Below are 144,179 nucleotides of genomic sequence, written 5' to 3'. Positions count from 1 at the left end.
GCCAACATTATAAGTTGAATCATCGTATGTAATTATTGTTGTTTTGCTACCCGATCCTTTTAAAATAATGCATGGCTTTTCGATAGGTATATGAACTTTTTCCCTGCATAAGTTTCAAGTGTGAAAATAGAATAATAAATTTAATAACTAATCTATTACTAATATACTAAAATCGATTATCACCAAAGTTCCTAAATTATCCTTATTATTTTTAACCATGTTGCAAGTTTTATATCCGTAATTTCACTAAAAAATATTAAAAAAAATATATAGAAAGACTATAAGATAAATACAAAAAAACAAAAACATATATAGAAAGAAAGGGGAGTGGTTATGGTGCATAATCTTTTTCCTTATGCTTAAAAATAATCTAAATAGGAATAAAATAAATGGACAAATGTGTAAAATAAATCATAGACAGAAACAAAATAAAACAATTTATAAGCATAAAAGTAGTAACAAATGAGATGAATACGATCAACTCAACAATCTCACTAAAATTTTATAAAAAAATATAAGAAAAAAAATACAATACAAAAATTTATATGCTTAAAATAAGAATAAAATAGATCATAGGAATATAAAAATAAGAACAAAATAGTCAATTCTACAAACAAAAAAAACAGTCAATGAAAAAATTATAAAAAAAAGGTGAATACGAATAAAAATAGGAATATAGAAATAGAAACATAAACAATATTCTCATAAAAAAAATATTTTTCATAAAAAAAACATAAACAATATACTACTTACTATTAACAATATAATAATAAAATAAATATAAAATCTTATAAAAATAAACTAAAGTTAATTACTATCAAGTTTACTAAACTTTTCTTAATATTCCTAATCAGATTTTTAATTTTTTATTAAAAAATACACAAGACAATTATTTGTGACGGATACATTAAAAATTGAATAATTTGTCATTGATAATTATAATCAAATTTATTCATTTAATAAGTTTTTTAAAAAATAGCACAATAGTTTCACTTATATTTTAACAATATTATATAGTAACAAATTTTTAAATATTTTATTCTACATACATTTTCTACCATAATATAATGACAAACTTAAATATCGAATAAAATTCAATGACCCGTGCGAATACATGGGTCTTTAAACTAGTTTGAATTTAATATTTAACAATATTTCAATTTTTTTCTTGTAAAAAAAAATCAATTTTCTTATAAAGCAAGTGGATGCAGATAAAATTACGACATGATAGAAATAAAAGGAAAAAGTACAAAAGAAGGAGGAGACATAAAACCTAACCTAATGTAAGAAAAGAAAAAAAAATCTAAATGGGTAATGCATAACACAACAACCTTAAAAATGGACAAAAATAAACACTTACTTATATATGCCAGGATTTATTTGAAGCAAAATCCATTGATTATTTTGGGTCTTTATAGAATCAATGGCTGCTTGAATTGTTTGGAATGCTCCTCGTTGGTTAACAACAATGGTATTTGCAATTTGATTGCCACCACAATCTATTGCTTTACCAACATCAATCGAACTAATCAACAATATTAGAGAGAATATCATTGATGGTGAAAGCAACTTCATTGTATTTAGTGAGTATAGTACCTTGCCTTCAAGTATGTTAATATACTTTCTATGGACTAAGTATATAGATACTATTTTTTTTTTGGTACAGATACTATTTTTTTTTTTTTGAGTATATCCAAATACTATTATTCTTTTTATTATTATATAAATATTACTTTTTTTTTTTTTTTACTAAGTATATAAATACTTAATTGATAACTTATTTCCTAATACAATCCAATTTATTTGTTATATTTTTATATATTCGGTCAAGAATTTCCTATCCAGGCTATTCTTTATATTAAAAAATATAACTTTCCTATTTTAGGACTTTTTCATTTTATTTTATTTATATTTTGGTTACATAAGAATTTTTGTTTGTTTGAAGGAGCTAATCAAAATATATTAAAAACCAACGCTAGCTCTTTTAGCACAAGGTGTACCAATAGGAGCTAAAGAATCCATAAATTACAAAAGGAGGAAACACTGACTATCACAAAGTAGCCAAAGAATCAAAATTATGTTACAACCTCAAAACATAAACCAAGGCTAGACCTCCGGTCCAGACCAAATAATCCAAATAAAAAACGGCATAATAAGATTTGAGCCACCAAAAAGTTTGGAGTTTAACCTTTTCCAATAGAGAAAGAAGTTGTTCCGAATTATTGTAGAAAAGCCTCAAATTACGGTCCTTCCGAATAGCTAAAAGAGTTGAAATCCAAATTATTAAATGCCAATCAAGACTTGTTGGAGAAACCACCAAGACTTCCAAACCGAAGGAAATACTCAAATAAGGAGTCTTAAAAAGTCATGGACATTCCTAACCAACCCGATATCAAAAGCCAAAGTTGACCATAAAAAGCACAAGAGAAAATTACCAATATTACTTCCATTTGAATGTAACAATTACTACATATACTTCTATGTAATTTAATCGCTCTATAGACGAAATTACCAATATTACTGAAATTCACACACAATTGTAATGTTTCAAGTTTGAAGTCGAATGAAGACGTTTAACTAACTATATTAACATTGTCACCTAAGCTATGACTTATGGATTGTAACTTTTTTTTTTTAGATTGACGAAATGACAAAGTCATTTTAAACTCACACATATAAGTGGAAGAGTCGGAGTTCAAACCTCGATCATGACGTTCGTGACCTACGAATTTCAACATTTTTATTGGTTGAACTAGAACTTATGAACTGGAATGCAACCTCTCTATTCCAACCATATAAGAATGTTAATAATTACATCTATAAAATTAATTATACAGCAATAATGTGTTTTTTTGGTCAAATAGTAATATGTTTATTATATATTATATATATCTTTTTTTACTAAGGGTACTTAATTCGAATATTTTTCCTTTAATAATTAAATATCAAATAATGGTTTTTATAAGACAAATAAATAAATTTTCTTAAAAGATATATGTTTTAAGAAGAGAAATATTTTTTTTTGACTAATATATATTTTCTTACAAGAAAAATATATTTGTTATTCAAAGATACGTTCTCAATAAAGCCACTAGGTTTGGTCTAGTGGTGAGGGATTTTGGTAGGTTCGATCCTTTTGTAAACAAAAAAAAAACGTTCTCAATGAATATATTTTTTACGACACATTATACTTTCCCAACACCTTAATGCTCAAACTTAGGTCACAAGCTAGTGTTACCAAGCTCGGCCAATAAATATATTTTTGACTAATATATTTTTTTTTTTACAAGAAAAATATGTTTTGTTAAAAGATACGTTGTCATTAAATTTTCACTAATGTTTAGGTATTTACTAAAAATAAATATATTTTTTATAATAAAAATAAATAGTTTTTTTATAATGTATTAATTAATTTTTATTATATTACTATCTTTATTTTTTTTTTCACCGAAAGTATCCGGCCCACTGGACCGCCTAATCTGGTTCGGGGGTCAGTTATGGCATCAAATTATTCCAGTCCCCTCCGGATCGCAGTTGCGGGGATCGAACCATGGTCCTCTCTAGCAAGTCCATCGTTAATCATCACTAGACCAAAAAACCCACCTGGGTTGGTGCATTGGTATTGGCTTGGGACCTGGGAGTGTGCTCCTCTTAAGGTCTGAGGTTCGATTCTCTCTGGCGCCAATTTGGGCGGGCTAATTTAGCTTCTTCAAAAAAATCATCACTAGACCAACTAACAGGATGGAACCCATGTCCTTTAATAAATATTTGGTGCATTTGCCACTAAGATAAAGCAATTAATTTGATATTCAATATGTAATCAATGGGTAGCTCAACTGGAGTTGAGCTAAGGGTTAAAGAGCAGGAGGTCCAGAGTTCAAGTCGAAAAAAATTAACATAATATTATAATACTAACAACTAACATTGCTTATAATAGGGGATACTTCAAGTGAGAGGAGTGTCTTATTGTGAGAGATGAGAGGAATTAATATTAGCTTTAGATTAAATTTAACGGATCAGATTAAAAAGGTTCACCTTAAAGTAAATAATATTGCCTTTAATTTGCTTCATCTCTACCCGTTCATCGTTTCAGTTATCTCAAATACAGACGCTCGGTTTCTTCAACGACAACTATGAAAATACGATTGACAGCAACAGGACGCCGTTACGACGACAGCGATGGACTTTTTAAAGGGGGCCGTCCATCTTCTCGCTCTTTAGAATAACCTTACAATTGCATAATTAAAGCTTTTTTTTTGTATTCAATAATTGCATAAAGCTTTTTTTTTTGTATTCAATTGTAGAAAGGTTTTGCCCATTAGTATGTGGGAATCTGCTTAGATTGCCATGGATGCACTATTGAGGTTTGACCATTAAAAATAAAATCAAACCATTCATTAACTCAAAGTTGGAACAACGATTTTGAATAGCCCAGCTAAATTAACTACATGCCTCTTATCTTTTACTGGTAAAAGGAAGGTTGAGTTGCTCAAAAGCAAGCATTGTGATGATGTGGCATGCTTTAGAGAGCTTCTCATATCTATTTAAAATTTGTCCCACAATTTATTTTGTGTGTCCATTCATCCTCCAAAATAATTATCTATATGTTACAATAATAATGGCTTCCAATAATAATGAAAGAAAGAAAAGAAAAAAAAGATCAAATTACAAAAGAACAATGAATAGATATATGCTCTTTCATATTTTACACTACCAAACATAAAATATAAATCATGCATGCGTAAATATGATTTGCAATTTGTAAAATTTTACTTTAAATAAATAAACCAAATAAAAAAATTACTCCTCAAAAAAATTTCATGCTTGACAAAATAAATAAATAAATTTTATGAAAAAAAAATACTTTAGTTATATTGTTTATTAATTAATTACTATTGTGCTATTATTTAAAAAAAAATTAACTTTGTCACATCAACTTTTAAACTATCATTCTTTCGTATTCCTTAACTCTTATTCTTTAACTATGACAAATAAATTTATCAAACAATCCTTTAAAAGGAAGATTGAGTTGTTCACAAGCAAGCATTGTGATGATGTGACACTCTATAAGAAAAGTTTACAATCTCTATTAAAACCTTTTCATATTTTTTCATATAATAGAGTTACTCTAATAATAAATAATAAATAATAATAATATATTAAAAAAAACTAACACAATTTATTGTTGTTGAATTGAGACAAAAATGAATTGCAAGCAATGAAAGGTGGAATGGTGCATCATGTTATTGTTTTAATTGCATTGCAATATATTATTAAAATATATATATTGTATGTTACAATTCCCTATTAATGCAATTGAAAACAAAGAATTCTTGGAGACACTAATATTGCATATGTTAATTTAGCTAATTATCAAACACAAGCTCTATATAAAGTTAACCCAAAAGCTAATTATCACCACCACCATATCAGGAAGTCTACCTTCTATGTTTTAACAAAATTTTAATTTATCTATCTCATAGCAAAAACTCTATGGTTTCTTTGTCTAACATCTCCATGAGAAAAAATTATGCTTCTTCACCTTCCATATGTTAAAGTTACACATTCTAGTGTCTTGAATTGATTTAAAAGCTATTGTGTGCATATATATAGTTACATCATAAGTATATTGGTTTTTGTCCTTGGTAGGTGATGGTGTCTAACCTCTTAGAGTATCAGGTATGTCTACATTTGATTGATTAAGAAATTGATATACATATATGTGATAGCTGCCTATTAATATGTTTGTAAATTGGAATTTTTCTATTACTCTGAGTTTAGAACATCTCTAATCATTTTTTATATTTCTTTTTTAGGTTGGATATTTTTTTAAATATCAACCGGTGTTTTGTTCGATGATTAATTAAACTTTGAGTTGAATCGATTAATATGAATATGACTATTTTTTCATGTGAAGGAGGAGAACAGGATAAAACATACTTCTATTTTTGCTTACGTTGCATCCTATGAATGTTTGTAAACCTATGAAATGGCACCTCATGTGAGGATGTGTATTTAACTCTGATGGCAATTTGTAAACCATCATTTTTTTTAATTGATATAATGTTTGTAATTAGACAACTTTCTTTTTTCATTTATTATTTTATTAGTCTAATGTTTTAGCTTATTTGTTTCTTATTTTCTTTTTCATTTATTATTTTATATAAGGTAAAAGATTTGTATAAAAAATTGTTGATTAATGGGAATATAATTAATTTTTTTCATGTGAATAAGTTGAAGAGGATAAAAGAGACTTCTATTTATTGATTTTGAAGTCCCTTAAAATTTATATAGATCGAGGGTATATTGATGTTGGAGGCATTCAATTAAAAGAAGACAATCCAAATAATTTAGAAATATAAATATGTGTCTCATTTTTAAATACTATATTGTCTACAATGTGTAGGTAATCTACTTGATCTTAATCAAGAGAAATATAGAAACAATAACAAAGTAGAAATTAAAATAATTTTTTTTTTTTTGTAGTTGATACTCAAGTCATGTGGTTCTTATAATTGTAATACATGCAAGAAATATATTGATTCAACTTGACTTAGAGGTTGTCCAAATATATAATCTTCATGCATTTATCGTATAACACTTGCCTAAATCTGGATGGTTCAATATGAATATATATGAATTTTAATAGATGGTCCTATTTTAATCTACGCATGACATCTTATTCTTACAACCATAAAATGAATCGATGAAAAGAATTGTGATAAAAACATGTTAGTTTAGAAATTGTGCTAAATACTTTTTCCTCCCACTTAGAATTGTACTAAAAACTTTCTAAATTAAATTAAAAAAAGACAAAAATTATTAAATAAAAATTGTTGATGCTCATTTGTCAAAATAAATTTTAGAAATTATTAAAACCGTAGATGTTAAAATATATTTACATATATTTAGAAAATATAATCACACATATATTTAAACATATTTACACACAACTAAAATTCACCAATAATTCAAAAATTATTAATTTAATTTACGTAATAATATAACTTTTTAGATAAATTAATTACATATTCTAAAAGAATGTTTACGTTACGGCTGAAAATAAAATAGTGGAATATTTATAAGAATAAGATGACATTTTTTTAAGCAAATAAGAAAATGACACATGTTAAATCTTAAATTCATCTATAAGACTTTCTTTACCTTAACCAAATAACTAAACCTAAATTCAAATATATAAAATCTTCGTCCAAAGTTATATATTGACAACAACAAATATTCAAGTTTATATAATATAATAAGAAAAATAAAATAAATGTTCAAGAAAATATTAAATAAGAGGGACAAAAACTAACAATAATTTTGAAGAGACACAAACCTCACCAAGAAAAAGAAAAACAAACCAAAAACAAAAGGACCAAGCAAAAAAAAAATGTGAACCAAACGATAGACTAAAAAATTGGGACTAATAAAGTTGGAATAAAATTTCAGCAAGTGAATAAGTGAGAATAAACTCCAAGAAAACGAGAGATGAGTAAGTAGATAAGCTATTTGAAACCTTAAATTGCATAGAACGTAGTAAGCAAATACGCTGTTTGAGACATAATTTTCAAAAAATGAGATCACGTGGAACAAATAGTCAAAGCCACCATATATGAATCATATTCTATAATCAAAACTTATTTTAACATTTCTCATGAGCAATATTGTCTACAAGTATAATTAGTTATGCCTCCAACTCTTATTGAAAATAATAAAATAAGGGATACATCAAAAATAAAAAAACAAAGTGACATTTGACTATAAAATTGCAACTCATATAAAGAAAACTAAAATCTTATATTATTACACTAATAAAATAAAAAATAATACATCCTTTCAAACTTATGAAATATTATAAGAGATCTATTACATTAAAATATGAACAAACTACGATATAAATTAATAAAAAATCTAATATTTCTAAACAACTTTTTTTTTTACCCATATACTAATATTAAATATAATCATATTTTAAAATAATATCTATTATTTAAATATATGTGATTATAGTTATCACAATTATTATTTTTTATTTATAAAAATATTTTAATTATATATTTTAATCAAACCCGTGCAACGCACGGGGTTACCCCTAGTATATCTAATTGAAAAATTTGTGGAACAATTGAAAGGTTACTTACTGCGTTTGATGAATTGGGTGCAAGTAATCCAAAAGAGAGGTCGGAGAGAGAAGACAAGACAGAGATAGCCTACAGTAGTGCATAAAAGTGGAATTTAATCTGAACCATTGATTTACATCCTATAGTTTATATTTGCTCCTCCCATCTCTCACAATAAGACACTCTTCTCACTTGAAGTGTTCCCACTTATAATATATATATATATATATATATATATATATATAATCAATATGAAATCAATGCATTTCTATTATAAAAAAATAGAAATTCGTTTTTTTAATATTGATAACAGTTGATAATAGAAATTCAATGTCCCATTTGGACGTAACCCATTTTATGGCCCACTTGCACTACAAGAATTTCCTTCACTATCCAGAAACAGTTAGCTACAGCTTTGTGACTGTGAGTTTTGAAAATACAGATGACTTACCCACGAAATTATAATTTTTTTGCAAATCGGTGCCCACAGTTTACATGTCAATAATTATAGACAAAAAAAATATTAATATATAGTTACCCTCAACCTTCTGTACAATACATTTATAACAACTTCCCACATAAAATCATCACCAAATTTACTATAATCTTTTTATTATTTTTTTTTATTCATATTTTTAGGAATAAATTTATATATAATTTTTTTTTTGTATTTATCTAATTCATATATATTTCAGTTGAAAAAAAAAGGGTAGAGATGGTGAACTTCGAGAGTTAATAAAGAAAAAAAATTATGCATACTCTTTTTGTAATAATTCTGGTGAGTTTACTGTTAGACTCACGTAGTGGCAATAACTGATTTTATCAACAGAGGAGGGTGAAACATGGGCATTATTGCAAGCCATGAATGAAGTTAAGAGTAGAGGTTTTGAACGCGTCCAATTTGAAAATGATTCTCAAGTATTGGTTGATGCTATTCGTACCAAACGGTGAGGCAACTCAGAGTTTCTGTCAATCGTTAATGAAATTATTCTTGTTATGTTATCATGTATGAACTTTGAAGTTAAGTTTATTAGGAGACAAGTGAATTCGGTTGCTCATACTCTAGCTAGGGTGGCCAATTCTTGGACTAGTTTCCATAGATTTGAGATTATTTCTTCATGTATTGAACTTTTGATAACTAGAGCATCGACCCGTGCGGTGCACGGGTCTAATTAGCTGTAAGATATGTAATTATAAATTACGATATGAAATTGCAATAATATAAGGTATATGAAAATTTTTGAGTAACATGAAACAATAGTTCAACAATAATTTTGGATAAATATTCATACAAAGTAAAATATATTACGGAAGACTTCCTTATAAACCACACTCGAAGTCTTAGTCGTATCTTCGCCGTCATCGTCGATGATCAATATTTTTAATCCTTCTCTAGAAGTAATACCTTGAAATCGCAACATACAGCTGACCATGTGAAAACACTGGCGACGGAAGATATATTCCAACATGCTTTAAATATTCTCCCTGGCTCTTATTAATAGTCATCGCAAAAGAAATATTAAAGGAAATTGTCTCCGTTGAAATTTAAAATGAATTCTTACGTCAGATGATGTCAGAGAAAATCTAGGTAACCTGATCACCAATATTACTTCCTGAAATATTTTTTCCTTCAAGAGCACGTTTTCCCAATATTGTAATAATAAGTCTTGTTCCATTGCATAATCCTAATTTTTTTTATTTAAATTCCTTAATAGCATAACAGGATCTCCAACTTTAAGTCTCAGCTTGTGATTTTGGAGTCCCGACGTAGAAATCGTGTTCAAAAATTTGGGAGTATGAACATCATCTACTGTTTGACCATCTACATTTTGTGCGAGTGGAATATCATAACTCAAATATGTGTTTTTTTACCAGAAATTAAATCCAACATATAATCATGTATTGTGTCGACTATTGAATTTTTAGGAGCTAATATAGCTATATTTTGGAAACACGTTATATCGTTCATGTTTTGTAAAAGTTGGGGATATATGTTTTCAACGATAGAAGCAAGAGGATCACCTGAATTTGGAATCAATAAATCTGATGGAATGTCAAGTTCTAAATCGTCGTTGTCATCTTCAATTTCTCCATTGCCAACACCCAAAACTCATTCAAAAAACAATCTTCATTGTTAGCAAAAGAAACAAATGTGAATCAGTGATTCTTTTCGTAATTAATAATATAGTCACGTTGATATATACCTGGAGTCAACTACTATTTGCATAAATATCACCTCGATATATATTTGCAGTAATATGATCAACCACACTCCTCAATATGAACAAACTTTTAAGTTCATAAAAACACACAAAAAAAGTATATTTTTCTTAGCATGTTTAGTTAAAAAAAGTAACTTTTAAGTCCAATGATTTTTTTCTTTCCGTTAAAAAAAAACTAAGAAAATGGTTAATATGTTTAGTTAATTAGTAAAAAATATTGAATTAGGATAAAAAAATGTAATTTTTTTCCGAAAAATAAAACACTAAGAAAATATGTGGTTTGATGATTTGCTAAATTTCTAATTATCGGTTTTTAATTGTTTAAACTGTGCAATGTAATTTGATGGTGTTTAATTGTTGTATGAAATCTTTCCTATAAAAATCGATGTTGCTTATCAATTATTGCACATAATTTTAATCATAATTGGTATACTTGTCATAGTAGTTGAAAATAGGGTAAATGATCATTTACCCCCCTGCAAAATAAGCAAATTTTCGTTTACCCCCCTATGCAGATTTTTTTTCTGTTTACCCCCTTGCAAAAAATAGATTCCCTCATTTTGCCCCCTGGTGTACAGCAGGACATGTGACTGTGCAAATCTGCTGACGTGGCTTGTACACGTGGAAAAAATCATTTATATTTATTTTTTAAATTCCATGTCACATAATATATATATTTTTTTAAAAAAATTCCTACAAAAAAAACAAATTTTTTTTTCCCAAAATTAAAAATAAAATTTCCTACAAATAATTTTTTTCCTACAAAATAAAAAAAATAAGATTTCGTACAAAAATAATTTTTTTTGCCTAAATAAAAAATTAAATTTTCTTATTTTGTCCCCAAAATAAATAATTTAACGATTTATTTTCAAATATCTTTTAATTAAAAAAAATAGAATCTTTATTTTTGTCTGCATAATTCAGTGTTGCAGATATAGTGCAAGCTAAGGTTGCTGCACAATTTAATATCACATAAGAATTGAAGCATAATTTTGCTTTATTTTTTTTGCTGCATAATTTAATATATCACATATAATTTTGGTGGAAGAGGAAAACACAAATAAAACTTCTTCATCTATTTTTTTTTTAATTCAAAGAGATTAACAAAAAAAAATAAAGTTTTGTTTTTAAAAATTAAAGATTATTTTTTTTTTAATTCAAAGAGATTTGAAAATAAATCTTTAAAATATTTAATTTGGAAATAAACTTTATTTTGGAGTAAATTTTTATTTTGGGAATAAAATAAGAAAATTCATTTTTTTTTTATTTTGGGAGGAATTTTTTTTTAAAATTCGTTTGTAGGAAAACAAATATAATTTTTAAAATTTTGTAGGAAAAAAAATTATTTGTAGGAATTTTTTTTTAATTTTGGGAAAAGAAAATAAGAAAATTGGTTTTTTTATTTTGTAGGAAAAAAAAATTATTTTTTATAAAAAAAAAATCTGACGTGGAATTTTTTAAAAAAATATAAATGATTTTTTCCATGTGTACAAGCCACGTCAGCAGATTTGCACAGTCACATGTCCTGCTATACAACCAGGGGGCAAAATGAGAGACTTAATTTTTTGCAGGGGTGTAAACAGAAAAAAAATATGCACAGGGGGGTAAACGAAAATTTGCTTATTTTGCGGGGGGGTAAATGATCATTACAAGATAAAAGTGGAGGGAAAACAAATTAGGTTTAGGATTTGGTTATGTATACAAGCTTATAAAATAAGAGATTAATGAAATACATTAAGAGGCCGTTTGTTATAGCTTATTTTTGAAAAAAATTATTTTTTTTATAAAAATAATAACTTTTAATTGTTTTGCATCTGTTTGTTACAGATTTTTAAAATAATCAGAAGCTAAAAATAATCAGAAAACAGCTAAAAATGAGAAGCTACTAAGAGTAGCTTATAAAATAATAGATTTTTTTTAGAGGAGAGAGAAAAGAAATGTTAAGAGAAGAAAGTTATTTGTAATTAAAAAAATCACTTTTATAAGTTGTATCCAAACAAACTAAAGATTATTTTATTTAAAAAAAGTGATTTTTATTATAATAAATAAACACAAATTAAATTCAACTTTTCTAAAAATCTCTAAAAACTAATCTCTAAATTATTTTGCATCAAAATCACTATTTTTTTAATCCGTAAAAAAACACGACAAGCTCTTTGCATTTGCATAAACTACTTTAATTCCAATCACATGCATCTCTCATATTTCAAATTAGAGTTTAATATATTGTTGTGCACCGTTGGTGTAATTTTTTTTTACACTTACATCTAATGACGCGTTGCCACATCATTTAATGAATGTGACACATCATGTGTTCTTAATTATCATACATGATGTGTCGGTATATTATTGGACGCATGTGCAAAATAACTTTACACCAACGGTAGGATATAAATTAAATTCTCCAAATTAACTGCAACATCAAAATTTTTAATTTTTTATATATTTGTAATAGCTATTTCATTACTAGAACACATTTAAACGTAATTCTCTAAAATGTTAAATGTGATGTGACTTCAACTGTAAAAGCAATAATTAAAAAAATTTATATATATTCAATTTCAATAAATAAAATCCTTACATATTGTTGTGAATTCGTCGTAAAATCACACCAATGAATAACTTGATGTGTGGAGCAATAGAACGGCAACCAATAACAAGCGGAATAAGCAATAATAATAATAATAATAACCGATAAACAAGATAAAGGAGAAGAAAGAACACAATATTTGTTTACCCAGTTCGGTCCAATAATGACCTAGTTTGGGGGAGAGAGCAGCCCCTCCGTTCCACTATATCAAACGAGTAACTTTACAAAGAGTTTCAATTGAGTTGCAAGAATTAATCCTAATTCTACCCAAATCCCGAATCTCTTCCCGTGGCCAAGAGACTCAATTTGATAAGTGTTTCCCAAGGTGTAATCAATCCCCTTTGCCCAACCCTAGAGTTATACCAAGAGACAACCCCTCTTGTTTCTCTCTAAAACCCTAGCCTTGTGTCGGCGGCAAATCCTAATTGATTCCCTACATCTCTACTCTCTTGATTTTTCTATGAATAAAGTGATCCCTATTTATAGAAAAATATATGCCAAAAATTAGTAACAAATCTATTTTAAAATAAAACAAATCCAAGTCAAAGTGGCCTCCAAGGAAATATATTTTTTTTCACAAAAATATATTTTTCCACAAAAAATATATTCTTTCACAAAATATATTTTTTCCAACTTTTTGTTACCGAGATTTCAAGGCATATCTAACACATATTAGTAGGTTTGAAGTACGTATTGTTAGAATTTGTGAGTGGAAGGTAAAAGAAAGGTTGAGAGATTGAGAGAGAATAAGGGAAAGTTTGTAGTTGCATTCATTCATTAATGAGAGAGGAGTTCCGTTGTTTTTTTTTTTGTGAACAAGCAAGTTACATCGTTAGTTTTATACAAAATTCTGATACTTGCACACTAAGCAACAACTAACTAAGAGACATAACTACTGTAATCGTAACTAACTCTCTTAAACTGTCATAGACAGTTACTAACTATGAACATTTGAACTGCACAGATGTTAAACCATCTTATAAGATATTCAGATTATATCCAGATATTGGATCATCTAGTAGAATATTTCAATTACATTTCAACACGTACTCGTAAGGCCGGATACCAAGTTTTCAAAAAAAAAAAAAACACGTACTCGTTATACTACGGTTTCTAATTTTATTATAAAATTACTTTTTTGATACTATAAAAGATTCAAGAAATTAGCAATTAATCAAGCATATTAACGTGATGAATTTCTTTGTTTTTTTAAATATACTATTTTTTATTTTTTTTTTTATTTTTGTGATTAAAAAGGTGCCAGTTGTCTTTTATTATGCAATCAATGGATTGTCTCCCGTAACAGTTTCACGGGAGAGAATAAAGTGGTGATCCATGCCATTCATTTTTTTATTTTTAATTAATAAAACAATTGCAAAAAAATATTAATGGTTGTGACTCCAGGGGAGACTTATTTGACCGGAGACAATCTTCGCTCAATATTTGCATTTGCACTTAACTAGTCAGTCATTCATTCATGTGATGGGACATACAGACTACAGTCAACTTGTCTTATATGGTGTGTTAATGAGTCAACTCATATATGATACAATACACTTTTGTAATCTACCGAATTTTCAACTTGAGCTAGCTATAGAAATCTTAGAAGAAAGTTTTCTGGATGGTGCATAATGGAAGACGAATATGTCTTTGAGTTGAAACTTTCAAACTCTTTAAACAATACCTTGAAATTATTGATCTATACTCGTCCGTCCCATTTTATAAGAGCTATTTTGATTAAGTAACACTATTCATTTATCTTGCTTTGATTTTTCTAATAATATATAGATATAAATATTACATATAATATCTTGTTTGATTTATTTTTATGAGTATTTTCAAAATATCAAATTTTATAATTTTTACTAATAGAGAATTAAATATATTAGTGATCAAAATTGTGTGTTGGCATACATGCATTAATCAAACTAGCTCTTATATTTTGGGACGGAAGAAATATTTTTTTTAACGGCAAAATATTATATTAATAAAGAGAATTGAAATAAGTACAAGTGGTACTCAATCCACCCCGGTAGAAATAGTACAAATAGTTTCTACCAAAAAAAAAAAGAAATAGTACAAATAGTACTCAACACAATCCGGAAACGAATACTTTTTTTATTTCAATCTGACATTCGATTGTATGGTTCATCTGAAATATCAAAATAATTTTATTTTTATGAGAATTCACAAGATTGTAAAGCAATTGGTTGTTAAGATTAAATATCCACATGGAAATACCTTTTTTTTTTGTAAAAACTATCTACGTCCGTATACCTAACAAGCAATTATATAGTTATTATTTCTGTCGACCGAAAATCATAAATTTACTCTAATAATAATTTTTGTACCGATTTCGTCAAAAAAAATTTTATTTTTGTACCAAAACAATTGTTTTTATATTTTTTTTATGAAAGGAAGATTGCCAGCTGCATATAATAATTAGGTATAATTGCCAACTACACATAATAATAATTAGGTATAATAAGCAATAAGTTGCAAATTAGTGTTGCGTTTTTAATAAAAATATTCAAGATTTTTATTCTTTTATTTTATTATTAAAAAAAGAATTTGTAGAAATGTTGAACCATTTTCGGTGATAAAATATGCCAATTTAATGCGGTGGATATATGTAGAACGATTTGAATTTCACAATTAATATATTTTTTTTTTTGTAAGGTTGAATATTTCTATTTAAATTAGTAGCTACATTCATTATTACCTTGATTTTTGTTATTGTTAAATTAAATTATATGAAAAAAATATAACCGTTTTAAAAAAGATGTTGCACTTTCATGAAAGGAGGATGAGACGGAGGAGGAGGAAGAAGAAGATGTGAGGAGAATGTTAACGGTGGCGGACGGATTGGAGAGAGAATCCGAGGGGGAAGGAGAAAATTTATTGGCGTTAAATTCTTCGGATAATCCTAATAATGCTACACTCATGGAGGTTGATCATGCCATTGTCACTAATTTTTTAAGGGAGACGGGAGAGGAGAATTCAAATCACTCAATTAACTTAGATACTAATCTAAATTCACGCAGAGTCATTTCTGAAAATTTGTATTCTAAAAGGGGTTATGTGGTTTTGGAGGGAGGCGAGGAGTTGGTGGACAGTTTGATTGTGAAGGATGGAAAATTGATGGGCCGGGAGGAAGGTGTAGGTGAGCCTACGTTTTCTGTCCTTCCAAAACAAAATGTCATGCGGGTTACTGGTAGAAGAGGTTCTACATCTGTTGATTTGGGTCAACTCCATAGTTCCAACAATCAGTTGGGCTGTGTTAGTGGCGATGCAGGAGATTTAAGGGGAGGTGTTTATAGCGATGGACCAAGAGCGGTGTATAATAAATTAAATAGTGGCCCTTCGATGCCCAAAACTCCACAGAAAAAAAGAGAATGCAACATCAGATGGGGAAGTTTGTTAATTCCACTGTTCTTCCTTCAGCTGCTTTAAGAAAACAACAGCAACTAGCACGCAACTTACATTCACGGAACTCCCAATCTTTTTCTTCTAAATCAGCTGCGAACAAGTCTGATGCATCAGAGACTAAACATCGTGCAGAACAGGTGTGTGAAGGGGTTACTCGATCGTTACCGAATGGTAAAGATGCCCGGAAAATTTTGTCGCATTCGGTTTCTTCGGCAGGTGAAATTTTGTGTTGCAGTTCCATTAATTCGTCTGATATTCGTAACTGCAACAAAAAATTCTTAAAGAATTATGATAAGAAAGTGGTGTCTAAAGTTTGGCGTGGAGCTTTAGAATTGGGAGTCGAAGTGACATCGAATATTCGGCAGGACAATCAGGAGGCAGGGGCTATGGGAGAGATGGAAGTGGTATGTCTTCAAGAAATACAGGATAATGAAAAAAGAGATTCGGAAGAAAGAATCAGAAGGGAGCAACGACAACATTTACATAAATGAAAATCGTCTCTTTGAATATGAGAGGGTGGGGAGGGAGTGCAAAAAGGAGAAGGTTGAGTTTGTTTCTACAAAAAGGAGCTTTTGATGTTTGTTTGCTTCAAGAGACAAAGAAAACTTCAATAGATGATTTTCTCATTCATAATTTATGGGGGCATCAGGATGTTGGATGGGTGGCAAAAGATCCAGTGGGTCTCTCAGGTGGATTGTTAGTAATTTGGAACTCTGTCACTTTCAATTTACTTAACAACTTTTCTGGCGAAGGTTTTTTGGGCATTAGTGTTGAGAAAGAAGGTGATGTGATGCATATTGTTAATGTTTATTCTCCTTGTAGTGCTTTGGGTAAGAAAAAGCTTTGGGAAGATTTGTTGGCACTCAAGCAACAAAACAGTGTAGGGGAGTGGTGCGTGGGAGGAGACTTTAACGCAATTCTACACTCTTCGGAAAGAAAAGGAAGTAGTGCTGTCAATAGACGAGGTGAAAAATTGTTATTTAATCGCTTCGTAGAAGAGATGGAGGTTGTAGATGTCCCGGTGTTAGGCAAAAAAAATTCTTGGTTTAGCGCCGATGGAAAATCTATGAGTCGGATAGATAGATTTTTATATTTCCAACGGTTTTATTGTCAAGCATGGTATCTCTGGACAGTGGATTAATGGGGATCGCGATATATCTGACCATTGTCCAGTTTGGTTGATTGTTTCTCCCGTTAATTGGGGTCCTAAGCCTTTTAGAGTGATCAATGGTTTGTTGGAGCATCCGGATTTTTTGTCGTTTGTGGAGACTTCTTGGAAGAGTTTCGCGGTACATGGTAAGAAGGCTTATGTGTTGAAAGAGAAATTTAAGTTATTGAAGGACTGCTTGAAAAAGTGGAATAGGGAAGTATTTGGTTTTCTTGACCTCAACATTGAGAAGATGGTGAAAGATTTAAATGATATTGAAAACATGTTGAATGGAGATGTTAGGGATGTAGAGTTAACAAGAAGAGAAGGGTTAAATAAAGATTTTTGGAAACAACTTCATCTAAAAGAGAGTCTTTTAAAACAAAAATCTAGATTACGGTGGGTAAGAGAGGGTGACTCAAATTCTAGATTTTTTCATGAATCTATCAAAAGTAGACGAAGGAAGAACCAATTGGTGGCCTTAAAAGATGGTGATCAATGGATTGAGGGAGTGGAGGAGGTGAAGGGTTGTGTAAAGAATTTTTATGCGGATTATTTTCAAGAGAAATGGCTAAACCGACCGAATCTTAATGGTTTACAGTTTCAAACTCTTTCCGATGAAGACAATCTTCTTCTAATGGCACCTTTTTCAAGCGAAGAAGTTAAAGAGGCGATTTGGAGTAGTGACGGTAACAAATGTCCAGGACCAGACGGTTTCAATTTCACTTTCTTGAAGGCTTGTTGGGAAATTATTAAAGGTGATATTATAGACTTTCTCCATGAATTTTATAATAGTGCAATACTCCCTAAAGCCATTACTGCATCTTTTCTGTCTCTCATTCCCAAGAAGGATCATCCGCAAACTTTATCGGATTATCGACCTATTAGTTTGGTTTCTAGTTTGTACAAGATTTTGTCAAAGGTCTTAGCGGCAAGATTGAAGAAAGTTTTGGGAAAGGTAATCTCGACCGTCCAATCGGCTTTTCTGCCTAATAGGCAGATATTAGATGGTGTGTTGGTTGTGAATGAATTGATAGATTTGACAAAAAGAAAGAAAGATAAATGCTTGTTGTTTAAAGTAGACTTTGAAAGAGCCTATGATACGGTGAACTGACATTTTTTGGATTATATGATGGTTAGAATGGGTTTTGCAGAAGGTTGGAGGCGATGGATACATGCTTGTGTTTGTCAGAGTTCTATGTCCGTACTGGTCAATGGCAATCCTACGGAGGAGTTCAGTGTTGGTAAAGGATTGAGGCAGGGTGACCCAATGTCACCGTTCCTCTTCTTGATTGTTGCTGAAGGTCTTTCGGGACTTATGAATAAAGCGGTTGGAAGCGGCTCTTTTCATGGTTACAAGGTAAACAACAATTTAATGTTTCATACTCTGCAATTCGCGGATGATACCATTATAGTAGGCGAAGGCAATTGGGACAACCTTTGGACTATTAAAACGGTGTTAAGAAGCTTCGAATTAGTATCTGGTTTAAAGGTAAATTTTTTCAAAAGTAAGCTTTATGGTATTAATTTGGATGATAGTTTTTTGCGCGCATCTTCGTCTTTTTTGCATTGTGGTGTGGATTCTATCCCTTTTCGCTTTCTTGGCATACCAGTAGGTGCTAATCCGAGAAGAAAGGCTACTTGGCTACCTATTATTGATTCCATGAAAAAGAGACTTGGTGTTTGGAATAGTCGTCTTTTATCTATTAGAGGGAGAGTCACTCTCATAAATTCAGTTCTTTCTAGTTTACCTCTCTATTTCTTCTCTTTTTTTAAAGCACCGGTTTGTGTGTTGAAGGAAATGGTGAGCATTCAAAGGAATTTTTTATGGGGTGGAGGAATGGATAGATCAAAAATATGTTGGGTTAGTTGGGATAGTATTTGCCAACTAAAGGATAAAGGAGGGTTAGGCATAAAAAATTTGGAGTCATTTAATGATTCACTCTTATGTAAATGGAAGTGGCGGTGTCTGAATGATTTATCTGCTTATTGGTTCAATCTTTTGCATTTTTGTTATGGTTCTTTTGCCGCTAATTTCGTATATGGAGAAGGGAGGGAGAGTCTCAAACATGCTTCAATTTGGTGGCGGGATTTGTGGAAAACAGGAGGTGCGGAGGAAGGTGGTTGGTTTGTTAATAATATTAGTAGCATTCTCGGCGACGGTAACAATATAGCTTTTGGGAAGGAAAAATGGTTAGAAATGGAACCGTTAAGTGAATTGTATCCATCTTTGTTTCAAAAATCAACTCATAAAGATGCGCTTGCATTTCAAATATGGGGATATGGAATAACAACATGTGGTCTTGGAAACTTAATTGGATGGAAGCACTTGATGATGCAGATATTGAATCCCTCAATGAATTGCATCAATTGCTTGAACAAGTTCGGCCTAACAGAGCTTCTAGCGACAGGCGAAGATGGTCATCAAATTCTGATGGTTCTTTTTCGGTTCGATCAACGTACATGGTTTTGCAGGACAAGCGTGTAGGTACTACTCTGGATACAAATACAGTGGCAGCATTGAAAAGATTATGGAAGAACAATGTTCCATCAAAAGTTAGCGTTTTCGGTTGGCGGTTGTTACTTGAAAAATTACCAACCCGAGAGGCTTTATTTTGCAAAGGTATTATCACGAATAATTATGAGAGAAGTTGCGTATTTTGCTTCAAAGAGGTAGAGGACATACAACACATCTTTCATTACTTCACAAATTTGGCAGAAAATATTTGTTTGGTTGAGCACTAATGTGATCCCTTTTGAGGACACCACAAGTCATTTTACTTTGTTTGGTGAATTAGCAAAAGGCAGTCATTGCAAGCGAATTCGTCATATAATTTGGCTGACGACGACATGGAGTATTTGGCGTACGCGTAATAACATTATTTTTAGAGGAGATTGTGTCAACATATCATCTTTAGTGGAGCAAATTGTTTATTTTTCTTGGTTTTGGTTTATAGGCCGAACATGGAACAATGTTAATTTAGTTTTTTCTGAATGGCGTAATAATCCTTTAGATTGTTTTCAACTCATCTAAAGTGATCTATTCTGAATTGTAAGGGTTGAGTACCCCTTGTACTCCTTATAATTCATTTTTTGCTTATAAAAAAAAAAGAATTAGTCTATATAAATTACATTTACTCATAATTTTCTTGCACTAATATTTTTTTGTTCAACATATATACGTTAAGTTGATTTTAAGTTTTTATGGATTATTGACGTGAAAGAGAGTGGAAGATATGACAAAAGTCATCATATTTTTACAAATTTGTTGAATCGCGCTAAAAACTAAAGTGTATTTTTACATGAGAGGATTAATTCCTTATAAAATTTATCTAGATGATTTTCTATTGACGGGAGAGAAAGTTGGAGATATGATAAAATTGTCTTTTTACATGGTAGTGTTAATTCTTTATAAAATTCATGTAAATGATTTTAAGTTTTTATGGATTATTGACAGGAAAGAGAGTGGGAGATATGATAAAAGTCATCACATTTTACAAATTTGTCCAATCGCGCTCAAAATTAAAAGTGTCTTTTAACATGGGAGGATTAATTCTTTATAAAATTTATCTAAATAATTTTTTATTGACGGGAAAGAGAGTGAGAGATATGATAAAAGTGTCTTTTTACCTCGGAGTGTTAATTCTTTATAAAATTCATGTAAATGATTTTAAATTTTTATGGATTATTAACGGGAAAGAGAGTGGGAGATATGATAAAAGTCATCACATTTTACAAATTTGTTCAATCGCGCTCAAAACTAAAGTGTCTTTTACATGATAGGAAAAATAGCATTAAATACTTCATTGGTAATATAAAGCGACATATATTGTGGTACACATTTTTTCTCAAAGTTGACATATATTGTGGTACGGAGGGAGTACCACTTTGACATCTAATTCAAAAATAATATTCTCGAGTCCCAATTTCACAACTCACTTTATTGCTTGCAATAACCTACGCTCTCCATACCAAATTATAAGGGAAAAATTTAAAATTACACTTATTAAGAAAAACTAAAACATAATAATTTTGAGTATATCTTTTTGTATTTTTCTTGAAATAAGTTTCATAGAAAGATGTACAAATAATTTTCATTGGTTATTGTTTATTGATGAAAGTGGAGAGAGAAAATTAAATGCAATTTGCATTTAATTTTACGAAAATAAGTAGAAATAATTTGGGACAAATAAATTGAATTTTTTTTCTTATAATTTGGAACGGAGGGAGGGAGTATATGATTATCCTTTTTTCATAGTAACAAACTAGAAAGATAAAAATCTTGAATATAATTATTCTACTTTTTAAAATGATTGTATAACTTCTCCTTTTTCTTCTCCTTTTTTCATAGCCGCCGCCCCCACCTTAACCTAGTTTTTTTTCTTCTTGATCTATCAAGGAGGGGTGGTTTTAGGGTCAATTTTTGACCCAAAATCACCCCTCATAATTGTTTATCTTTTTCTTCTTTATTTAAATAAGTGATCTTCACATTGATCAAGTTTTCTTTTGTGTTTTCTTTTCTGTGATTTCGCCATCTGAGTGCGGCGTTGTGTTGTTCGTCGTCTTGTGCGACGTTTTTGTTGTCCCGTATTGTGCGGTGTTCATTTGATTTCTATTGAAAAGATCGGCTTCAGTCAATTACAGATTCAACCAATGATTTGGGCTTCAACGCTGCAGATCCGGAGGCATGGATACTTCGGTGACTTTAACTTTATCATATTATTTGTTGTAGGCATTTTGCCGTTGTATGCTATTAACTCGGATGTTGTGAGTTTTGTTCGCAGATTCATCCTTTACGTTTTTAGCGATGTTGATTATGTGGTTGTATTTGATGTAATCTATCAATTTGAATGAATGAATATCATTTTGTTATTGTCAAAAAAAAAAAAAAAACTAGAAAGATACTAATCAATGTTTTGCACGTTTATAAAATTTGCTTCGTGATCTCTCGAACACATGTTGATTTCCACCTTACTAATCTATTAATGAGTACGTTTGTTACGAATTAAAAAAATAGTGATTTTGATCTAAAATAATTTAGAGATTAGAATTTAAAGATTTTTAGAAAAGTTGAATTTACTTTGTGTTTGTTTATTATAATAAAAATCACTTTTTTTAAATAAAATAATCTTTAGTTTGTTTGGATACAACTTATAAAAGTGATTTTTTTAATTACAAACAATTTTCTCCTTTTAACATTTCTTTTCTCTCTCCTCTAAAAAAATATCTATTATTTTATAAGCTATTCTTAGTAGCTTCTCATTTTTAGCTATTTTCTGATTATTTTTAGCTTCTGATTATTTTAAAAATCTGTAACAAACAGACGCAAAACAATTAAAAGTGATTATTTTTATAAAAAAAATAATTTTTTCTAAAATAAGCTATAACAAACGGCCTCATCCTAGGCACAACCCCAAATCAATAATATTTGGGCACACACATTAAAGATAAAAATTTAAAGATAATGATAATGTCACATTAATTATTATTAATCAATTCTTTTATAATTTAATTTTTTAAAATCATGTATATGTGCCTTTATATTTAATTTAGGATTATGCCTATCTTAGTGGCGCTATGCATTTAATGCACCAAAAGACATTAATCCCATAGTCTATTAGTAGCGGATCTATTTATTGCCTGGTTTTTTTTTCGGTTACCATGATATTGGTACAAATTTTCCACTGTCGTTAGCGATGACTAATCTTCGTCAGAAAACCTGTGAAACACACAAGGTGAGTTTTTCCCGCCAGTAGCGGAGTTAAGGGTGGCATGGTTGGGCCATGACCCACCCTAAATAAAAAGGAAATTACTATTATACCCTAGGTGTAATAGTATATGTTGGAATTAATTTAACAATTAATCATATAAATCATGCTCAACAATAAAGATTAAATCCATAATCTTACTTTAGTGCGGAAGCTTAATAAACATATGAGCATGTATATAAAACAGGATCTACGACATGTTGATTTATCAATTGGTAGTGGGAATGGATTGAACATGTACTTGAACCCCAGAGTACATGGTTCGATTCCCAAGGAAGGCAAAAACTCCACTAGAAAGGGGGGTGGACAAGGTCGTGAGGTAAAGCACCGGGATCGCCAAGATGGAGCCCGCACTACAAGAAAACTTGCATTTACTGGCGGCCAAAAGCCCTCAGTAATGCACAATTTTCGTCCAAAATACATGCATTACTGACGGCCAAGGACCCTCAGCATTTGTCTCGCCAGTAATGGTTACTGACGGCCCAGGACCGTCAATAACGTTACTGACGGCCTGGAGCAGCCAATAATGCTCAACGGTCTGCACAAACAGGACAAACATTTATGACGGCCTGCAACCGCCAATAACGGAATTCGAGGGTGAATTCCTGGCGGCCTGCAGCCGTCGGTAATGCACAATTATTTTAAAAAAATAATTTAATAATTTAAAAATCAATATTAATAATATTGATTTTTAAATAATTAAATCATTAAATTATTTTTTAAAAATTCTAGTTTTAATAATTTAATTTTTTTAAAAAAATATACTGCATAATAAATAATTAAAAAATATTAAATATAATTTTATTTTTACAAAAAAATATTAAAATTTAATTAAAAGCATAATATAAATACTTAACATAAGCATAATTAAACATAACAATAATATTGTCATTACAAGCTAGCATAATTAAACATACCATCACAAAAAGAAAACAATTAAACATAATAAATTGTCGTTATGTTATACAAATAATTAAATCAACAACAGATAATTAAAATTACACATCAAGCTCGGTCAGGCGGCTGATCTAGTGGTCGCTTCCCCTTGCCACTGTATGTTGGCTTACGCGGCCTTCCTTGGCCTTGGCCTCTACCTCCCTCATTTATTCTGAATGGGGGGAGTGTCGTTCGCGGAGGTCGTGCCACAGGCCTATGAACGAAGTTTGGGGCTTGATTGAGATCAAAGTTGGCTTGATTCGGGAAGAAGTTGTCTTGGGGTTGATTGGGGTTGTCATGTGGGATTATGAAGTTTTGTTGATATGGATTTGATGATCTCTGTCGATGATATTCGGTGAAAGCAGTTTGTTGATTATTTCTACCGGTTCCGCCAATCAAATGTTGATTATTTTCTACCCGCTGATCAAATGTTGCTTCGTACTCTTCGCAGAATTCTTCTCGATATGTGGCCCTCATTCGCGCTAGATACTCATCATCGGTTTACTCTCTTTGAGCTGACCGAGAGCGTCCTGTACTCATACTAGATCTAGATGAAGATGTGTAAGTGACATCTCTCAAACCAGTTGGGTCACTTTCATATAAAGAAGATGTACACCCAGCAGCGAATTTGCGACCTCGATTCGCACCACCAGCATTCTTAACAAAATCCAACGACATCTTGTTTCGACGAACCTCCTCATTATCTCGCCTATGAGGTGGTAGTCGTAGTTGGCTGGCATTATATTCTTCAGCCCAAATTTGCGTCAACCTCTACAATAAATGAAAAAATAATTATAATTAATTAATTATAATGTTTAAATATAATTATAATGTTTAAAAAATAATGTTATAAGAAATAAATAATAAATAATATATATAAATACTTACCGAAACTTCTTGCGCCCTTGCCCCCGTCCATTCACCGGAATCTGCATACTTGTGCATCAGGTCATTCATTTCCATAAAGGTGGGTGGACGACCAAATTGTTGAATGAACTCAAGACGAAGCGTTTCGGCAGATTTCGACCCTCCAGAGTGTACGCACGCACGATTGGCTTCATCAGTATTTATGTTGTTTTTGTTCTTTATACACTTTGCCTTATACTCTTCCTCTTCCCATCTGAGGCACAACATAGGGTATGAATTACCAGCGAGCCAAAGTGGTGGTTTTGAAGGATCCTTTTTAACCTTTTTCCGCGCTTCAAAAAGTAAGGTCGACAGACGCTTGGTGGCTTTTTTTGTTGAATATAGCCTCAATAGCCGCTGTGTGGTGATTTAGCCAAGTTACTTGTGACTACGAAAAATAAAGAAAAATTATTAATAAATTAGTAAATATATGTTTAGTAACAAAATTGATTGGATAAAAAAGTAATTATAAATAAAAACGTACCCTGAAGCCATTCCAAAATTGTTGATATCCACGCTCATCTGCCTTGACCTCCGTCCAGTTGAGATATGGAGCTTGGAATTTGGATTTCAATGCATAATTGATTGTCTTCGTCGCCGCATTTTGGGGTTGCAAACTGCACAAAAATGAATTAAAACAATATATATATATATATATTAGTTAAGAATAATAATCATATATATCCAATTAATTTATTAAACACAAATTCTTAATAATAATTAACTTACTCTGTGGTGGTATATGGCATGATGATGGGTCTACCATACCGGTCAACCAACAATTCATTTTGAGGAACTAGAAGTGCAATATCGGCAATTTCCTCGTCCTCGTGGTCATCATCGTCGTCGTAGGAGTCGTACTCCTCTTCCACACCATCTACAGTTCGAGACTTTGGCATACCCTCCAAGTATCGATTCCGAACAACGCGACGGGGTAAAGCACGTCTACGTCCCCCGCGTCCGCGTCCTCCGCGTCCGACACCCGGTGGTGGTGGAATATCATCAATGTCATCATCGACATTGTCATCATCGAAATTTTCTTCATCTGGATTCATCTATAATAAAGAAATATATGACAAATATATTTTATATAATTAAGAAATACATGACAAATATATATATATATATATATATATATATATATATATATATATATATAATTAATTAAGAAATACATGACATATATATATATATATATATATATATATATATATATATATATATATATATATATATATATATATATATATATATATATATATATATATATATATATATATATATATATATATATTGTTTTATAATTCATCATCATTAAACGATAAACAAATGCAACCAAAAACAAATATTCAAGTACAACGATTAATATTATTACAACGCGGGTAACTATATTATAAAATTAATTGTCATCCCAATCTGATACATCTTCATCATCACTGCCTTCATCATCACCATTAGCTTCGATGTCCTCTTCATCAACATCACCATCAGAAGGTACTTCTTCGGCTTCTTCTTGTACACAAAGTTGATTAAAAGTTTCAACTGCAATGACATCATCAACATTGGACATCTCATCTTCCTGATATGGTTCATCTTCACGTTCATCTATCTCATTTTTTTCAATCAGACCCCTTGGTTTTGATGTTATTGCGGCACACCAACCTCGCTTATCCCTTGTAGTCGATGGATAAGGGACATAGTGAACTTGTCTGACGTTATGAGCCATAGCAAACGGATCATACAATGGATAATGTTTGTTCATTTTTATGTCCACGGTATTAGTCTTTGAATCATATATGGTACCTCTATTTGAAGGATCAAACCATTTACAGTAAAACAACACGACTGTTTTCTTGTAATCAAGGTAATTGTATTCGAATTCAAATATGTTCTCAATGACACCGTACAAATCTCCTTCACCATTTTCAGTCATACCTTTCATACACACTCCACTGTTTACTGTTGTTTTTCCTTCACTCCAACTGTGTGTCTCAAATCTGTAATCATTGACAAAGTAGGTGTGTCATTGCTTAACGATTGACTTTGGGCCATCAGATAAGTTTCTCAAGTGTTGTATGATACGAGTTGCGGGTGTTTGTTGGTACATGTATTCTTTGAACCATGCTGGAAATCGAGAATTGATTTGAGCAGAAGTATGTTGTGTTAAAAACATCCTAAGTTATTAAATATTGTTAGTTATAAGCGAACTTAATTGGAATAAATAATTATTTATTAATTAATTAAAAATACTCACTATAAATAGGGCTCGACTTCATTGCAATTAATCAGCAAGTGAACATGCGCCGAATATAGAACTTTATCACCAGGATACAACACTTTCTCACCACCACCATTACGACCAGGCAAGCTGAATATTGACATGTTTAATGGGTGAATTCTCACAGGCCGAGATGTTTCAGTTTCATTGCGAATATGGCTTGATGACAACGTGTCTTTGAAGTAATGCGAACAAAAGTAAATTGTTTCGCGGTGTAAGTATGTTGCACAAATTGAGCCTTCGACCCTAACTTTGTTTTTCACGGCACGTTTTGCATAACCCATGAACCTTTCGAACGGGTACATCCATCTATATTGAACCGGCCCACCAAGTCTAGCCTCATATGCAAGATGCACCACAACATGCTCCATAGAATCAAACAAGGCAGGAGGAAATATTCTCTCCAACTTACACAAGATCAGTGGAATGTCATTTTCCATCTTGATGAGATCAGCCTCTCTTAGCGTTGTCGAACACAAATTCTTGAAAAATTGACTGATCAGTAGGCAAGAACCGACGATGACAGTCAAACCAAGTAGCCTTCCCACCGTTGTGTAACCAAAACTCTTTGGTGTCCATCATGCAAATAGGACATCCTAGTTTACCATGTGTCCCCCATCCAGACAACATCCCATATGCAGGAAAATCATTAATGGTCCACATCAAAGCTCCTCTCATATTGAAATTTCGTTTTTGATTGATATCATACGTCGCAACACCGTTCCACAATCTCTTCAAATCATCAATCAAAGGTTGTAAATAGATATCAATACCAACAGTTGGACTAGATGGGCCTGGTATTACAGCGGCTAAAAACATGTAAGGTTTTGACATGCACATATCAGGAGGAAGATTGTACGGGGTAACCAGAACAGGCCAACATGAATATGGAGTGGCTGATACTTGAGTATTTGGTGTAAATCCATCTGAGCATAACCCAAGTCGGACATTCCGTGGCTCCGAAGCAAATTCGGGATAAACTTGATCAAAATGCTTCCAAGCCATTCCATCAGAAGGATGTCGCAACTCACCTGACATTTTTCTCCTTTCATAGTTTTCACGATGCCATGTCATTTTACTAGCAGTTTGCATCGATGCATACAACCTTTGCAACCTTGGTATTATGGGTAAATAGAACATCGCCTTTCTTGGGATTGGCTTCCTTCTGACTGACCGTGAATTTCTTGTTACACGATATCTTGGTTCTTGACAAAATTTACATTCAAGTAATGCACCGTTAGCTACACCAAATTCGTTGCTATAGTACAACATACACCCGTTAACACAACAGTCAATTCTCTTCGCTCCGAGTCCTAACTTTGCAACCAATTGTCTTGCTTCGTAATAATTTTTTGGCAAATCAAGAGGGCGGTCTATTGTTATATCCAACATCAGTTTCGTTATCAAGTCCATGGTGTATTCTGAAACAAGACATTCAGACTTGATACCCAAAAGTCTAATACACACCGTTAACTTTGAGTCTCGAGAGCCTTCACACAACGGTGTATTTGTCTCTTTCAAAAGATCAAAAAATCGCTGGGCTTCCTCATTTGGTCGCTCGACGTTAACATCAGCGTCATATTCATCATCAGCAGGGTAGTCGACATCATTTGGCACATAAATCGGCGTATTAAACTCAAGGGCATTAGTTATCATATTGTCCATCTCATTAAACGGATCATAATGCTGATGATAATATTCGGGAACAACAACGGGCTGAAAAACACTGCTTGAAGCACGATTTTGATTCACGGGAACAATCGTGGAACATCCCTCGCCATGACTTGACCAAACCCAATAATTAGGTTGGAATCCCTTTTTATATAAATGAGACCTAATTTCATCTTCGCTACGTATTCTTGTACATCGACAAAGTACACACGAACATCTAATTCCCCCTTCACGTATCACAATGTCTTTATATTTTACTGTATTGATAAACATTTCGACCCCTATTTTAAATTCCTCTTTAACCCGGCCCCTCTTTCCAGGATTATGTCTATCGTACATCCAATTACGATTGGTAAAATCCATATCTGCGTAGTTTAATTAATATATAATTAGATCAATGTATTAAATTTATTACTTTATTTTTTAAAAGTATTTTGGACATATATATATGTCTACTCAACAATAACATATATTTATCGTTGTGTTTTATGATTTCAAAGAATACTAACTTTTTATTTTTATTTTTTGACGCAAATTATAAACTTTTAACATTTTATTTTTAAAGTTTATGGTTTATTAAATCTAAAATACTAAGTTTTTTAATATTTTAAAATACTAAGTTTATGGTTTATTTTTAATATTTTAAAATACTAAGTTTTTTAGTTGACAAAACTACCGACTTTTAACATATATATTATATTTTTTAAAATTTAATATTTTTCTTTTATGGATTATTATTTCACAAAATACTATTTTTTTGAAAAAAATAAATAATTTCTTTTTTAAAAAAATATTTACTGTTTTCGAAATTTTCAAATTTAAATATACTTTTTTTTTTTTACAAAAACAATAATTTTTATACATAGTAATAATAAAATGTTAGTAACAAATTACCAAGTACTAATTAATAACTATTACTAAGTATACGGTAAAAAAAAACTATCACTAAGTATTATAAATTAAAATTACATTACTTGGGTGCCGGGTAGAGTCTTACTTGGCGCGCTCCTAACCACAAACTCCGCTCCTAACCCACGACCTCCGATGACCACGAGAATTTGCTAATAAAAATGGTAAACAACAAATATTAGAACATATACATTTAAATAACAAAGCAAAAATTTTAACTTTTTCTTTTTAAAAATACACAAACTGTTAAAATTTATCTTTTTAAAAAAGAATTTTTTAAAAATTTCGGTTTTAAAAAAAAGAATATTAATATACTGTTTTTTTTAAAAAACAAAAACTTTTTTTAATTTTTTTTTACTTTTTTCGAAATAATCAAATTTAAATATATTTGTTTTATTTTTTTTTTCAAAAACAATAATTTTTATACATAGTGATAAGAAAATATTAGTAACAAATTACAAAATACTAAATAATAACTATTACTAAGCATACGGTAAAAAAAAACTATCACTAAGTATTATAAATTAAAATTACGTTACTTACTTGGGTGCCGAGTAGATTCTTACTTGGCGCGCTCCTAGCCCACGAACTCCGCTCCTAACCCACAACCTCCGACGACCACGAGAATAAGACTTGCTATTAAAAATGGTAAACAACAAATATTAGAACATATACATTTAAATAACAAAGCAAAAATTTTAAATTCGTAAAAGTAAAACACAAACACTTACCACTTTTTGTATGGATATTAAGTTGAAAGTATGAAATTTAAGAGAGAAGTTAGAGAAAATTTAGAGAGAGAATGGAAATGTAAAAATGAAGTGAAGGTGTAATAGATTTGTTGAAGAGGAATATATATAAGAGTAATATACAAGACCGTTGGAATTTCAAATTCAAATGTGCATTACTGGCGGCCTTGGACCGTCATAAATGCCTAACGTCTTTTAATTACTGACGGCCTGACACCGTCGTAATGCCTGTCTGCATTACTGGCGGCCCAGGACCGTCATAAATGTCTAACGTTCTCTTTAATTACTGACGGCCTGGCACCGTCATAATTGATGGTGCATTACTGACGGCCTGACACCGTCACTAATGCTTAATATTACCGTTTTGAATTTTTTCGTTCCTCAAGAAGCATTACTGACGGCTGGGAGCCTTCAATAACCCACAAATGCATTACTGAGGGCTAAAAACCCTCAATAAGTTTGGTCAGTAATATTATGTTTTCTTGTAGTGCCGGGGGCTGTTACAAAAAAAGGCGTCTTTTTTTGTAACAGCCCGGGCCCCTTTTCTACGTATTTAGTAGGCAATCCCGGCTGTCACCTCACGATCTTCTCCACCCCCCTCTCTAGTGGAGTTTTTGCCTTCCGTTGGAATCGAACCACGTACCCTGGGGTTCAAATACGTGTTCAATCCATTCCCACTACCAATTGGGCTACGTAGCTCAATTGGTAGTGGGAATGGATTGAACACGTATTTGAACCCCTGGGTACGTGGTTCGATTCCCACGGAAGGCAAAAACTCCACTAGAGAGGAGGGTGGAGAAGATCGTGAGGTGACAGCCGGGATTGCCTACTAAATACGTAGAAAAGGGGTCCGGGCTGTTACACCTTTAGAACTCTTCAGATGGGGAGAAGAGTCAATATGCGATGTGTCCGGTATATTGGGGACCATAGCCTATATATAGTGTGATGGCCAATTAGGGTTCCCATTATTCCGAAATGGGTCATCTTGACATCCACTCATATTTAGCTCATATCCAATTAATTAATTAATTTCTAAATAGAAATCTAATTAGCCTTTTAACTTTATTTGATCAGTTAATCACTAAATAGAAATCTAATTTATTTTTTTTCTATTTTTATTTTTAATAATATGAGATATGAATATATGATAAGAATATTTAAGTGTATCAATTTAGTTGGGATGTCTATCTAACCTTAATGTTTAGATGCTCTTAATTTTGACCAAATGCATCAAACATTCTATAAATCTAAAAAGTAAACTTTCTTTTTTAATATAAGGTCGGAGGGAGTAAAAAAATAGAAGAACTGGAGTAGTTTTTTTTTTTTCATGAAAAGTACACAACAACTATGTCATCCTTGCATCACAGTCAAACGTCATCCTACCCTATAGAAAGGCACATTGAACCACTTATGTTCATGCATTCCACATAACCAGACACACCTACTCACTTCTGAGAAATACTTGCATGAACCATTAATATTTGGTCACAATTTGGTCACACTCACAAAATTGAGAAAAAGGTACAAAGAAAAAATAATTAAATAATATGTATGTTTTGTTATGTGTGTGTGACCAAATGAGACCAAGACCATACAAGTATTTCTCCTTCCTCACTTCTAGTATTTTTCCTTACAAAATCAAAAGCGACCCTTAAAAGGTTGAACTTCCAAAGAAAACCAAACAAATCTTTAGCCACATACAGAAAATGGATAATAATATCTCCAAAAGTGTGAAATATAAGGTGGTAATCAATGAGCTTATTAAGGGACAAGAAGCTGCAACCAAACTCAAATTTCTTCTCCAAAATCAAAAGAATTATCCCTTTGGTGGTGGCTCTCTCTCATCCTATAAACTTGCTGCAAATGTGCTCAGATCTTTCACCGAGGCTCTTTCTATTATCTCTCAACCAGCTGGTTGTGATGATTTACTGAATCTTCTACATTCCGGAGAAAATGGGTTGCCGGTTGTTGTCTCCGGTAATCATCCACCGTCTAGTGGGATTAAGAAGAGTTCATTGCCTGCTAAGGGTGGTAGAGGTTGCTACAAAAGAAGGTTAATATTAATTAATTAATTTTCTTTCTGCTTAAATAATTCCTTTCATGAATTGGGGTTTGCACGGACGTACGGATAGTATTTGGTTTAGAGAAAATACAACCATATTTATTTATTTAGTTTTTAAAAATTTAATAACCAAAGACTTTAGGATCACCTAGGCTTTAAGCATTTTTTAAAGACTTTTTTTTATAAAAAAAAAAAAAAAAAACTTTTGTATCTGATTTAAGGAGTAATCAATTTGAATAACATCAATATCAATGTCTACTAACAGCAATCCAATTCAAGTTCCTGACTTATTTTTAAAGAGTTCAACAATAAAACTTATGCTCGCTGATCAGTGATGAAAAGTTAGAATTACAGATCTAAACTTATGTAACATTTTATTCTCCCTGTTATAAAATAAATGACTTAATTTGATTAGTGACTATACTATTCACCTAATCTATTTTAAAGATATTTTTTTATATGATTAATATATAATCGTAAATGTTAGTATATAAGATGTTTAATTTGTCGTGTAAAAAACAGATGTTTGATTTGTCTCTATAAAATATTTTAAAATAAACAATTTTTAATTATAGATAACTAAAGATATTAATAATCAAAGTTTTATATTGACAAACATAAACTCGTCAAAAAACAAAAAAACATAAACTGATTAATTGTGTCATTTATTTTAAGACAGAGTGATTGGCTAATAGTATACTTACCTAGCTGATTGATTGTTATTAGAGTACTTTCAAGTCATGTATTAGTCCTCCAGTTTTTACTCATAAAAAAAATCTAGCTTTTAAATTTATTTAATAATTAATATATATGATACATAATATAAATTATATACATCATTTTATTTAACTAATTTAAAAAATAAGTTTTTTCTCATAATAGGGTTCAGAGAGAGAGAGGAGTGGACTTTGGAGCTTTTACAACCTAATCACAACCAAAAATATTTAAAATTGTTAATGGTGAAATGCATATAGGAATAGGGCATCATAAATTGATAATGGTTTAATTCCTACAGGAAGAATGAAGAGACATGGAGCATAGTTTCCTCGACTATTGATGATAATCATTCATGGAGAAAGTATGGACAGAAGGAAATAATGAATTCTGAGTTCCCCAGGTAATATTTCATTTTAGGCTTAATTAGTAAAATGGTCCCTTAAAGATATTTTTGGTTTCAGATTGGTCGCTTAAAGAAAAAAGGTCCAAATAGGTCCCTTAAAGAAAAAAAAGTCCGAATAGGTCCCTTAAAGACATCTCCGTTAATCAGTTTGGTCCATAAAAAGAGGTCTAAATAGGACCAAACTGATTAACAAAGATGTCTTTAAGGGACCTATTCGGACTTTTTTTCTTTAAGGGACCTATTTGAACCTTTTTTTCTTTAAGAGACCAATCTGAAACCAAAAATGTCTTTAAGGGACCATTTTACTAATTATGCCTTCATTTTATCTTAATTTAGTTTTCTTGTATTTTTTATGTAAAAAGAAATGTATATAACTTACCAAAAAAAAGAAATGTATATGAAGGTGTGCATTAGCAACGTACACCTTAGGGTGTATTTAATCACTTTTTAGTTATTAGTTGCTAAAACACACCTTCTAAAAAATTAGTGGGTGTATTCTAGCAAATGCTTATAGGAGTTGCTAACGTACACCCACTTATTTTTTAGAAGGAGTGTTTTAGCAACATGCACCTCAAGGTGTATGTTACCACTTTTTAATTATGACTTGCTAATAGACACCTTCTAAAAAACAAGTGGGTGTATGTTAGCAAAATCCTTTACACCCAAACAATTATAAATATATACAATCATAATAAACACAAGACAACCTAGGAAATAAAAAAAAAGACAACTTGAGAAAACATATACAATCCAAATTCATCTTTTATTCAAGTTAAAAAAAAAAGTCTGAATATTCAAGTTGATGGATTAATTAAAGCCATTGATTTATGTGAAGTACACTTAATTTATTTTTTCACGCTCCAGATTTTTTCACTATATGCTCCGGATTTTTTTTTAATTCACGTAAAGTGATTAGATTTTCAATATATATGATCCAGATTTTCACTATAACATGAATTCCATTTTTTCACTATACATGCTCCAGCTTCGTCAAAAAAAAAACGCTACATTTTTTTTTAATTAACCAAATGTTGCTTCGATGCTTTTTTATATACTATAATTAAACAAGTTTGATTATTATAAAAAAAAAGTTTGACTATCGGTAAAAAACAAAAATGTTTTGTTTGTCTTTGTTTATGTCTAAAGGAATTGTGTTTGGATTGTTTGATTTCCTAGGTTGTTTACTTAGATTGCTTATATTTATAATTATTTGGGTGTAAATTAATAAATGAGTGTACAACATTTAATAAAAGTTACTTAACTAACCTTTAATTTTTTAGTGTAAAATAACTAAATATGAAGGATATATATATATATACCTAATTTAGCTGCATCACAATTCACAAGACTCTCAAAAAAGATATTAAACTGACAGTTGTAGTAGGACCAGTAACAACCCTAACAACCCAACTTAGGCGGTCCAGGCATAAGCCTAGGCAAAAGAGACGATCCTATTTTAAGTTCTATTTTGAAAAAGTTACTTTTCCTTCTTCAGAATATAAGTTTTTTTGTTTTTTTTTTCTAATACAATATGAAATCCGATTAGGGGTAGGATAAATATCTCAATTGATTAAAGTAGTTGAACTAAAGGTTAAGAAGTTGGAGAACCATGATTCAGGTCTGTCAAAGACAATAATTAACATAACATTATAATTAACGATGAATTTTACTATTTTTAATAAATTTTAATAAAATATTATTTTGCTTTTTTATTTTTAATTATTATAAAACTCGTTTTTAATATTAAACATGTAAATTTTAAAGAGGTTCATGTATATTTGACACATTCATTCAATGTAAATCTTTTTAACAACAAAAATATATTATACTTTATATTTCATTTTATAATATCAATGAATTGTCAATGTGTTGTTTTTCATGGCAGAGCCCTAATTGTTTATTAATGTTTTCGTAATATTTTATATATAATTTCTCTGTATTAAATATAATATAGTAAAGTAAGTCATTTTTTTTTTTTGACAGAAGTAAGTCATGATTTTTTCTCACCCAAAATTAACTACATTTTTAAATTCATGAATTTCTTAATGTTGTATTGTTTTTTATATCATTTTAAAATTAGACCAAATCAACGGACACCTCAAGATTGTTAGTTGTTCGATCAATTATGTGGTGTCTAGATACTTATGGTTCCTATTGAGTAGTATCTCTTGAGGTGTCCGCTCTTTGTTGGTATTTTCCCTTTTTTTTTTTTTTGTTGGCTGCTTTGAGCAGTTTTGATGGTTTGTTGCTTTTTAGAGTTTTTTTTTTAATGTTTTTTTTGTAAATCTTTTTTCTTAGTTTTTCAGTATTTGTATTTCTGGTACTCTTGCTCTGTATTCTGACTGTCTGGTACTCTTGCTCTGTATTCTGACTGTTTTATTTAGTATCTATCTTTTTTTAATTTACAATGAAGCCGAATATCGAAATCAGAACCTCTAGTATACTATTACTAGTCAAACCCTTCATCACTAGATCAAACCTAGTGGCTTATTTTTATTAGTATTCATCCGTGATATATTAAGATTTTATGAATTGAGCTAATTACACCGGTTTAATGAGGATCCAATATTAATATTTTACAGGAGTTACTTGAGGTGCAAATTTAAGAAAGATCAAGGTTGCTTAGCAACAAAACAAGTGCAAAAGACACAAGATAATCCTGATATGTATGAAATTACTTACATTGGCATTCACACATGCAACACAACCCTTAATAATGATGTAGTTCTTGTGAATTCTGATCCTGATGAAGTGAAAGTACTAACACAAAGCCTAAGTATAAAACAAAGAATATCCCAAACAAGAACCGAGTAAAGTTATAGAATCTGATGATAATGCAGATGCTTTGCTGGTGTTTCAAAGTTTAGCACTGGAATTTGGAGACATCGATTTCTACTTTGATGAAAATTAATCAGTTTCTTCAATGCTTTGATTACTACTGTTTGATTAGGCTTAATATTAATTGTTGATATATATATATTGGAATTAAATTTGATCATCTTGCAAAAGGATCCTTCGAATACAAAACTTTCTTTTGCCCCCTCATACACTGTGAATATGCTTTAGCTTTTCTTTTAAGCAAAATTGCTTTTTTAAGTGTGACGGACATCCCAAAAATCCGAACAATGATGTAAATTAGTGAATGTTTGGTTTCACTTTTTTGTGTGTGTAGATAATGTGACAATTATCACATCATTGTAAGTAGAACCAAATACACAGTCACATTCACAATGGCTCTGTTTAGGAAGTTTTATAAGCTAGTTTATAGCTTATAAGCTCATTTAGTTAAAAAAAATCAGTTTGGTAATAGTTTTTCAAAAAGAGTTTAAAACTTGTTTTATTAGTTTATAACTTATTTTTCAAATGTTATGTCAAGTAACAAGTGAGTTTATAGCTTATCATTTTTTAGTTCAATTTTACTCATACCATCTTGTCATACCCTAATTTTGTCCTACCCTCTTTTTACAATTATTTTTTTTTTATTTTTCAATTATTTTTCTATTTTTCACTTATTTTCTATTATTATTATTATAATCAAAAATTAAAAAAAGAAGAGAAAAAACAACAACACTGTTGTTGCTGCTGCGCCTCCTTCATCCCTTATTTTCAGCTTCTTCTTTTCATGATTTTTTCCCAAAATAAGTCCAGTCTTCCCCATGAATACACTCAAAGCAAAAGTGCAGTCACTCCATTCCCTTTTGATCCCTGCCAAAACCACATTTTGTGCCAAAACAATAGAAAATCCAAACTCCATTTTATCCACTGGACATGAGAGCTCAGTAACACTCTCTATAAATTGAGAGCAGAATTAAGAACAAAAGGAGGCGATTTTGGAGGAGAACAGAGAAGAGAAAAACCAAAAAAAACTCATCTTTTCATCACTTTTCCAAAAATTCGAAATCCATTAAAACCACCTCCAACCTTCAACTTTCTTCACCCAAATCACTCCAAACAACTCCCTAAGCTTGAAACCACAAGAAAAACGAAGAAAAACCATCAACAAAAGCTTACACAAGGTTCAAAAATAGCAAAGAAAAGAGTAGGTGATAACCCACCAAAACAGAGCTCTAAACCAGTAAGATTCTAAACGTTTTATACTCATGAACACCTACTGAAGCTTTTACAATCCTTGATTTTGTTTAATTCGTACAAATGTGAATTTTAAAGTTTTTTGGGTTTTAAAGTTTCGAACTTTTTTTGAGATACAAACATCTTTTGAAAAATCTAAGTTCATATTCATAATCTACGAAAGATTTCGAGTGAAAAGGTATATAAACTTTTATTTTTTGGTCGAAAATTGATGATGTTGTTGTTGAAGCCGTGAGCTTCGATGAAGCTTTCATGGCTTCTTGTTGTTGCTTTCACGTGAAGAAGAAGGAGGGGAGGTTGAAGACGATGACGTGTCAGCACGTCATTGGCTCCCTCCCAAGTTTAAAACAGGTCTGTTGGATCTGGTGAAAGGCTGAGATCTGTTTGATTATTTTAAAATCCAAGCCGTCTGATGAATCAGAAGGCCTAGATCTGTGAAGCCTATCGTGCACCCTGATCCTGATGATACTCTGAATCATTTTTGTTCTGTTTGTTTTTTTGACGAACTGGGCTGGGCTTTGGTGTTGCAGATTACTATTGCTTCACCCCCAGACCCAGTTTTGCACCCTAGTGGCGTTTTTGTCCATTTTTAAGTGCCTATTTAAATAAGTGCTTATTTCTTGAAAAACCCCGTAACTAAAATAAATGGAATGTAAAAGGGTTAGTCTGACGTATGGCTTTCTTCCCCGAATAATTCGAGACCCTGACGTATGGCTCGTGACTCGAATTATTCTCATTCTTATTTTTTTCCTAAACAATCACGATTGAGCAAAATTGACCGGTTGACAAAAGCTTTAGTCCATGCATATGTTTATTGTTATATTATGTCTGCTTGGCTTGTTTTTTTGTTTATCTTGCTTAAACTTATCAAATCAAATCATAATTGGAATGAAAAAGGGTTAGTCTGACGTATGGCTTTCTCTCCCCGAATGATTCGAGACCCTGACGTATGGCTCGTGACTTGAATCATTCTCATTCCCCAACGCTAAAAAACATTAAAACACTTCATCATCCGCTTTATCTTTCCTTTTGATTTTCTTAAATCAAATAAAAGAACTTAAGCATAATTGGAGTGAAAAGGGGTTAGTCTGACGTATGGCTTTCTTCCCCGGATAATTCGAGGCCCTGACGTATGGCTCGTGACTCGGATTATCCTCATTCTCGGACGTTTTCATTAAAACTCCTAAAATCAACACAACACACTCAAACCTTTTCTCTGCCCACGCGCGCAGTAAAAGTAAAACCCTTTTCACAAAACGGGTGACGTTTTTGTCCTTTCTCCGTAACACAAACAACGCTTAAGCCTCCACCGTGCGAGCATACAAGCAGCGTTTAAATACGAGAATGCGACATTCTCCGTAATACAAACCACGCTTAAGCCTCCGAAGTGCGAGCATACAAGCAGCGTTTAACTACGAGAATGCGACTTAGACGTCATACGTCTAAAAGCAACCAACCCACAAACATTTTTTACCCTGAACTACGAAACCCTGATTTTCCCATTGCACCTGGGAATACGTAGGAGCAGGATTCAACATCTTGTCGGGCACAATAATAAAAAGCAAACCTTTTTCCCCATATACATCATCATAATAATAAAAAATAAATCTTCTCTATCGATTATAGCAAGAAACAAGTAATCAAGCATACATTAAAAACACATTAAAGCAAACAAACAATTTCCCTCTAAAAGGTTCCCGTTGAGTACAACGGATGTGAGGGGTGCTAATACCTTCCCCTCGCATAACCAACTCCCGAACCCATTTTTCTCACCCCTCAAGGTTTTCTCGATATTTTCCTTTCCCTTCTTTGGGATAAATAAAATTCGGTGGCGACTCTGTTTCTTTCTCGAGTGTCCACACTCGAGGATAATTTTTCGCGCCGCGACAGCTGGCGACTCTGCTGGGGAACTTAAACCTTTTGAGAGTTAAGCCTAATTTAGGGGTTTTTTCGTTTGTTTGCCTTAATGTATATGTTATTTACATATTTGCTTTACTGCTTTTAATATTTTATTGCATACTTGCTTGGATATTATCTGTTGTATTTGTTCTTCTGCTTCATCTCCTTTCTTTTTCCTTTTGCCCACTTGGGCCGGTTACTGAGTGAAAAGTCCTACACCCGGACTTGAGGAAAACTTAGGACATAACGGTGGATCATTGTTGACCTTCCTGACGTATGGCTCGTAAGGTTGGCATGATACCCCACCTAGAGTAGATTCCCTTGACGATGTCGGTTCTCCTGACGTATGGCTCGTAGGACTGATGTTTTCTTGTGGGGTCCGTGACTCCAGGAACCTTTTTAATTAACCTAAAACCCAAAACGTGTTACTAGGAACCTTTGTAGATGAGATTCATTCTTATGGGATGTTTGTTGTGAGCCGTTGCAACACGAACATCGTCTCCTAAGATTTATCTATGATTCTAGAACCCGTGTCAAACCTAGAACAAACATGTGAGAATGGAATGGGTTGCAGGTAACTCTGAGTCGTTGGCCTTCAAAACTTACACCAAATATGTTCTGGTCCGCCCGATCTGCTACATGACATAATATTTTCATCCATGCATTCATGACAATAGTCATACATATACATTTTGGTTTTCAAGGAACTAAATAGACACTAGTTACATAAGCATAAGGTTTTTAAATCATGGGAAGTAAAAGTTTGAATTTTTCTTATATCCCGAAACACTTATGATAACTATGTGTCTACGATTCCGTTAAACTAAAATGGCTAAAAAAAGAAATAAAGAATTTTGCATGCATTTTCATTCATAAATTGCATCTCATTCCATTCGTTCCTATAATCAGTCATATTCCCGGCGCCGGTATTGGACAAGAAACGTCACCAAACAAGTCATGGAGAATTGGCAAGACCAGCACGATGCGTTGAAGGGCGAGGTAGCACAATTGACTGAAAAGTTGGACAAGGCTCTTGAGTTGTTGATTAATATGAATAAACCAGCACAACCAGTTGTGGTTGAAACATCGGTTCCTGCACCCCAAGGAGGAACTTCAGCAGTGAACACAGTTTGTCCAACTTTTGGTTTACCCGTTGGGCATACTCCACAGAATCAGGCTGAAATTCAACAGTCTCCTCAGAATACCCAGACTAGGGTCCCTCTGATCCAACAAGGTTTTGTTTCACAACAAGAGAATCTGGATGATCCCAGAAATGCTTATCAGAGTCCAGGGTTATTTGATGATGTGCCAAAGGTTAATTCTAATGTTCCTCAGCTGGAGGAAGCTCATCAGAAATTCAAGGCTATTGAAGACCGTCTAAGTATGATGGAAGGAGGTGATTCCCTAGACTTTGCCAATATGTGTCTAGTTCCAGACTTGGTGCTCCCGCCAAAATTTAAGGTCCCTGACTTTGAGAAGTATAAAGGCCTCAGCTGTCCAAAGAATCATCTGATTATGTATAGCCGGAAGATGGCCTCCTTTGCTAGTGACGACAAGCTCATGATGCATTGCTTCCAAGATAGCCTCACCGGGGCATCACTCAACTGGTACATGCAGCTGGAAGGGAACCGAATCCTGTCATGGCGAGATTTGGCAAATGCTTTCATTAAACAGTACCAATACAACATTGACATGGCTCCGGATCGTACTCAGTTACAAAACATGTCCCAAAAGGAGGGTGAGCCGTTCAGGGTTTATGCTCAACATTGGAGAGAATTGGCTGCGCAAGTACGTCCTCCACTCTTAGAAGCTGAACTAGTGGACATATTCACTAACACTTTGCAAGGGGCATATTTTGAAAGAATGGTCGGCAGTGTTTCGTCTAGCTTTTCAGATCTGGTGAAGATAGGAGAGAGGATTGAAATCGGGATTAAGAGCGGTAAGATCCAAACCAATTTGGGCAACCATAATACCTCGAAGGAGCCTGCAAACAGTTTCGTCAAGAAAGAAGAGGGGGAAACCAATGTTGTTACTCCCAAGGGGAGAGTTCTTAAGCCAATCCCAATGCCTTACAGCCAGCTCTTACCATATTTGGAGCCACAAAGCCAAGAACCGCGCCATTCCTTGTGTGGTACAATCCTCAAGCCAAGTGCGAATATCATGCTGGGACAGAAGGTCATTCGGTAGATAATTGTCAGGCCCTCAAGAACAAGGTTCAAGATCTGGTGACTAAGAAATTTTTGACCTTCAAAAAGGGAGAGCCAAACATACAAGACAATCTATTGCCCGGCCATGCGGACCCATCTATGGACGCTAGTTGACAAGCTCAAGGACTGATTATCTTTAGATTGTTTTCATTTTTGTAATTTTCCTATTTGCAAAGTTTGATTTGTGCTTAAACTTGTTTATTCGCAATAGTAATCATAATAAAATGTGTATGCATGTTTCGAATTAATCTTTTCATGTCCATTCACTTTTCTCTCTTCTCACGAAAGCAAAAATATATATTTCACTCATTTCATTTCTTTCATTATCAAATCTGTTTGAACAAAGATTGGAGGGAGGATGATGAAAAACGAAATAACCAAAATTGCTACAGTATGCTTTCGGATAAAACTTTGCTGATGATGTAAGGCATTGTTTCAATCCTCAAACACCGGAGAAATAAGGAAGATAATCCGTAGTCACCCTTGTTGAGCCTAGAAGTTGGTGTTTCTTTTCTATACGAAAAACCCGCAATTTTAACCCCGGGGCAGGGTAGTGTTCAGTTAATTCGACCATGCGTTCGAGTTTCAAGAGAAGAACATCTCATTCGAGGATCAATCACATTTTCTACCTTGAACACATCACACAATGTCAAGAAAGTAATAATAAGAGAGTCAAAAAGGGAACTTGTTTTCATCGACCTTTATCAAGGCAGTCACAATTCTCCATCAAAAAAAAAAAAGAGAAAAGCCCGCTAAGTCAAAACTCAAAATGACTTAGGCAAAAGTTAGGGTATCCCGGTGGACTAAAAACTCAAGAATAGTCCAGGCAAAAATTAGGGATCATAAACAAAAAGAGAGCAAAAAGAGCGTCACCAATGAAGTCAAAATCATGTGACCAAAACAAAAAGGAAGTGACTGTCACGTCCTAGAACATCGTTGACCTCTAAGCCATCGTATCCTCACCATCGCATTTCCAAAATCTCTTGGAACTTGAGAGCATAGGTTGAATTAATTGAACGTAAGACTGAAGAACATCATGGAGAATGGGTTGGGTTAAAATTAAATTTTGAGCCTTATATCCTTTTATTCAAAAACCGTGAACCAGGCCACGTTACAACCCTCAAAAGACCTAATTGAAGTAAGGTTTATTTCGAAAGCATGCGGTTGCAAGGTTGCGTTAACCTGACTCCCAAGATCTTTTGTTGATCATCATTGTTGATATCATATTCTCACACCCTCTTTCACAATTTTCATCCATTATACATCAATTTCATCTCAATCTTGATTTCAAAACTAGCATGCACATTGCATTAGAATTACTATTTTGAATAAACAGGTTTATCTGCAAATCAACACTTAGCAATAAGGAAGTTTCAGCTATGAACGGTCACCAAGTGATCAGCAAGAAGTTCGGTCCAATCTGGGGCAACTATCTCGGGACTTCATTTAACCAAGAGGCATGTTCCCTAGGAAGGATATTCAATGTGGGGAAAGTGACCCAAGATCACATCATGGCAAGCTGCATCAAAACCCAGGTGTTCAAAACCTAACGAACTGGTTCAAGATGTTCCTAAATTAGGGGCAAACCACCTTGGGATCCTGACAATCAAGAGTGAACCCTTGTGACTAGGGGCACCTGAAGATCTCGTTGGTCCGGCCAAAACATTTCAAGAATGGGGCAATCACACCTCCAAAACGCCAGTTTGATCAAAGAACATACCTCCTAGAAAAGGGGCACCAATATCAATAAGTTGGCTAAACACTTCAAGACCCATTTGACTGGGGCAAGACAAGTTACACAGGGGCAACTCCTCTTCATACCTTCAAGGCGGCCAAGCAAAATCTAGCATACATCTGCAACTGTTGAGTCCAGAATGGGCGTCGGGATTATGTTAACACAACATCAGGCCACCTTTCCACAAAAAGCCTTGAACATTCACCGGTTCTAAAACCAATCCTCACCCACTACAGGGGCATTCATAGTAACATGCAAATCATCGCATTAATCATCTTCATGCATTAATCATGTCATTTCATTCTAGCAAATCGACATCACACATTAATCATGTCATTTCATTCATCTGGTATGCCCCATACCATGAACTCAATAATCTCACAGCCAAACAACAAAATCAAATATCCTCAAGCAAAAATCCAATTGTTATTGGTACCCAGCAAAAGTCCAATCGTTATTGGCACCAACTCAAAATCCAATTGTTATTGGTACCCTCAAAAGTCCAATCGTTATTGGCACACACTCAAAAGTCCAATCGTCATTGGCACACCCAAAATCCAATTGTTATTGGTACCCAGCAAAAGTCCAATCGTCATTGGCACACCCAAAATCCAATTGTTATTGGTACCTAGTCAAAGCCCAATCGTTATTGGCACCCACTCAAAAGTCCAATCGTCATTGGCACACCCAAAATCCAATTGTTATTGGTACCCAGCAAAAGTCCAATCGTCATTGGCACACCCAAAATCCAATTGTTATTGGTACCCAGCAAAAGTTCAATCGTCATTGGCACACCCAAAATCCAATTGTTATTGGTACCTAGTCAAAGTCCAATCGTTATTAGCATCTCCAAAAGTCCAATCGTTATTGGCACACACTCAAAAGCCCAACCTCGCTTGGCACCACCCACAGCCTAATCACCATTGGCACCTATTAAGCCCAATTGTCATTAGCACCCACTCCGCAGCCTAATCACCATTGGCACCTGTTTAAGCCCAATTGTCATTAGCACCCACTCCGCAGCCTAATCACCATTGGCAATGTTTAAGCCCAATTGTCATTAGCACCCACTTTGCAGCCTAATCACCATTGGCACCTGTTTAAGCCCAATTGTCGTTAGCACCTACTTTGCAGCCTAATTACCATTGGCACCTGTTTAAGCCCAATTGTCATTAGCACCCACTTTGCAGCCTAATCACCGTTGGCAATGTTTAAGCCCAATTGTCATTAGCACCCACTTTGCATCCTAATCACCATTGGCACCTGTTTAAGCCCAATTGTCGTTAGCACCTACTTTGCAGCCTAATTACCGTTGGCAATGTTTAAGCCCAATTGTTTAGCACCCGTTCGTAAAAATCCAATTTCTACTCGTCCCAATGATCATCACATGCACCAGTCATGCATTCCATTTCATGCAAAGACATATCATGCATATCATGAATCAACAAATTCATTTGCAATAGCTTTGCATCTTTAGGCATTAAGACATGCATAAACAATCATTACAACATCCAAGATATGCATGCAACAGATTCAAAGGTTTCTCCCCATAGAGTATAACCTTCAACCTTCAAGCACGAGCAAGGTGGAGTCACCTTTTCCCCAGCAAGTCTGAATTGAAAGATGTTCAGCTTTCTCCCCAGCAAGTCTTTTGTAGAATCCTCAGGCAAGATATCTTAAAAGGACATCCCCAGCAGGATCTCATAGAAGAGCATCTCTTCACCTCAAGATCGACCTTCAGTGTGGGCGGCTGGATAAGATAAAAAGAGATTGACCTTCAGTGTGGGCGGCTGAATAAGATCAAAAGAGATTGACCTTCAGTGTGGGCGGCTGAATAAGATCAAAAGAGATCGACCTTCAGCGTGGGCGGCTGAATAAGATCAAAAGTGGATTGACCTTCAGTGTGGGCGGCTGGATAAAATCAAAACAGAAGATCGACCTTCAGTGTGGGCGGCTGGATAAGATAAAAAGAGATTGACCTTCAGTGTGGGCGGCTGAATAAGATCAAAAGAGATTGACCTTCAGTGTGGGCGGCTGAATAAGATCAAAAGAGATCGACCTTCAGCGTGGGCGGCTGAATAAGATCAAAAGTGGATTGACCTTCAGTGTGGGCGGCTGGATAAAATCAAAACAGAAGATTGACCTTCAGTGTGGGCGGCTGAATAAGATCAAAAGGGATTGACCTTCAGTGAGGGCGGCTGAATAAGATTAAACCAAGATTGACCTTCAGTGTGGGCGGCTGAATAAGATCAAAAGAAGATGGACCTTCAGTGTGGGCGGCTGGATAAAATCACTTTCAAAGATTGACCTTCAGCGTGGGCGGCTGAATGAGATCAAACCAAGGATTGACCTTCAGTGCGGGCGGCTGAATAAGATCGAATCACGGATCAAGGGATTGACCTTCAGTGTGGGCGGCTGAATAAAATCAGAATCATCTCTACCTTGAGTATCCGACTTTTCCAGGGAAGTGGATCTCATTCTTTATCATCATCAAATTTATTTTTCTCCGTGGAGCAAAATTAGGGCATTTGTATTTAATTACCTTGCACCTCAAGATTATGAAGACAAAGGTCATTCATACTCATGGGTCCAAGATAATTAAATAGGGGCAGCTGTCATACCCTAATTTTGTCCTACCCTCTTTTTACAATTATTTTTTTTTTATTTTTCAATTATTTTTCTATTTTTCACTTATTTTCTATTATTATTATTATAATCAAAAATTAAAAAAAGAAGAGAAAAAACAACAACACTGTTGTTGCTGCTGCGCCTCCTTCATCCCTTATTTTCAGCTTCTTCTTTTCATGATTTTTTCCCAAAATAAGTCCAGTCTTCCCCATGAATACACTCAAAGCAAAAGTGCAGTCACTCCATTCCCTTTTGATCCCTGCCAAAACCACATTTTGTGCCAAAACAATAGAAAATCCAAACTCCATTTTATCCACTGGACATGAGAGCTCAGTAACACTCTCTATAAATTGAGAGCAGAATTAAGAACAAAAGGAGGCGATTTTGGAGGAGAACAGAGAAGAGAAAAACCAAAAAAAACTCATCTTTTCATCACTTTTCCAAAAATTCGAAATCCATTAAAACCACCTCCAACCTTCAACTTTCTTCACCCAAATCACTCCAAACAACTCCCTAAGCTTGAAACCACAAGAAAAACGAAGAAAAACCATCAACAAAAGCTTACACAAGGTTCAAAAATAGCAAAGAAAAGAGTAGGTGATAACCCACCAAAACAGAGCTCTAAACCAGTAAGATTCTAAACGTTTTATACTCATGAACACCTACTGAAGCTTTTACAATCCTTGATTTTGTTTAATTCGTACAAATGTGAATTTTAAAGTTTTTTGGGTTTTAAAGTTTCGAACTTTTTTTGAGATACAAACATCTTTTGAAAAATCTAAGTTCATATTCATAATCTACGAAAGATTTCGAGTGAAAAGGTATATAAACTTTTATTTTTTGGTCGAAAATTGATGATGTTGTTGTTGAAGCCGTGAGCTTCGATGAAGCTTTCATGGCTTCTTGTTGTTGCTTTCACGTGAAGAAGAAGGAGGGGAGGTTGAAGACGATGACGTGTCAGCACGTCATTGGCTCCCTCCCAAGTTTAAAACAGGTCTGTTGGATCTGGTGAAAGGCTGAGATCTGTTTGATTATTTTAAAATCCAAGCCGTCTGATGAATCAGAAGGCCTAGATCTGTGAAGCCTATCGTGCACCCTGATCCTGATGATACTCTGAATCATTTTTGTTCTGTTTGTTTTTTTGACGAACTGGGCTGGGCTTTGGTGTTGCAGATTACTATTGCTTCACCCCCAGACCCAGTTTTGCACCCTAGTGGCGTTTTTGTCCATTTTTAAGTGCCTATTTAAATAAGTGCTTATTTCTTGAAAAACCCCGTAACTAAAATAAATGGAATGTAAAAGGGTTAGTCTGACGTATGGCTTTCTTCCCCGAATAATTCGAGACCCTGACGTATGGCTCGTGACTCGAATTATTCTCATTCTTATTTTTTTCCTAAACAATCACGATTGAGCAAAATTGACCGGTTGACAAAAGCTTTAGTCCATGCATATGTTTATTGTTATATTATGTCTGCTTGGCTTGTTTTTTTGTTTATCTTGCTTAAACTTATCAAATCAAATCATAATTGGAATGAAAAAGGGTTAGTCTGACGTATGGCTTTCTCTCCCCGAATGATTCGAGACCCTGACGTATGGCTCGTGACTTGAATCATTCTCATTCCCCAACGCTAAAAAACATTAAAACACTTCATCATCCGCTTTATCTTTCCTTTTGATTTTCTTAAATCAAATAAAAGAACTTAAGCATAATTGGAGTGAAAAGGGGTTAGTCTGACGTATGGCTTTCTTCCCCGGATAATTCGAGGCCCTGACGTATGGCTCGTGACTCGGATTATCCTCATTCTCGGACGTTTTCATTAAAACTCCTAAAATCAACACAACACACTCAAACCTTTTCTCTGCCCACGCGCGCAGTAAAAGTAAAACCCTTTTCACAAAACGGGTGACGTTTTTGTCCTTTCTCCGTAACACAAACAACGCTTAAGCCTCCACCGTGCGAGCATACAAGCAGCGTTTAAATACGAGAATGCGACATTCTCCGTAATACAAACCACGCTTAAGCCTCCGAAGTGCGAGCATACAAGCAGCGTTTAACTACGAGAATGCGACTTAGACGTCATACGTCTAAAAGCAACCAACCCACAAACATTTTTTACCCTGAACTACGAAACCCTGATTTTCCCATTGCACCTGGGAATACGTAGGAGCAGGATTCAACATCTTGTCGGGCACAATAATAAAAAGCAAACCTTTTTCCCCATATACATCATCATAATAATAAAAAATAAATCTTCTCTATCGATTATAGCAAGAAACAAGTAATCAAGCATACATTAAAAACACATTAAAGCAAACAAACAATTTCCCTCTAAAAGGTTCCCGTTGAGTACAACGGATGTGAGGGGTGCTAATACCTTCCCCTCGCATAACCAACTCCCGAACCCATTTTTCTCACCCCTCAAGGTTTTCTCGATATTTTCCTTTCCCTTCTTTGGGATAAATAAAATTCGGTGGCGACTCTGTTTCTTTCTCGAGTGTCCACACTCGAGGATAATTTTTCGCGCCGCGACACATCTTACTTGAAAAAAAATTAGATATTAATTAAACATATACTATTTTTTATGTCATTTAATACTTATAAACTAGTTCGATCATTAATTTTACCAAACAATATAAATTCAATCAGTTAGCTTATAAGTTATATGTTATAAGCTCATTCGCTATAAACTAACTTATCAGATATCCGCTGTTTTTTACCAAATAGAGCCGATATTTCACATAGACATGTCGCCTAAAATTGAATAAGACTGGAAATTTACGGGAAAATGATCATGTTGAAGAAAACACATAAAATAATGTGAATGTGCCCTCAAAAAAACGTGAAGAGCGTTGTGGAAGAATTTGAACAATGGAGAATGTCGGTAATAATTAGGATTTAAATTATGAGAATTAAAACACGAGGAAAAAAAAAAAGATGAATTTCTGGGTAATTGATTGGAGGAAAATACGTAGTATACGTGTAATCAGAAAAGAATCCTACTGTTGGCACTCTCGGCATACCTGCACCGTCCCTGATATTTCGAAATTATCTCCTCTCTGTTTAGAAAATGAGTGTGTATATAGCAAAAATTTGGGGAAGTAGTTCGCTTTATAGATAGCAAACAAGACATTAATAAGGGTAATTTATTAACTTAATAATTTATAGCGTTGAAGCGTTGAAGCTCAAATCATTAGTTGAATCTGTAATTAACTGAAGCCGATTTTTTCAATATAAATCAAATGAACACCGCAACAATACGGGACAACAAAAACGTCGCACAAGACGACGAACAACACAACGCCGCACTCAGACGGCGAAATCGCAAAAAAGAAAACACAAAAAAAAAACTTGATCAATGTGAAGATCACTTATTTAAATAAAAAAGAAAAACAATTATGAGGGGTGATTTTGGGTCAAAAATTGACCCTAAAACCACCCCTCCTTGGTAGATCAAGAAAAAAAACTAGGTTAAGGTGGGGGCGGCGGCTATGAAGAAAAGGAGGAAGTATGTTACTTAAAACGTATTTGAATTGTAATATTTAGACTTTATTTTTATTTGCTACGCATATTTAAGGTCCCGTTTACCCCTACTTATTTTCTATTTTTCTACTTCTACTTAAAAAAATAGTGAAATAGAAAATTGTATTTGGCTTTATTTCTCCTTAAAAAAATTAGAGAAATAAAGTAAAGAAGTAGAAAATAACAAGAAGTTGGATCAAACATAAATATTTAGCCCGCTAATGGGTTGACATATTTAGACTTATATAATAATAATAATAATAATAATTGTATTGAATTATTATTAATATTTTTTTTTAACAAAAAAAAAAAACACCAAAAACTCAAAACCTAACGTCATCAAAATCTCTTGTGCATGTGCGCGTGCGTGCGCGTGGGTGAATAATAATTATATTATGTTTGGAGTTCTTGGGAACATTATTTCAGCCATGCTCTACCTGGCCTTGAGTATATACTCCATTTTAAATTATTATTTTAATTTTTGTTTAATCTTATGGTAGAGAGTGTGAAAAAATTAGAAAATATGAAAAGCCATGCCACACAATATATTAAATAGTAAATTAACTAAATTTTTGGATAATGAATGATGATTTCGTGTTGTTGTTGGCGTTGGTTTGTACGAAGCAATTATGTTGGGGGGGTGTATGACGAAATGAGATGGGTGTATCAAGCAATTAGGTTGGGGGTGTATGACGAAATGAGCTGGGATGTAGAAAGCAATTATGTTGGGGGTGTATGACGAAAAATTTGGGATCTACACATAAAAAATAAATTTTTTTTTTGAAGAAGCTAAAGAAGCTAAAAAATAAAATTAAAGGGTCTAAAAAAAAATCAACAACTACAAATGATTTTTTTTACTCAACTAAAAATGTTTTATTTGATAAAAAAATTGAAATATATAAACTTACCACGATGAAATTATCTTTCACCGTATAAACATGCCTTATGCACTATGCATAATAATTTTGCCCGTTTATATGATACACATGCACATATTTATTTTTAGACTTTATTTTGTAATAATATTCATACTTCATTTTCATTTTTATTTGGTACACGTACACATACTATATGATAACATTTCTTAGACTTTATTTTGTACAGTAATATTTAGACTTCAATTTTATTTTTATTTTGATGTTATCACTGTTTATTCTTCTTTAATTTTATAGTTTGTTAAGATTTGTATTTTGACGTTTGTCTGTACTATGTGACACCGTCAACACAGAGAAACAAGAAGGGGTTATTTGATTTCAGATCTCCTTATACCATCATATTCTTCCTCAACACAAAGAAACAAGAAGGAGTTATTTTATTTTATTTTGATGTTATCATATTTTTATTTTGTTGTTATTTTGAAGTTTGAAACCTAATCTTATGTCTTCTTTTCTATCATGTACTAATATTCCCATTCCATTTCTTTTATATTTCCTGTTATTTTATGGTTAGCAAATATTATCCTTTTGAAATTTAAGAAAACACTTTTCATTGTTCAAGTTCTAGAATCTTTGTTGTAATCTAGATTTTGCAAATCTGATACAGGCTCATACTCTTTTAAGAAAGGAGGTCAGGAAGTCCCAATTGAATTACTCAATAATATTGGTGTCCTCGAGTCTGAACAGCGAGAATTTGAGGTTTGTACTACTATTTCACACGCAATATTCCTCATGTTATGACCCTTTCTCAGCTTGATCACTTACCATAGTTAAGCTCTGATATGATTTATTCTATTTTTCAGCTTGCTAATCAAGTCATTCATTGATGATGCTACTTCTACTCTTCAATTCAAGATGTGACTTTTGGCTTATCAATGATGCCTTTATCTTTCGTGAGCTTTTTGCTTTATGTGCTTGAAGTTAGCTTCCTGTCACGCTTGCAATTGGATTGATGCTTCTGTAGTGTTCTTGTTCCCTGCTTTTTGTGTCTTTATCAATGGTTTGTTTATTCGAGTTACACTACTAGACAAATGTTATTGGGAAGCTTTTTCTAATTTTGGGGTAGATTGTTAATTAGTGGGGGGCCAAATAGTGTTCTCGATATGTTGGTTGTGTTTTCAGATTTGTCTTGTACTCGGATCGATTTTGTTTATGAAATGAATTAATGTATTACAGGAGCTTTTGTTTATATATTATAGAGGGTTTTGACTAATATGAACAAGTGCATTATATCTTTCATGGTACACAAGTTCATGATATCATTATAACCGATACGAATTTTACAAAATCCACCGTTAGATTGATAGTTTACATCATATAAATCATCCATGTCAAATTTTAAAGAAATTGAAAATCATATGATATGTTATTGAGATTCATCAAAATTAACGGTATTTAATAAAAACGCATAAACCGTTAATCTTGATGGGTAACAATGTGATTCTGTGTTGAGATATTAATACGTTGGTTCTCTTTTTGAATTTGAACAAATCTGAACCACTGATCTGATCTAAATGGTAATTTTTGCCGCCTCATCACTAAGTCACTTACCGTGTTCCTTCACCCTATCATTCACCATAAACTAAAGGGTTGAACTTGAGTGAGTCAATTTGTTTTATTTTATTTTTCTTTGTAAATGGCTTCTCTACTATTAGAACCATCACCACATTCAACAACAAAACCATTATTCTTTTCTTCAAAATTTCATTACAATGTTTCCAAATTCTATGCTTTCCCTTCTAAATCCAACGTTTTTCTCACCCTTAGTTCCACCCCTAATACTATCACTCATTATTCTCCTTCTCCAATTCAAGAACCTGACCCGATTATGGAATTGGGTCTTGACCCGACCCGTGATAGGAGAAGAATTGTAAGGGTTGCGTGGGAGAAACTTGTTCGTTGGTCCAGGTCTTGGCGGTCTAAGTCCAACACTGATGTACTACAACGCACCAACAAGGTTTGCTTTTTTGTTTGTTTTCTTCCTTTTTGTAGCATAATTCTTGGTTGCAATAATGTTTATTGTCTTCTTTCATTACTATAGTTCTTAAATTGTGCGTTGGTTGTAGTGAAGGTTTTAAATCATGGTTGCAGTGATAGTTTGATACGATCATGAGTTCCCTAAACATGTGGAAGGAAACTTATAAAAAAAATGCACAAAAAAATATTTGGATGAAGATGCTTGAGCCCAACTTGAAGTCCATTTCACATTATAAGAAGCATCTTTGGACTGATTTATGGTCTAATAATATTGGACTAAATAGAAAACAATTAAGTCCAATTTTCTTAATTTTTATTGTAATTTTCGTTTTTGGTATTAGGAGGGTTTTTAGATGACCTTTAGTTGCTCTTAGGCTCTCTAGATGCTTCCTAGTGGTGCACTAAGTCATTATAGTGGCTAGTGGGAATTTATAAGCATGTTAGTGGAAATTTTCTAAGTCCTATGATGAATGTATGGTAGTGGACAATAAATCCTACTATGTAAGGATATGCTATAAATAGGACTATCATGTACTTTTCAAACAACGGGGAATATAATCTAATTTGAGAGTTTCTCTTGTGAGAACTTTTTCTTTGTTCTTGTGATAAGAACATTGTTCTTGAGATAAGAACTTTATAGTGTTGGTTCTACCGGCAGGTCGCGGTTAGGGTCGCACTTTCTTTGATAACTTTGGTTCTACCGGCAGGTCGCGGTTAGGGTCAAGTTCCTCTATATCTTGATAACTTTGGTTCTACCGGCAGGTCGCGGTTAGGGTCAAGTTCCTCTTTTACCTGTTTTCAAGACGATCCTAAGCAGTCGCTTATCATAGTTGCTGTGCAAATTGCAATCTTTATATTGCCTAGAATTAATGTGGCTATTGTTTATATTGCGAACAACTGTGGTTAAATGTGGTCGATACTAGTCGTGTTACAGTTGCACGCGGTGAACCTAGATTGCAAACCTTTGTTTAAAATTTTTGGGTGTTTGTTGACTTAGTCTTTGAAATTATTAACCCATTTCGGTTGGCCTATTGGTGTTGGCTTGGGACCTTGGAGTGTTCCTCTCAAGGTCTCAGGCTTCGATTCTCCCTTGTGCCAATTTTGGTGGGCTAGTTCGTAGCTATGACTTTAAATGTTCCCACAAGTGGACAGTGCTAATAGGGAAACCTTTTGGGTTTATTTGTTTCAGTTTTCTGTTACACATTTTCTTTGTCATTCATTTGAAAAAGGTATCTGATAGTTATGGTAGGGTGTATGTATAGGAGAAAAACTGGGAATAATGCTGCTGAGAATCATTCCCTCATAACTAACTTGGTGGAAAGGGCATGATTAGTGACTGGTAGTTTAGAAGAGAGAGAACGCGGATCTGATGATTAAAAGGAAGAAGAATGTTCAGTATGAGTTATGCATGAATTCGGTAGTCACTACTATTAGGAGAGTTTAAGCGTGCTTAGCTAATTTGAGTCATTTTTTGGCCTGTTTGTTTGAGATTTAAAAAAATTGATTTTTTTTGGAAAAAAATCATTTTCAAGAAAATAGATTTTCTTGAAGAAAATCTAAAGCTATTTTCCGTTTGTTTACAATCATAAAAATCTATTTTTTTAAGATGGTGAGGGATGATGAGTGATAAAAAAAATGGATTTTGATAAAAGCTATCGAAAATAGATTCTCATTTTGATGAAAAAAATGATTTTTTTTACTAAAATCATTTTTGAAAAAATCTGAAACAAACAGAAGTAAGATAAAAAAATGGATTTTTTTGGTGAAAAATCTGAAACAAACAGGCCCTTTATCATTCCATTTCAATTCATTGTACTTATCAGCTACATTCATTGTTGAATTTGAATTTAGCTTGACAATCCATTAATACTATCATCTTATTATGAAGCACAGACACATAGACACTGGATATGACACGGACACCGACACATCGACACCGATAATAATTTGAGAAAATGACATAATTCAGTGTAATCATAAGAGTCGGTGTCGTGTTGGTGTCCGACACCAATGCGTGTCCGACATGCCTAATCTGAGGAGTGTCCGTGCTTCATATTTCCCCACTATTTCTATTGTTTTATCTGTTTGATCTTTATTATATCAAGTTGATCCTATCAGTATCTCTCATTTGTGTTCTTTTATATCTGAATGTTGATAATCTAATATGGCATGTTAGAATATATGAAAGTATTGAAAGTATTTTTATAATATCTCAGAAGGATAAGTTTCTTATTTCAGTATTTTAGATTATGATATTTATTCAGTTTATGCTGTTGCTTGTACGGCATGTGAATTTTTGTTGTTGTTGTTTGAGTAGGTGGTAGTGCTTGGAGGAGGATCATTTGGTACAGCAATGGCTGCGCATGTTGCCAATAGAAAGGATCAGTTAGAAGTTGTGATGCTTATTCGAGATCCTCAAGTTTGCTCGTCTATCAATGAGAGGCACAGGAATTGGTAGGTAGTTTGGTTGTCCTTTCATACACACTCGATTCTGAATTCTGATCATTTAATTTCATCAGCCATTTCTGTTGTGTGACTCTTTGTTCTTTTATCTTTGGCAGTAACTACTTCCCAGATCACTTGCTGCCAGAAAATGTAATCGCAACAACTGATGCAAAATCTGCTTTGCGTGATGCGGATTACTGCTTGCATGCAGTTCCTGTTCAGGTCATTTGATTTTGCATTTCTTCTTCAACTTTCGGATAATTGTATTAGTATTAATCAATGTAGTCAGGTTCGCGCACCGGTGCGTAGGATCGTAGGAACCTACGAGCTCGTCAAGGCCAAACGAGCTTAGAACCTGTTCTGGTTCGTTTTTGGGGCATTTTGTAGTCAGGATCGCGAATTTTGGGTGGGTGCGTAAAGAAAACACGATCCTAGGCCATTTACTTGAAAAAAATGAGTTGGGCTTGCAAAACGGTCCGGGTCCGGGTCGGGTTATCCAAAATAAACAAAAGAAAAGAAGGAAACACGTGTTTTCATTCCAACCTTCCTCACGCGTGTTTTCATTCAAACCTAAAACAAAATTACGCAGCTTTCCTCACGCCTTTAATTGTGAATGATGCAAAGCCTCTAGTTACTTGTTTTATGAACTTAGTACTTGGTTGGTTACGAAGTTATGAACATTTGGAATGATGTCTATGAAATATTAATTTAGTTTATTTTATTCATGTAATATTATTATTATTATTATTATTATTATTATTTTTGTGTTTTTGTGTATATGTATATATGTCAAGTTACCATTTTACCCTTGAGTAGGTTCTTACGAATCGAGCTACGATCCCGACCTTACGACTCTCCACCAGCCTACCGATCCTACGTAGGATCCCGAACCTGACTACATTGGTATTAATAGTTTTAAATTACGGTATGCTACATAGTTTTGGAAGCCTACACAACTGCATTGTGATTTGTGACTGCAATTGCAGTTGCATTTTTGTGTATTTTTTCGCAATATCAATGATCATAGCATAATTGCAACCACAATTTAAATTGATATTATTGATTGATGCTTTCATTTAATCTGAGTCTTTGCACTCAAGTAAAATGCTTATGATTAACCTTAGCATTTAGCATTTGTACTATATGTGACCGTCTGAATCTATGTTTCTGTTATTGCAGTTCAGCGCAGCGTTTCTTGATGGTGTTGCTGATTATGTTGATCCAGGCTTGCCATTCATATCTCTCAGTAAAGGCCTGGAGCTTAATACACTGAGGACGATGGCTCAAATTATTCCACAAGCACTACGAAATCCTCGCCAGCCTTTTGTTGCTTTGTCGGGGCCTTCTTTTGCTCTGGAATTAATGAATAAGCTACCAACAGGTTACAATGACATTGCTAATTACACATCAATTTTTTTTTTTTTTTAAGTATGTGTATATAGCGCAGAGGCCATTAATTTTTGTAATTTGGTTACGTTTTAAAACACAGCAATGGTTGTGGCATCGAAAGACAAGAAATTGGCAAATGCAGTTCAGCAGCTACTAGCTTCAAATCATTTAAGAATCAGCACATCAAGGTAGATGACCTTCTGTAGATTCATAAAGAAATTTAATTTCATATGTGAATGGTTTAATCTTTCTGTTTGATGTGCGGTGATATGTCAAAAAAGTCGTAACTGTATAGACAGATTTTAATGCAAATGTTCAGCTTGTAATCTCTGATAACTCCAGTGACGTTACAGGAGTTGAAATAGCAGGTGCTCTCAAGAATGTGCTAGCAATAGCTGCTGGGATTGTAGAAGGTATGAATCTTGGTAACAACTCAATGGCTGCTCTTGTCTCGCAGGGATGTTCCGAAATACGGTGGCTTGCAACAAAGGTAAATTATCTCTATTAAATAAATATTACAGGTCTTTGTAAATAGTTTAAACTATCACTTTTCTTTTCTTTTAAAAATTATCACATCAAAGAGAGGATTAAATTTGTTTTGTCAACGATTTGACTAAGTGCGGATAGTGCACACTGTTGTATAGATAATTGCAAGGTCGTGACAATAGAGCGATTCGATGGTGGGAGATCTTGGAGTTTCTGATATTATACTTATATAAGTTTGTGTGTTTTTACTTTCTATTTCTATTTTCATTTGGATATAAAGTCCTGTTTTGAAAAACAGATCAATTAAGCTATTTCAATTACAAAAGATAAAATAAAGTCAAACTGTTTTCATGTAAGTTTTTGCAAGCAAACAAAAAAAAAGTTATAAATTGTTTTCATAAGCAATCATGGAGAGCTTATGAAAATAAGTTATAAGCTGTATTCAAAATCTATATAAGTTTTTTTTTTTTTTATTAAATTTTATTAACATATCTAAGACATGTCGTATTTTGAACTTCAGAAAATTACAGTATTCACGTATGTTGTATGGCGCCCGTATTTATTTGGACCAAGTATCCAGGCTTGATAGGGAACATGTCATAAGTTGTTTCCATAAACTCTCCCAATTAGTCTCAGAAGTGTCTATTCTTGTAGAAATGCTTAAATAAATCAATCCAAACAACATGCCCAAGGTCTTATAATCTTTCCTCTTATTATCTTTTGAAGATGGGTGCAAAGGCAACTACAATAACTGGTCTGTCAGGAACCGGAGACATAATGCTTACATGTTTTGTCAACCTTTCGAGAAATAGGACCGTTGGTGTGCGTCTTGGATCAGGCGAGAAGCTTGAGGACATACTTAATTCCATGAATCAGGTAGTTTCCAGTTATGCCCGATCATACACATAATATATCAAAGTCCGAGTTTACTGAAATTATCATCTTGACTATGCGCAGGTAGCAGAAGGCGTCTCAACGGCTGGAGCTGTGATTGCTTTGGCGCAGAAATATAATGTAAAGATGCCAGTATTGACAGCAGTCGCTCGAATTATTGACAACGAACTTACTCCTAAGAAAGCTGTTTATGAGTTAATGAGCCTCCCTCAGGTTATTTATTCTTACCTTTCTCTCAGAAGAACTATAATGGTCTTTCTTATCTTCACTACTTGTTTTGGTTCCATGGTGGAAACTCCTCAAATTGAGTTTGCAATGGTCAAACGTGGTTGACCAGATTTTTTAATGTTAGGTTTTTATATTGAGAATCAATTCTAAACTGAAGCGTGAAAAATTCTCATGACAGGTTGAAGAAGTATGAAACCTCCCAACTTTTTAACTGCTGATTGAAAGGCATTCATTTAGTCAATTCTTTTTCACCATTGTGCCTCTAATCCTGTGAAGGCTTGGTGATAACAATTTTGCACAATTTAAGCAGCACCATACAAGAATTTGAGAAATGTGTAGATTCTGAACAACGTAAGTCTTACAAAAGTTGAGGTGAAAAAGTTCATTAATCATTACTAACTTATGCAGAATAATCTTGTATGTAGCTGTCAAGATAAGCATAATGGAACTTTAAGTTTAACATATCTAGGGGTGTAATAAGGAATGGCAAAAGTGGGCCGGCACTCCCCATTTAGGCTCACCCCATTTAAGTCCGTCCTAAAGCAGGGTGAGGAGGGGCAGACAAACTTAGGTGGCCGAGTTCAAAATATCACTTGCCCCATTTATTGGCGGGTTAGCGAGGTGGCGGGCTGGTCCGTCAAATCAAAAAGAAAAAGACTCAAATTTCACAAATGTGTGATTTTAGGCCCCCAAATTTAAAACGAGCGAATTTTGCCCCTCAATTTTACCCCTTCTTTTATTTACCACCTCCCACACATTTTAACCTAGTTGAGGTGATGTGGATTTTTTAAATGTGTGGCATGTGCTAATTGGAATTGGATACATTGGAAATTAATTTATTTAACAGTTAATTGTGGAAATAAAGGACACGTGATTGGTTCTAATGTGTGGGAAGGTATACACACCCACTACTCAAAATCCAAAATCACGTTTTTAGATCTTCTGAACACATCCATTCTTCCATTTCCTTAAATTTTTTAGATTATTCATCAACTATCCATCAATATTTCATCTTCTTCTTTTCTAATTCTTTACATTTGTTTTATTTCTCATCATTTTCACGTGTTACTGTAAAAATTTGGAACCTAAGAGACAACTATCCTCTTCCAATTTAATCTTATGCATACAATTTAGAACCTAAGAGCCACATCAAGATTAATGGTTTTTGAATTTTTATTGAATACCGTTAATTTTGATGAGTTCCAATAACATATTAAATTATTTTCAATTTCTCTAAAGAAATTTATGGATGATTTGTATGTTATAAAGTTTCAATATAACCGTAAATTTTGTAAAATTCATATTCGTTATAATGTTATTTACTACTTGTGCATCATGCATCACTTGAGAGGTTTGTGCATGTTAGATGCCGCTCGTATAAGTATCTATTTCCACTAGACCCACTTGCACTCCCCACCTAGCCCAAACTCAAGTTTGATGTCTCATGTTGGGGGAGTTTGGGGAGCACGGGACCAACAACACTAATATTTTAATACTAAAAACTACTATTTTTGTCTTTGAATTTGTGATTCGTTGTTACATCTTGAATGTATCAAATGCAAACAAACATGCTAATGTCTATTTTAGTATAGTTATTGAATCTATTTTTAGGTTGTTAATTTAGTTCTCAAATATACTCTTTGTTATTAAACTAGACCCTTACCCGTGCGATGCACGGGTGTAATGCGTTATTTTATATTATAACGTGGAAAAATTGAAACAATAAATATTATTAAAATAATAATAATAATTAATAATAATAATAATAATCAAACCAATAATTGTGTAAAAATAATTATTAGAATTAACAAAAAGTGTGTATATGATCAAGACAGAGTTTTAAGTTTTTAAGAGTATATAATCAAGAGAGAGTTTCAAGTTTTTAACAGATAATGTGTAAATGATTTACCGTCTTCGACGCCCCAAATGAAAAATGAACAGACCAATAGCTAGTTGATCACCTAATATTGATCAAGAAGTCACCTCCTTATATCCTTCAACGAAAAACTTTTTTTTTTCATTATCATTCACATTCAGTATGACATCATGACAATAGAATTCTCAATACATAATAAAGAAACAATAGATTATAGAATTTAAACAAAATATGATTATTTAGTGACAATTGTTTAAACAATTGTTTAGCAAAATATGATGATTTAATGACTATTTTATTTCCTTTTGATTAGATATATTCAATCATTATAGTGACTATTTGCTTCAATTAGTCCATACGTTTTTTTCTTATATAAACATATAATCGGACAGTTTTTTTTTAATATAATTGGGCATTTTTTTTTTGATATATTAATGCATCATCACACATATAAATATAGGTATATGAAAAGTTGATCAATATGACAATAATGTAAGGAGAAATGATGTGACATCGTAAGTGAATGACATGGCTAAATGAAGAAATTTCATTGGTTTAAGTGGATTAGGGTTTAGATAACTAATAGGATAACTATCTAGGATAGATATATATATAGATATAGTCTATATATTTTTTTTGAAATAAAATATAGTCTATATATAAAATTACTATCAAATGAAATATTAAAGATGTATTTGCAATTTTGATTCAATCATGGATCAATATGATAGCAAGTAATATTTTCGACCAAAATGGTGATTTGCCTATTTTAATATAGATAAATATTTTCTTATATACTTCTTTCAATATTAAATATAAAATAAAGTTATTCAACAAAAATTTATGTATTTGATCTATCCAAAATCATACAACAAATAATTGTTTTGTTTTTTTTTTAAATGGCCAACGTTAATAATTAGTTGTTAATGTTAGTTTTTCACCTCGCCGGGGCTTAAATCATGAACGTTTACAACTTAACTTCTTTTATCCTTAGCTCAAATCAATTGAACTAACTCATCCCACCCATACAACAAAAAATTGTTGACTCAACTTTCTCCTACATAATTATATTCCATACCAACTTGTGTATGTGTGCTTTTTAATGACAACTTATTTTACATAGTAGTATTAAAAAATGAGCACAAGGTGGTGAGTACAAAACAAAGCCAATTAAACTAAACAGAACATATCCAACAAGCCAACTTGCGTTAAAACAAGTTGCCACGGAAACAATTGCAAATTAAACTTACAAAATTGCAAATATATAACATGAGGGAAACAATTGCGAATTATTCTAAACTTACATAAAAAAATAAACTTGCATTATATAACATGTATATCAACTAGATACCAATGAGTTAATATGACAAAATCTTTGGAAAATAAATTCAACAACAAATCAAATTTTTTTTGAAAGGCCAACAACAAATCAATTACTCTATCTAGTTCAGTTTATCTTTTCATCAGGTTCCCATTTATCATCACTTGGATGAAAAAGTGATTCCATGCTATTGCCACTACTACTACCTGAGTTGAACATTGCATCAGCCATATCGGCTACCGGATAATCAATACCGAATCTTGAAGTAGACGGTCCGCCGCTACTGTTTCCACCCCTGAGGCCGAGGTTCACTGCTGGCGGCCACGCCTCTGGAGGAATGGTAGCTTGAGTAGTATTGATGTTGACAAGTAGGTTTGGTGGTGGTGGATATGATGATGGTGCTGTTAAGGATTTGTGACAAATGTGTTCACCTCTATACGTCACTTCAACTATGTTAGGATTGTTATCAAGTCTTTGTACTTGTTTCTTGGCTGGACATAAATATAATTTTTGGTGTGTGCACCTATAGTAACTCCTGAAAAAGGAAATAAACATTTCAAAAATATAGCCAAGAAAGGAAAAAGGATGAATAATCATTCATTTCGATTTTTTTATTTTATTTACAGTATTCATTTCCGAAATTTAGGACATGTTTGTTACGGATTATAAAAAATTAATTTTTTATATTAACTATTTTCTGAAATTTTGTGCCTATAGTAACGAATTATCACTCTTTTTTTTTTGTCATAGGTACTCACTTTTAATTTTATGTAAAAATACTTTTGTTGATTCTAAACAAAAGAAATTAACAATTAATCGAGGCATATTAAACATGATGAATTTTTTCCAATTAATTTATATTTTTTATAATGCTATATTTGTGATTGAAAAGGGGATAGTTGTCTCATATGCAATGATAGAAGTCAATTAGTATTCATGAATCTGAAGGGACATGAATAGTCAACTTGTCCTATATGGTGTGGGAATGAGTCCATTCATAGGGACACTTACTGAATTTTCAACATGAACAAGAAATCTTAGAAGAAATGTATAAGGTTTTCTGGATGGTACATAATGGAAGAGAATGATAACTTTGAATGGAAAAATTCAACTCTAACCAATTATTACCATATTATGCATATATTATTATAAAGTATGCTTCAAATTAATTAACCATTCAATTTATTTGTTATAATTGACATTAGATGAATTTCTCCGTACATACTTCATCCATCTCAAAATATAAGTAAAAGTTGATCAACAAAAGTGAATGTATTTAGTCCAAATCCTTAACCAAATAGAAGTACTTTAAGTTTATTTCACTCATTTTTGCTTATATTTTGAAACATATGAAATATTTTATTTAAATGTGTACCGATACACTTGTTGAAATGAAGAATTATTATAGGTTTACAAATAGTGCTTATTAATTTTTTTTATATTAAATATAAAAAAATGAATAAGCACTATTTGTAATTATTATAGGTATATGTCCGGGTATCAGAATGTTTACTTTCAAATTAACCATTCAATTTATGCTAACAACAAAAATTAACAAGTTGTTCAAGTAAACATTAATTAATTAATTAGTGTTAATTACCTTGGATACTTGCGGCCAAGTATCTCTTTTTGTCCATATTTTCTCCAAGTGAAGCCATCTTCTGGTGGCATTTCAGTGTTTCCAATTTGAGGTGCTGGAAACATCTCTGTTCTCTTCTCCATATCATTCTTCCTGCTGCTACATGTCAATGTGAATGTATGACAAATTAGGTCAATGCATGTGTCACACACAAACCCAAGGAAATTATCAATTTAACCCATTTAATAATTTTATGTACAATGTGAAATTGCATTATATTAACTTCCTAATTGTGTATATCAAATATCCAATTTCATAGAACTCGGACTTATTTTGGGATATGAAAACGATAAAATTCAAACATTCATAGATAAAATTGTCTTCGTCTCATAAAAAGGGATATGTTATTTTTTTATTGTTTTTTTCACCATCAGTATTCGGTCCACCGAACCGCCTAATTTAGTTTGGGGGTCGGTTCTGGCATCAAGTGGTTCCAACCCCCTCCTTAGTTGTGAGATAATATTCTAACAATGGTCCTCTCTACCAAGTCTAACGTCAGTTACCGCTGAACCAAGTAACGATTGATAAAGAGATATATTATTTAAAAAACATTTATTCCATTAAAATAAATTAGTGCAAAAAAAAATCAATAAGTTTATTTTTTTTGCAAGAACTTTTTTCAAATTTTCAGTTTTATATGTGGTATCTAAAATTCTCTGAATTTAGTGATATAGATGCAAAACTCAATTATTGTGTGGTTGATGGAGGGAAAGTTCATGTGAGTTGTTGCCTAATTACTAAGAAAGACCCCTTGGAAATTTCTATTCTACATTTGTTTCAGTCACCTTTTTTATGTAATATACCGAGAGAATGAATTCTCTCAATTTTATTTTCCTCAATTTTCTAAATTTCTATTTTTTAATTCACATTTTTCCTCATTTTCTTTTCTCTCTTCTCACAAATCAATGACTAAGATTCTACTATTTCTCTCATGTAATTGAGAAAATTCATTCTCATAACACACCAATAATATAATGTACCGATCATAAACTAAAGTTTCTAAAAAGCATTCCACATTTTTGTTTCTTTCTTTCAATTATTGTTGGTGGCGGCTGAATTGTATGCAAACTACAATTCTGATTTTGGAAGGGACAAAAACAAGACAAACTCTTGAACATTTTCATAAACTAGTTCCCCAATTCTTCTTCAAAAAAAACTAGTTCCCCAATTAGCAAGGCACCTATAACTATAAAATATGGTTGTTTATAAAATAAAAAAAAAAATACAAACTATGGTTCGCAATTGTAATTGCGGCCATAATATTACATATCTTGAAGTATTTGCAATCACATCACTACTGCAATTTCAACCGCATCAACTATATTTTCTCATAATATAAAAGTTTACAACGTAACAACAGCCGCAACATATTTTTTATGTCAATAAGCTGTCTGTAAATTCAATCACACACATTGTGAGACTATGTTAAGCTCATTTCAAGCTCCAATTTTAAGATGACTCTATGTTTATTTTATTTTTTTCATTTGGGTCTAGAGATATGCTAATTGCTGATTGATACCATATCTTTTAAACCAGGACAAAGCCTTTTGCATTTGCATAAACTAGTCCTCAACAAGCTAGTACTTTCAATATCATATTTACATCAAAATTTAAAATTAAGACTATAGACATCAAGATTTTTAATATATCTCCAACAATTTTATTACAATGAGACGGCATTCAACACTTGGAAGAAGTAGCCTATAAATTTGAATTGGGTAAGAAAGAGTTCATAGTTCAATCTCTACTACTAATATTTCACTATGCTAAAAACTTATTACTAACATTTGCTATTAAAAAATTGCGACGCAACTTCAACGGTGAGACTATAATTTAAAACTTTTATATACATAATTCACCTTCATTAATCAACTTATAAACAAATATATTACATACCTTTTTTTCGGTCGTGATGGTGATTCTTCTATTCCTTGCATTTCTCCTTCTAACCCTTTTGATATCTCTAAACCTTCGACATCCCTCCCGCCCATTTCGCCAATCATCAAAGTTCCCCTAGACCTTAGCATCTCAAAAGAGTGTTGCATTAGAAGCAATTGATTCATTGAATGTGCATGCATTGAATTTCCACTTCCACCCATTTGACCATGATGATCATGATTGTTTTGCATGAAAACATCATGAGACAAAATTTGAGCAAAGGAATTAGAACCTTTTGTTGTTGTTGTTGTTGTTGTTGTTGTTGTGTCATGTTGTGATGACAACATCATCATTAATCTTTCTTTTGCAGAAGAAAATGCTTTTTCAACCTCATCAATGGATGAGAATAGCATTTCAGGGTTGTTGGCAATGTTTGGTAGTTCTTGTTCATGATCTTTGGCCAATTCAAAAGCACGCGTGATGAAATTCATGACCTCTTCCATGGCTTCGGGAAGTTTAAGATTTGGTTGGTTTTTTACTATAAATTTTGAAAACAATGTTTGAAAATATATAAAGGGGTTTAAGAAAGTGCAAAGTTTCTTGGTAAGCTTCTACGTTGGTTCTGTCTATATAATGTGAGACATATAATTGACTACTATTATAGGAAGCAATTAAGCAAATATTACGTGTCTAATTATAAAAAAAATTAAAAGATTAATGAAATAACACCAGTCTCTTTCAAATCAATATGTGGTTTCGAATTTCCATTTACATTATAGAAATGCAATTACAGTAAACCTTACGAGTTTATAACCAAAATCAAGATATTAGTCTTGCAGTTGTGCGCAAATATATTTAATTTATTTTTGTTTTTAAGATATTTAATTTATTAAAAAAATGTTTTTTGAATTTCATTATGCCAAAGAAAAGGTAAAACTTCTCATGCTCTAGGATTTTATTATGAATAGTACATAAAATACAATCATTTGATATCGTATTCATTTTTAATATTTATTTTATTTTTAGTGAATTTAATTTTTTTGTTAAATTTATCGTATAGGTATTTCTGTAATATGTAGTTGATCAAAATGAAGATCATAGTCGGTCTTCACAAACATTGCAACTTGAAGTTTTAAATGAAATTCTATAATTTATCGTTTTTTTATTTTAAATTACTATACTTTTAGTTGATCAAAATTGAATTCGGATTAGATCAATTTGATTTGATTCATATTTGGAACCAGTATTAAATTCAATTATTTGATTAGGTAAAAAACTAAAAATATTGTATGCAGGAGCTTAAAAGAATGATAAAATCAGGAAAAGAAAAAAAAGTTATGTAACCATTTAAATATAGGTACACATAGATATCTATTTATATGTAAGGTCGAATTCAATTGACAATATCAATATTATGTTATACATCTTCATTGAAAACATTACAGTTGTGTGTTTGAGGTTTAAATTGTACTGGTCAGTTGTCATTTCGTCTACGGAAAATATATATATATATATATACCTACCTTGTTTTATGGTTACAATTGAATTATAAAAAATAAAAAAAAGGAATATGAGCTGGGGTGTGGAAGAGAAGACTTGGTCTTTTGGTCTATTCCACTTGGAAAGTTTTCAAATTGGCATTTCTTATATTTTTGTTTTTCTTTTGGTCTAGAGGAGACCCCTCATGCCCCATTGAAACCGTTACTTTCATTGGACACTCAATTTGAAGAAATTTCAATGTTGAAGTAGTGACCTAAGCATGAACTTTTCTTCTTTTGGTACCAATTCTACGAAATGAGGATTTGAACGTTTATTAAGCGGTTAATTAAACTTAAGTTCTGGGAATGATCCTTTCTTTTTCACTACTGTTTATTTGGCGCAAGGAAACATTAATATATAGGACAAAATGTGGTCCTCAAATTTGGCCCTAGTAAATTAATACTACTAAAGTTTTTATTCTAGAAAAGTAATACTGCTACTACAACACCTGTGTTACAAATAAAGCCTTAGTGGTGTGAATTTCAATTAGAAAAATAAAGAATGAATATTTACGCCAAGGAATTAGCATTTAAAATGTAACTAGTCCGAGTTCTAGAACCTATAAACTTAGCCAAAGAGGCTACATTGTGAGCATGCCCCTCCTGTTTCCATTTTCAACTCTGCTGTACCCTCCTGTTTTTGTTTTAAATTTCCGTCTTAGTACGGTGTATGTTCCGTCTTGGTACAATGTTTGTTTTTGTTCAGATTTGCAGATTTGTTTTGATCCAATTTCAGTGCAGATTCAATGATTTTAACATCATTATCCTGATACATGATTATCCTGGACATTTTTGAAGTTTGTCATATCAAATGTAGGCTTTGTCATAGACATTAGGTTGTTTTATGCTATTAATTTGGATGTTGTGAGCTTGTTTGCAGATTCATTCTTATTAGTTTTTAGCGAAATTGAATATGTAATGATTTTGATTAATATATTTCTTATAAATTTGAATGAATGAATACTATTGTTTTTGAGTAAAATAAAATTGTATTTGATTATCCCACTTAGAATAAAAAGTTATTTTTTTATGGTACATAGATTAAGAAAAATGATAATTGATAAAAGGAAAAGAAAAAAAAAAAGCAATTAATGTTGCATTGAAAATTTAAATGACAATTTTTTAAAATAAATTTTCGTAGCAAATGCAACAATGATTATGAGACAGAAAGAGTAATATTGTATTTAATAATAATAAAAAAAAATTAAACATGTGTCCTTCACATGTTAAAGAGAGATAAATGTCAAAACACTTTCTTAGAACTTATAATTTAACTTTTAAATAGTATTAACTTTGATGAATTCTTCGGTAAATATTTATTTAAACATGTACTCCCTCCGGTCCTTTTTATAAGAAACACTTTGGAATTTTTATTTGGTCCTTTTTATAAGAAACACTTTGACACAATTCCATTTGTACCCTTATTAAATACAATCAAATAATTCATTATAATGCTAGTGCATTAATTAGAGAAGTCTATTTCCCATACTAATCAAAGGTTAGTTTTGGAATATAACATAAAATGTTAGAATCATTAATGAGAAAATTTATCTTCCTTGGTCTGTGTGATTTTATCAAAGTGTTTCTTATAATAAGGACCGGAGGGAGTATTAGTACATTTGCTAGGTTGGACAATTGTGATAAGTTCACATATAGTGTCTATTAACTTTTTTTTCTATATTAAATACTATTTGTGGATCTATTAGAATTTTCCACCTCAGCAATGTATTGGTAGATGTTTAAATAAGATTTATATCAGAGTATTCACCTTAAATTTTTCATATTATGCAAAAAATTTATATTTAGTTTAGATCTTTAACATATGTGTCTTTAGAACACATGTTAGAATAATCATATTTTTAAAAAAATTTAAAACAATTAATGAAAAGATATAGAAACATGTATAGTAATTATGAAATTAGACTTCTTTGAAATCATGTGACCAGTGACAAAGGGAGTAAAATCGTCCCACAAAGGCCTTGGGATGAGAAGGAATATTAATTGAACTTTTGGAAGATTAATAGGTTCAAATTTATGTTAGCACCATAGACAAACAAAAGGTATAAATGAGGTTTGGTTGTAAAAAAAAAAAGTTTGGGCGGCATAATTATACACTTAGGCGGGAAGGCGGGAAGTTTGTTTTTTGTCTTAATATATAAAGGATCACTTTTTTGGTTGAAAAATAAATTAAGTAATCACTTTAAAATTTAAAATAACCAAGTATTTTAGCAAAGAAAAAGTATGATGGTGTAAAATAACTAACTCACATGACAAAAAAGAAAAACTAACTCTTTTTAGCAAGAACTAAGTTAACCACTATATTTTTTTTATCAGCCACTACAGCAATTACTGTTCTTAACTGGGTCTAAGTAGGGTTGGGAACAGGCCAGGCCTTGATAGGCTGAGCCTGGCCTACGATTTTTTTTCAGGCCTGAGCCTGGCCTGTGGCCTATCAAATGTTATTTTTTTTTTGCCTGGCCTGAGCCTTTTAAAAGTCTGGTCTGACCTTGTAGCCTGTTTAAAAGCCTGTGTTACATTAAAACTTCTCTATATAGTTTTTTTAAATAGGTTAAACAGGCCTTAGAAAATTCACATTTAAATTTTTATAATTTCTACAACATTAAGAAAAAACTAATAATATGATTAACACAATAATTAAAAACTAATAAAATAACAAATACGATTACGAAAAGTCGCAATAATTAAAAGCTAATAATATTTATATAAATAATATTTTTTTATAAGATATAAATAATAATTATTATAAACATGCCGGCCTATCAGGCTTTGTAGGCCTTTTTAGAAGCCTAAGCCTGACCTATTTATGTAAACAGGTCGTTTTCAAAGCCTAAGCCTGACATTTTTAATAACCAGGTCAGGCCAGACCAGGCTTATATAGGCCAGGCTGAAGGCCCCTGTAGGCCGTCTGGCCTATTCCCAACCCTAGGTCTAAGCTCAACTCGGTATCAAGCACAATCCACTTAAAGCTTGGTCTAATAACATGCTAACCCAAGCCACACGTCTCTTCTCGATGGCCATAAAAATTGACATTATAACGGCTGACATCAGAATGATTATTAGACAGTACAACTTTATGTTGATTCACATGTTCTGACGAGTACTATTTTCTCGAATAAAGGTGGATTAATAGCATGTTGATGCCATTAAAAAAAAATAGCAGGTTGGAGTGTGTTGGTCATCATTAAAAAGTCGTTGGACCTTGATTGTAGTTGGGGCGACAAAATGGATGAATTTGAATTTGAATGGTAACTAGCATGACACCCGTGCGTCCGCACGGGAGTCGCGGCGTTGCCGCTCCTTATTTGATAAGATGAAATTTATTGGAAAGTTGATTAAAATATAAAAAAATAGAAGGGATATAATATTTGGTAAAAAAATCGAAAAAGAACAATGGTAAAATCATTACCAAAAAACCTTAGGTCTCCACATTAATATAGGAATATAAATAAGGATAATGTAAAAATTATGAAAAAAATAGGCTATCTTATTAATATATTAGTAAAAACATAGGTCTTGGAAAAATCACCAAAAAACTTATGTCAATGTATTAATATGAGTATAAATATAGTCACTAAAAATTATTAAAAAATAGGCAATCATATGTGAAAATATAGGTCTCACAATAATCATAAAAATAATTAGGTCACCGTATTAAATATGAGTATAACCTGTAAAATTGTAAAAAAAAAATAAAAATAGACAACTTAATTTTTATTTTATTTTTGTTACAAACAACTTAATTAAAAGTATAAGTCCCGTAGAAACCACGCAAACAAAAAAGTTTCCATATAAATATATGAGTATAAATATAGGTCCCGCAAATATTATAAAAGATGGGCAAGCTTATTAATATGAGTAAAACACATAGGTCCCCGTGTACAAAAAAAAACACATAGGTCCCCAAAAATCACACAAAAGATTAGGTTCTCGTATTAATATATGATTATAAATATAGCTCTAAAAAAAATAGTAATAAATTGAAAACAAAAATTTATTTGAAAAAGTGCAAAAAAAATAGGAATTTATTCTTGGATTAAGATGAGGGTATAATAGGAAGATAATGTGCAAAAATCCACTTTATTAATTAAGTGTTATCATTCTAACTGAACACTTATAAAAAAATGGAAGGAGTAAAATATTAAGATGGAATTAACCACCTCAAGAAATTTTTTAAAATATTGAAATTATTTACTAACTTTCAAATATGACACAAAATATTCATGAAAGTGATGATGTGTCAAATTATTAAGTAGGGGTAACATGAGATTTTCACATGTATCTTATTTTATTAGGTCCTTGTAATAAATATATATATGAGTATGAATATAGTCCCGTAAAAATTATTAAAAAATAAGCAATCTTATTAATATGCTAGTAAAAATATAGGTCTCGCAACAATCATCAAAATAATTAGGTCACCGTATTAAATATGAGTATAAATTTAGGTTCTACATAAATTATTAAAGATCATGAAACCTTATTAATAAGAGGATAAATATAGGTCCCGCATAATTCACACAAAAGATTATGTCTCCGTATAAATATATGAGTATAACTCGTAAAATTATAAATAAATAAAAAACAAACAACTTTATTAATATAGGAGTAAAAATATAAGGCTCGTAGATATAACAAAAAAAAAAGAGGTTCCCGTATTAATATAAATATAGCCCGTAAAATTATTAAAAAAAATAGACAACATAATATATTTGTAAAATATAGGTCTCACAAAAAATAGTAAAAAACTGAAAACTTCATTAATAAGAGTAAAAACACATGCCTCGCAGAAATCCCACAAAAAATTAGATCCTTGTATTATTAAAATATTGAAATTAGTTATTAACTTTCAAATATGACACAAAATACCCTTGAAAATGATTATGTGTCAAAAAATGAAAAGGGAAAAATTTGTGATTTCATATGTATCTTCTTTTTTCCTTCAAAAAAAAATGTATCTTCTTTTCATATATTGTAGATGTGTCATTATATTCATTCATCGGTCATAATTATTAATTTTATGCGGATTTCTATATGTTATTTATTTTATTTTTTTTAAGGTAAAGAAACGTTTTAAATTGAGTAAGCAAAACAAAATTAATACTGCATATATTAATTCGCCTATATAGTAGATTGTATAGGATTTATCGATGCCCAGTTAATTGATATGTATCTTCTTTTTTCCTTCAAAAAAATATGTATCTTCTTTTCATATATTGTAGATGTGTCATTATATTCATTCATCGGTCATAATTATTAATTTTATGTGGATTTCTATATGTTATTTATTTTATTTTTTTAAGGTAAAGAAACATTTTAAATTGAGTAAGTAAAAGAAAATTAATACCGCATATATTAATTCGCCTATATAGTAGATTGTATAGGATTTATCGATGCCTAGTTAATTGATTTTTGTTTAATAAAAAAATTGAATTTGTATAAAATGAGGTAATTTGAATTTGGGTTACATACAAAAAATTGGAGTTTTAGATAAAAAAAAAATTCGTGGGAGAAGTAACAAATAAAGTGGAGTTTTATGGTTATAATTGGGTATTTAACTCATATTGGTTCCAAAAATATAACAAATTAATTCATATAGCTTAGTAGTAAATATAATAAGAAGTGTAACTAAAAGGTTAAGGGCTCAAATCCTGCTGAGAAATGTTTTAGCATTTTTCTACTAACTTTTTTTAATAAAGACACAAAATACCCTTAAAAATGATTATGTGTCAAAAAATGAAATAGGGGCAAATTGGTGATTTCATATGTATCTTCTTTTAATATATTGTAGATTGATGGATCAAAATGATCTATTAAAATCCACTAAAAATTTCTCTAAAATATTCGATTCATCCATTAATTATTATTATTATTATTATTATTATTATTATTATTATATATTAAATAGATGATATCCATCCGATCCATCAATTAAATATATTAATTTTAATTTTAAAAAAAATAGATTTATTAATTAATTTAAAAAACAGGCTATTAATTATTTTACAAACAGAAAGTTTATTTTATTTTTTATTATGATTGAATTGGTGTGGTACTCCAAAATAATTTCTTTAACTATGCCCACACATTGTTTTTTAATAAGCCCATGCTTTCAACACAATCTGATTATTAATTATTCTTCAAAATAAATAAATAAGAGTGAAGTGGTGATCAATGAGTCAACGGCCACAACTAACGATGGTCAACAGCAGAGGTTTGGTAACCGACACGGCTATGGACGCGACATTCTGACCCGAAACGGCGGTTCGCAATGGAACTTCTGTCACTGGTACAACGTTGGTCGGCGGAGCTTCGACGTTGACAACCACCATAATTATTTTAATATATCTTTATTAAAATATTATATTATAATCTACATTAAATATTTATATTTATTTAAAAATCAGGTTTTGTTTATGATTTTTTTTTCTTTCAGATTTTGTTTTTGTAAACTTTTATATATATATGACTTGGCATCAAAATAAGTAAAATATGGAGTGGGATGGACAGCTCAACTGGTTAACTAGTTGAGCTAAGGGTTAAGAAGCAGGAGGTCCAGAGTTCAAGTTTTGGCAAAGGAGAAAAAACTAATATAACATTGTAGTATTAACAACTAACATTGTCTATAAAAAAAAGTAGGTTAAATTACACTTTTGGCTCCTATGTTTCAAAAAGTTACGATTTTGGTCCCCTATATTTCAAAATAGCAGTTTTGGCCCCCTATGTTTACCCCCTTTTGCAAAACGTCAATTTTGACCAAATCAAGTTGATGCGGCAAGTCACTTAAGTGACTCAGATGCCACATCATTTTTTTTCACTTATAATTTAAAAAAAAAAAAACAAAAAAAAAGGAAAGGAAGAGATAATATATTAATAATAAAATAAAGAAAATGCGGTTTCTTCTTCTTCCTCACCACTCCTTTCCCACCCTTTCATCTTCTCATCTTTGAACTTCTCTAACACAACCCTCCATTTTCTTGACCGTGATAGTGACAACCGACAACTATGAATCTTGATAAAAAGAAAAGAAAAGATTGTTTGTTTCATAGCTAATATATATCATGTATAAATGTAAAAGTTTTCGATGATTTAATTAACCACATAGATCAATGGGTAAAACAATGATCTTAGGTTTTACATGGAAAAACAATTGCAAATGTATTAAACCTACTAGGTACGTTTGTTCTTTATACAAATGAAACATTACATGTTAGTGCTGGTAAAATTTTAAACAAGGTAACCACATTCAAACATTTGCAGAAATTGGAAAATTAAAAACAGAAATTGCAGTTTTTAAAAGGAGTAGTAGTACTATTTTTGAAACTCAAAATACAATAGATCTGCTTGTTAAAAAAAAATACAGTAGATCTGGAATTAATAAAATCAATCACTCAATTGGTCTATGACAATGAATATAACTAATACATGGTAGATGAATCTTCCTCCTTTTCAATGAATATGAAATCAACATGGAACAGTCGAAGGAAATCACTATACAGACTTGCAACTGAGGTGACTATTCCTTTCCTTTTTTTTTTCTAAATTATAATTGACAAACAGAAATTGATGTGGCAGCTGAGTCACTTAAGTGACTTGCTACATGAGCATTGACTTGGTCAAAATTGATCTTTTACAAAAAGGGGTAAACATAGGGGGCCAAAACTGATATTTTAAAGGCTTAATTAGTAAAATGGTCCCTTAAAGACATTTTAGGTTTCATAAATTCATAATGGTCCCTTAAAGAAAAAAAGGTCTGTTTTGGTCCCTTAAAGACATCTCTGTTTGCTACATTAGTCCTTTCCGTTAACTTTTAACACCAAAAGTTATTTTTGACTTAATGAGAACCATTGGATATTTTTGACTAAATGAGAACCATTAGATTTTGTAGATCTATGTATCTAATGATAAATCATCAACACCTATTTTTTCCCCTTTTCTTCATCATCTTCATTCATTTGTTCTTCAACACCTATCTAATGAAACCCATAACAAGAACAAGAAACACAACTCAATCCATAAAATTTAAATTAAAAAACACATAAATTATTTCCGCCCATCAAACTGAAGAATTGAAATCCAAAAAAAAAATCCCTCTTGTTTAGATCTGTTGCAAGATATGGAAACTTCTCATCTCTAAAAATCATTCTTTTAGCTTTCAAGATCCGAAATTTAACGTAAATCAATGTTTACCCAGAAGAAAAAACCATGTAAAGAAGAAGAGATAACAAGTAAAAATTATATCAATACTTACCCAACAAAAAATGGATTCAAATTTGAAGCAAATCAATGGTTACCCATAAGAAAAATGCTTACCCATAACAAGTAAAGAAGAAGAAACATGTTCTGTATAGTTCTCAAACCATTCATGTATTTTTATTGTTTTTTTTATTGGTCTCAGAGACAAAATAACAAGGTTCAAACATTGACCCATACTTTTACTATCTTTAAATTGATATGCAATTTCGCTTTTATTGTGTTTTTTTATCAATTGAAACATTGTTCAAGGTTCGGGAGAAATTGGAGAAATTGAAGAGGGATCGATGGTGAAGATAACTCTTATGATGATGAGATTTTCCAATTTTGGGGGTTGAACCGTCAATTGATGGATTTCCGGTTCTAGTAAGATCTTGAAAGCTTAATGAATGGTTTTGAGAGGATAAATAACTTTCTGCCCATTAATTGTATTATGAAGATGATGAAGAACATCAAGAACAAATGAATGAAGAAGATGAAGGAAAGGAAAACAAAATTAGGTGTTGATGGTTCATCATTGAATACAACAGACCTATAAGATTCAATGGTGTTTATATAGATAAAAGTATCAAACGGTTAAACTTAAAAAATTAAAGAGGTTTATGGTGGACCACTATAATGTTGGTCCACCTTATAATTTTGGGGTTAAAAATTAACGGAATGGACCAATGCGGTTAACGGAGATGTCTTTAAGGGACCAATCTGAACCTTTTTTTCTTTAAGGGATCGTTATGAAACCTAAAATGTCTTTAAAGGACCATTTTACTAATTAAGCCTATTTTAAAACACAGGATGCCAAAATCGCAACTTTCTAAAATATAGGGTCAAAAGTACAATTTAGCCAAAAAAGTAAAATATAATTTAATCTCTTTATTAATTAAATTAAATTATTAAAGTCTACCACACTTACTTTTTATAAGTTTTGATATGATTTAGCCACGTATTAAACTATTAATGGTTCCACCTATTACCATAACACAACGATTCCTCACTGCAAAATCAATTCTCACTTTTTCACTCTCTCGCTCACTTTTTTACCGTAACATTTCAGATCAGCGACAACACAAACACACCAAAATGGATTACATCGATCACGGCGGCGATCACCGTCGTCGTCGTCGTCGTCGGAGCCTCCACTCTTCAATTCAACACATTTCTGTCATTTTCATATATCTCACTTTCCATTCAGTCATTACACTCGTCGGTGCTTCCATTCATGACTACCAAAACGAAACCTTTATCCGTCGGTCTAATTCGTTTTTCTTCCATGGCGGTAGTGAAGGTCTTTATGCTTCTAAACCTATTTCGTTTAATCACTCTTTATCTTCTCAAGATAATTTTCCCACTGGTAAATCCTTCATCAGGTACTAATTTCAAATCTTTGATCCATTTGTTTCAAGATAAAAATGAACAAATAGTTTTTTTTTTATTACGTTGGATTCCTCAATTTTGGTATATGTGAAATTGTGATTGAGTTAGTGCACTTGATGACAGAAATGCTTTGATTTGCTTATGGTTTACATTTCAATTTTTTTTGAAATTGTAGCTGAAATGTCATTTTATATACTCACTTTGTTCTATATTGTGCGTCACATTATCTTATTTCACATTGATTAAGAGTGGTTGAAAATGTACTCCCGACAACCTTAATTATAAGCAAAATTTCATATTAATTGAATAAATGCTAATATAGACCGGATACATCAGTTATTCAATGAATCTGAAAAGTTGTTGGCTTTTGCTTGTAATTAAGGCTGGAGCTGGAATAGTATTGAAGAGTGGGAAAACCACCATTATGATATTTGGAAGTGGAATTTGCTGTCACATTGGTGCTTAAATGTATCAAAATTGCTAACACGTCCATAATTGTATCTTTTATTAGTCATTTTGGTTATCGAATATGTTTTTAGGTAGTCAATTTAGTCTTTGAATGTATTTTCCGTCAGTTGATTTAGTTCATAAAATTACTAACAAAAGATGCATTCGGGATGTGTTTGCAATTTTGATACATTTAGAGACTATAGTTTTTTTGTTACAATTTAGAGACTATAGTAACATCACTTTTTGCACGTTGTTTGCCCATTAAAGAGTAAAAATTTTACAAAACTATACTTATTACTATTAGGTGTTAACTGTTGTGGATAGTGCAGTATGATGAACTTAGGAATGATGTACTTGATATTAATTTGAGGGTAGGATTGGAATTAGATAATCAAGATTACATTGGAAACATAAAACGGCACTGATTTTGGGATATTTTATTTTTGATGATTAGACACTTAATATGAAATGTTGGATGTGATGTATTTATTACAACAAACATCTGCTTTGTCTTAGTGATAATGGACTCGAAAATTTTAAGCAAGTAGCAGGGGTTTGAAGCTTTATGGTGTGTATAGAGAAAATCTAGTTGGTAGATAAGAACTCACCTTCTGTGCTATATGGATACAGAGAAAGATCCGATAATAGTAATTATTTGTAAAATTTAGTTGATGAAATATGATATGGTTAAAAAGAGATTAAATTTTAATATGCTAATGTTAATGTCAGGTTTGAGTCCATTACCTTTCGAAGAACAAAAGAATCTGCTGAAAAGGCAAGTTCTATGCAGCAAAAGACAGGGTTGGTTGAAGCTATAATAATTAAGGTGAGAGATAGGAATAACATTGGGAGTGTTTCTTTGAACTCCGATGCTATATGCTGCACTCCTGAGCTTGCCAAAGAAGGTTCTTGTAAGTTAGGAGAGGTTATCATCCGTGAAAACCCTGACGAACCAAATGGACCGAAACGCTTGCAGACCTTTTTTGAAGGGCAGGATGAAGAGACTAACATGGTTATTCAAACTGTTGAAATAAATAGTACTGGAATGTATTATTTGTATTTCATGTTTTGTGATCCTCAACTGAAGGACACAGTGATTTCTGGAAGAACTGTTTGGAGAAACCCGGATGGTTATCTACCCGGAAAGATGACACCGTTGATGACATTTTATGGTTTGATGTCTTTGGCTTACCTTTTTCTCGGTCTTGTTTGGTTTCTCTGGTTTGTACAGTATTGGAAGGATGTGATACAGTTGCATTACCACATTACTGCAGTTATTGGCCTTGGCATGTGTGAAATGGCCTTGTGGTATTTTGAGTATGCAAATTTCAATTCAACGGGAAGCAGGCCAATGGTAATTACAGTATGGGCCGTGACTTTCACTGCTGTCAAGAAGACAGTGTCGCGGCTTCTTCTTTTGGTGGTTTCTATGGGTTTCGGAGTTGTGCGACCAACACTTGGTGGTCTAACGTCAAAAGTAATTCTTCTTGGTGTGGTATATTTTGTGGCCTCAGAAGCACTTGAGCTGGTAGAACATCTCGGTAATATTAATGACTTCTCTGGAAAAGCAAGACTTATCTTGGTGCTGCCTGTGGCTCTGTTGGATGCTTGCTTTATTCTTTGGATCTTTTCATCATTATCTAAAACCCTGGAGAAGCTTCAGGTAACCTAGTATGCAATTATTGTTCCAGTCCTTGTTGTCATTCATGCATGGTATAAATATTGTCTCCCTTACCTGTTAGCTTGTAAGAGAGGCAACATTTCAATGGGCTGAAGTCCAATCTGTGAATTTCTATTTGTACCGACTATAATTTGTTATTGTTACTTTCCTACCAAAGTATTATGATGGTTCAACATAGGAAAAAATTAATGCCCTGTTTAGATAAACAGCTTATAACATTAGTGCTTATCATATACTCCCTCCGGCCTTAGTTATAAGCAAATATTCTCTTTACAGGTTCATTTCAATGAAGCTGTAAAGGGAATATTTGCTTATAATTAAGGCTGGAGGGAGTAAGCGTTTATGTATAAGCTATTTTAATAACAAAAGATAAAATAAAGTCAATCTGTTTGTATATAAGCTATAAGTGTTTTCGTAAGTTCTCTCTAACAACCTCACGAGTGGTTAAGTTCAAATAAGCCAATCTAAACAGGTCCTAAGTAAATTTAGGAAATAGCTTTTGTGTTTTTTAGAATATGTATGTATGATGCTCCTAGGATGGATTAAAATCCTATAACTGAGAAATGGTCAGCGCTTCAAACTAAGGTCACTGTTTTATTGGCTTATCAAAAAAGAAAAAAAAATCACTGTTTTATTGGAGATTGTTAGAGCTACTTGTGCATTTCCATTCTTAAATCAGATATTACTTGCATCTCAGTTGCTTGACTGTCAACTAAAAATGATTTTGTCCATTTGTTGATTATATGCACAGATTCGGAAAAGTACTGGAAAACTTGAGTTGTACAGGAAATTTACAAATTCTCTTGCAGTGACGGTGCTGCTTTCAGTAATATGGATCGGTTATGAGGTAGTCTTTTGTTTCTTAACTACATTTTTTCCTTATTTTTCGCTTTGCCTTTTGCTTTGGTTCTTGTTAAACCACAATCTTTGCGACTAGTACTAAATGATAGTCAAAATTACTTCAATGAAATAAAGGGTGAGTGAATAGGTTTGAATAAAAAAATTGACAAGTAAAATTCGACAAACTTGTCAAATAGTTATGAGGAGATTCGTTCCTGACTAATCAGTAGAATGTAATGTTCATGATCTTGATTTTTTTATGCTAATAATTACAAGTGTCTCAGGCTCTAATTAATTCTTGATTCAGTTGTACTTCAATGCGTCTGACCCTTTGGGTGAATTATGGCGAAGAGCTTGGGTCATCCCGGCTTTCTGGACTTTGCTTGCTTATGCTCTCCTGATAGTGATCTGCATTCTCTGGGCCCCATCTCGTAATCCAACAAGGTACAGTCCAACTTTACTATTGCTCTTCCAGGAAGCAAATAAGGTAAAAAAGAATGGTAAACTTAAAAAAAGAGTATATAATTATTAATTCTGACAGTTTGTGGAATCCATATCGACTTATAAGATATGTATCACTTGATGAAACATTCTAGCATAAACCTTGAACCAAAACAAACCAACATACTCTAGGTGGTTTGAAGCTTTAACTAACATAGAAGAAATCAAATGTTTGAAAAATGATTTTGAGAAGTGGACTTGCAGTTGCATTTACGTTGTGAACCTTTATATTGTGGTAAAATGCAGTTGTTGCAGAGACTTCTAAAACCGTTAAATTGTAACCGAAATTGTGCTTGCGGACCACAATTTAGAACCATGCTTGTAGCTAATCAAATTTAAAAATCACCTGATTATATTTGATTCCAACATTAACATAGTGAGTAACATTTTACGAGGCCTTTTCTTGTAGGTATTCATACTCGGAAGAGACGGGAGATGACTTTGATGAGGAAGCTGTCACAATTGTTGGAAGTGGAGTTAAGGTGTCTGAAATGGCTACCAGGCTAGAAAGAAAGGATAGAAAGTCATCATCGACATCACTTTCTACAGATCATCATGTATTTGGAGTAGTTGAAGAGGAAGACAAGAGAGAGTGATTTGGTCTCAACTTCTTTAATCACTTTTATTCACTTGGGTGGGCTTAAAAGATGTCAAATGGAGAAGTAACAAGGGATAGAGAAAGATCATTATTCAATGGTCATTCAGCTTCTAAATTTGAGGTGATCCTGTGAGCTTTTCAGGATGGATGTTCCGTGGACAGCAACCAAAATCTAACTGGTTGTGTGCTTGGTAAGGGGGCAGAATTCCTTGCCTAGTTATATTGTCGTTGTAACTAGTTACCTCAACATGGTTCAAGTAACTTTTGACCTTATTTTTGCTTACCCTTTTATGTGCTCTATTGGGCATTGTTAAAGAAATACAAGGAAAGAGAATGTTAAAACCAAAGTACAAAATCTATCAAAAGATATGAGCTGAGGCTTAGTTACATTGATGCTTTAATTATAAATTCAGCTGAAATTTTTGAGTGGGCCAAATATGTCTTAATTATAAAATCACCCTCAAATTGTTTTCAAAACTCGCAAAATAATCACAATGATAAAATATTTATATAACTTATTTTGTTTTTATTTGTCTATAGGCGAAGTGACAAATACAGCTGAAATTTAACATTGTTGGGTTCTATGTTCAAACTTGGGTGAAAGCATTCAACCTAACAATATCGGATATTGTCAGTTGAGATTAGCATTGTCCGTTGATATACGACTTATGGATAATTTATTTTGAATCACACACAAAAATGTGCCAAACATGAAATTATCATAAAAAAAAATTATTTTCGTTGTTTTCATGTTCAAAACATGTTTTCCACTTCTCCTTTGCATGCATGCAATGTATTGAAATCACACGATGATGACATTGACCATTACATAACCCCCAATGCAATGAAAAATAAAACCCAAAACCATTAAACCACTCTTAACACTATTAAGAACTCTAGTAAATGAATTTCATTCCTCTCAGGTGTCACTAGAAAATGTAATTTTCTTAAAATAAATGCATACAATTTTATTCACTAGAAAGTATAAGCACATTTTTCATTAAGAAAATACATTTCTATCTATGGCGTTTACTGACTTGGCTGTCAGAATGTGTGCAGATGTCAGAATGTGTGCATAATAGGGTTCAACAACCAACAACAACCAACTATATCATTTGGATCCAGGTCTCGAGAGAGTCATTGGCGACATCACCGGGAACAACTCATCCGCCTTTAAGATCTGATGGCGAAGACACGCAGAGCTATATGTATGCTACACAAATTGAATCAGTTGAAAGTCACCTCTTCTAGAGTAATGTACTTTCATGTTCTCAGTCATCAGTAATTACTATGCATTGTCCTTTTCATTTTCCTACTTCATATTATGTTGGCTTAAATGCAGTTTTGGCCCCCCAAGTTTCACAATTGCTTGATTTTGGTCCCCCACATTTTAATTGCTTGATTTTAACCCCTAAGTTTCACAATTGCTTGGTTTTAGCCCTCCAAGTTTCAATTGCTCGATTTTGGCCCCTCAAGTTTACCCCCTTTTGCATTTGCTAGCCCCCCGTTGAATATTTTGATTTAAAATTGGTTATGTGGCATTTTAAAATTAAATATGTATTTAAAAATAAATAAATAAATTACAAATTGTTTTTTAAAAACTAAATTATAATTTTTTTTTATTATTATATATAGTTTGTAAAATAATTTTGTTATATAAAAAAGTAAAAAAACATTTTATGAATTATTTTTTAAAAACTTTGTAAACTTTTTTTTAAATAAAAAATAATTATTAAACTTTTTATTAAAAAAACAATTTTTAATACATTTTTATAAAAGCAAATATTATTATTTTTTAATTAAAACATATTTTTAATTTTTTTTAAATGTCACATAAGCAATTTATAGTCAAAAAAGTCAACGGGGGGCTAACAAATGCAAAATGGGGTAAACTTGGGGGGCCAAAATCGAGCAATTGAAACTTGGAGGGCTAAAATCAAGCAATTGTGAAACTTAGAGGGTTAAAATCAAGCAATTGAAATGTGGGGGGCCAAAATCAAGCAATTGTGAAACTTGAGGGGCCAAAACTACATTTAAGCCTATTATGTTCTCATGAATCAGTTTATTTGACTTTTAACTTTTCCTCTCCAAAATCTCTCTCTCACGATTGGGCCCGTTTATTATAGATTTTTCTAAAAAAAATAAATAAATTCTCTTTAGGGCCCTGTGATTTTTTTTTACTTCCGAAAATCCAATTTTGCTTTGAAAAAAAATTGGTTTGCAGAAATCGAAGTTTTTTCTAGTTCAAATTCAGGAAAAATTCGGTAAACAGAAATTGAAATTTTTTTCAAGGAAAAGAAAATTCGGAAAACAGAAACCGAAGTTTTTATTAAAGGGCAAAAAAAGAAAATTCAAGGGGTGAAAAGGAAATATGGTAGCCTAAAGGGAAATTTTCAAAAAAAAAAAAATGGATTTTTCCTTGTATTTCTAAAAATGGATTTTTTAGAAAAAATTTCAAAAATAGTGGAAGTTATTTTAAACTCATTTGACATAAGTTAAAAAATGATATTTTGACATTCACTAATAACTTAAATATTTATTGTTAGATATTTTACATAGTAAAACTCACATTTTTTTTAAAAAATGACATCTTTCAAAAATGATTTTTATAAAAAGCTATTTGAAATAGCTTTTCTTATAGAGATTTTTTCAAAATTTTAGCACCCAAAAAAATTATAACAAAATAATGAAATACTTAGAATTACAATTTTTTTTATAGAAAATACTTAGAATTACAATTTAAATAAGATAGCTATTCAAACGATTTTTTCATTCGAAACTTTCCTTAAAAATTTCTTTGTTAAAAAAATTATAGCAAAAATATATTATACTATAAAAATATTTTTTTAAAAAAAAAAAAACTATAATAAACAGGCCCAATTTTTTTCATCTTCAAAATCTCACTTATTTAGACCAGTGTCATGCTAACTAGTATTTATGAGACATTAGCATTTTCCTATAGACAAAATATGTTTGTCTTGAATACCAAAAAAAAAAATATGTTTGTCTTGTTCCTTAACAAAAAAAAAACTGTTTGTCTTGTTCTTCATTACTCATAAATGCTTATACATGTTAAAGTCATTTCATCTAAATTTGCCTATAGGTAATGACTACTTCCTCACTAAGGGTCTGTTTGGTTCAATAGAGGGGGAGGGGAGGGGAGAAATTTTTATAGAGGAGGAGGGAGGGAAGGGGAGGGGAAATTTTTAATTACATATGTGTTTGGTTCAAAAGAGGGCAGAGGAGGGGAGGAGAGGGATTTTAATGAAGGGGAAGGGAGGTGAGGGGAGGGGAGGTGAAATTTGTACTTACACATATGTTTGGTTCAAAAGAAGGAAGGGGAGGGGAGGTGAGGGATTTTAATTAGATATATGTTTGGTTCAAGAGGGGGAGGAGGGAGATTTTATAACTAATTTACTTTTTTATCCTTATAATTTTCATGTAGTCCGACAATTTTATAGCTACTTGGTGCGAATTAACTTATATATTCACAATATTTTCTCAATTTTTATGATTGATCCAACCCAAAAATAATATTTATAAGTTTAAATTACCTATAAATATATTTAAAAGAATTTTTTGATAATTATTAACAAAAAAAAACCTTGTACTGATACTAATATTGTACAAGAAAAGTAATATTTATTTATAAGTATAAAGATCTTGTACTAATACTAATATTGTAAAAAAAAAAAAAAACTCTTGTATTATAAGTTATAACATAACAAACTTAATGATATTTTAAAAAATATAATAGTGCATATAAATACTAATATGATGCGGGTACAAAGTAAGTAACAACGTTGGTTTTCTATAAAAAAAAAAAATAACAACGTTGATTCAAAAAATTATATGAACTTTACAAGATAACAATGTAATATAAAAAAAATTAGCACAACAGTTTATGAATATAAAAAGACATGCCTAACAATCAAAAAAAGTTTGAAAAAAAAATATTAGAACTAAAAAATGGATAATTTTGGCATTTTAAAATAATTATGAGGACAATTATGTCAAAATAATTAAAATGGTAATGATATCTTTCTCCTTCCCTCCCCTCCCCTCCAAATCCCCCCAATTTGGGGGGAAGCAAAAATTGAGATTTGGAGGTATTTTGCTCACCTCCTCTCACCTCCCCTCCCCTCCTAAAAATTGAACCAAACACAATTAATTTAAAATATCCCCTCACCTCCCCTCCCCTCCCCTCCAAAACCCCCGAACCAAACAGACCTTAGTGGCGGTTGTTTCCTCTTGCGCCATCATCATGATCCTGTGGCGGTTGTTTCTTCTCGACTCGGATTTGGAGATTTGAAATTAGGTTTACAAAACAGGCCACTACTAATTTTGAGGGAGAAGAACCCGTTTAAAGCGTAATTTTTGGCAGCCCGAATTTAAATTTTTCTTTTACTGTTTTTAGTTGCTCCTCCTTTCTGACCTGCTAAAAAAAAATACTTTTCTTCCTCCCATCATTTTCTTATCTCTATAAAATTTAGATTTTTGCCTTTGAAGATAAAGTTTAGGACGTAGATTTCGAATTTTTTTAGTGTCTTTTATTGGGATACAAGAAAGGTTTGATACAAGAAGGTAGTAATTCAAATAGGTAGCGATTAGATCAATAAATTTTTGTTGGTTTTCTTTAATAAACTAAGAGAACAGTGGTTATCAAAGCCTCTGCGGATATCTCAATTCTCAACCATGTTGGCAGTTCACACCCCCAAAGCGACTCATCCTCTACCATATTCTCATAATATATATACTAGCGGGTCAGGTAGACACATTCCGTGTCTGCCTGTGTCTAACTTATGTAAAAGAAAAGATATACTTATGTTATGGTGAATTTGTTAATAAAAGATTTTTGCTAAGTTACTAATTTATCCTTATTACTTTTAACCATGTTGCAAGTTTTATATCTTTCATTGTAATTTCACTAAAAAAATATATAAAAAAATATAAAAAGACGATATACTTAAAAATATGAACAAAACAGATTAAAGATTGGAACAAAACATAACAATCTATACATAAAAATAGGGGGAAAGCAACTAAAAAAATTATAGAAAGTTTAGTCAATAAAAAAATTATAGAAATAAAAAAAAATACTCTATAAAAAAAGAAACATAAACAATATTTTTCATAAAAAAAGAATATAGAAACATAAACAATTTTTTTTTAATAAATGAAACATAAATAATATTACTACAAAGTTTACTAAGTTTACTGCTAACTATTACAATAATATAATAAAGTTAATTAGTATCAAACTTATTAAATTATCCTAAATATTTCTAATAAAATTTCTAATTTTTTTATTAAAAATATTCACAGGACCATTATTTGTCACTGAAACATAAAAAATTGAATGTTTAACTACACATTTAGTCCCTTACGTTTATTTTAGGTTTCAATTTGGTCCCTTACGTTTAAAAAGTATCAATTTGGTCCCTTACGTTTATTTTAGTTTTCAAGTTAGTCCTTTCCGTCAATTTTGTCACATGTGGCAGCCAATTTGCTTATGTGGACAGACACGTGACACTTTTACACACTGACACGTGTACTATTTAAACGGTGTTAGTGACAAAACTAACGGAAATGACTAACTTGAAACCTAAAATAAACGTAAGGGACCAAATTGATACTTTTTAAACGTAAGGGACCAAATTGAAACCTAAAATAAACGTAAGGGACTAAATGTATAGTTAAGCCAAAATTAAATAAATAAGTTTACAAGAAATAATCAACACAATATTTCCACTTATATTTTAATAATATTATATAACAAAATTTTAAAGATTTAATTTTAAATAAATTTTTTATATTAATATAGTGACAAAATCAAATATTGAATAAAAATTAGACTCCGGAAAAAGAGTATATAAAACATGGGGGACTAGGCCAATGTCCGCATGAAAAACAAAAGGCTAACTAAATCTAAAAGAGAGAAAATCAAAACGGTCATGAAAAAATGCTGCTCAAATAAAGTTAGGTGTAGAATCCCACATGACTCCATCCACAGTGTGACAGTGTCTAGCAAGCTTGAAAAAAGAGAAGCTTGAAAAAATATATACTCCCTCCGTCTCAAATTATAAGGGAAAAAAACTCATTTTTTTTGTCCCAAATTATAAGAGAAAAATCATTTTCAAGAATGGTTTTTCCTTATTTTTATAAAATTAAATACAAATTGCATTTAATTTCTTCTCTCACATTTTCTCAATAAACAACAACCAATAAAAAATTGTTTTTACATCTTCCTACGCAACTTATTACAAGGAAAACCCATAAAAACATACTTCAAATTCTCATGTTTTACTTTTTCTTAATAAGTGTGATTTTTTTATTTTCCCTTATAATTTGGGACGGAGGGAGTATATTACAAGAAGCCACATTTTAAGCGGCATTGGATCTTTGGTGAATTGTAAAAGGAGTTGGAGTAAGTAACACTAGAAGGATTCCTTCGATCATATTCAAGATGCTCTCAACTTCACCACCAAAATCAGAGTGACCAGGAGTACCAATTATACTAATCTTGGCATCTTTACAAATCACAGATGTATTTTTACTCAGTATAGTGATTCCTCTTTCACGCTCCAAATCAATTGAGTCCGTTATCCTTTCTTGTACAGTATAAGTATCACGAAACACCAACACAAAAGCCAATAGATATATCACATCATCAAAGAAATCATCTAGTCTCTCCCACTTTTCTCGAATGTAGGGTCATATAATCTCTAATATATAATTTAGCACTCAAGAGTTATCGAGACATTATCATCCGTTCAATTTATTGAGTTTAAAGTCATATAGACATAATATCATAGTTCGCAATCAAGGGTCATCGATGTACAAAACCATCATATATCATATTCCACATTCAAGAGTCATCCGAGGCACAAAGCCATGATATTTTGCATCAATGTGTCAAGATTTAAAACCATCAAACAAATTTTTCGAATGTAAGTTTATCTAATTTCAAATATAATTTTTAGTTCTCAAGGGTCAACGAGGCACAATCTTATCCTTGCAATTTATTGAATTTAGAGTCATATAAACTCAACATCATATTTCGCAATCAAGGGTCACTGAGCCACAAGACCATCATATATCATATGTCACATTCAACAGTCATCGAGGCACAAAGCAAAGCAATCATATATCATATTTCTCATTCAACAGACATCGAGCCACAAAACCATCATATATCATTTTTCGTATTAAGGGTCATCAAAGCACAAAACCATCATATTTTACATTCAAGTGTCATCAAAACACAAAATCATCGTATCACATTTCAAGGGTCATCGAGACACAAAGTCATCATATATCATATTTCGCATTCAAGAGTCATCGAGGCACAAAGCCATCATATTTCGCATCTAATGTGCAAGAGTTAAGACCATCAATCAAACTATTCGAACGGGGACATCCGATAAAATTGGAACGATACAGAGAAGATTAGCATGGCCTCTGCGCAAGGATGACACGCACAAATCGAGAAATGATCCAAATTTAAAAAAAATAAAAAAAATAAAAAAAAATCAAACTATTCGAATGATGGGTCATCTAATCTCAAATATCAAATATAGCATTCAAGGGTTAATGATGCACAATATCATGCTTCCGATTTATTGAATTTAGAGTAATATAAACTCAATATCATATTTAGCAATCAAGTGTTGTCGAGACCTAAAACCCTCATATTTCGCATTTAATGTCTCAAGATGTGAAATCATCAATCAAGCTTTTCGAATTATTTAGGTTCATCTAATCTCAAAATTCAACTTTCGCATTAAAGGGTCAGTTCAGCGATGAAAGTGCTAGAGGATGCAAGGAAGGACGCCCAAGGTGGTTCCGATGAAGACAGCAAATGGTTCTAACACCCCTCACACCCAATACTAGACATATGGAGCATGGATCAGTTCAGCGAAAAGAGGCTCGTCATGATAATGAATTAAACTAAATGAACTTTTACATAAGAAAATACAACATTGATTCTATAGATGAGCATGTAATAATGGTAGACATTGATTGAGAGAGAGAGAGAGAGAGGAAATATTAAACACCTGATTTTGCCATCATAGGAGACAATCCTACAGTCTTCAAACATATCGTTTTACCACCAGTATTAGGGCCAGTTATTACTATAACACAGTTTTGTTAGATACTAAAGAGTCAACCGGTACTGGCTGTGGTTGGGCTTTGTCCAGTGCAGCAACCTGCCTAACAAAAGTGCTTTATCATGAGTCTAAAATGATCATCAGATGCATGACAAGCTGTAGACAGCCTTAAAGTCACTGATAATATTAAATATCTTAAAATAAAAACATTTTCCTATATTCACTGGTATTCCCTAACACACTACCTAACCCCCAAAGTTAAGTTTCTCCTCTTGAAGAAACATTTAGGAAGATACAATACCCATTCCCTGTTGTTGGGTAATGGTCCATTGGAATTGTCATTCCTTGTTAAGAAGGATTCAGCACTAGAAGAGTTATTCCTATCAGGCAGAAATATTTGGGGATTTGATCCACCAAATGAAATACCAAAAGTAGCACAGGCATTAATCTGCATAATATGAACATTACGGATTATCTTTCGCACTGAAAGCATGCACTTACAATTTTGTCAAAAATATACTACGTCAATTGGGACATCTTCAAAAGCGATTGCAAAAATTTCTTTTATTTGTTGCAAGTTTCGTGTCATTGTAGGGGCATTGAATGTGGTTTTGCATATTCAACTCAACCCCATATTTCAATTTCAAAGAGCTACTGCTTACAGGAAGATTTGACTTGCATTTAAAAGAAATTTATCTTAAAGCAATGACACAAAAACTAAAGGGTATTTACCACATCTAGTTGAACCAAACTGTTTAGTATATTTTCAATATCATCAACGTCCAGCTGAAACTACACATAAATTATGACAACATAAGAGAAAGAATAAGAGAACTTGGACAGAACAATCTGTTGAAGACCTTGTGTAGTCAATAGGCTATTTTAGGAAATCTTTTATGACAAATACAAACTGTATCCATAGAATTAGGCTCATTTAACTGTATTCTTTAGTCAGTTAGGACATCCCACAATTAGGCTCATTTAACTGTATTCTTTAGTCAGTTAGGACATCCCACAATTAGGCTCATTTAACTGTATTCTTTAGTCAGTTAGGACATCCCACAAATCACAGTATTTCAGCTTTGGGTTATTAGATTCTGCTTGTAAGTTGTAACCTTTTTGGTTAATGTCAAGAGCGCATCTGCTTCAGCCTTTGCAACCAAGGCTCTTGCTCGCTGCAACTCATCATTTAAGGGAACAGCAGAAATTACTATATTAAAGCGATGGAATTTTATAACACCAATGAATAATGTTATGCCATCAAAGGGTTGAGACACAATATCATCCTTACATTTTTTTTTTGCAAAGGCAAAAGGATCATCCTACAATTTATTGAATTATTTCACATATAATGTCTGAAGATGTAAGATCATCAATCAAATTTTTCAAAATCTTGTGTCATCTAAATCTCAAATATCAAATTTAGCATTCAAGGGTCAACCAAGCAAAATATTATTCAGCCAATTTATTGAATTTAGAGTTATACAGACTCACTATCATATTTCGCATTCACGGATACTCGAGGCACAAAACCATCACATTTCCTTCTAATGTCTCAAGATTTAAGACCATCAATCAAACTTTTCGAAGGTCGGGACATCTAATCTCAAATATCCAATTTAGCATTCAAGGGTTAACGAGTCACAAAGCCACCCTATATCATAATTCTCATTCAAAAGGTATTGAGGTACAAAACCATCGTATGTTATTTTTCGCAATTAAGTGTCATGGAAGCACAAAACCATCATATTTCCCTTCTAATGTCTCAAGATTTAAGACCATCAATCAAACTTTTCGAAGGTCGGGACATCTAATCTCAAATATCCAATGTAGCATTCAAGGGTTAACGAGGCACAATATCATCTGTCCAACTTATTGAATTTATAGTCATATAGACTCTATCATATTTCGCAACCAAGGGTCATCGAGGCATAAAATTATGATAAATCATACGTCGCATTCAAGGGTCATCGATGTATAAATCCATCATTTATTATATTTCTCATTCAAGAGACATAGAAGCACAAAACCATCATATATCATTTTTCGCATTAAAGGATCATCGAGGCACAAAACCATCATATATAATATTTGGCATCCTAGGGTCATCGAGTCATCAATCCATTATATAGCATATCTTACATTCAAGGGTCAACAATGCACATAACAATGATATGTCATATTTCACTTTCAAGGGTCATCGAGCAACAAAATCATCATGTTTTACATGTAATGTCTCAAGATTTAATACCACGTCAATTAAACTTTTCGAATGTAGGGTCATATATAATCTCTAATATCATTTTTAGCATTCAAGGGACAATGAGCCCCATTATTATCCTTGCCATTTATTGAATTTAGAGTCATATAAACTCAATATCATATTTCGCAATCAAGGGTCACCGAGCCACAACACCGTCATATATCATATTTCACATTCAAGGGGTCATCGAGGTACAAAGTCATCATATATCATATTTCTCATTCAAGAGGCATCGAGCCACAAAACCATCATGTATCATTTTTCGTATTAAAGGTTCATCGAGCACAAAACCATCATATATCATATTTCGCATTTAAGGGTCGTCGACGACCAAAGTCATCATATTTTGCATCTAATGTGTCGAGATTTAAGCCCATCAATAAAACTTTTCGAATGTTGGGTCATTTAATCTCAAATATGAAATTTAGCATTCGAATCAAGTTGATCCATTTATTGAATTTAGAGAAATATAGGCTCAATATCATATCTAACAATAAAGAGTCACCGAGGCAGAAAACCATCATATATCATATTTTGCATTCAATAGTCATCGAAACTCAAAACAATCATATATCATATTTCGTATTCAAGGGTCATTGAGCCCGAAGCCATCATATTTCCCATCTAATGTCTCAAGATGTAAGATCATCAATCAAAAATTTCGAATTATTTAGGTTCATCTAATCTCATATTTCAAATTTAGCATTAAAGGGTCAACAAGACACAATATCAGCCTTCCAATTTATTGAATTTATCCTCAGTATGATATTTTGCAATAAAGGGTCATCGATGCACATAATCGTCATATATCATATTTCACATTCAAGGGTCATCGAGTACAAATCCATCATATGTCGTAACTTTTTTAATCAAACTTTTTAAATCTTGTGTCATCTAGTATCAAATATCAAATTTAGCATTCGAGGAGGGTCATCCAAACACAATATTATTCATCCAATTTATTGAATTTAGAGTCATATAGACTCAATATCATATTTTGCATTCAAGGGTCATCGAGTAACAAAACCATCAATCAAACTTATCATAAAAGATGTGGTCATCTAATCTCAAATATCATATTTAGCATCTAAGGTTCAACGAGTCACAATATTATCCTAGGACCGACTAATCCATTAATTGAAAAAACATTTATGCTTAAGTTAGTATTTACCTAAATGCACATAAAATTCATGAGGCAATATTCAACAGACAAAATTATCCACTCAGCACAGAAATTGTTAAAGATCCATTGCTTCTAATTATCTCACTTAAAACTAGATAAGAAGAAAAAAAAATGAAAACTTATTTGAGCAACGAGTTTGGTTATTATGATGAGAACCTGGGTATGAAGAAGAGTAATACATTCAGCTGATATCCTTGGTTCAATGCCAATAGAGCAATGTCTAGCCACATCTCTATTTTCTTCAGATTGAATGGATAAAGGTCCCTATAGAATCATATATCAATCAAATCAAAGTTAAAAACTATGGAGAGAAATAAATGAAACTAACAATGAGAACTTGAATTATACTTGAATACTTGATAACTGGATGAGACCACGAATCATACCTTCATTTAAACTCTGCCTCTTCAAACCATCATAACAAAAGCAGGTTTTGTCTTCAATCCATTCTTCATTAATGTTCTGCAATGTGAAAGTTGAATAGGTTTCAATAGAAAACTATGAATAGAAACCAGTGTTTCCTTTCACCAAGAGTAAAAACACCTTAAAAAAAAGCTTCCGTAATAATAGCACCAAGTTTTTTCAAAACACTTAAATTATGAAATAATCTGCCAAACTAAAGCATAATAAATGTAACCCAGAGAAAGTAAGGACACTAAAATGTTTTTATAAATGAAAATTAACTATGATTGACATATTATATGATCATTTATCATGTTCTACAATCTATATTCTATAGTTACTCCATTGATGATCAATGGGAAAGGGTCCAATAACAGTTAAAACCACCCTGTTTTCCCTCAGAAATCCTTCCCAAAAGACTGGTTTACTAAAAGGTCTTCATAAAGCAATTGCCCATAATCAAAAGCTTGTAATCAGTAGTGAAATCCTCATGTTTTCTTTTGAAAGTATAACTATTCAGTTATAAATAAAATGCATAACAGCTTAGTCAGGTCCTTTAGTCACATAATAAAAATCAATGTGACGCTCCAATCTTTTTCTACTTAAATTTCAATAATTATTGCTAATGATAGAAAGTAACCAAATTGAGTCGCATAAAAAAATTATTGTGACACTCCAATCTTTTTCTACTTAAATTTCAATAATTATTGCTAATGATAGAAAGTAACCAAATTGATATCGAGAAGAAAAAAAAATTAAACAACAGATTTTCAAACAAAAACGACATGCATAATGTGATTCAGAGGCTGCCAGTGAAAATCAACTTGCTTATGTCATAACAGTATTGTTGTAATGCAGAGTTCACAAAAAAAGCCTACAACCAAATAAATATATCAAGGCCAGACTTCATTTGTATCATCTTTAGGTAAGTATCAATTCGTATAACAATTTTTCCAAATGAATTCATACTATGAAATCACATAAAACTTAGTACCATGGTTTTTCATGCAAATAGTTTTGGCATAAAGTTAAATCATGTTTAGAACCACAAGGAAAACTGAAGCTTTTGCAACTGGACATAGTTTGAAAAAACATTTCCATCAGAATCTAACCTCATGTAAACGAGGAAAAATGCGCATGACTTCAGGTCCTATGCTATCAATTAGAATATTGGACCCAGCAGCATAAGTAACATCAATGGTCTCTCTATTCTTCAACACCCAATTTCAGGCTTTATTAAATGCAAAAGGTTTTGATGTGAGGGCTGCTACATGACAAATATCTATCATATTTCCAGAGAGTTCACTTGTCATGAGTTTTTCAAAATATGCTCCAATCTTTTCTCCACTGCCACGAGCTAAAATGCCAAGATCCTGAACCCCTGCAACCTCTGATGCAAATCTAACACACCTGTTGGAAGAAAGTGATATTCCACCAGATTCATTATGGCACTCAGATAAGATTGTTTTTCAATACGTATAGCATTTAATTGTTCATAACAAAAAGAACATGGCACCCAAATGTTGAAGGTTAGGTTTTACAAAATTGCTAACACCTATTGCTACCAAATGTGGGTAACCAGAAATCAAAAGAAACCTAACGAACATGAAATTATGTAAGAAAATACAATGAAACTAAATTATCGACCCCAGAATGTTATTTTAATCATATGCAAATGAAGTTGACACTTAATTTCCCTTCCTCAGAAACTATCACACTGTAACAACAATGAGCATTGTACCTCCTAATTACACAACTAGTCAAGCAATATATGATTACTCTTGATTGATCAAATTCCGTTACTCGATCGATCAGAAACAATAAATTCATAAAATTTTGGTTACTTAGGGTTTTTGAGTACAAAGGACGAAGGGAAGAAAACCCTAAGATTGAGTTTCTCTCACATGAATTGGAAGTTGATAGAACTCAAATGGAAAAAACAAATTGGGGAAATCAAAGAAATAAAAAACGCAAGAAATGTAAATAGCGGTGAATATATAATACGAACCGATGGTTTGAAAATGCAAATCAGAACTGCAACAGAATCTCGCCAAGAAATGGAACCATGCGAAACGAAGAGAGGAAGAAGATTGTGATAAAACCACTTTTTATGCTCCATTTATTCCAGTAGATGCTGCCCATGTGGCGACAATCAACAATTTTAATGGTCTAGATCAAAACTTAAAAACCAAGTTGTTTTTCAAAATAAAAATTAAAAATCAGAAAGAACACACGTATATAAGCAGCGTCTTTCGTTTATTTGAGATTGACGTAAACCATAAATAAACAGAACACACAACACAGGCAGAAGAAAGAAAGTCTTGGATCTAAAAATGGCGACGATTGTAGCAGAAACGAAGCCCAAAACGAAGATCGTGTGCACCCTTGGACCTGCATCGAGGTCTGTGCCAATGGTTGAGAAGCTTTTGCGAGCAGGAATGAATGTTGCTCGTTTCAACTTCTCTCATGGTTCCCACGAATACCATCAGGAAACCCTCAATAATGTTAGAGCCGCTATGGAAAACACCGGCATTCTCTGCGCCGTTAAGCTTGATACTAAGGTACGCTTCCTTTTTCAATTTTGAATGCTTTTTATTTGATTTTGAATAGTGTGTTTGTGTGAGGTTAATCTGTTATTTATATGAATTAATTAATTAAGCGAAAAATGAGAGCAAGTTGATTTTGACTTTATATAATCTTTCATGTATGGAAAAGATCAAATTTTAGTTAAGGCTCTTTATATAATGGGGATCATAAAAAATTCATGAAGTTGAAGAACAATTTGATAGTGTTTACACACTTAGAGCATGTCCAACGCTGGTCTCTTAAGGGGTTTCTTAGAGGTGATTTGGCGTCTTAACTCTTCCAGCATTGGAGCTTGTTGTCGCTTATCTATGTGGAGCTTTGTGTTGCTTATTTTTCTTTGTGGTCTCTTAACTCTTCCAGCATTGGAACTGCGTCGCTTATCATTAAAAAATAATAAAAGTTTGCTCAAAAGTCAACAAATATTGATAGAAGAAGAGGGGAAAAAATTGGAAAATGAAAACATAAATTTCAATAGAAAGAAATGGAGGTTCAATAAGAAAAAAAAGAGGGTAAATCTACAAAAATAGACGAAGAGGATATCACTTCCACAACCACCGTCGTAACTATCTCTTCACAAGTTTCTTTTTTGCTCTGTATGTAGTGGCTTCAATCAGAGGCAAACGATGGGGAGTGGAGAGGTCTCTGGTTTTTATTTTTCAGATTTTGGGGTTTGGAGTGGACGGTTGGTTTTTTTATGACGGGAGGGAAGGGGAATGTGGGGTGGTGGGTGTATGAGTGTTGGTGGGGGATTTACGTTAATAAAGTTAAAATTAAGTGTTCCATAGTCCTGAAGAATAGTTCAAGAACATTTATGACTTAATTGTTTGGGCATGTCATGTTTCCTATGTTTGCTATAATGAACTCCATAAAGTGAAACATGAATTGTCATGTTCTTTCATTTTGCATCTTTCATTTATGTATCTACTTAAATTGCTGTAGGGGCCTGAGATTCGAACTGGATTTCTCAAGGATGCCAAGCCTATCCAACTGAAACAAGGTCATGAAATAACTATTTCGACGGACTATAACATAAAGGGTGATGAGAATACGATCTGGATGAGCTACAAAAAGTTGGCTGAGGATGTGAAGCCTGGTAGTGTCATACTCTGCGCAGATGGAACCATATCATTTACAGTTTTATCATGTGATAAAGCAGCTGGTTTGGTCCGATGCCGTTGTGAGAACTCTGTCATGCTTGGCGAGAGAAAGAATGTTAATCTTCCTGGAGTCGTAGTTGATCTACCAACTTTGACTGAGAAAGACAAGGAAGATATCATGGAATATGGGGAGTTCCCATTAAAATTGACATGATTGCGCTTTCTTTTGTTCGAAAAGGTTCTGATCTGGTGCAAGTTCGCAAGTTGCTGGGGAAACATGCTAAAAACATACTTCTCATGTCAAAGGTATGGTATTTTGTGGTTTTGTGGTTTTATTTCATGATAATGAAAAGTGATTGTTATGATGTTTTAAAAATATATTGAAGAGTTGTGAATCAGACATGATATCATAGGGATGCTTATTGAATCCACATTAATGTGTGTTATTGGGCATCATCTAACAAAATTCAGGATGTTCTTTAAAGGATCTATGTTTTTAGTACCTAGCGATATTTTCTATCTCTCATATGTGTTATGTTTAATTACTTATTTCTAGTTGTTTTTCCTCTGTTACTTATAAATGTATGTGGCAGGTTGAAAACCAAGAAGGAGATGCATTTATGGTGGCACGTGGTGACCTTGGAATGGAAATTCCAATAGAGAAGATATTTCTTGCACAGAAAGTGATGATCTATAAGTGCAATATCCATGGAAAACCAGTTGTTATTGCGACCCAGATGTTGGAGTCAATGATCAAATCTCCCAGACCAACCAGAGCTGAAGCTACTGATGTTGCGAATGCAGTTCTTGATGGCACAGACTGTGTCATGCTTAGTGGTGAAACTGCTGCTGGAGCTTATCCGGAACTTGCTGTTCGAACCATGGCTAAAATATGTGTTGAAGCTAAGAGCACCATTGACTATGGCGATGTATTTAAAAGGATAATGGAGCACTCACCAGTACCAATGAGCCCATTGGAGAGTCTAGCTTCTTCTGCTGTAAGAACAACATTTTCCGCGAGAGCAGCTCTCATATTGGTTTTAACTCGAGGAGGGACTACAGCAAAGTTGGTGGCTAAATATAGGCCAGGCATGCCAATCCTTTCTGTTGTCGTACCCGAGCTTACCACTGATGCCTTTGATTGGTTCCAATATTAAGTGCAGCTTCTGCTAGAGCTTCTCATGCAGAAACAACAGAAGATGCAATAGAATTTGCACTTCAATGTGCAAAGGGAAAGGGACTCTGCGTTAATGGGGATTCTGTCGTGGTTCTGCATCGTGTGGGTACTGCATCAATCATCAAAATTTTGACCGTGAAATGATCTCTCAATATAAGGATTATTTCTGTTTTTTGGCAGCCTATTTTTATGATGGCATCTCCAGTCTATATTGGATGCAAAACATCAATTAGATGTCTTTATTGGGCTTCCCCTTATTTCACACTTGTCCACATATCACTGTTTCCATATTATTGTTAGATGTTTTCTCTTCGGCCCCCTGTGTTTCTTTTATACCCCCAAATATTCTAATTTTGCCCTTGATAAAAATTTCGGTTCGCAGAAACCGAATTTATTTTAGTACAAATTCAGAGTAAAATTCGGTTTTTATAAACCGAAATTTGTTTTCAAGGCAAAAAAAAACTTCGGTTTCTATAAACCGAAGTTTTTTGCAAAGGCAAAATTGGAAATTCAGGGGGTATAAAAGAAACACGGGGGGCCCGAAGAGAAAACATCTTATTGTTATCTTTGAGATAAGTTGTGAACTCTTAATTTTTTTGAGATTATATATGAACCTTTTGTTACTCGAAAATATGGCCAACTTTTGGCTTTTGATTATTTTAGACTAATGTTGGCAAAATAATGCAATTATATGTCTTGTTTTTCATTTTAACTTTTGGCTTTTTCATGTTTATTTGATTACGTTTCATCATTTTGAAATTTAATGAGTTGGTCTTTTAAATATTAATGAAATTTCAAATGTCTAATTATGGTTGTTTAAAGAGTGGTGCTATTTGTTTTCAATGACTTGTCATTTCGTCTATCGACAAAAAAAAAAAGAGTAGTGCTATTTTTTGTTATATATAAAAAATAAAAATAAAAAATAGTGTTATTTGAATCAATATATTGGACTCAAATGGTTAACGCGTTTTTTCTACGACGAATTGTTCGGGAGAATCCAAGTTCGATTTATAGTGGGAACATTTTTTTGTCAAATTTTACTTCACGACCAAATTCTGAATTACGGAACACTCTTATCCGGAAACCAAATGGTTAATATAAAATATAAAATATAAAATAAAAATAGTGTTATTTGGTACGCCGAAAAACCAGCAAATGTGTAATATCCCCCTCTACTGTCTCTTGTACTTGTTCTGTTTTTAAGAAACAATGGAAATCCAACACTCATTCGCTGGGTTTTGACTGTGTCTTAACATCAAGCATAATTCTTGTTTAAATATACACAAGTTTGATACCATTCATTTGGCAAGTGAAATTGAGTATTTTTATTTTTCGCCTTCTAACATTTCTCACGTGTCCCGTTAAATGACTAAAATATTTTCCACGCCAGTTTGGGGTTATGCAGTGTAAAAATGTGGTCGTTTTGTCATGCTTACTCAGTCGCCCTTCTTTCACCTTGCGATTTTGTTAGGGGTAATCTTATCTGAACCAATCCAAAAGTAAAACCGCAAATCGAACCAATCCAAACTGAAACCGCAAAAAACCGCATTTAATTTTAACCGCACGGATCTTTTTTTCTTTCAAACTGCACGGTTTGGTTTGGTTTGCAGTTTTCATTTCAGAAAACCGAACCAAGTCAAATCAAACCGCAATACTTAACTTAACTCTATCAACTATTTGCAATCATCCCAAATTGAGTCCATAAAACAATAGCCTGTCAAAACATATCATTTCACGCGATTGAGAATTATAATGTTGGTGTTAAAAATAAGTTATTATATATATGTAATTTCTGTATATGCATATTGTGTGATGTAAACAATAAGATAATTAAAATTTCCTATGTTTATTTTGTAACAAGTTGAAAATATTGTCATATTTTTTATATCGTGATAAACCGAACAAACTCTAACCGCATTGATTTGATTTGGATGACTTTTTAAAAACCAACCGAACCAAATCGAACCGCATGCATTTTTATCTCGTGGTTAGAATGACTTTTATGCTTAAAATCGAACCAAACTGCACTGAGAGCACCCATTCGTCATATACCGAGAGAAAATAGAGAACATTGTTCTCACATTGCTGTCGTTTTGAAGTTTCATTCCAGTGTACTGTGTACCTCACGGTTCCGTTTGAGCAGACAGAAGGACACGACAATGCTCGATTTCGGTTACCCTTCTTTGGTCGCGGAAATAGAGAAGGCTCACTAAATTTTATTTTGGTGACAGATTTCGATACAAAATTGTTTTGGTCACTTTACAGATTGAATTAGAAACTTTTTTTTTTTTACCGTAAAATAGAAATCAATATGTCGAACTTTAAAATAAAAAATATTTTGGTCACTAAATGGTTGTTATTTTTTAGTGAATCATTTAGAGACCGATTTAGAGATTGAAAATTAACGACCACAAAATTTGTCGCTATTTTTTAATAAAAAAATATTTTCATAATGCAATATTTATTGCTATTATATTATATATATTTTTTTGTCAAGTAGCAATACTAAAAATACTACTTTAAAAGTGAATAAGTAGAATATCCGAGTTCAAACTCCTACGCATAATATGATTTCACTAGTAACTAATCTAATTTCATGACATTACTATTATCTTTTTTTGGTAGAAACATTTTACTAAATTTTTTACTCCGTCCTTTAACTTTCCTCCACTGCAATATTTTCCGAAATCAAACTTTTCACTTGACTGTTTGGTTTCTCAAAATTAAATTAAATTAGTAAAACAAAATACCACTACAACTACAACTACAACACTCTAAATCAAATTTTATTTCGCCTCGGTTCCTTTTCCTGGGATTCATTCAACTCAGTTCATCGTGGCTCCCGCAAACCCTTCTTCTCAGTTCTTCTCACCATCATCACTCACCCTCACACCATAACCGTCACTCGTTCACACCATCCTTCAACCACCTGAAATTCTTCTTCTTGCTATTGTTACACGATACTCACCATCGTCACTCACCAACTCTTTGAAACCCTACAACCCAAAACCTCTCCTTCCGTCTACGATTTTAAACTCGTTGAAACCCTAAAACAAAAATCACATTTTTGCAACTAAGGACTGAGAAAGGCGAATCCTGTACGAATTCAATCTCATTGTCCTCGCTCACTCTTTCATACGCCGTCTTCACGTTGTTGTTTCAGGTTAGTCATCGTCGCAATTTCCCCCCAATCTTGATGAAATTTATTATCTTAGGGTTTGTCATATATTCAATTTCTTTGTTTTCTTTGATTTTTATATTGCCAAATCTTGAAATTCTTCTTTGTTTTCACCTTTGAATCCTAAACCTAACCCTAACCCGTAATTTCAATTTCTTGCTTTTCATTCATTCTTCATTGTTTCACTGTGCTTTAGTTTGCAAAGATTTCGTAGATCTTTGCCTAGATTGTGTCAGAATGTGGGCTGATAATTGTACTGGTTCCCTAGGGTTTTGGTCAACAATGCTGTCGGTGGTGTAATTGGTTCTTGGTTTCACTCTTGTTGATGTGCCTCTTTGTTGATTACGGAATGGAATCAAACTCGGCTTCATGATCTACCCTCAAGTATACCATCATTTCACTCGCTACAGTTCTAAATCAATCAATCTTGTAACCCAGGTTTTTCTACCTGTTTGTTGCTTCCTCTCTTCTACCAGGTTCGATGCTATATAGGTAAGTTCAAAAAAATTGAAACTATTAGTTTGCAATTTGATTGTGTATCTTATAGCAGTCCTAATCTTGTCTTGTGCAATGGTGAGGTTTGAATTTGTATGTGGATTAATTTAGAGTAATGCATTATTTGTTGTGTGTTAAAATTGTAAGCAGTTAGGAATTAGTTACTCACTGTCTATATAAGCGATGTTACCCCTTAACATAAAAACACTTACTCTATATAAATGAGATTTATCAATCCACTCATTTCTTAACCAATAGAATAAAGATTCTACTGGTTTTGTGGTTTCTTAATCTTACACATCGAATAAAGATTCCTTTTAGATGCCAATTGTGCAAGGTTAGCTTGTAGTCTGGTGACATAGTGTTTCATTTGTTAGTAAGAGTGCAACATGAATTGCTTTTGTTGTTGCAAAGACTAGATGGGATACAATAGATTGTGTGCCTGTTTCTTGATTTTTATGTAATTCTTAAGTTTTTTAACTTTAAGTTGGAATTGTTTTTTCTTGGGTCCTTTGGATATACTATTTATTTTTGTTTTCTAGTTCTGTAGTTTTCTATGTACAGTTTTGACACAATGTACAAAGTTATTTTGGGTCAATGTATATGACCATTTATACAATATAATTCTCTTACACGATATTGTTATTAAGAATCTGAGAATCTTTCATATTTGTGTACTATTTTTCTGCTTCAGCTACTTACAACCATTATTGTGGATGAACCTGCACTTTTAGCTTCATTTTACTAGCTGTGATGAACCAACTGATTTTTCTTATTTCAATCTGAACAAGAGATGGAATAGGATTTCTAAGCGAGAGAAGATGAAGGGTTTTGCTGCCGCTCTTTCCAGCTGTCTCCGCCCGTCCGCCGCATGTTCCACAATTTCATTTTCCCCCTTTCACAACTCTAATCATTATTGCTTAACATCGTTGTGTGTGTGTTTTTTTTTTCCTTTACTTTTTCAAGATTTAGTAATTGTATTATTTTGTGATTTTTTATCAAAATGCTCTTTCTTTTTATACTTAATTTCTAAAAGGTATATTCGATAATATACAATCTTATAGCAATGTAGACTAGATTGGGTTTACTGCAAGCTATTTCGAGATATTCTCAGATATCATGCTTATTTGTTATATTGTTGTTTAATGAATTTGTGAAAGAATGCAGATGGCTCAGTCCCACTACTTGTTTGCGCTATCATGCTTTCATATGGATCTTCTTAATGAAGCAGTAGCAGCTTTATGTCCCCGTAATGACCCTGCTTCAGAGGTATAGTTGAAAATCAAATACATTATAACTAGCATATTTTCTTCATCCTCTTTTTGGTATTTTTCCATTGGCAGTGGCGATTTAATTTATAAAGATGAATTATTCAATAAATTCATTAAATATTTTTCATCTGATGCCCTCCTCTTTCTTGCCGACTCAACCCCTCATCTCCTTTATCAAACTCTTATTGGAAGTTATAAAAGTTTAAATTTTTGGGAGAAAAAATTGGAGGCTCAATTTAGGGTTAAACCGTTATAATCAATTTTTCCATATTTTTTCCATATTTAGGGTTAAACCGTTACCATATTTTTTCCATTCCCACAAAGACTGTAATTTCTATCAATTTTTATTTTCTTTTCAATCAATGAATTTGCATTAATTGGATTTTCACTTTGTTTTAGGCATTTGTTGATAGTGGAACATAGTCTATTGTTATATCAAAATCTTGAGTTTAGTGTTTAGGGTATACACTTCAATATGAAGGAACTTGCTACCAATACATATATAAGATTATAATATGACTTAGTTGTATACCCTTGAATTTACACTATTTTTACATAGCTAAACAAATGTGAAATTGAACCATCAGTTGTTTTTGTATGTCGTAAGGGTCTCTTGTGCTTTATATTCTATGTACTCATTTTATTAGATAATCATATTTTGTGAGTTGCTAAACTTCAATTATTTCGATGGTGCTGTTATCTTGTAGATTGTTGAGACTCTTATATCATCATTATAGAGGAGTTGCTCATGGAGTTAGCCAATCAGAAATATTGGGTCAGATACTTGTAGCTCTAGTCAAGGTAATGTTTATCTTATGGATAAAGAACTTTGCTCTGCTGGAAGTGTGTACTTGTGTGTCTTATTGCTTTTTGTTGTATGTAGATAATACTAATACGTTTAATCTATTTTGGATATCTTGAATATTCTCTAAAATCAGTGACCATTCTAGCTTTTGTTTTTCACAATGCACCTTGATGCCATTTCAAAATTCAGTGCAGATCAATAGTAATAGTAATAGATTTGAAAACCAAATACTGTTGAGGAGTAGACACTAATAGAGATAACAGTAACCAATAGTTAAATAGCGAAGAGATCTCAATCCAAGTCCCACACCACAACATTGCTTCCCTACAATGTTATATGATGAAAAAAATGTCAACCATTGCTAAGTAGAACATTGGAAGATTTTATGGTCTAAATGCAATTTGAATATGAATGTTTTATTCATAACTTGAAATACAAGTCGAGATGACCCTTGATAATGAAAGATGGTTTTGTGCCTTGGTGCCTTCAATGCAAAATTGTACATGTCCCTCAATGTCCCTAAATTGAGTTTATGTCCCTCGGTCTCCCTTAAATTGATGGTTTGAATGCAATTTCAATCTGAATGCTTATTCATAACTTCAAATGTAAGTCGAGAAGACCCTAAATTGTATATAAGTCGCTCGAAGTCCCGAATTTGAATATATTCCTCGAAGTTGCTAAATTGAATATATGTCCCTAAATTGAGTTGATGTCACTCGATGTCCCTAAATTGAGTTTATGTCCCTCAGTTTCCCCAAAATTGATGGTTTAGTGCAATTTCAACTTTAAATGTAAGTCGAGAAGACCCTAAATTGTATATATGTCGCTTGATGTCCCGGAATTGAATATATTCCTCGAAGTCCCTAAATTGATTATATATGTCCCTAAAATGAGTTTATGTCCCTCGATGTCCCTAAAATTGATGGTTTGAATGCAATTTCAATGTGAATGCTTATTCATAACTTCAAATGTAAATGGAAAAGACCCTAAATTATGTCCCTCGATGTCCCAAAATTGAATATATTCCTCGAATTCCCTAAATTGAATACATGTCCCTCAATGATCCTAAATTGAATATATTTCCCTCGAAGTCCCTAAATTGAAGGATGGTTTGTACGTATTGATTATCCAAAAGTGTGCTAAATCAGTGAATCTTGATTATTTAGTTGTATTGATTGGACCCTAAGAACTTGTTTAGTTGCTAAATGATTCTAATACACCTCTTTGGATGTTGTTTTTGTGTTTGGGTGACCGTGATGATGACCGTGATGAGATACATTATTTTACCAAAAATATGGATTCCAATAAGTTCTTTCGTTGTGCAGATAGTGCTACACTTCGAAATAGAGATAACTTTAGTTCTGATGTACTTACGGCAACTGCTGCCTTTGTAAAGGACTATCTTTGAAATGTTAGGACTATTAATGTTCATAATTCTGTACTGCTATGCTCTGTTTTTTTTTTTTCCTTTTTTCTGAACAACTTTTTTACTTTTTGTTGTCAATTATGGAGTTTATGGGAAGGAGTGCTAGACCAAGCTTTACCGTAAAATATTGTGTTTATCAGTTACTTGGTCAATATGTGCTTTCAAGGACAGAATGGATTGCCCTTCTTTGTGGAGTGGTTGTTGGTAAACGTTTTGGTAAGTATATGTCCCTCAATGTCCCTAAATTGATGGTATGTCCCTAAAATTGTTGGTATAAATACAATTTCAATGTGAATGCTTATTCATAACTTCAAATGTAAGTGGAGAAGACACTAAATTGAATATATGTCCTTCGATGTCCCAAAATTGAGTATATTCCTCGAAGTTCCTAAATTGGATACATGTCCCTCCATGATCCTAAATTGAATATATGTCCCTCGAAGTCCCTAAATTGAAGGATGGTTTGTATGCATTGATTATCCAAAAGTTTGCTAAATCGGTGAATCTTGATTATTTAGTTGCATTGATTGGACCCTCGGAACTTGTTTAGTTGCTAAAATAATTCTAATACACCTCTTTGGATATTGTGTTTGGATGACTGATGAGATTCATTATTTAACAAAAAATATGGATTTCAATAAGTTCTTTTGTTGTGCAGGTTGTGCTACACTTTGAAATAGAAAGCGCTTTAGTTCTTATGTACTTTCAGCTGCATGCACTGCTGCCATTGTAAAGCAATATCTTTGTACTGTCAGGACTATTAATGTTCATAATTCTGCTCTGTTTTGTTGTCTTTTTTTTTTTTTAACAACTTTTTGACTTTTTGTTGTTTATTTTGGAGTTTATGGGAACAACATATGAGAACAAGTGCTAGACTCAAACTTTACAGTCAAAAATTGTGTTTATCAGTTACTTGAATGTTGGAATTTAGCGCATAAATTGTGTTCTGTTTCCGGTCTGATGCAGGCAGAATCTACGATTGCTTCAGGTCTGATACGGGCTGTTGCTTTGCATGCTACCGCGGCTGAGCCTGGTGCGGTACAGACAGATTTGGCTTCTGTTAATTCGAAAAGTCCGACTCTGGGGAGATTCAAATGTAATATCGATGCATAATTTGCTTTGTATTTAAATAGAGTTGGGATTGAAATATGCATCTGTGACGAACATGGTCAATGTGTGCTTTCAAAGACAGAATGGATTTCCCTTCTTTGTGGAATGGTTGTGGGTAAAAATTTTGGTAAGTATATGTCCCTAAATTGAGTTTATGTCCCTTGGTGTCCCTAAAATTGTTGGTTTGAATGCAATTTCCTAGTGAATATGCTTATTCGTAACTTCAAATGTAAGTGGAGAAGACCCTAAATTGAATATATGTCGCTTGATGCCCGGAATTGAATGTATTCCTCGAAGTACAAGTCTATTTTCGTTGATATATGTTGCTTAATTTATGACTCGTCTTATTGTTAATCTAGATACTTAACTGGAAATCTTTTTACTGGACTACTTCCAAATTGGATTGCTAGACCAGACATATGATGACGACTCAAATGAAGTTGTATCTGCAAGCTTTTGGCAAACTGCATCAAATTGGACACGTATCAAACTGGTCACTTCTTTGATAAAAATAATAGCCTTGTGGACTACTCTACCTGGTCTAATAAAACTAATCTTGCCATGGAAAATTCCGAGCTGTATATGGATGCACGCGTTTCTCCTCTTTCTCCAACTTATTACGGATTTTGCCTGGGAAATGGAAACTACACAGTAAATCTCCATTTTGCAGAGATAATGTTCACCGATGATCAAACATATAACAGCCTTGGAAGGCGTATATTTGACATCTATATTCAGGTGCGTGGTTTCATCATCTTAATTTTGTAAGTAACATGTTTAGTATACAAATTTCCTTTGATCATTATGAACCATTTGTGTTTTGATTGAAGTATTGCAGAATAGGTTGGTGCTGAAGGATTTCAATATTGCAAAAGAAGCCGGTGGAGTTGGTAAGGCAATCATAAAGAAGTTCACTGCTATTGTGACTAGTAATACGTTGGAGGTTTGCCTTGATTGAGCTGGGAAAGGGACAACTGGAATCCCGTTTGATTCAGTATATGGTCCTCTTATATCGGCTATATCGGTTGATCCAGGATTCCTGGTATGTAATAGTTCTTCATGGTTCTTCTCGTTCCATCATCTTCATCCTCTAATTTAATCGATATGAAAATCTCTTGTAATATAATCACGCAGACTTTACACCCCCGACGGAAAAGGGAAGTAGCATACCTGTGAGGGTTATTGTTGCAGTTGTAGTTGCTGGTGTACTAGTTATATTCATGGTATTTGGTTTTGCTTGGTGGAGAAGATGTCGACGACGGATAGGTTTATTAGAAAGAGGTAAGCACTACAAAGATACTTTAACTATAAAACACTCAAGAATTTTGATGCACAATTTGGATTTTGCATTAAGGGAAAAAAAATAGAGGTGAAAGGAAGGGGAAGGAACTATCAATGTTTTGGAAACCCCTTTAAACACATAACAGGATTTTAAATCGCGGTCATGGATGCCAACGCGATTGTGGCCACTACTACGTTTTTGCCATTCTGGTGTGAATTTACTTTTTATTCACACCAAATATTATAATTTGTTAAATTTTCTAAGATTCACACCTGATTGTGGTCGGGCTTTATTTCCCTCGCGGCCAAACTGTGAATTCTGGTCCCCCTTCCGCTGAGAACCAGAGGGTTAACACCAAAAACAAAAAATTATCTAAATGACTGAATCTATTATATTTATATAAGTAAGAAGAATATACAAAATTAATTTGTGAGCTTGTGGCGTTATGATGCTGATTTTTCTGTATTTACAATCACGACGCATTTATTTGATTGATGCCATTGTGGATATTGCCGCAACCACAACATTGAAGTTGCATCACGTGATGCGGTCCAGAGTTTGAAACCCTGACACATACTATGTTTTTGGAACACTAACATGACTATATGGTTAACATAATGGTAAATATTGTCTGGTATTGTGTGTTAGAATTAATCATATTTTGTTTCTTAAATTATACTCGAGAAAATTAGTAATTACCATCACCGAATATCATATTTTGGTGGTCTAAACAAATACTGTTTATTCAAGGATGCCATTGTATTTAGATTCATCTGTAACTGCTAAATGTTTTGATGATATCTCTGTTTACTTCATTCAACAGAGCTAAAAGGTTTGGATTCCAACCTGGGTTATTTACGTTACGAAAAATGAAAGCAGCAACTAACAGCTTCGATATTGAGTTTAAGATTGGAGAAGGAGGGTTTGATCCTGTTTACAAGGTATTAAGGACAATCTACGCTTTTATTTGAAATCGTTGTTACTTCTTTACAACTTCACTCGTATAAATAGATATAATATAAATTCCTCAAATTGCAGTTAAGCAGCTTTCTTCTAAATCAAAACAAGGGAATCACAAATTTATAAACGAGATTGGTTTCATTCCTGCTTTGCAACACCCTTGTCTAGTTAAGCTATATGGTTGTTGTTTGGTAAATTTCTTTTCTTTGTAGTCATGTTTTGTAGTTCTTTTAATTATTATATATGCCATATGATTATGTTGTGTAATTTTCTATGACATTTGAAAATGAAGCCAAAGAATAAGAACAATTGAAATTGGCTTGGTCGACAAGGAAGAAAATTTGCATCGGTATTGCTAGAGGTTTGGCTTACCTTCATGAAGAGTCTGAGGCTAAAGATAGTTCACAGAGTTATCAAGGCAACTAATGTGTTACTCGATAACGATCTCAATCCAAAGATATCTGATTTTGGTTTGGCCAACCTTAAAGATGACGGATATACTCACATAACCACTAGAGTAGCCGGCACTTAGTGAGTCTTCGTATATTAATTTGTTGAGCAGAATTTATCATTTTCTAAGTGTAATTGTGGCATGAGACCCAAGAATTAAAGAGTGCCTCATCAAATTTAGTTTAGTCCACATAATATGAATTTAAAAGACATTTTCACATAAGTTAATATATGAATTTGCAATATTGCAGTGGATACATGGCTCCGGAATATGCAATGCATGGTTATTTGATGGCCAAAGTGGATGTTTATAGTTTTGGAGTTGTTGCCTTGGAAATAGTTGGTGGGAAGCACAACACCATGAACCAGCCAAAGGATGAAGGTTTCTCTCTTGTTGATTGGGTAACTAACACATCCATAACTTCCTACATTCTAGTCAATCTAAGTGTTCATCACAATATCAACTTAATTTATGCACATCGTCAATTAATATTCAACTTAACGTTTGGATAAACAAATTAGAAAATGATAAGCTATTTCTGTAACAAAAGATAAAATAAAGTCAAACTATTTTGTTATAAGTTATAAGTTGTTTTCGTAAGGTATCTTGAAAAGTTTATGGAAACAACTTGAAAACAGTTTATATACACTTCGTAAGTTGTTCTATAAACTCTCATTAACAGTCTTACAAGTTCTTATGTAAGAACTGACCCCGAACCAGATTAGGCGGTACAGTAGACCGGATATTGATAGCGAGAACCGAAAAAAAAAAACTATTATTACCCTTGAATTTACACTATTTTTACATAGCTAAACAAATGTGAAATTGAACCATAAGTTGTTTTTGTATGTCGTAAGGGTCTCCTGTGCTTTATATTCTATGTACTCCTTTTATTAGATAATCATATTTTGTGAGTTGCTAAACTTCAATTATTTCGATGGTGCTGTTATCTTGTAGATTGTTGAGACTCTTATATCATCATTATAGAGGAGTTGCTCATGGAGTTAGCCAATCAGAAATATTGGGTCAGATACTTGTAGCTCTAGTCAAGGTAATGTTTATCTTATGGATAAAGAACTTTGCTCTGCTGGAAGTGTGTACTTGTGTGTCTTATTGCTTTTTGTTGTATGTAGATAATACTAATACGTTTAATCTATTTTGGATATCTTGAATATTCTCTAAAATCAGTGACCATTCTAGCTTTTGTTTTTCACAATGAACCTTGATGCCATTTCAAAATTCAGTGCAGATCAATAGTAATAGTAATAGATTTGAAAACCAAATACTGTTGAGGAGTAGACACTAATAGAGATAACAGTAACCAATAGTTAAATAGCGAAGAGATCTCAATCCAAGTCCCACACCACAACATTGCTTCCCTACAATGTTATATGATGAAAAAAATGTCAACCATTGCTAAGTAGAACATTGGAAGATTTTATGGTCTAACTGCAAATTGAATATGAATGTTTTATTCATAACTTGAAATACAAGTCGAGATGGTTTGAATGCAATTTCAATCTGAATGCTTATTCATAACTTCAAATGTAAGTGGAGAAGACCCTAAATTGAATATATGTCGCTCGAAGTCCCGAAATTGAATGTATTCCTCGAAGCCCCGAAATTGAATATATTCCTCGAAGTCTCTAAATTGAATATATGTCCCTAAATTGAGTTGATGTCACTCGATGTCCCTAAATTGAGTTTATGTCTCTCAGTTTCCCCAAAATTGATGGTTTTAATGCAATTTCAATCTGAATGCTTATTCATAACTTTAAATGTAAGTCGAGAAGACCCTAAATTGTATATATGTCGCTTGATGTCTCGGAATTGAATGTATTCCTTGAAGTCTCGAAATTGAATATATTCCTCGAAGTCCCTAAATTGAATATATATGTCCCTAAATTGAGTTTATGTCCCTCGATGTCCCTAAAATTGATGGTTTGAATGCAATTTCAATGTAAATGCTTATTCATAACTTCAAATGTAAATGGAAAAGACCCTAAATTATGTCCCTCTGATGTCCCAAAATTGAATATATTCCTCGAATTCCCTAAATTGAATACATGTCCCTCAATGATCCTAAATTGAATATATTTCCCTCGAAGTCCCTAAATTGAAGGATGGTTTGTACGTATTGATTATCCAAAAGTGTGCTAAATCAGTGAATCTTGATTATTTAGTTGTATTGATTGGACCCTATGAACTTGTTTAGTTGCTAAATGATTCTAATACACCTCTTTGGATGTTGTTTTTGTGTTTGGGTGACCGTGATGATGGCCGTGATGAGATCCATTATTTTACCAAAAATATGGATTCCAATAAGTTCTTTCTTTGTGAAGGTAGTGCTACAATTCGAAATAGAGATAGCTTTAGTTCTGATGTACTTACAACAGCTACATGAACTGCTGCCTTTGTAAAGGACTATCTTTGAAATGTTATGATTATTAATGTTCATAATTCTGCTCTGCTATGCTCTGTTTTTGTTTTTTTTCTTTCTGAACAACTTTTTTACTTTTTGTTGTCAATTAAGGAGTTTATGGGAAGGAGTGCTAGACCAAGCTTTACCGTAAAATATTGTGTTTATCAGTTACTCTAATGTAGTAATTTAGCACATAAAGTGTGTTATGTGTCAGGTCTGATGCAGGCAGAACCTACGATTGCTTCCGGTCTAATACGGGCTGGTGCTTTGCATGCTACCGCGGCTGAGCCTGGTGCGGTACAGACATAATTCGGCTGCTGTTAATTGGAAAAGTCCAACTCCGGGGCGATTCAAATGTAATATTGATGCATCATTTGCATCGTATTTAAATAGATTTGGGATTGGTATATGCATCCGTGACAAACTTGGTCAATATGTGCTTTCAAGGACAGAATGGATTGCCCTTCTTTGTGGAGTGGTTGTTGGTAAACGTTTTGGTAAGAATATGTCCCTCAATGTCCCTAAATTGATGGTATGTCCCTAAAATTGATGGTATAAATACAATTTCAATGTGAATGCTTATTCATAACTTCAAATGTAAGTGGAGAAGACCCTAAATTAAATTGAATATATGTCCTTCGATGTCCCGAAATTGAGTATATTCCTCGAAGTTCCTAAATTGGATACATGTCCCTCCATGATCCTAAATTGAGAATCTTGAATATTCTCTAAAATCAGTGACCATTCTAGCTTTTGTTTTTCACAATGCACCTTGATGCCATTTCAAAATTCAGTGCAGATCAATAGTAATAGTAGTAGATTTGAAAACCATATACTGTTAAGGATTAGACACTAATAGAGATAACAGTAACCAATAGTTAAATAGCGAAGAGATCTCAATCCAAGTCCCACACCACAACATTGATTCCCTACAATGTTATATGATGAAAAAAATGTCAACCATTGCTAAGTAGAACATTGGAAGATTTTATGGTCTAAATGCAATTTGAATATGAATGTTTTATTCATAACTTGAAATACAAGTCGAGATGACCCTTGATAATGAAAGACGGTTGTGTGCCTTGTTGCCTTCGATGCAAAATTGTACATGTCCTTCAGTGTCCCAAAATTGAGTTTATGTCCCTCGGTCTCCCTAAAATTGATGGTTTGAATGCATTTTCAATCTGAATACTTATGTATAACTTCAAATGTAAGTGGAGAAGACCCTAAATTGAATATATGTGGCTGGATGTCCCGGAATTGAATGTATTGCTCGAAGTCCCAAAATTGAATATATTCCTAGAAGTCGCTAAATTGAATATATGTCCCTAAATTGAGTTGATGTCCCTCGATGTCCCTAAAATTGATGATTTGAATGTAATATCAATGTGAATTCTTATTCATAACTTCAAATGTAAGTGGAGAAAGCTCTTAATTGAATAAATGTCCCTCGATGTCTCAAAATTGAATATATTCCTCGAAGTCCCTAAATTGAATTTATGTTCCTTGATGTCTCTAAATTGAGTTTATGTCCCTCGATGTCCCTAACATTGATGGTTTGAATGCAATTTCAATGTGAATGCTTATTCATCACTTCAAATGTAAGTGGAGAAGACCCTAAATTGAATATATGTCCCTCGATGTCCCAAAATTGAATATATTCGTCGAATTCCCTAAATTGAATACATGTCCCTCGATGATCCTAAATTAAATATATCCCCTCGAATTCCCTCCAAAAGTGTGCTAAATCAGTGAATCATGAATCATGATTATTTAGTTGCATTGATTGGACCCTAAGAACTAGTTTAGTTGCTGAAAGAATTCTAATACACCTCTTTGGATGTTGTGTTTGTGTTTGGATGTCCGTGATGAGATAGAGATAGCTTTAGTTCTGATGTACTTACAGCAGCTGCATGAACTGCTGCCTTTGTAAAGAGGACTATCTTTGAAATGTTAGGAGTATTAATGTTCATAATCCTGCTCTGCTCTTTTTTTTTTTTTTTTTTTTTTTTTTTTTTTTTTTTAACTTTTTGACTTTTTGTTGTCTATTATGGAGTTTATGGGAAGGAGTGCTAGACCAAGCTTTACCGTAAAATATTGTGTTTATCAGTTACTTGAATGGTATGTCCCCAATTTTAGTTTATGTCCTTCGATGTCCCTAAAATTGATGGTATAAGTACAATTTCAATGTGAATACTTATTCATAACTTCAAATGTTAGTGGAGAAGACCCTAAATTGAATATATTCCTCGAAGTCCCTAAATTGAATACATGTCCCTCCATGATACTAAAATGAATATATGTCCCTCGAAGTCCCTGTGAAGAAGATTTCCTTCTTGAACTTGGCTGGGTTTTGATGATAACAAACTCACATCATAAAAGAAGAAAGCTTATGGAGGCTCAACATGAGGAAACAACATCAAGACCAAAGTATTAGACTTAGTATTTAAATTATTTGTAAGTATGGTCCTTATCTTTGATTTATTACTTTTAATAAATATATAACTTAGAATGCTCAGAAATTATTTTAAAATTAATTACACATAAATTTCTAAGTTGAATATAAAAGTCCTATGAAGCAAGCTTTTAAAATTATAAAAAACTGATTTTGAAAAATAGGTGTCAGGACCTTTTAAATCTGTTCGGTCGTTAACCGTTTTAAAATGATCTGTTGCTGTTGGTAATTCAAAGCAGTGCAACGTTTGAATTTTGAAACCAGTTCCTTTTACATCGCCTGTTCGTAACAACTGTCTTAATATGTCCTGGACAGAATGCATATTTTATGAACCATTGCATTTTTTAAACATAACTTTTTATTATAAGTTTTTTTCTAAAAGTTGTCTTGCTTCATGGACATTTTCTAAAGCCTCTATAAATATATTTGTGATCATTACAATCAATAACAACTTTCATATTCACTATATTTCTAAGTTATTAATATCACTTTTTCTCATAAACTTTCATACACATATCTTGTGAAACCTTGATTATATTTTCATATCCAAAAAGGTTTCTGAGCACTAAGATATACATTATTAAAGTGATATTGATTTGATAACAGTCATACATAGTTTTCTTCATTGTAACTTTGTATTGTTGCTTGTTTTCCAAGGTTGTGGAAACAAGTGTTGTTTAAGATAGTGGGGTGCTATCTTGTGTTGTATGAGAATTTCACCATAGGGTTTGGTGAAGATTCTTGTGGTTAAAGATAGTGGGGTGCTATCTTGTGTATGTTAGAAAGATTGGTAGGGGGTCTTGGGGTAAGATTGCTTGTAACAAAGATTCTAACATAGTGAATTCCTTCGCGGGGTGTGAAGGGAGTGGACGTACCGATAGGGGAACCACTATAATTCTCTTGTGTCGCTTTTCTCTTTCCCTTTTCTCTTTTATTTTTCAGCATATTGTTATTACCTTCATCATAACTTTCAAGAAAAATAAAAGGAATCCAAAACATCTCTAAAATAACCAAAAAAAGTCTTAAAACCTAATTCATCCACCCTATTAGGTTGCACTCTTAAACTTACAGTCCCTAAATTGAAGGATGGTTTGTATGTATTGATTATCCAAAAGTGTGCTAAATCGGTGAATCTTGATTATTTATTTGCATTGATTGGTCCCTAAGAACTTGTTTAGTTGCTAAAAGAATTATAATTCACCTCTTTGGATGTTGTGTTTGTGTTAGGATGACTGTGATGAGATACATTATTTTACCAAAAATATGGATTATAGTAAGTTCTTTCATTGTGCAGGTTGTACTACTCTTTGAAATAGAAAGTGCTTTAGTTCTGATGTACTTACAGCAGCTGCATGCACTGCTGCCATTGGATGTTGGAATTTAGCGCATAAACTGTGTTCTGTTTCAGGTCTGATACGGGTTGGTGCTTTGCATGCTACCGTGACTGAGCCTGGTGCGGTACAGACATATTCGGCTGCTGTTAATTTGAAAAGTCCGACTCCGGGGCCATTCATATGTAATTGATGCATACTTTGCTTCGTATTTAAATAGAGTATGGATTGGAATATGCATCTGTGACGAACTTGGTCAATATGTGCTTTCAAAGACAGAATGGATTGCCCTTCTTTGTGGAGTGGTTGTTGGTAAACCTTGTGGTAAATATATGTCCCTCAATGTCCCTAAAGTTTCTGACTTGATGTTGTCATTTTGTGCAATGGCCGTCTGTTTGTTCAGGTTTCTTTATGGTGATCAAGCTCGATTTTTCAATGATGAGATTCATATTGATCTAAAGCATTCTAAGACTGGAATTGTTGCCATGGCAAGTGCAGGAGAGAATATGAATGCTTCACAGGTATTGCATTTTTTCTGTAGCCGCTTGACTATTGCTTTCCTGTTTACTTATCTACATGTGTTCTTCACTGACAACGTTGTATAAAGCATGACTAATTAAGGCACCGGATAAAGTATTTTTCACTTACTATTGCTTTTCCTGTTTCTTTTTTCAGTTCTAGATAACTCTACATGATGACCTTGATTACCTTGACGGAAATCACACAGTAAGTATTCTAGGAATCATTTCCTTGCTTTGGTTGTTTAACTCATCACATTGAACACACTGAATTATTTTACTTATACCGGATTTGGATAGATATCTTTTGTAAATTTCATTTCTACTGCACAAAATGTTTAAATTTTTATGTACCTTGAGTCATGTCTGGGGGGATAAACTATTCTTTGTGTTGTCTTTCAATAATTAATAATGAAAATACTTTTTTTTTTTTGAAGAAGCTAAATTAGCCCACTCAAATTGGCGCCAGAGAGAATCGAACCTCAGACCTCAAGAGGAGCACACTCCCAGGTCCTAAGCCAATACCAATGCACCAACCCAAGTGGGTTTTAATAATGAAAATACTTAATATGTACTTGTAAGCTGTTTGTATTTTACAAAGTTATCGCACTTAGCGTTAGTAAATGTAAAATTATGTCAAAAGAGAACCCATTCCATGCTTTTGAGAGTACCCTTTAGCAACCAAATGAGCTTTGTAAATCAAATTCGTTTCAACTTTTTTGGCCCTATCAGATAACTCAGTTAAAAGCCCATGTTTGGTTCTTTTCAACGGATTTGATTTGATTTTCCATCGCCAGTCTTAGTTTGCACTCCACAGCTTCCTCAATATACAATGGATCACTTGACACCATAAGAACTTCATCCTTGTATACCTCCACTGCTAACAGAATCACCCATCCATGTAGGAGGCTGTCCCCTGAGGTGGCCTCAACTCCCTTGCCCTCTTTCCCCCTTCAATAGAGCTATCTTCCTCTCTTATATCCTCAGTCCTCCCCACAGTCTCTCCTACATTTCCATCAGTATTTTCTCCATTCTCATTTTTACTCACTCCTTTTCACCCCATTCCAAGTATACTCACAACAACTCTATTATTAACCGGATCAAATATCTTTTAGCCGTTTAATTCCTCATTAACTCCCAATAGTTTACAAGAAATGCTTCTATTATCATGTGTTGTCCTCCTTGAATTTGGACACAGGCATGTGCTATGCAGCCAAAGGCCCAAAATGATCAATTAGGGATTCACTCCATTTCTAGCCCAATATCTACCAATGCAGGACACTTGTTTTGGACCCAAATAGTCCAGTTCACAGCATTCATTGAAAATGTTCTTGTCTGAAAATGTGGAACAAACCATGTTTATCACGATTCTATTTTTCCTTTTGGCTACTCTGATCTGTTGCAGAATATAAATAGTTGTTTGCAAAAATCCTTTAACTCATTTGGATTTGAATTAAATTCTGAAGCACTCAACTAACATCCCTATTTTTATCTTCACCAGACATCATCTGGTTACTTTGATGTTATCTGTGAAGAGCTTTAAGATGAGACCTATCTGTTATTTCTGTAGCAGTACCTTGTTTGAGAATTGTATCGAGAACTGTCGCATCATTTTCCTGGAAGAGATAGTTCTTCATCTTTAGGTCCATCAAATTCAGCTTCATCTCATCATTATCCTTTCTCTCTGCATCTGGAAACTGCTTCACTTGCTGGCTCAAATAAAGCAGAAAGCAGCCCCTTTAGCGATAATAAATGCAGATGGTAACTGAAAATTAGAACAATTAAAAATACAAGTAAACATTTCTGGAGAAAACAACAGTAAACTGAGGTTGCAACCAAGTCTACAGCCAAGCATAAAGAATGTCATCTTGATTTGTTAAATTTATAGTTTTTATGTGTATGTCATAAATTATTTGCATTTTCATCGTCTTTCTTATTGTATAACCACTACTCATCTATTTGCTAATTGCTACTGTGATAGCATTTTTTGGGATTGTTTGCTCCATACAACTTATCAGTGCATTTTGATGTGGTATTTTGAGGGGTGTTTTGGTCTTTTTTTGGATGTAGAGGGATAGCATTGTGATTGTATGGTTTATATAGTGAACGGTTATTTTATAAATACCACGTTTTCTATGCCAAGAGAAAGCAAAACCAAAGAAGTGGTTCTAAGGGTCTTAGAATGTCATCAGGCATAATGTATTACCCAATTCTATTAGACATTACGCACTAATTTCATCTTTTTAATGTCATTTGACGTTTAGAATTTAAAGAATTAGAGAAAATGAATTTTGGAACTGAAAATGCATTTTGTGATTGGTAGCTTCAGAGAGCATGATACTCAATTTACAGGGTGTACTTAAGTTTGTTAAACAAGTCCTACAATAGAGTTTACCGAACACGTGCATTTATATTTTATATATATAAATGAAGCTAGGCTAGCAGAAGCAGCTATCATAACAAAAGCAACTTGCTATAACTTTCTATCAACTTTTACACTGTTGAATTTATTTCTTTGGTATGCCATCTTTGCAGGTTTTTGGTGAGGTAGCCGAAGGATTTGAGACTTGACTAGAATAAATGAGGCTTATGCGGATGGAAAGGGCAGACTGTTTAAAAATATCCGGTTTATACTCTTTTTTTACTACTAAGAAATGTGGATTGAAAGTGGTATTTTAGTTTTTGTCTTTTTAAGAAGAAAGTAATGTATTCATCGTATTGAATTACTTCAACAGAATCAAGCACACTTACATCCTGGAGGATCCCTATGATGATCCTCCTCAGCTGCCTGAGTTCATTCCTGAAGGTTCGCCAGAAGGAAAACCTAAAGACGAGGTAAGTGTTGATTGCAGAACTGTATTTCATAGCTTGAAAACAAGAACAATTTAGCATAGATTATATGTTATGATCCTTTCTGTTATGAGAGCATTAACTGTGAGAACTGAGAATGACAACATCTGAAAGAGGAAAAAAAACATTGACTTCATTTTTATTAACTTGATCACATGAGCAAATCCATGTGTTACTTCTTCAGACACATTTTAAAGCAATAAGCTTAAACTTATATTAGTTAAAGTTTGAAAAATGTGGGAACAATCCTTTTTAGGGGTGCCAATCTTGGGAGCAAATGCACCTGTTACTTGGTGTCTCTTTCATGGTTTCTTAGAGGGTTTTCCTGATCACGGGTTATTCAGCTTAATAAATTTATTTACTTGCTGTTGTATTGATCAAGATTTTTCAGTCATGCTTGTAAATTACAACAGCAAGTCAAAAATTGATTATCGGATGATTGGATTCTTGTGTATTGTGATATTACAAATTGATTTATATTGGTTGTCACTGTATGACTAATTTGGAGATGAATGGCAACATATGGATGAATATGTTGGGTTTTACTTTTTATGCTTTTATCATATATCAAACATTATAGTGAATAATTCAATTTACAGTCTTCAGTATGCACACCTGTTTGAATTTCAAAGCCATGACTAAATGCAATTTTACTAGGTTGATCATGAAGTCCGGCTTGAAGATGATTGGGTGCCCATGGATGAACAATTAAACCCAGGAGAACTTGAATAAGTTATTAGATCAAATGAAGCACATTCTAGGGCACTTGTGCTTGAGAGTGTAAGTATACAGTACACAAAAATCTGAGTACGTCGTGCTTTCGTATGTGACTATGAGGCGTTTGTATAACTCCCTTTCTTCCTTATTTTAGATTGGGGATATTCCTGACTATGAGGTTAAGCCTCCAGATAATGTACTATTTGTCTGGAATTTGAATCCGGTTACTCAGGTCAATAATCTTTTATACTCTCTAATGGATCTCTATCATTTCCTTCTATACACACTCATTTCTACCGAGATAGCATTCGGTGTTTTCTTAACTATTAATGATTTTCTCTTTAAATTATAGGACGAGGACTTGCATACAATATTTCCATGCTTTGGAACTGTCTCATCGTGAGTATTACTGAAGAGTGGAATTGTCAACATATTTAGCATTAGCATCTTGTACATACCATTCTCACCTGAAATATTTGATTATAGGGCTGAAATTATCTGTGATCACAAGACTGGTGACAATTTATGCTATGCTTTTATAGGTCAGTATGTATGCCCACAATCTGTGTTAAATTTATCAATTTGGATCCTCAGCTGCAGCACTGTCTACTGCGGCTGCTGCTGCATTCCTGGCCCTTTAATTAATCACGTACGCTGAGGCAATTTTACTACATACCAGTCCCAAAGCATGTAATTATTTGGTACATATTAATTGAATCATTTAAATACCTGATTTTCTTTAATTACTCTTGGCTTATCTGATTCACTTCTATACGAATTATCTGCATAAGAATTACTCTTGGCTTATCAATTCACTTCTATACTCTTGGCACTGTCTGCATAAAAATTACTCTTGGCTTATCTGATCCAAGTTGGTCTATACTATGAAATATTTTTTCTTTATCCTTTTGTCATCATGGTCACCTTTTCCTAGGGTTGTCAATTTGCATCCGGTGGAGCGGATCTCCGTGGGAATTGCCCCGTTCGGAGCTCCGAAAACAAAGATTTTATCCCCGTGGGGATGGGGATGGAGGCAAAAATCCCCCCGCAGGCACTTTGGGGCAGGGTCGGGGACGAAGCATCCGTCCCCGCGGATCCCCGAATCCGTCCATATATACACTATATATTATTATTAGTATGCTTATTAGTAGCCAAATATTTTTGCAATGTTTTTAGTATGATTATTAGTCCATTCCCCGAACTGCCATACTTTGCTATGAAATATTTTGCCTGTTAGGTTCTGTATGATTATTAGTAGCCAAATTTTTTTACAATGTTTTCTTGGTTATGAATGAATTATGTCTTGTTTTTATTTTTTAAAAAAGAAAGATGCATAATATTTGTTTTTTAAATAAGACAGAAAAAATAACGTCATACTACTGTCATAATTTAACCAAAAAATATATAAACTTTGTTAATATTTGATATTCATAGATCTCTGCGGGAACCGTGGGGATTTCTCCCACATGCACTTTGGGGCGGGGAATGGGAAAGCTTCTCCTGCACATTCTCTGCACCGTTGACATCCCTACCTTTTCCTTTACACCGCTTACATATATGGAGCCAAATAATTACCGCTGCCAATGCTTTGTTCTGTTTTCTTCTTCATCGCCATTTTTTCTTTAATTAACAAGAGGGCTTATGCCCATCTTCACCGTCAATTTATTTATGCTAAGATTGTAAAATTCATCTAGAATAATGCTGAAATTAATCAGTATTTAAATACGATTTATTTAGTTGGTGTGAGCAAAGTTTTGAATTGCGGTCACGGATGTAACACCCGAACCCATTATTTAAGTAATTCTACCTTTAATAAATCTTTTTCAAAATACGCAACGGAAAATTGCAATTTAAGTTATAGAATATTAGTTCTAGGTATTACACTTCTCTTTACAAAACAATACTAACATGATTATTTAATAAAAACTCGTTTTATACAATATAAATTCTCTTATAAAAGATATATTTTTCCAATCTACGCGAAAAACTGGGTAAAATATATAATATAATATGTTAGAACCCTCAAAGCCATTCAAATTTCAAAACAGCAAAGTGCTGTGCTGTCACAGTGGCTGAGCGAGGGCTTAGCGAGCCGTAGCGAACCTGCCCTGTTCGCTGAGCGAAGGCTTAGCGAGCTGTAGCGAACCACACCAGTGGAACTCATGCTCGTGGCGAGCTGTAGCGAGCCGTAGCGAACAGCTCCTGTCAAGAATGCCCAAAACTCACGTTTTTCACTCCAAATCACCCAAAAATCCCATTTTTCATGTTATAAACCCCAAATGAGTTTGTATTCAAGTGCAACAAACATATATAAACACAAAAGGACGGTTCATTTCACCGATCTACCATTTTTACTACGAAAAAGTAAAGGTTTACCACTTTTACTGAAAACACTCAAGAACACAAAGTTCTTGAGTTTAATCATCTATAAACTTCGTTTTTAACCATTAAATTCGTTCATACATCATGTTAAAAGCATATTAAGCATGTTATGAACCTTAGAATCGATTTCCATTAAGAAAATCCATCCAAAACTAAAACGAAAATGGGGTGGAGGAAGTTCGGGTGAGGAGAAATCGACATTCTCCCCTTCCTCGAGTCACCCACGAATATGAAATATACTCTCTTACCTTAATCCGACGAAAGCTCAACGATTGCTTCTCGAATCTCTCTTGCTCAAGCTTGCCCTAGCTCTCCTCTTCTCTTCCTTCTCTCTAGCTCCCTCCAAGAACAACCAAAAAGTGAGACTTTCTCTCACTTCAAGGGCTAAATAGCGCCCCCTCACAAGTCCACAAGGCCCATTGGGCCTCAAGCCCAATAACTTGACCCAACTCGTGTTAACTCTCACTAACTCGCGCGTTAACTAAAACTCTCGATAAATAACTTAAAGTTACTATCTTACTTAAAAACCACATCACCAAATAATTAAACACTTACATAGTGAATAATAAATTTGGGTTGTTACAACTCTCCCATACTTAAAAGATTTTCGCCCTCGAAAATTACACTACTAAAACAACTCCGGATAACTCCTGTATCCGACCCTCCAACGAAACGCTCAAAACACTATACATTACCAAGTTTGACAAAATTAGTTTATTCCATCCAACACAATTTTTGTCTATTTATCAACAAGAGATCAAGGACGGCCAGTTCCTCAATTTGTCGATAGATAGTCAACAATCATGATATCGGCATAAACCATTCTTAGCAAACCGCTAAAACATCCACTTTGCACGAATCATCTATAGACTCACATTCTACGGCCTCACAACGTTACCCTAAAATAGGTACAACCAATCGAACACACTCCGAAAAGATACTTCCGTGGAATACTTCCACAATTCCATAATTCTCATAAATCTTTGATTCCCTCATGAATCACTTAACTGTGCTACACCACTTATTCATATTCGAATCTTATTCCAACTTATCACTCGATATTTCAATTCCAACAATCACTTGATGACCAACATTCTCAAACTTCATTGACACATGCTAAAAACTACCGTCTCTAACCGTCAAATTCTTTCTCTCACATATCTCCAATCATTGAGTCGAATCCAATACGACTACTCTGTTCCCAAGTAATCTCTCAACCAATATTTGCATTCCTTAACGCAAACATTTTCCAATACCACTTCTCCTTAATCCCTTAGCAATTCGCTACTTCAAAATTAGGCTACCGCCTAAAATTGGTTCTCCAAACAATCATAACTTCTATCTCGTTGATTCCAAAACGACATCTTCAATTCGCCCACAATCCATCTATCCATGTTCCCCATCATCTTGCATTGTAACAAGCGTACTATTATCTGTTTATTCACTCATCGACTTCTTATTCACCTCCGACCTCTACCAATCATCATCTCTCTATGTATCTTTAAACTCTTCCTTAGTACGTTCGATACCAAAATCAAACTCTTGAATTTAATCCACAAGCTCCAAATATTCTCCATACGATCTAATTCTATCCACAAACTTCTTTAATCAAGCGTCTGCTACAACATCCGATCCACTTGGATGACAACTTAATTCAAAATCATCATCCCCTCAAGAATCTTAATCACTTCCTTTTCTACATATTCGACTCCTACTGATCGAATAGGTACTTCAACTTTGGTCCACACAAACAACGCCTCCATACTTCTAGTGCAACACACGATCCTCAATCGACTCGAATTCTCTTCATCTCACTTAACCAATCTCACTAACGCCCCTACGGCGAAACACTTGGTCCGACAACTTCTCTTCTAGTAGTTTCTCACAACTTGTTGCTCCCATTCATTCCACTTCGAACAACGTCACCAACTCCTGAATATTCCGCTTCAAGAACATCTCTACTCATCCAATATTCTCACGTTCGAAACATCTCGGAGGGATATAACCTTCCCCCCCCACTTATCTCAAACTCACTCGTACTCTTCCACTAGAACTTCCGGTGCTCACACCTAACGGTTCTATCGTCTCTAAACATATTCTTCCTAAGAAGAAACTAGTATCGATATCGTTTACACGCATGTCGCATACAGGGGCAAAACCCAACCCACGATACCTAAACACTAACACAAATTCATGCAAGCATTCAAGTAACCTATACTTCCCTCACTTCTCAAAGTTAGGAAATCAAAACAACACAAGAAAAATGAACATTGCATAGCAATAATTCATATTCACATTTATTCTAGTCCTAACAAACACAAGAAGGCAAGAATTTCACATCCAATTAACTTAGGACAAGACATCAACAAAAATAAAATTCTTGTCTGGCTCCCTCGCTTAGCAAAAGCTAGCGAGCTCCCGGCGAGACAAGTCAGAACTTCCTCAGGATTTAGTGAGACTTAGCGAGATTCAGTGAGGTTCGTTCCTCGCCTAGCGAGCACATCCAAAAATCTGGGTGCTCTGCTACGATTTTGAACTTACGCTCACTAAACTCTCGTTTTCTCGACTCACTAATCCACAAAATCCAAAACATCAAGCATATAACATCATTATATACTTGAAAGTACAATTTTTATCGAATAACATAATTCGATATCCTTCTTTATTAGAATCACATAATCCTAATATCCTTCTTTATTAAGTGGATTAACACCTTAATATACTTCTTTGATATTTAACAAACATCATCAACAATCATCAACACATACAATACATTTAATCACATTTTTAACACAATACTAATAATATAAGTAAAGTGTATTAAGCATGCATTTTATCATAAAACAAACTCCGGAATCGGAATCTACGCGAAAGACTGGGTAAAATACATAATATAATATGTTAGAACCCTCAAAGCCATTCAAATTTCAAAACAGCAAAGTGCTGTGCTGTCACAGTGGCTGAGCGAGGGCTTAGCGAGCCGTAGCGAACCTGCCCTGTTCGCTGAGCGAAGGCTTAGCGAGCTGTAGCGAACCACACCAGTGGAACTCATGCTCGTGGCGAGCTGTAGCGAGCCGTAGCGAACAGCTCCTGTCAAGAATGCCCAAAACTCACGTTTTTCACTCCAAATCACCCAAAAATCCCATTTTTCATGTTATAAACCCCAAATGAGTTTGTATTCAAGTGCAACAAACATATCTAAACACAAAAGGACGGTTCATTTCACCGATCTACCATTTTTACTACGAAAAAGTAAAGGTTTACCACTTTTACTCAAAACACTCAAGAACACAAAGTTCTTGAGTTTAATCATCTATAAACTTCGTTTTTAACCATTAAATTCGTTCATACATCATGTTAAAAGCATATTAAGCATGTTATGAACCTTAGAATCGATTTCCATTAAGAAAATCCATCCAAAACTAAAACGAAAATAGGGTGGAGGAAGTTCGGGTGAGGAGAAATCGACATTCTCCCCTTCCTCGAGTCACCCACGAATATGAAATCTACTCTCTTACCTTAATCCGACGAAAGCTCAACGATTGCTTCTCGAATCTCTCTTGCTCAAGCTTGCCCTAGCTCTCCTCTTCTCTTCCTTCTCTCTAGCTCTCTCCAAGAACAACCAAAAAGTGAGACTTTCTCTCACTTCAAGGGATAAATAGCGCCCCCTCACAAGTCCACAAGGCCCATTGGGCCTCAAGCCCAATAACTTGACCCAACTCGCGTTAACTCTCACTAACTCGCGCGTTAACTAAAACTCTCGATAAATAACTTAAAGTTACTATCTTACTTAAAAACCACGTCACCAAATAATTAAACACTTACATAGTGAATAATAAATTTGGGTCGTTACAACGGATGCAGTTGCTGCGATTACGGTCATTGCAGTTGCTGCAGCGTGCAATGCGGTTGTTGTGGTGTGAAATCATTTTGAAATTTCACATCCTATATATAGAGTGATACTACAATACCACTACACTATTTACCCACCATTGCTAACTCTTAAATTTGACGCAATTAGAATGAGTTTCATAAATTTTATTTTTTGGTGAGAAAAATCAAAGGAACATAGCCAAAATTGTCTGATGCGGCCGTACACGTGAATTAAAATTACACTGTAATTGCGGTGCAATTTGGTTGCTGATCTTACCGCGTCAGCAATACTGCGACGGCAATTATGGATGCAGGCCGCAATTTACGACCTTGGGTGTGATTTAAAAAAAAGCAAGACGAGTTTAAAGGATGAGACTATTATAATGCTGCACACAAGGCTGAAGGAAAGAAATACTTGTAAAATTGCCTCATTGGTAGTAAAAGTAGAACCTAAAAAATTGAAAGAGCACACTTGAATAATTAATAAAAATAGCACAACCAATTTTAAATTTTACTTTAGTAAACTGCTCTGCTTTACATTATTTTTAAAAAATATGTCAAGAAAGTAAATTAATTTGGGCGGCCCGTATAGGTCCGGGCTCAGGTATTATTTTTAGAGCCCAAATTTAAATAGGGCTTTTTGACCCAATTTGATAAAACTTGAAGCCCATTCAAGAGGACCTGTTTATGGCCGGGTAGTCCGTTTTGACAGTTTTAGATATACCTCTCTTGCCAGAATGAGACGTTTTACAGGTATAAAAAAATTAATGTTATGTTCTATTCTTATTGTTTTTTTTAAAAATTGGAGTGGTCAATATGTGTGCGTGTTCTGTTTATGTTTCTGGTACTGGGACATATGTTAGCATGAGCATCATCATAAAATGTTTTCATGTCTTTTTTTCCAAAAATGACTCAAGAAGAGTATGACCCCTGATTTGGAGAAGTGATTTCAGACTAAAATTGACCTTAAATCACTCTTCTTTGATAGATTAAAAAGAAGGAAAAAAGCGGTGACAACTAGATTAAAAGAAAACAAGAAAAGAGGAGAAGAATGAAAGGAAAATTGGAAAAAATTAGTTACCAAATATTCATTAAAAAATATTGATTCAAAGTTCGAACAACGTTTTAGAAAAAGTGCCACATTGTATTGGAATCGAACTTGAGACATAGTAGCAACTAGCAACATACCTTGCCTTTTTTCTTTTTTTTTTTTTTGTAAGAAGAGCTTGCCTTTTAAGTTCGAACAATTGGTTTTCATAACGAAACCATTTTTAAATAAGCAAAAAATTATTTCATAAAAGTACAAGGGATTGATAACATTATATATTTATATAAACAACATAATATATAAAAAACTAAACTATATGATCTAAAGAAGAAAACAATATTCTTTTCACCATGCTTATATCATGTTGGACTTTCCATACTTATCTCTTTATTCTCTTCTTCACCTTCTTTTTCTTGCTTGTTCACATTATCTATTGTTGGTATATTGATAAAACTTCACAAGGAATTCCTAGCGGGTTCACTATAACAATGTTTGTCATTGGATCTAATGCATGGTTCTCCTCTATAGATACCCCTTTTTTAGCTTTGTTGTAAATAGCATATAGTAGCATCTGAAGTAGACCCAATATGAAACCCACCACATTTGGTATCTGCATAGAGGGCAAGGAAAAATTATTTAGCAAATAAAAAATCGTTAATAATATTGCTTCTTTTTGCGTTAATACTCCAGTTTTTAGAGAAAATATATTCTAGTAATCTGAAATTCGATTGAAATTAAGGTATATAAAACCTAACGGATTATTTTGATAGAGGTCCAGCCCAACTTAATCTAAATGAAAATATATTCCAAAAACTAGAAATGTTTTATTTTGAGAGAGAGAGAGAGAGAGAGAGAGAGAGAGAGAGAGAGAGAGAGAGAGAGAGAGAGAGAGAGAGAGAGAGAGAGAGAGAGAGAGAGAGAGAGAGAGAGAGAGAGAGAGAGAAAGATTAGAGTACTTTCATTTATTTCTAACACTTAAAGAAAATATAAATTTATTGACTAATTCACCTTTTAAACAATCAGTCAATATAAAGGTTGGATTTATTTACTTACAGCAATGCAAATATCCTTGAGAAAGAGACCATAAGTAAACCACACTATAGCACTTAATGTGAGAAAAAAGGACAAATTGAATGGCATGAATTCTACACTCTTTGTTCGAATAACTTTTGCCTACAAATCAAGAAATCAATGGATATGGAAATTAATTAATGGAACTATTGAGAAAAACATAGAATACGTAAAGCTTTTAAAAAAACACATAGCAATTAAAATAGTTTTCACTCACCATAATACTTAAAGGGGATGCAAAGACACAAATTGCAAAAGATGTGCAAATCCATCCTAAAACTTGCACACGAAGGAAACCTTGCATTGCAAAATGGGTTGTAAGGAATATCAAGACAAAAGACCCCACATTCATCGCCATAAATAGTTTAAGAGTTAAGATCTGCAATTAAACATTGTTTATCATTCATGAGTAGTGCTAAACATATCCTAAAAAATAATAGATGAATGCTAAAATGTGTCCATGTTAAAAAACCTACAAATAAAAATTTCATCTTAAAAAATGCCGTGTAATTTTTTTTTGAACCAGAAAAAAAAATGCCGTGTATTTAGTATCTTAAAAATATAAAAATTACTACGTACTACTTTAAAATTCTTAAGGACACTTGTTAATATGACCTAAAAGAATATTGTAAATTATTATAATTACAATGATCACAAAAATGATGAATGACATGAGAGTTTGCATCGTAAATATACGGAGACAGTTTTTAATTGGCTAAACGAACTTTTGACCCCATCTTATTTTTCACCATATACAAGAAAAAGTTATTTTTTAGGGCCATCAAATCACTAGTTAAGAAAAGTAAAAAAAAAAAAAAAAAAAAAAAGGTAAGTTTTATAGTGAAAAGAGTATTTTTTTTTTTTTTAAAAAAATTGTACAAACTAAGAGTCTTTACTTTATTTAATTAATTCCTTAACTAGTGCTTTAGGATCACTAGTTAGCGTTTTCTATCTTTTTATCGAAACATGTCAGATTTGTGATGTATAACAACAATATTGTTGTAAAGGTTATAACTTTTTCAAATATTAACTTATCGTACAAGTTGCTTCAAAAAAAAAAAAAAACTTAGCGTACAAGTTTTGAAATTTGTTTTTGTATCTTAGTTTTTCCAAAAGATCCTTTATTTAAAGTATTTATAAAATTTTAAGGATTCGTTATTAAAATAAAATTGAATTATTATTGATAGAAATTAGAGACAGAAACACTATAAAAAAATATTAGAGACGGAAAATAAAGTTCTAACTTTGACACCGATCACTAACACTTATTTAACATCTAAATTAAAGCAGATTTCATAATTTTTTGTTATGCTAATTCAACTTAATTTTCTAACTAGTAACTATAGTATTTTTCATGATGAAAAATAAAATATATATTAAGTCTGAGGTTTGATCTAGTGGTGAGGGATTTGAGTAGTATATTATAGGTCCTGAGCTCGATTCTCAGCTCATTGTAAACCAAAAAAAAAAAATTGGATTAAGAAGCTTCCACGTGCGTAAACTAGAAACTACTTAATCATTTGATCATTAATGCATGTTTCTGTTGAACACTTAATGAATGGAGTTTTATAACAAAATTAATAGACTATACTTGTCATATAAATTTGATTGGATTATTAATGCATAGCTAAATACTACTTCTAGTTAATTTTATGTATAAATAAAAGTTAATTTTCAGATAAGATATATCAATTATTTAATAAATTTAAAAATAAAATTGTTTTATATATGAAACTAGAGAGTAGAGAGAGTAGTAGATATAATATACCTTGGCACCTCTGGTGGCGTAGATTGTGTATATGACAATGTAAATGGTTTCAATCACACATCCAAATGAATTAATTGTAATGAGTAAAGCAGCATTTGTCTTAATTAAACCATAGTATAGCCAAAGCATGGAGCTAAATAGAGCCACCAAGTAAGGCAATGATTGGAATCCTTCTGCGGATTTCTTTTTCCATATTCGATAAAATGTTGGCCTACAAATTAAGCAACACGAAAAATTAACATATTCAGTTTAACTTACCAATATTACATATAATAATTAAAATTGGTTTATAATTTAATCATAAAAAATAATAATTAAGAAGTATTTCCTTGATTAGGTATAGACATATACTTACAAGGGAGCCAAGTACACCATGAAGGAAATGATGTTACCTAAGCATCAAAAGGAAGACAAGTTAATTAAGTTCTTCATTAGCTTTAGATAATCATAATTAAATTTCAAAAAATATTATTGTGAAATATGCATAATTGATGTAATAGAAGAAGGATTTTTTTTTTAAAAAAATAATCAAGATATTGTTAAATTAATTATTATTCACAAGATTCGAGGGATTAGTCTATGCAGTTGCGCGCAAAGAATACTCAATTTACGGCAAAAAAATAATCATTAATTTATTTAGAGGCCTGCTATTTGTCTCAAACAAAAACATCACGAACTTCTCACGAATGATTTCCTATCATTAGATCTAATAATGGTTGAAATAAATGGATGGATAAGATACAAGATGTTTCTACTGCATTGACTTTTACACTGTCGTGATTTTGTCGTGAGAAGATTTTTCGGGACAAATATCATTTTCCAAAAAAAAATTATAAACCAAGTGAATTAATGGGAAGTGAAATGGGTACTTCAACTAATTATTGTTGCATGTGAAAATAAAAGGAAATGGGTAGAACAAAAATAAATGCATAGGAAAAACTAGGAAGTACTAATCAAGATGAAAATTGAGTGCATTTGCTTGATGTACATTTATGTTACCTAGTATGCCAAATGCTAAAGCCAAATGATGATGATAATTATCCATGTCCTCTCTTGGTGTTCTTCTTTAGGTTTTTGAGGAATATAAGGTTTAGGGATTGTTATAGGAATTTAAGAAACCTCAAAGGTTTCTTCCTGTTCAATCCCTAAATCTAAATGCACGTACTTAAATGAATATTCAATTTGTTGAAGTGTTTGAGCAACCCATATGCTTTATATATACACACAAATTCTACACAAAGAAAAGCAAGAAAAAGAAGCAACAATCATTTCTAAAAGAAATGAGAAATGGGATGTTTGTCATGCATATTTCATGAGGGGTTGATCTTTTTAATGAGTATATAGCGTACACAAAATTATTTAGGTTTCCAATCGGATTGTTTACGTGCCACTAGAAATGTTTACAAGAATTATTCTCGGCATTCACGTAGTTAAGATAGATATAAGTAACTATTCGATTAATTTCAAGAGGTCTAGATTCATGTTCAATATTTTGATTCGTAAAATAAGTCAAAAAAATTATTTGATTATTTGTTTTTACTGAGTGAATGCAAATGTCTCAATCGTATAAATGCACATAGTCAGCGACTGGATGAAATTTAAATCGCATTGCTTTGAAACATATACTCTCAAAATTACATTAGGCATCACAACATAACTGGTATCTGCATTCGTCCGATATTTTTATTTTTTTTTATAAGAGCATTCGTCCGATATTGTCTCGACTTTAATAGAAAAATTCGAATAATGATTGAGTTTGCGTTTTTTTTTTCGATTTAAAAATATGGAAATACTGATAGAGTAGGTAATGAGAGGATATACTGATATTCACCCTAAACTCACTCCCACTATACTTTTACATCTCTTAAATTAGAATTCCTTAAATAAATATTTAAATTAAACTTATCTGATTATTTTTATTTTAAAGGTGAATATAAAATAAGTTGTTTATCGTTCTCTTTTTTTTTATTAAAATTAAACTGTTCAAAACTATACTAAAATGTAGCATTAATTAATTTTAATTTTTTTTTACTTTTTTTAAATAAAAAAAGTACTGAAATGTAATCCATATTGATACGGGATGGGACATGGTGGCAACACACAAACTCGATCGGTCATAGGACCGGAGTATATTTTTATACCTGTTAAAGATCGGGTAGGTACAAAATATCCAGTTCTCATTGAGTTCCGGCATCAAGAAGATAAAAACTGTCTTCGTCCCACCCATTGTTATGCCTACTAAAAATCCCTATATGACTATATATATATATATATATATATATATGAGTTTTGCTAACGTACACCCACTTGTTTTTTAGAATGTGTGTATTAGCAAGTCATAACTAAAAAGTGGTAACATACACCTTGAGGTGCATGTTGCTAAAACACTCCTTCTAAAAAATAAGTGGGTGTACGTTAGCAACTCCTATAAGCATTATATTTGCTAGAATACACCCACTAATTTTTTAGAAGGTGTGCTTTAGCAACTAATAACTAAAAAGTGATTAAATACACCCTAAGGTGTACGTTGCTATATATATATATATATATATAGGGGGCTGCTAATTTAGACCAAGTTGGGTCTAAATTAGCAAAGTGCACCTTTTGAGTTGGACAAAAATACCTTTCTTTTTTTTTAAAAAAAAAAAAAAAAAACATATTGGCGCTGATCCAGTGTCGCGCGCCTACCGCAGGACCACTGTTACAGACCGTTGATTTCCATCAGACGGCCAAGAGATGATCTCATCATGGCTGTCGGATCAATCAGACAGTCCAGATCATCCATCTCCATGATAAGTCAGCGCGTGCACCACACTAGATCTGCGCCTGGAGAGAGAAAATTTCATTTTAAAAAAGCAGGACACGTGTCAACTGCTGGGTGGTTGGCGTGTTTTTTTTTTCATTTAATACTTTAAACTCAATTATTTCATTGTAAATTAATTTTTTATTTTTTTATTTTTATACCAAAATTCATAATTTTTTTTTGTCTACAAATAGAGACTTGGTTCGTTTAATTTGGACACAAAAAAAAAAACTCAATTTTTCACTACCTTTAATTATCTTTATATAATACTGTGAAACCATTTAGCTGGTAGAATGGTTTCACAGTATAACTCTCTGAAACCATTTTACTGGTAGAATGGTTTCAGTGAGTAATTTCTTAATTGTTTGCTTCTGAAACCATTCTGAAACCATTTAGCTGGTACAATGGTTTCAGAGCGTTGTACTTTGAAACCATTTCACTGATAGAATGGTTTCAGGGGAGTTGATTTTTAATTGTTTGCTTCTGAAACCATTTTACTGCTAGAATGGTTTCACAGTATAACTCTCTGAAACCATTCTTCCAGCTAAATGGTTTCAGAAGCAAACAATAGTTTTTAATTACCGTTTTATCTCATTAAATTAACGAAAAATAGTTTCAGGTCTCAAAAAATTTCATAAAATATACCAAAAGTTCCAGAATATTATCTAATATTTTATTAGAAACAAATAAAAAAACAATTGGTTTCAGAGTACAAATCTATGAAATTATTATTATTATTTGTTAAATGGTTTTAAATAATCAGCGGAATTTGTGAAAATAATTTCATGACTTGAACTAGGGAGAGTGAGGTACACAAGAGGGTTCTAAATAATTCATAGTACTTTACATAAAATTTTGGAAATTTTTTATGGAATTATAATATTTTTAATTACCTTTTTACTCATTTAATTAACTAAAAATAGTTTCGAGTCTCCAAAAATTTCATACAATATACCAAAATTTCCAGAATATTATCTACTATTTTATTATGAAAAAAAAAAAAAAAAAAAAATAGAGCCTCCCTGAGGCCGCACGCGCCCCCACGCGCCGCCGGTGAGAGTGGGCGTGGGCGACGCGCACTGTTCATCGTCCCTCCCACCCGTTTTATGCAGAAACGGGTCGTGCGACCCGGTTTTTGACCCGGTTCGATCTCCCTCAATACTCAACGAAACTCGACGTTCCTTATATGGATTTTGATCGTTTTTCAATTTTACAAAGGTTTCCGGTATTAGTTTTTGAAATCGGCGTTCGATTCGCACGTAAAATGAGGTCGAAATTTGGAAGAAATTTAAAAAATGTAATAGTTGTTCTATTGTTTCAAAAAAAAAAAAAAGGGTATTTTTATGATGCAAATTACATACATGCCCCAGTTGCTCTATTGTTTCAAAAAAAAAAAAATGGGTATTTTTGTCCAACTCAAAAGGTGCACCTTACTAACTTAGACCTAACTAGGGTCTAAGTTAGAAAACCCCATATATATATATATATATATATATATATGATGTTATTTGAACCAAACTAAATGTTATTGTGCTTAGCTTTTTAACACGACACGAAAACTAAATTTGATATCAATCTCAACCGTTCAATATGCATCATCATTCTTGCCTAATAATAATTAAAATTGTTTTTTTTTTTATAGTAATAATTGAATTGTCATATTGTTTTTGTTGTCATGTATATATTGGTATCATTCCTATTACAATTTTGCAAGAAAACACACACTTTACATAAAAAATGGGAATAAAACGATAGAGGAAGTAGCTTTTACGATTAGATAATTCTACTTTTTTTTATTATAAAATTAAGGAAAATGTATTTTTCTATATATATATATTGTGATTAATGTGACTTTTATATTTATGCATACTACACGCTTCGCCGCGTCACAAACCAGTATACTTTCACCTCCATGGCACGTTTTCTTTGCTAGCACTAGCAAGCTGTTTTGTGGGCAAATGAAGTTTTTAATGTACCAAAAGCGTGATCTCTCTTTCTTTTTTTTTTTTCTTTTTTTTTTAAATATATATCTTTTACCATTTAATTTATATCGGAAAACTTGTGTGATATATACAGGATAATTTTTTTTCTTTTTAATCGAATTTTCTTCATACATAAGAGGTAAAGATTAAACTTCTAAATATCTGCTTAAAATTGTACATGATCGATTCATTGTTTTTTTAATGAATATATATAGATCAATTCATTGTTTGTATCTATTAAGATAAATTTTTTGACGGTAGACATCAGAGGGAAATCTACAATGTATTTTCTTTTTAAGATAAATTAAGAACATTATAAGATAATATAATGACTATTAGACATCAGAGTGAAATTTAATAACACTAATCATATGTCTCTTTGCTCATATAATATATACTATAAAAAAGGAGAAACTATAAAAAGTGGGGGTCACACTTTACCTAGATAAAAAGCAAAAGAAAAAAAAAAAACACAACAAATCCTAAAATAGGAAGACTATCCCTAAATTAATCCTCAATGAAGAGATGATGCAAGGTTTTCCACAAAAGAAAATCTTTGTAATGTACCCAAGAGGAGTCGGCTTACCAACAATATTCTCTATTCCACTCCAATACTCCCATAAAAGGAATCACTAAGAGTATGACGGAGGTAGACCCTTGGACCGGGTATGATAACTATCAAAAAGAAAATCATAGAAATAACAGTACATGTATATAGTTAAATACAATATAAACTAAATAAATAACTGTATAATAAGGTCGGTATCCTATGAAGTACACTCATACTTATAAAAATATTTAGAGTTAAATATGTTTTTGGTCTTTATAAAATTATCAAATTTTACTTTTGATCTCTATAGAAATAAGTAGCATATTTTGGTCCCTTGAAAATTTTTATGCATGTAATTTTAGTACTTGTTATTTTTAAAAAAATTTAAAATTGTTTAATTATCCTTAAAGTTTTAAATTTTTGAATAACTTTTTTCATCCATGTTAAAATCCTATAAAAAGTTTCTTTACAAAATTTTAGAATTTTTTAAATTGAGAAAAATTAAATATGAATTTTTTAAGTTGAAAAGATAAAGATAAAAGTATCAAAATTCTCGATTTAGAAATTAAATTTATGAGTTTTTTTTTCGAGAAATTTTTTATAATTTTTAACTTTTATAAGGACTAATTAAAACTCTGTTTGGTTTGATGGAATATAATGGAATGTAGTGGAGCAGAGTAGAATGAAATAAATATGTCTTTCTATTATTTGGATAGTTTATAATGGAGCGGAAAAAATTTACATTTCATCTCCTACCTTCCAACTCGGGTGGAACAAAATTGAGGGTATAGTGTTAGTATGTGATGAAATTCATTTCATTCCATCCTATTTTATTCCATTGTTATTTTTATAATTCAGACAATGATATTAATCTATTTCATCTCTTCCCATTACATTACATCTTATTTCATCAATCTAAGCATAGTCTAAAACATACTATTATTTTTGGAAAATTCTATGGTACATTCCTTAGTTGGAATGTTTTGGTACATTCCAAAACTGGCCAATGATGATGCAGTGTTGACCAACTTTGAATGATATGATACAACCTTTATGTATGGTACTTACCATGGAACTTACCATCTTTTAATATTTCAATTAAGTCCCTTACATATTAAAACTTACACAATTACCCCAATATTTATATTTTGTTAATTTTAATTATGAATGTAAAATCAATTAAAACTAAAATTAAATAATAAAACAAAAACATGACAAATTAACTTTTGAATTTTTTTTCAATCAAACATCGTTTTCCTTCTTCTGAGGTTGTGTTCATTACCAGCAAATACACAACATCATCATCTTCTGAGTTTGAGTTTGTGTTCATCACCAACAAAGTGTAAACAACAACATTAACCTCCAATACGCTCGCCATTGTTGGACGAACTTGCTAGCTCATCGTTTTCCTCTTCTGAGTTTGAAAGAAACTCCATTCGACGGCGAGTTTGTGGAAGAAGTTTGCGTGTGCGTTTGCATAAGGTAAATACGAAACAGAAATAGTTTGCGTGTGCATAAGAATTAATTTGATTTCAATTTGGGAATTAGGGTTTATGCAGAAAATCAGTTTGATTTCGTTTGGGAGTTAGGGTTCATGCTGAAATTGAATTGCAGTTTTATTTGTAATTAGTTATTAAGAATTAGTTTGATTTTCAATTTGGGAATTAGATTTAATTTGTTTTCTGTATAAAATTAGTCGTGTGTATAAATTTGATTTTCAGTTGTGTTAGTTACCTTTCATTTTGTTTATGAATTTTGGAGGTATTGTTTTTGATGGTGACAATTGTTGTGTTTCAGGTTCACAACAATGGTAAAAATTGATGAATCTCTAGATGTTGATTCGAATGAAGTTAGTTCAACCGATAGTCATACATCTGATGATGAGGATTCCAGCTATTCGGTGTCCGGTGGGCATGATAGGTCAGATGATGGCGATGATACTGGTGACCACCATGATGATGATGATGATGGTGATGATGATGATGATGATGATGATGATGATGATGATGACCATGATTTTGGTGATGAAGCATCTATAGGTGAAAGAGCGGTACGTATTAATTCTATGACTGCTGATGAAATTCGTGGTATGGAATTTGGTAGTGTTGACGAAGCTTATGAATTTTATTATCAATACGGTAAATGTAAAGGTTTTTCCGTTAGGAAAAGTGATGATAAGAAAAAAATAGGGCCTGATGGTAGTAAAATAATAACAAACAAGCTTTTTGTATGCAGTAGACAAGGTTTACGAGATAAGAGACACATATCTAGGTTAGATAGGAAAAGAGAGCATAGACGTTTGACACGTACGAAATGCACGGCTAGGTTTCGTGTGACATACAAAGCCGATAAAGGTAGATTTGTAGTGTCTGTGTTTGAAGAGACTCATAACCATGAATTAACATCAGCTAGGTTTGTGCACTTACACCCGGTTTATCGTAAAATTAGCGAAGCAGATAGAGCTCAGGTTGATGGTATGCAGTCACGTGGAATTAGAACTTGTCATATTATGGGGTACATGGTTGCTCAGAAGGGTGGATATGGTGGTGTTGGGTTTACGAAGAAAGATCTTTATAATTATTTTGATAAAAAAATGCGTGATATTGTTAAAGATGGTGATGTTGCCGCATCGCTACATTATCTTAATGCAAAGTCAGCTACTGATCCCATGCTCTATGCTGAATATGCTGCTGACACTAGCAATGGACGGATGAAGTCTCTTTTTTGGGCTGATGGGACCAGTAGATCTGACTACTTCTGTTTTGGAGATGTGGTTGCATTTGACACAACATACAAGAGGAACAAATACAACCTCCCGCTGGTTATATTTTCAGGTTGTAACCACCATTCCCAAACAATAATTTTTGGCGCTGCGTTGGTATCAGATGAAACCACGGAGACGTATAAGTGGGTGTTGAATTGTTTTTTGGAGTGTATGGAAAATAAACGCCCAAAAGCTGTGGTGACAGATGGAGATGGGGCTATGAGGGAGGCTATAAAAGAGGTTTTCCCCGATGCGACCCATCGGTTATGTGCCTGGCATTTGAATAAGAATGCAGGTGAGAATGTGAAGAATTCAGGTTTTTTGAAGGGATTTAAAAAAGCCATGTTCTCAAATTTTTCAAAGGATGATTTTGAAGAGTATTGGTCAGAGATGATTAAAGAAAATGGAGTTGAAGGACATCCTTGGGTTATCAAAACCTACGAGAACAAGTTACTATGGGCAACTGCATACCTGCGGGATAAGTTTTTTGGACGTATAAGAACTACGTCTCAATGTGAAGCAATCAATGCAATAATAAAGAGTTATGTCAGAAAGAAAGGATGCATCTTTGAATTTATGCAAAATTTTGAGCAGGCTCTAAGAGGCTACAGAAACAATGAACTTGTTGAAGATTTTAAGTCAAAGTTTTCAGAACCTGTGTTGACAACTCAACTACGTTTGATTGAGAGCAATGCCGCTAAAATCTATACAGCGGAGATTTTCAAAGAAGTGAAAGAAGAAATTATGAAGGCCGGTGAATTGATTGTTAAGCATAAAAAGGAAATTGGAGATACTAAGTTTTATACTTTGACTAAATATTGTCGGGATGTGTATGAAAGAACAGTTGTTTACGATGGTGATACATTCCAATGTTCGTGCCGGTTGTTTGATTCTCGTGGACTTCCTTGTTCTCATATTTTTCACGTGATGAAGGAAGAACATGTTGATCACATTCCTAGCACTTTGGTATTGTCGCGATGGACCAAGGATGCTAAAATTGATTATTTGAACATGGTGGATGTTAATGATCCAGTTGATTCCGATGTGATTGAGCTTGCCCGTTTTGGTGCATATTGTTCTGTTCTGACATCATTTTGCAAAGAAGCTTCTAAAAAGAATGGTGTGTATGGTGACATTATGGATGACCTCATGAATTTAAAAAAAAAATATTGCAGTGTTGAGGATCCTATTGGAACACAAAAGTCAGTTGTTGGTGATCCTATCCCGGTTCAGAGTAAAGGTGCTCCAAAGAAAAAAAAGAATGACGCAAAAGCTCTCAGGCATTGTACTCATTGCAAGAGTACAACTCATAATGCGAGGACTTGTTCGGTAATTTTAATAATTCTTGATTGTTTATCTTTCGACTCATATAATATGTTTTATTAATTATATTGTTTTATATTTGTAGTAAAATTTCTTTTTTATTGTTATAAACAGGACAAAAAGAGAAAAAAAAGTTGCAACACTGAAAGTAGTGTGCAAGACATAAATTCAGAGCTACCGGTTGACGTTGGTGAAAGTAGTGTGCGACAGAAAAAGAAGAAATGTGCAGAGCAACCGAAAGACCTTTGCGAAAGTAGAGTGGCACCAAAAAAGAAGAAATGTTCAGAGCTACCGAAAGATCGTTGTGAAAGTATTGTGCAAAAGAAAAATAAATGTTCGGTGCAACTGAAAGAGCGTGGCGCTAATGTGTCAACACCAACACATATTGATGTTACTAGTGCGACCGGGCAATTCACTCCGATGTATGGATTTCAACATATGATTCCTATGTTACATCCGGTTATGCAACAGATGCACGTACCATCTGGACAACATGTTCCACCTGCACAACATGTAACTTCTGTACCACATGTACCACCTATATACCAAATGTATGGAATGAATGTTGGTGCAAATTCAACTTCGTGTTATGGTCTGTTACAACAGGTGATGAAATCTGCTGATGGACAACAATGAGTTTTTCTTTATTTGGGCTGTAATGTTTATGATATTTTGAAACTAAGTTTATTGTTTTAAATGTACATTTACATTGAGATTTGGAATGAATTGAACCATAAATTATTGTTTTTAAGGTACTGTTAAATTATGATTGATTTTTGGTACTTAATGTTTGTTAACACTATTACTGAAAACATATGCTAAAGGAGAAAAAAAAAAAAAAGGAGCAAGGCATATGTTTAAGCAGGCCATGTAAGTATTTGTGTTATTTATATTTTGATGCGCGAAAGAATAACGAATTAATTGATTTGGTGCAGTGGTTAGGGCGTTTATCATGGAAAGACTTGGCAGGAGTTTGAATCCTGTTGGGGTCTTTTTTTACATTATTATTTCCAATTTTATGTTTTAATTATTTCATTTTGTATGATTTGTAAAGTTGTAGTTAATTTGATATTTAAAATTAATTTATTTTAATAGACATATTTTGGGGGGTTTTTTAATTTAAATGAGTAATTAATTATTATTCAAAATTTAAATTTCGGTTTAAAGTAGGAACCGACATCGTAAACTTCATTTTGAATTATTTCCAACATATATCGGTGACTTTTAAATTTGAAACGAGTAATAACTTTAAATTTAAAAATTTGTTCGTATTATATTTCAATTAAGAACCGATAACCCTAATAGTAGACTTAGATGTATGATCCCGGTTCCGATTAACGAATAATGGCCTTATCTATTGATCCAACATATATCGGTGACTTTTAAATTTCAAACGAGTAATTACTTTAAATTTAAAAATTTGTTCGTATTATATTTCAATTAAGAACCGATAACCCTAATAGTAGACTTAGATGTATGATCCCGGTTCCGATTAACGAATAATGGCCTTATCTATTGATCCAACATATATCGGTGACTTTTAAATTTCAAACGAGTAATAACTTTAAATTTAAAAATTTGTTCGTATTATATTTCAATTAAGAACCGATAACCCTAATAGTAGACTTAGATGTATGATCCCGGTTCCGATTAACGAATAATGGCCTTATCTATTGATCCAACATATATCGGTGACTTTTAAATTTCAAACGAGTAATAACTTTAAATTTAAAAATTTGTTCGTATTATATTTCAATTAAGAACCGATAACCCTAATAGTAGACTTAGATGTATGATCCCGGTTCCGATTAACGAATAATGGCCTTATCTATTGATCCAACATATATCGGTGACTTTTAAATTTCAAACGAGTAATAACTTTAAATTTAAAAATTTTTCGTATTATATTTCAATTAAGAACCGATAACCCTAATAGTAGACTTAGATGTATGATCCCGGTTCCGATTAACGAATAATGGCCTTATCTATTGATCCAACATATATCGGTGACTTTTAAATTTCAAACGAGTAATAACTTTAAATTTAAAAATTTGTTCGTATTATATTTCAATTAAGAACCGATAACCCTAATAGTAGACTTAGATGTATGATCCCGGTTCCGATTAACGAATAATGGCCTTATCTATTGATCCAACATATATCGGTGACTTTTAAATTTCAAACGAGTAATTACTTTAAATTTAAAAATTTGTTCGTATTATATTTCAATTAAGAACCGATAACCCTAATAGTAGACTTAGATGTATGATCCCGGTTCCGATTAACGAATAATGGCCTTATCTATTGATCCAACATATATCGGTTACTTTTAAATTTCAAACGAGTAATAACTTTAAATTTAAAAAAATTTGTTCGTAGTAAACTCCGGTTGAAATGTAGAACCGATAACCCTAATTGGGCCATGTTTCTATTTGTACCCCCTCTAATAGGCCCAGTTGAGAAGCACATCAAATATTTGTATTTCCCACAAATACACACGCACGTGGCGACGAAAGGTCACACCTTTCGCCACTTTACTTTTTCACTCTTCCCCTTCCACACAACGTTTCACTCCATTAACTTGCACTCTCACTCTGCTTCAAAATTCCTTCCCTATCGTCCAAAGCGTAACGCTGATTTCAAAGCTTGGTTTTTGAAAACCACCAATGGCGTCCTCGTCGCAAAATAGGTAAACCCTTTTCAACTTACATTGACGTTGTCGTTGCGTGTTTTTTTTCTTTCGTTTCGTTAAACTTCGCGGGTAATAGTTTTTAATCAAACTTCAGAGAGATCGAAGTGTCCTGTGATGCATGCACTTGTTGTTGTTAAACATGTTCTAGGGTTTCAAGTAGTGTTTTTTGTTTTACGGAAGAATGAAAATTAATTTTTACCCAAAATTTGTTTTTTTTTTGTTGTTTAATGGATGAATAAGTTATTGATGTGCTATCTGTTGATGGCGATTTGATTTGATTTTTTTTATTAGGGTTTTTTTCTTTTTTTTTTTTTACAACGATGAATGAAAAAAGTTATTCTTTATATTATTAATTTTGAAAAAAAAAAAAATTGTTGTTTGATGTATGAACAAGTTAATGACATCTCTGTTAATGGTGTTTTGATATAATTTTTTCCTTTATTAGGTTGATGTTGTTTTCGTAACCTCGCATCTGGAAAAAACAATGCTTAGATTCAAAAGAAATTTATGTTTATTGTGCTCTATGTACATGTGTTATGACAAAAGTTTCTATTTTTGGTTAAAACATGATGTTTAACATGTATTTTTTATGCTGAAATTAGGATGAACAGAGTCAAAATTGAACCAGAGAATCTTATTTACTTAAGTTCTGACGATGAGGGTCCAATAGTTAAGGGAAGGAGGAATGGAAGGATGCAGAGCAAGGGTGAGGCATCACAGGGCATGAATGGAAGGATGCAGGGCAGTAGTCCTCCAGTACAGGGCATGAATGGAAGGATGCAGGGCAGTAGTCCTCCAGTACAGGGGAGGAATGGAAGGATGCAGAGCAATCGTACTCCAGTACAGGGCAGGAATGATTCGGTGCGGGGCAAGAGTGCTGCAGCAGAGGCCAATGCTCATAATTGCGAATGGGTAACTCCGGTTTCCCGAGCAATTCAGAACTTGAAGAAAAAACAAACATTGGTGAGTGTTGGTGATTTCATTAGTTTTAATTCTATTTCACTTAAGTTTATTAATTCATTGCTGATATACTTTTGTTTTTCAAATATTTGTCTAGCATCTTCCAGCTTGGGTTATGCAGGATCGTCTACAAGGATTGTCTGGGATTAGGCTGCGATCTCATACCAACCGCCGTATCTATAACTGCACTATTTTGAATCCGGGACGAGGCCCGTTTCAAAGATACATTGGTAGTGGCTGGTATGATTATCTGGACGATCACAAGCCTAAAGTTGGTGACCTGCTGCATTTTTCTGTTAAATCGCCTCCTGAGTTCATGGCTGTTGAATTATTCCGCAAAGATCCCACCAGTTGAATTGATTGTTAAGCTTTATGGATGTATCATGTGTAGTATTTAGTGACTGTTTAAGTTCTATTAGTTTAATGAATTAACAAATTCCTGAATGGTTGTATTATTTTATGTTTTCGTATTTTATGTTTAAGTGTATCAATCTCTACTCTTAGTAGTAGCCGGACAACATTTTGGATCATTGCAATGGAATGTTTGTGTTTAATTTAGTATATTTTGGATCATTGCTTACAAAAATATAAGGTTTAGGAATAGTAGGTTTTTGATTGTTGCTTAAATAGCATTTTGTATCAAAATGTGTTAATGTTTTGCCAAAATGTTGCAGTTTTTAGATCATGGGTGACTCTGTAGGAAGCACCGACACCTCTTTGTTTAGACGTGTCGCGGTGTTCGGCACGTGTCTGTGTCCGACACTTCTATTTTCGCTTGTCCCACAATTGTCAGATAGCTCATATCGACGTCGGAAAAAATTCAATTTTTCCTTTAGTTTGACATTCATGTAAGACTCTCATATGACACGCGTTGGACAACGAGGGAAACTTAAATATTGATCAATGAGGGATTGAAGACATTTCATTTAGATTACGATATTTAGTTTTTTCTACCGTAAATGGATAAATAAAGATAAAATACTATCATATGTTGTTTTAAAACGTTTTTTAAAAAATTACTTGCTCAAATTAAATTTACATTAATATATTTTGATTCTCAATTATATGGTTTCATAACTAAAAAAAAAACTATGTAGCGATGTTGGTTAAAAAAAAAAAAAACTATGTAGCGGTGTCGGTGTCTTATATTTTTTTACGTTATCAGTGTCTGTGTCGTATCGCAGTGCCCGTGTTGGAGTCCATGCTTCATATGTTGTTAATTATGTTACTGTACTCATTAAACTCAATAAATAGGTATCCTTTTTCAAATTGAGTCAGTTTTGGAAGTTGGAACAGCCTATAACCATGCTAAACCCATTTGTCACGCTAAACCTATGTCTTATGCCTATATTTACTCCCCTATGTGATGGAAATGTTTTCCATACGTTCACTCCATAACCCCACATGTTTTAAAAGGAAAATCATTGATTTAACAAAACAATTATATTGAGCAAAATTTAAAAATTATTCTTCATACCTTAAAAATTTAAACATTACAACGAAATATAAATTAGATTAATTAGGCAAACATGTTAAAGTATACATAGATCAAAATCCAGGAAAAGATCAACAAGTTCTTAAACATTTTGGATGTCTTCCTTTCATTCTGTAGTTTCATCTTCATCTTCTTTCCCTTTTGGTATTGAATTTCTTTTACAATGGTAACCACGTCTCTGAACAACTCTGAGCATCTGCAACCACAAATTTTTGTTCCACAATTTGTATCTGAATCGTTATAACCCAGAACATTTCTGAGTTCAGGCTCGCTTGGTCGAACAGTTGGACAAACATAGGGAGGGTGTCCTTCAATTAGGTCATCCCAATCGAAAAGGTTACAACTCCCAGCTTTCTATGAACAACACCAACAGACAACATTGAACGAATTTTCAATTGTCAGGAAACAGAGCAACTATAAATCAATCGAAACAGAATGACAAGCAATTAATTAAAAAATTAAAAAAGTAAGTTCTACAAAATCGTATGGAACGAAACCTACCCCATGAGTTGCACACTTCCAAAACCTCCTTTTAGGATTTTCGGTTGTATTGGATACGTACATCCTCATTGGTTTTTTGCAACCACATTCTGGGATTTGGACTGCCATGGAGTTTGCAACAGAAGAGGAAGACATTGTTGAATTAGTAACACAAACGATTTATTTGTTGAAGGTGATTCTGTAAACTAGGTGAGAAAATTTGGGAATTTAGGGTTTTGGGAAGAGAAGAAATGGGTCTTTCGAATTACATTAGTAGATTATATATTTTTGGTTTAGATGGGGGAGCATAATTAAAGGATGCAGAGCAAGTCTAAATAGAGAAAACGTATCGACAGTACGATCAACATCAATGGTTCAGATTTATTAGGCTAAGCTATATCACGTCCGTCCAATATGGACCAAGGGCTGTGATTAAAATTCTTTCCCCAAATATGACTAACATCAGTGCAGCATATCTTGCTGGTTTATTATAACCTTTTTTTTTTTTTACAAAAATTATAATTATTTTAAAATAAAAAATTTGTTCGTAGTATAATAGTAGACTTGGATGTATGATCTATTGATCCAACAT

General features: G+C 32.7%; 7 protein-coding genes, 1 long non-coding RNA gene, 1 other non-coding gene and 5 pseudogenes across 11 annotated transcripts; 8 read left to right on the top strand and 6 right to left on the bottom strand.

Annotated features, from left to right (window-relative positions):
- The window catches only part of LOC123922403, a 4,333-nt pseudogene extending 2,758 nt beyond the window's left edge, over positions 1-1,575 (bottom strand).
- A 23,124-nt stretch (positions 1,576-24,699) lies between these two features.
- On the bottom strand, positions 24,700-25,221 carry LOC123920180. The gene is made up of 2 exons (XM_045972369.1): positions 25,104-25,221; positions 24,700-24,986 (listed from the first exon to the last, which is right to left on the bottom strand). Exons 1-2 carry the CDS (start codon positions 25,176-25,178, stop codon positions 24,717-24,719), a joined length of 345 nt encoding a protein of 114 aa, XP_045828325.1. The 5' UTR covers positions 25,179-25,221; the 3' UTR covers positions 24,700-24,716.
- Positions 25,222-25,304: 83 nt separating this feature from the next.
- On the bottom strand, positions 25,305-30,721 carry LOC123920179. Of its 2 annotated transcripts, XM_045972368.1 has the most exons (6): positions 30,711-30,721; positions 30,523-30,615; positions 30,045-30,131; positions 25,851-26,176; positions 25,606-25,738; positions 25,305-25,509 (listed from the first exon to the last, which is right to left on the bottom strand). In XM_045972368.1, the coding sequence occupies exons 4-6, from the start codon at positions 26,174-26,176 to the stop codon at positions 25,417-25,419; spliced, it is 552 nt and encodes a 183-aa protein (XP_045828324.1). In that variant the 5' UTR covers positions 30,045-30,131; positions 30,523-30,615; positions 30,711-30,721; the 3' UTR covers positions 25,305-25,416. The 2 variants fall into 2 exon arrangements, with proteins under 2 accessions (XP_045828324.1, XP_045828323.1); XM_045972367.1 differs by lacking the exon at positions 30,711-30,721 and having other exon boundaries at positions 30,523-30,698.
- Positions 30,722-32,237: 1,516 nt separating this feature from the next.
- Positions 32,238-37,108, top strand: LOC123920177 (annotated as a pseudogene).
- Positions 37,109-52,530: 15,422 nt separating this feature from the next.
- LOC123920176 (glycerol-3-phosphate dehydrogenase [NAD(+)] 2, chloroplastic) lies at positions 52,531-58,670 on the top strand. Its single transcript, XM_045972366.1, has 9 exons — positions 52,531-52,880; positions 55,218-55,354; positions 55,462-55,567; positions 56,525-56,726; positions 56,835-56,922; positions 57,077-57,224; positions 57,947-58,096; positions 58,178-58,327; positions 58,521-58,670. Exons 1-9 carry the CDS (start codon positions 52,560-52,562, stop codon positions 58,533-58,535), a joined length of 1,317 nt encoding a protein of 438 aa, XP_045828322.1. The 5' UTR covers positions 52,531-52,559; the 3' UTR covers positions 58,536-58,670.
- Positions 58,671-61,433: 2,763 nt separating this feature from the next.
- On the bottom strand, positions 61,434-65,661 carry LOC123920175 (WRKY transcription factor 55). Of its 2 annotated transcripts, none has more exons than XM_045972364.1 (3): positions 65,075-65,661; positions 63,140-63,277; positions 61,434-62,074 (listed from the first exon to the last, which is right to left on the bottom strand). In XM_045972364.1, exons 1-3 carry the CDS (start codon positions 65,557-65,559, stop codon positions 61,666-61,668), a joined length of 1,032 nt encoding a protein of 343 aa, XP_045828320.1. In that variant the 5' UTR covers positions 65,560-65,661; the 3' UTR covers positions 61,434-61,665. The 2 variants fall into 2 exon arrangements, with proteins under 2 accessions (XP_045828320.1, XP_045828321.1); XM_045972365.1 differs by having other exon boundaries at positions 63,140-63,274.
- Positions 65,662-75,782: 10,121 nt separating this feature from the next.
- On the top strand, positions 75,783-80,707 carry LOC123920174 (uncharacterized protein C26H5.07c-like). The gene is made up of 5 exons (XM_045972363.1): positions 75,783-76,229; positions 77,416-78,349; positions 79,119-79,214; positions 79,515-79,651; positions 80,118-80,707. Exons 1-5 carry the CDS (start codon positions 75,820-75,822, stop codon positions 80,302-80,304), a joined length of 1,764 nt encoding a protein of 587 aa, XP_045828319.1. The 5' UTR covers positions 75,783-75,819; the 3' UTR covers positions 80,305-80,707.
- A 7,003-nt stretch (positions 80,708-87,710) lies between these two features.
- On the top strand, positions 87,711-87,813 carry LOC123882643. Its single transcript, XR_006799954.1, has one exon. It is a non-coding gene; the product is annotated as a U6 spliceosomal RNA (small nuclear RNA).
- A 1,023-nt stretch (positions 87,814-88,836) lies between these two features.
- On the bottom strand, positions 88,837-89,564 carry LOC123920173. Its single transcript, XR_006813559.1, has 3 exons — positions 89,533-89,564; positions 89,150-89,209; positions 88,837-88,865 (listed from the first exon to the last, which is right to left on the bottom strand). It is a non-coding gene; the product is annotated as an uncharacterized LOC123920173 (long non-coding RNA).
- A 4,949-nt stretch (positions 89,565-94,513) lies between these two features.
- LOC123920172 lies at positions 94,514-97,418 on the top strand (annotated as a pseudogene).
- A 2,480-nt stretch (positions 97,419-99,898) lies between these two features.
- LOC123922402 lies at positions 99,899-110,507 on the top strand (annotated as a pseudogene).
- A 289-nt stretch (positions 110,508-110,796) lies between these two features.
- LOC123922401 lies at positions 110,797-119,176 on the top strand (annotated as a pseudogene).
- A 6,795-nt stretch (positions 119,177-125,971) lies between these two features.
- On the bottom strand, positions 125,972-129,666 carry LOC123920171 (bidirectional sugar transporter N3-like). Its single transcript, XM_045972362.1, has 6 exons — positions 129,538-129,666; positions 128,894-128,930; positions 128,539-128,749; positions 126,988-127,149; positions 126,753-126,872; positions 125,972-126,309 (listed from the first exon to the last, which is right to left on the bottom strand). The coding sequence occupies exons 1-6, from the start codon at positions 129,581-129,583 to the stop codon at positions 126,130-126,132; spliced, it is 756 nt and encodes a 251-aa protein (XP_045828318.1). The 5' UTR covers positions 129,584-129,666; the 3' UTR covers positions 125,972-126,129.
- A 5,235-nt stretch (positions 129,667-134,901) lies between these two features.
- LOC123922400 (protein FAR1-RELATED SEQUENCE 12-like) lies at positions 134,902-138,596 on the top strand. The gene is made up of 4 exons (XM_045975120.1): positions 134,902-134,928; positions 135,159-135,355; positions 135,671-137,966; positions 138,075-138,596. The coding sequence occupies exons 3-4, from the start codon at positions 135,681-135,683 to the stop codon at positions 138,594-138,596; spliced, it is 2,808 nt and encodes a 935-aa protein (XP_045831076.1). The 5' UTR covers positions 134,902-134,928; positions 135,159-135,355; positions 135,671-135,680.
- Positions 138,597-144,179: the final 5,583 nt, after the last annotated feature.

The sequence above is a fragment of the Trifolium pratense genome, linkage group LG4 (genome assembly GCF_020283565.1).
Source record: "Trifolium pratense cultivar HEN17-A07 linkage group LG4, ARS_RC_1.1, whole genome shotgun sequence".
Taxonomy (NCBI): Eukaryota; Viridiplantae; Streptophyta; class Magnoliopsida; order Fabales; family Fabaceae; genus Trifolium; species Trifolium pratense.
This window is presented reverse-complemented; position numbering and strand designations above follow the sequence as displayed.

Coding starts and splice junctions, on each gene's coding strand:
- LOC123920179 (XM_045972368.1), bottom strand. CDS start 26,176: ATGAATCCAGATGAAGAAAATTTCGATGATGACAATGTCGATGATGAC. Junction 25,739..25,850: donor ATGCCATATACCACCACAGA/GTAAGTTAATTA, acceptor ATTTTTGTGCAG/TTTGCAACCCCAAAATGCGG. Junction 25,510..25,605: donor AATTTTGGAATGGCTTCAGG/GTACGTTTTTAT, acceptor TATTTTTCGTAG/TCACAAGTAACTTGGCTAAA.
- LOC123920174 (XM_045972363.1), top strand. CDS start 75,820: ATGGTTCCACCTATTACCATAACACAACGATTCCTCACTGCAAAATCA. Junction 78,350..79,118: donor AAACCCTGGAGAAGCTTCAG/GTAACCTAGTAT, acceptor TTATATGCACAG/ATTCGGAAAAGTACTGGAAA. Junction 79,215..79,514: donor TAATATGGATCGGTTATGAG/GTAGTCTTTTGT, acceptor TTCTTGATTCAG/TTGTACTTCAATGCGTCTGA.
- LOC123920171 (XM_045972362.1), bottom strand. CDS start 129,583: ATGGATAATTATCATCATCATTTGGCTTTAGCATTTGGCATACTAG. Junction 128,931..129,537: donor TTTAGCATTTGGCATACTAG/GTAACATAAATG, acceptor TTTGATGCTTAG/GTAACATCATTTCCTTCATG. Junction 128,750..128,893: donor ATGGTGTACTTGGCTCCCTT/GTAAGTATATGT, acceptor CTTAATTTGTAG/GCCAACATTTTATCGAATAT.
- LOC123920180 (XM_045972369.1), bottom strand. CDS start 25,178: ATGGAAATGAATGACCTGATGCACAAGTATGCAGATTCCGGTGAATGG. Junction 24,987..25,103: donor CAAGGGCGCAAGAAGTTTCG/GTAAGTATTTAT, acceptor CATTTATTGTAG/AGGTTGACGCAAATTTGGGC.
- LOC123922400 (XM_045975120.1), top strand. CDS start 135,681: ATGGTAAAAATTGATGAATCTCTAGATGTTGATTCGAATGAAGTTAGT. Junction 137,967..138,074: donor ATAATGCGAGGACTTGTTCG/GTAATTTTAATA, acceptor TGTTATAAACAG/GACAAAAAGAGAAAAAAAAG.
- LOC123920175 (XM_045972364.1), bottom strand. CDS start 65,559: ATGGAAGAGGTCATGAATTTCATCACGCGTGCTTTTGAATTGGCCAAA. Junction 63,278..65,074: donor CCATCACGACCGAAAAAAAG/GTATGTAATATA, acceptor ATTGACATGTAG/CAGCAGGAAGAATGATATGG. Junction 62,075..63,139: donor CTTGGCCGCAAGTATCCAAG/GTAATTAACACT, acceptor TTCCTTTTTCAG/GAGTTACTATAGGTGCACAC.
- LOC123920176 (XM_045972366.1), top strand. CDS start 52,560: ATGGCTTCTCTACTATTAGAACCATCACCACATTCAACAACAAAACCA. Junction 55,355..55,461: donor AATGAGAGGCACAGGAATTG/GTAGGTAGTTTG, acceptor TATCTTTGGCAG/TAACTACTTCCCAGATCACT. Junction 56,727..56,834: donor AATGAATAAGCTACCAACAG/GTTACAATGACA, acceptor TTTAAAACACAG/CAATGGTTGTGGCATCGAAA.